The following is a 144,179-nucleotide window of genomic DNA, read 5'->3' as shown; positions in this document are numbered from 1 at the left end:
TATTTCAAAACTAGAGAATGTGCAAGAAGCAAGAAAGTAACATAAATCCTCACATTGAGCATTCCATAAGAATTCAACATAAGATACTCCAGGGATCTGCAGGCCATTATTAATTATGTGAATAGCATTCGATGTATCATACACATTTATACTCTTGTATTGTTCTAAATTCTCAATTCACACATACCTAGAAGACATAAAGAGAACAGTGAACGACCGTAAATTCCAACGCAAAGTTAAGTATCATATGAAAGTCATCTTCAAAACACAGCAAATGATGCACATGCTCTGAGTTTGGGAGGCTCTCAGAGCTCCTGATTCTAGAGCACCTACACTCTCTTTGAAATTGAGTTTCCTTTTCTTAAATCCAATTATAAGATAAAATAAGTGCACAAGGCAGCTTTTGGTCAGGAGGCTTCCTTTTCTAGAAATTAAATAGTCATAAACTAAGGCTTCTTTTCAAAGATTATGAATGCCGTTCAAATTTCCAGCAGAAATCAACTAAAAGACTGCAATTAAAGTCTTCCTCTTTGACCACTGTCTACTATCATAGCCATCCATGGCCTTTAAAAGCCATCAAATTTCTGTAATATTTGTACAGTCAATCTGGTCCATATGTTACAGATTTGAAATTTCATTTTGTGGAAAAATAAACCTAAGGAGGCCTAATTTCAGAATCCAATTGCGTGCTGCAGAGCTAGTAAACATTTCCAGGCATAAACTCCAAAGGTTTCTTGAACCTTACATTTCAAATCCACCATCCCTGCCATCAGGAAATGTAACACACTTGTAAACTTTACATTCTGGGCAGACCAAAACACCTGCCTGCATGGCCACCAAAGAAAACTAGGTTACGAGAAACTTAGATTTTGAAACATGCCCTACACCTGCCCATGTGGAAGGGGCATGAGAGATAAAGGGATTAAAAGCACCTCATGAACCGCCTACATAAGAAGATTATTTTTGGATAATTCAACTAGCCTCAGGTAAAAGAGGTCAGCTTTCTCGAACAAAACACATTAAAAAGTAAGGATGAAATCAGCAACAGACACTTACAGCTCTACATGAGGGGCAGCGCCTATAAATGCGATTGTTCCTAACCTGGACATTAGTCTTCTGTCCATTACAAAAATCACAAATTATCCAGCCCTTAGACTTGCAACTCTGGCATTGTAACTCTGAATCCTCCACAATCTGTTTCAAAAAAAGAAAATTCACAAAAGCGATAATAACGCTGTTGTGAAACCCTACAAAATAGCAGAAAATGACACTAAAAAGCTGTAGGTGTAAAAACTCTCAGTTTACATTTTAAGGGGACGGTTGCTTGGACAGTTCAAAAGATCTTCTCAAACAAATGGAGCAGGGTATTTCATAATCCCCTACAAATCTACAATAATCATGAGAGTCGAGACAAGAAATACAAAAAGAGAGTTACAAAGGGCTATGATGAACAGATATGAAACCCATGAGATTAAATGCCAAACATCACAGTATAAATTAGCATTTGAATCCTCTTAACATGAGAACTCCAAGAGCAGTAAAAATAAATCTTTAAAGCGACACATGAAGTAATTGGTGATAACGGAAATGCCACACATATAACCATAAGTTTCTCCAGTCAAGGATCCTAGAGCAACACTTGCCAAAAGGGATCTTTGTTGCAATGTCTCATCATATAAGAAGCAAGATACCTCATCGTTGCCATGTGCCTAAGTCACTGCAACAGTAAATGCTATCTTAATGTGCATAACAAACAGTAAGGCATCAATGTGAAGGAAACATTAAATAGATCTGATATAAAACTGTGGTAAAATCGAGCTACAAGGTGTTCAAGGGTAGCAAAATCCTAGGTAGAAGAATGCTGCAACAAATCCAGCTCAAAAGCTGAAGCATGATGCTAGAGTGCCGGTAACTCTCATGTGAGAAAGGCACATGAACGAAGCACACTACAACTAGTGCCGTGTAATCTAAAGCTATAGAGGAGAACTGTAAATCAAGAGATGTTAAAATGTCCACCACCAATAAAGGAGGCCACTGTTCCATAAATCTCTGGTTCACCCAAGTGTCATCTTCGATTGGGAGTTTCGTCCATTTGACCAAATATTCCAGCACTTCTTTGCAATTTTACTTCCATACTCCACCACAAGATCAAGTTCAGGGATTAGCTCGCCATGCTTATCCAAAGGAGGCAGACCTACTACAACTCTGTCATGCCATCCCACACACTCCTTTTTTACATGAAAAACACTAGACGCATCGTAGAAGTAGTTGGGAGCTGTAATTCATAAGCCATCTTGCCTCTCTTGCGTAAAATCACGCACTGCCCATAAAATCTATGAGATAAAAAAGACCATCTATGTGTGCAATCTAAACAAGGGTGCATGTACGTACGAAAGCACTTGGCTCCAACTTATGGGTTTTATGGGTCTTTAGACATTGCCATTGTTTAGTAAGAAATAATAAAAAAGAAATGCTTTGAGGACTTGCAAGATCCATTAGGCTTTGCCAAGGTTCTACAGTTATTTGCATGCTCTCACACTATGCAAAGCCATTGCCTTTTTAAAAAGAAAAACTATAATTTAAAACTGAAGGGTAAATCGGCGTTATTTTTTCTTGAAGGGTTTACGACTGATACGTGCAAAGTTTTGATGTCAACTTTATGGGTTTTTCTTTTGCTTTATTTTTATAAATAGATCCAGTAGACGACAATCTCTTCACCGTTAGGCATAAAACCCGCTAGGCAGGCTTTATGCCCGTTAGGCAGGCATAAAGCCCTTTCAATAGGAAAACGAAATTTTTTTAAACAGCTGAACCTGCTTTTCTAGCTAACGGTTTTATGGATAGCAATTTGTTTTTTCAGGCACAACTTCAACAGTTAACAGCAGGTTAATCGGCTTGAGTGCCTTTCTCACAAACAAATATGCGAGACTTGGATGAGCGACTAGAAAGCTTGAAGTGAGTTAAAGACTTGTAGCTGGAGGAAGCCAAGGCAATCGTTTTAGGAAGAGCTCAAGCATGGAGGGAGAGTGGAGCCCCTAAATTGATTTATAGCCATGTTGGAGGGGGGTAAAAGACACACAGAAGCTGAAAGTTGAAAAGCCAACAGCGAGCCATCTAAAAGTGATGGTTGAGAATTTTAGAAATTCCTAATAAAAATTCCTAAGGATAATCACAAAACTCCCACTCAACTCAATCCTAAAGCACTGTCTCTAGGAGAGCCAGTGCTAATAAACATAATCTCCTCCTGTAAATTCCCTCATCTCTTCAAATCTGCATAGTGCTTGTTTTCTTGGGCAACCATCATATGATCTTGATTATCTTTCAAAAATGTTTTGCATTTGCTGCTGTTACTGATCCATAGCAACTAGAAGAGCATATCCCTCAATTCCATGTTCGTGGTCAGCTTGGGTTCATAACCGTACAAGGCAAAGAATGGTGGCACCCCAATGGACACGTGGTGAGAGGAATTGTAGTTGTACTCTGCGAGATGCAACCAACTAATCCAATTAGTTACCCATTGTGAAACATAATTCCTCAAGTAGCGTTCCAAACATTTTATTTACCTTCTCTGTCTGCCCATCTGTTTCTGGATGGAAAGCTGTTTAGCCTAAGAGTTGTGTGCGTTTTGTCCATCAACTCCCTCCAAAAATGGTATGCAAACTACAATAAACAATCTCTATAGGAAGCCCATGTAGCTTGAATATATGTTTTATAAAGAGCTGAGCAATTTGATAAGCCCCATAAGTTGTCTAATACGAAATAAAATAACTGAGCCTATCCACCACCACATATATACCATCATAAGCTCCCTGTGCTGTCCGTAAGCTGGAAGAAAATCCATGCTAATACTTTCCCATTTTTGGGATGCTATAGGAGTAGACCTGCCTGCTTGACTTGTTCCACTTTATTTCTTTGGCAAGGTTTACGATGCTGTACATATGGATAAATGTGCTTCATCACCTTCTATTTATACATGCTCTTTACCCTGTCATATGTCTTGAGCATCCCCAGATGACCAGCACTAGGAGACTCATGCACTTCCAACAGAAAGGAATAAATGCAAATTGTAGAGGAAATTTTATATTTTTTCTGTAATGCAAGTGGTTTCAGCTGTAAGGATCTTAAAGATCTGCCCAATAAAAGCCTAAAGAGAGAATTCTAATAGCAATTGTACTAGCAATAAGACAAGATAATGCACCCCTACCGGACTTAAACAATCTTTTAGGGAACGTTAATACTTCATTTATGAAAATAAACTCTATGACCTCGGGTATAATGAACCTTAAAAGGTGGGAGATGGAACCATGCCCTTCTCAATAACTGGAGACCAAACAATCCTCACAAATACTTGAGTTTCCTGTAACGAAGTAAGCGGCCTCCATTTGCTATCTTCACTAAATGTACTAACAACTAACAACTTGCATTTTCAGCAATTCCACGTCCCGATCCTTTCACTTTCTATGTGTGCATTAAAAAGGTATGACATTGTATTCTTTGGACCTCGTAAATACATCGGGATTTTCGCAGGAGTAGCAAGATTATTTTCTTCCTTCCTTCTTTGTTCCTTTCTTAGCCCTCCCTTCGCCCTTTCTACATTGCACCTTCAGAGATCAGATAAAACTATTGAACCAAAATGCACATTCCATACTCGCAGCCGTCATAAATTTCCCGTCCCTCCTTCTGAGAATTCTTTTAAACAGAATCTAGAAAACCAATTCCCCCTTCCTCCTCAGGTTTCTCGTTGTCCCCGCAGGTGCAGCGAAGCATAAATGTCGGTCATACAGCGAGCAACCCTTAAACAAATGACAAGTTGAAGTCGTGAAAACGCTCCCCACATGTTGTGGGCAAGCGGTCACTGAATGGTTGATCGCAATATACAACCTTGAATTGGAGAGAACAAGAAGCGTGAGACAGCAACGAATTCCAATCTACTAAATGCAGGGAGAGATGGACTGGTGAGAGCTACCTGAGATAAGGAAGCCTGGGCATGGAAGCTAAGGTGGGCGGTAGTGGGTTGCAATTGATGGTGCAAACTGAAAGCAATACGGGGGGAAGAGAGTGGGGGAGAAAGCAAAGGATGTGTGGAAGCTTGCAAAAGGGTGCAATGGAGAGATGGAGCAGAGCAATGGTGCAAGGGAGCAGCAGTGGTGCAAGTTAACGCCATGATGCCCCTCGCACCATGAGTGGACTAGAGAGTGTGATATGCCTTATATATCATACAATCTCATCTCACGAGCTCACATGACCATCAACTGATATGGCGGCACTCTATTAGTTGCCCAAGCACTGCAAGACTTGTAGAACCCCAGACTTGTAGACCCCCAGGTCACTAATTGGGTAGATTAATTTTGTAATCAGATGCGGGAAGACCTCAAGGCACATGGTGAGGTCATCAAAAACCCCATGTTGTACATGCATAAGAATCACCAAGTGTAAGCGTTCTTATGCTGACAATACCGCCTTGAGCACTCGGATCCCCAAGCCAAGGGCAAGGGTGTACAATAGGATCCCATCACAGTCGACAATCTCCTGGGAAATGAGACGGTAACCATAGGCCTCCACCCAAGAGCTCAAGTTGTTCCAACAACCCCCCTTTATGCCCCAGGTCTCGGCTTCAGCCCCACAGCTCACCCATAGAAGACCACGTCCTTTGTCACTGCCTCCTCCTCTTCTCCATGAACAAGCCTCGCAAAAGCCCTACAGTTCTGCAGTGCGCTCCATTATCAGACACCAAGTGGGTACAACCACATGATGGCCAAGCATCTCTCCCGTGCTAATCAAATGGAGCAGTAATTATTCAAGGTGATGGCCCAGCTCCCAAAATTGGCACGAACAATTCTACACAGATGGCAGGAACAAGCCTCTTAACTCTCCTCAACTCTCCTCCAAGAATAGCTCTCCACATGTGATATCCACACATTAATGGTCACCACCCAAGCCACAGAGCAAATGGCCTGTGAAGAGAGTGGGAGAGAAGGAAAGAGTCTCACTTGCAACTTTCTCAAATCCACAATGGGGGAATATACACAAAGGTGGAGGCTAAAAACAGTTTTCCTCTTCTTAGTTGTGAAAGCCAAAAGAACTCTATATGTAGGTCTCAAACCAAACTCAGCTAACTAAGGTGGCATACTAACTGAGCCACTAACTAGAGTACATAAAGATAGCTATCATCCAACTATTATTCATGGGCGGTGTACCAACCGCATCTGCAGCTAACAAGTCGGTGATATAAATGCAAAAAGGTCACCCTGGCATATCATGAGTGGAGCTCGATATCTCAACACTCCCCCTTGAGCTCAATCCCAATTCTTGCACACCAAGCAGGTCTCTGAACTTGCGCAGCTTCTCTGCGCCCAATGCCTTCGTGAATATGTCAGCTACCAGAGGATATGTCAGCTACCTGATCCTCTGTGCTGACATAAACTAGATCAATAAAACCTACTAGAACCTTCTCCCGCACATAGTGATAATGCACCTCAATGTGCTTTGTTCTAGCATGATAGACTAGGTTATTTGCCAAGTGCATACTACTCATGTTGTCACAATAAATGACAACTAGCCCATCTGTAGACTGATGCATATCATAAAGTAAAGTTATGCAACCAAGCTACCTCACATGCAGCCATTGCTGCACCCCTGTACTCAGCCTCTATGCTCGACAAGGCAACTGTAGGCTGTTTCTTGCTGCTCCAAGTGACTGCAGCACTCCCAAAAGAGAACATATATCCACTTGTAGATCGTCTATTAGAAATATAACCAACCCAATCAGCATCAATGTATCAATGCAATTGTATCTGAACCCCACTCTCATAAAATAGTCCATACTGCAATGTGGACTTCACATACCTCAGTATGCGTCTAGCTGCATCCAAATGTAGTTTCCTTAGAGCCTGCATAAACTGACTTACCAACCCAACAAAACTTGCAAACTCATTTGAGAGGTACTCTCCCCCTCCATCTGACCTTAGGCATTTTATTTGCAGTCCTGTTTCTTTTTCAACCATAGCTTTAAAAGCTTTGACATGCCCAAACACTTCACTTTTATTTTTCATAAAATACACCCAAACTTTTCTAGTGTAGCCATCAATAAAAGTGACAAAATAATGGCAACCTCCAATAGATGCAGCTTTAGTAGTCCACACATCAGAGTGGATTAATTCCAATGGCCTCTTACTCTCTTGAACATGTCTAGGAAATGGTTTCCTTACATGTTTTCCAAATTGATAGGCTTCACATACCTTATACATTTCTGCAACCTTGAACTTAGGCAATCCTGCAACAATATTTTGGGCTTGCATTAATTTAAGTCATTGTACATTAACATGACCAATGCATTTATGCTAGATATCAATATCTGCAACTACACCGGTCCCATGTGCAAACATTGCTGCACTCAATTCAGGCATGTCCGCATCCAACGTAAACATCCTGCCCTTCTTCTTCCCTTTTGCTATCAAGCGACCTTTAACAAAGCATCCATGAGGATTAAATCTGACCTGCAAGCCCTGCTCAACCATTTGACCAACAGAAACCAGGTTCTTGGTGATATTCGCAACATGAAATACATCAGACAGGTATTTCTTTTTTCCATCCTGTATAGACAACAAATCTTGGTCTTTCCATTTTCCTTGCATCTTGCATCCATTCGGCATGACCTGTCATGTGGTTTGATGCACCTGAGTCAACATACCACACATCATTGCTTTCTTATGCACTTGTCACAGAATTGGTCATGTGCTGCACCATAAACAGATGCTCATTTCTGTCATCACCCTGTCTACTAGAGGATGCATAATTGCCTTGCTGCAATTTTCCAGTCATGATGTCATTCTGCTTTTTATAGTAGTCTTTAACCATGTGACCCCTTTTACCACAGTAGTAGCATTCAACATTGTTGTTTGCATTTTGGCCTCTCTGCCATCCACCACGATCTCTTTGGCTCCCTGTGCCTCTACGTCCTCCTCCATAGGACTGGTTTTCTTGAATTTGCTGCATATTTTGATTTCTGCCACGGCCTCCAAATCGGCCTGCTCTACCTCTACCTCTACCTCTTCCAGCATTTGAGTAGAAGACAGCTTCTTTTGAAGTTCCTCCTGAAGAAGATGCACCACCATTTCTCTGCTCTTCACAAATTAGAAGAGCAATCAACTCCTCAAAATTAGGAAAATTCTCACGGATGGCAATGGATGTCTGAAATTGTGCATAATCCTTTCCTAGACCATTCAAGGTCACAGAAACTAAATCATCATCTTCCACTGGCGACCCAATAGAAGCAAGTGCATCTGCAATCTTCTTCACTTTCATGTGGTAGTCATTGATGCTCATATTTTCTCTCTGCACATTATGCAACTCCTGCTTGAGCTACATTTTCCTGGCTTGCGTATTTGTGCTATACATTTTTGTCAAAGTATCCCACGCCTCCTTCGGTGTGCTTGCATCCTGAATATGGACAATCATAGAATTTGAAATACTGATAGACAGCCAGTACATAACTTTTCTGGCTCTCTCATGCCAGCCTTTAAATGCCTACAACTCTTGTTGATTGGGAACATTAAGAATAACTAGTTCTTGTTCAACTCTAGTAATGAACTCCCAATAGCCTTTTCCCTTAAGGAAATTCGTCATTCTAAATTTCCATGCTTCGGAAGTTATTCTTGTCAAGCTTTTCAGTGACAATCTATGAAAGAGCATCAGACGCCATTACAGAACACTGCAAAATATTCTGTCACTGCAAAAAAACACAAATTCTGCCTCACAAGGGAAAATCTGCAAAACTGATGAGAGTGGTATTTGACCACACAGTCACTTCCTAGTGACGATTATGCATCAACAGGCAATCAGAATGATTTTGTCACTCCCAATATCTCTATGCACAAGCATACGATGTAATTTCTACGATAACTTTTCACCGACCTGCAGAACAGTGGTCGCACAGCAAAAACATGAAACTTTCTTGAATGCCTGCGGAAAACTTCCGCCACCAAAACGGGCCCCGAAATGGCCACATTGCGAAGGGTGTCCCAATCTGAGATAGTGCACTCTTGCACTTTTTGGTTGTGCTACCTACAGAGATTTGCTCCCAAACTCGAAAAAAAGGAAAGCAACACTGATCCTCTTACTAGGACACCACAAACTTGGTTTGCTTTCTTGAGCTCCTTACCACGAACCGAGCTCTGATACCATGTGAAGAGAGTGGGAGAGAAGGATGGAGTCTCACTAGCAGCTTTCTCACATACACAATGGGGGAATATACACAAAGGTGGAGACTGAAAACAGTTTCCCTCTTCTTAGTTGTGAAAGCCAAAAGAACTCTATATGTGGGTCTCAAACACCAAACTCAGCTAACTAAGGTGGCATACTAACTGAGCCACTAACTAGAGTACATAAAGATAGCTGTCAATTCATGGGCGGTGTACCAACCGCATCTACAGCTAACAAGTCGGTGACATAAATGCACAACAGTCACCATGGCATATCACAAGTGGAGCTCGATATCTCAACACGGCCCTCGATCGAGCAGAGGAGTACCGCAACAAGGTAGAGGAGCTTGATATTTCAGTCACTAAGCTCAAGGATGACCTCGCCCCACAAGCGAATCCTTGGTCTAAACACTCATGGACCAGGTCGACAAAGCAGAGTCCTGCCTCTCTACAGACTTATTTCCATATTATACCTTTCTTGGGGTTCTATAGCCTAGCTATCCTTATCTAGGCCTTAGGATTTTACAGAGTGTTGTGGATAGATCATGGACTATCAAGGCTCGTCGCCATCATATTATTCATTTTTTCCTTATGGATTTTGTTCCAATTTCTCAATTTAGATCCTACCAAAATACCACTAGATACAACCTAGGAAATCATTACTATCTAGCACAAATAGAGAGCTAGATGCATAGGGAATTTAGAGAGCACACATGTTCATTATTTTTAAGCCTTTTGTTGGATCTAGATGTATATTTTACATGGGTATATTGGTCAAGGATATAAGAATTCTCTAGATCAAGAGCTATAAAGAGACAAAATCTTCTCACAAAATGGAGAAAACTTTGTCATGCTTCACATGTGTATTGATATCTTGATTCTTTATACTCATGTATCAATTTTTTCATACTTAATGGATGTATTTTTTTTGGGCAAAAAGAAATTCAATATAGTGTCTTCCAAGTATTGTGATTATGATAATTCACATTTTTTGTTTATATGCCTTGATCTTCATCTCTAGTGTCAATGTGGGTGCATTCTTCAATTTTCATTATAGGCTTGAAGTTTACCTACAACGTTGTACCTACGAAGGAAAGATGTGCATGCTTTAGAAATAATATTGCAATATCATTAATTTGTTTTGGGAATACTATAGGATGTGCATGCCGAATAGCAATAATAACTTTCACTAATTCTTTTATAGAATTGAATTTACCTAAACAAAGGAATGTCTTTGATGATGGTAACTCACATTTTTAATCTAAATGACTTGAGTTATATCTTTAGTGCAACATGGGTTCGTTCTTCGAGGATAACTCTAGGCTTGAATTTTACCTACTACAACGTTGTGCCTATGAAGGAAAGTGTGCCCGATTGGTGCAACTTTCGAAATAGCATGATATATACATCCACACTTGATAAGGGATTTTTTTGAAGGAAAAAGTCCCTACAACTTCGGCAATAGCATGACATACTTGATGAGGGAACCTTAAAATTTTTTCACATCTTTGGATTTAATCATAGCCTTTAGAACCCTGAGGTGATTACTCTTTCAAGAATGCTCCTGTTACTAACATTCAAGACCCTATATAAAACCCTTTTATATAGTTTTGAGGTACTTTAGAAACTTCCTTATGTAATAGTCTCTTCTTAAATAGAATGCCTAATCTACATAACAATTTAGTCTCCTATATTTTAAACACCTTGCTTGTATACATACTTCTAAGTATACTTGTGAAACCGCCCCTTGTTTAATTATACATCAAATCATTCTTATATAATTTCATGCGTGCTAGCTCTTGTGATATCAAACATTTGTAAAGGCAGATCACCTCAAGTCTATAACATTCATAGGACTCCCACCCTATAATGGTTTTGCTATGTGTTTGCCACATAGCACACCCTTTCCAATTTCTCCTGGGTCATGCTATGAAACAATGTGGACCAATCTATTGTTTTGTTCTTTTGGACTTGAGTACATGCAAGATCAAGGTCCCTATGACATTGTAATAAAATTTATCCATCTTGATATACTTTTATAAGAAGAAAAAATATGGGAAATCAATATTTCTTACTAGTTTGTAGATTAGAATGTGTAAAATTGGCCTTCGCAAAGATGATCAATCACACTTGTGTGGGTATGGCAAAGGGTGTTCTCTACATTCCAAGTAGAATGAACACCTATGATATAATCTCAAGCATAATTAGACTTGTTAGAGTATTAAACGTGGAGTATTTATTTGAATGTATGGGAGCTTATAAGCTCTTTGGTATTATCATTGTTAAATTTATGCCAATTCACATAGAGAAACAACTTGAGTCTCATATTTTACATCAAAGGTCCACTTTATGGAATATGCAAGTACTATTTTACTATTCACTTGCTTGATTAACAATTGAGCATAACTTTTAGCACCTATTGCAATAGTATCTCCTACAAGTAAGGGGAGTTGTTTTCAATATAATAATGTGAGTTACTTTCCCATTGAGGTAAAATTTGAGTGAACACCTCCTTAATGAGGCTATACATATAGATCCGATATGACATGGATCGAATATAGTTTTATGCTACACTAATGTGAGATCAGACTTTCAAATGGCTATGTAGCCCAAAAGGCTATGGTTGTTATGGTGTAAGCCACCCTTATTTTACAAAGGGGTGAGAAATGTATTTGTAGAAGAGTGGGTGAGTGTGAGTGATTTGGCAGGTATCAACCTAACATGAACCTATCATGGCCTTGATTAAAGGGCTTGATAACCTTGGATGATGGAGGGAGAGCACATAAGTGGCCCAACTACTCTATGAACATTTCTATGTGTATCTCTCTCATAGTGAATAAAAAAAGATCAAAATTGCAAGTTTTAAGTATATTGTTTGGCTTTCTCTTGTGTTTTAGAATTGTATTCCCTAGCTTGTCCACTTGTATCATCCTGATCCATTGTCCAATCATAATGGTTATGTAATTTTCAAGGCTCATGGGATCCCGAACATTGTGAAAGGGAGATAGTGTTAATAGTCTAGGTGCAAGGGAAATGGTGCAAACCACTTCATTAAAAAGCTTTGTTACGATCGTGGCCATAGTATTTAATTCATTGCGAAGAGGCCTTCATGATCTTTCAAGGCTCATGGGATCCCATACCTTATGAAAGGGAGTGATAGTGTTTATAGTCTAGGTGCAAGGGAAATGGTGCAAACAGCTTCATTATTGAATTACCAAGTCTTTGAGAATGTTGTCTCAAAGCATGCTGTCTAGCCGGTGTTGAAAAAGAGATGACCGTACGATTGGCATTAAGCACATCATTCACATATGGAATTCCTTTAGACCAAAGAAACTAGGAACGGTGAGGTTTCTGCAAAGCTAAAGGGGGCATGAAGACCTTCAATCAATAAAGTCTCTCAGCACCTAAGGAGTTTCCTGCAAGAGTATCCCTGCCATTCCATTTATCCAATCAAAAATCAAAGAAATGGGCATCCCTTTACTTTGCCATCATTATTACCCAATGAGAAACCAAAGACCCTTTACTATGCCATCAATATGGCCCAATACAAAGTCCCATTGTCTAGGGTGCCAGTGACCAAAAGCAGCAAAAGAAAACTGCATAATCAAATGTTGTATCATATAAATCCACCTTTGATCGCCTTGCTTGAATTGTAGCACCATTTTCCCTTTATGTGTAAGAATATGCATGTGAATTTTTAGGATATTTAGTCCCCCATGCATTTTTTGGTGAGCAAAGATGATCTATTGAAAGAACCCTAAGCGCTTTGTGGAATATTGGGACCGCTCGAAAATCTCCATGATAATAGATATAAAAGAAGCAATGTCATGCTTTGGTAAACATCATCAATGGCAACTAGAATTGGATATAGGCAATCAATATGGATTGAACAATGTGATAGTGGACATGTAATGGCCAAGTGTCCAGTTTCCAATATTCCAACTTCTTTTTAAGCATGTCAAGAACCCACGGCACCTACTAATGATGAATGGTTGTCCATCCCAATGAGTAGCCAAGGTGATGTACAAGTTGTGTGAGTCCTCGGCCCATAAGATGTGTTGCCAGGCTTTCTCCTGGAGAGGGAGAAGTTTGGACTTCTAAGAATTCACTTGTAGACCAGCAGCTAGGCCATACAAAGAAAAAGTGTGCATGAGCATGAAAGATCCCTCTCTATTTTGAGGCAAGAAAAAGGAATCACTGGCATATACCTGTGCAATTGAAGCCTTGTTGCTGGCGATGTATCTCCAACCCATGCAAAGCACCTGTAGCTACTAATTGATCCATATATTAAAGCATAGGATGAGTAGCTATGGCATAAAACAAAGCGTGTGTGTGCACACACGCGCACACACAAATTATTATTGTCTTCAAAAGACCAAAGTGTCTAAGACTGAAAAAACCCATATTCAATGAAAGCTAATGGGTAGGGCCACTAAAAAACATACACCCATGGCCAACACTATTATGAGAGAGAGAGAGAGAGAGAGAGATGTATTAATGTTTGCGGGAGGCCTCATGGCAAAGTACACCAAAAGAAAGCTCATACAAGCCTCAATGGGCTGGAGTAAAGGATGCACAGGGCCCTTGCTAAGTACTAAACTATGTTGATCTAATAAGGTCAAGAGCTCAAACAAAAACAAATACAAGTTGAAGAAAACTAAGATCTGGGACTCAAAAGCCAAAGCCCGGCATCGTGGTGGCTCTCTGATGAGCTATGAACATATCTCATATTTGTGTATGTTGGGCCCTCTTTGGTGCTAGTCGCCTTTGCTTAACAAAGGGTGAGGGTTTTGAGATGGCGATGGACTAAGAGGCACTGCAGGACTCGGTAATCAAGACTTGCAACCATGATGGCAATTGGTGTCAGGATAAGGATGGCCAAAGAAATCCAAGCACGTGCAAATCGATGAGGGAATCCAAGTGGAAGGCATAACCAAAATGCTATAAAAGGCCATTCACTCTTCCATTGCAAGGGTGGTTGTTGCTCTTGGATCACACAGAAGATAGACTATATAGCTAGATGGAACCCAATCTAGAGATTGTCAATTCGATGCTGCATGTATGTAGTTAGTTGGGTCGAGGGCATGAACTCTCTATTGCTTAGAGGAACAGGATCAAGGTGTAAAGCTTACGCCATTGTGGTTAATATAATAAACAGAAGCCAATGACCATAACTCTATTTCATTGTTCGACACCCATAGAATAGGAAAACAACACCATACAAATAATAAAAGTCTATCTCACTTTCTTTCTCTCTTCTACCTTAGCAACCGCAATGCATGGTCACGAGTCTAGAATGCAAAATAATAAAGCAAAATAATTTTTCTGGTTAAATGCATGCTTAGGAGGATTTAATAAATACTCATCCAATGTGTCTAATTAACATGAAAAAAGGGGAGTTTTAAATTCAACATCAAAACATGTCTGGAGATAGAGGAGCTGACAAATATTCAAATTTGAATTCATGGGTATACTGAATACATGTTTGCTCACACATATTAGATGCACTCAAATAGTGGAATCCATCCCCCCACCTCCCCTTTTTATCAGCATCAAGTGCAAACACCTCCAAAATACACATGCTACATTGCCCTAAGATAACAAGAATCCTCCAAGAATGTGGCCAGGTGAAAGCTTATTGATGAAATGAAGAGATCTCCATAAACTCTTTATAATATCATGGCATACATAAAGGAAACTATATAATGGGAAAACATGATGATAATGATATTTTGTCATTATGATAATGATGCAATACTTTATCTAAGGCACTATAACTCATAGTGCAAATCCTATTCTTAACTTCATATTAAACTCGCTAGCAAAATTCAATATTACCAATAGGAATCTATATAGAATTATCACCAACTTTAGGATTTATATATTTTTCATGGTGGACATGTCCATGCATTGTTCTTGCAATTGGTATCATAGGTTTTATAAATATTTTATCAAGCTCAAGTTGGGTCTTATTACAAGAAGAAAATTCCCAAAAAATTAGAGCCTTGGTCTGGGAGTTGCAACATACCTTACCATTTGCAAACACTAACCTTTGGGGATGCATATCATGATACTTAAAATGGAGTATAGTTGGCCTTTGGTTAGATGACAATGATTATAAAAGGAATTTTCTTAGAAGTATTGGGATTTATTCCTCTTGTATCATGTAGATTGTTGTTGAAATATTGTATCGTGTATCATGTAGATTTTTGTTGGAATATTAGAAGCTTTGCTACATTTACAATGTGGGATTAGAAGGTATGTAGTCTCAAGAGTGACTCACATGTCATGGGGATCTTGAAGGAATGCTGATGGAACCTCCACTCCAAGCTACTCCTTGTGAGATAAATGCAAAGCATGAGCCATCCACATGTGTCACTCAAGCGACTCCTAGATTGTTGCAATGTGTTTCCATGAGAGAAAGAGGAAAGGGGAGAAGGGAGGAAGAAGGACAAGGAAAGAGGAGAAGGAAGGGGGATGGAGTGGCAAACACAAAGGTACTACAAAGGAAACAAGAGAACACCCCAAGATGCTCTTGGAAGAGGAGGGAGCTTCTATTCCAAACTTGTGCATACAACAATGAAGACCAAAGTCAACCATTTGGCCTTTTATACAAGTCACCTTTTGAAGGGAGGGCCAACCCTTGTCCTTTTTGCACTCTGCCTTTCTTTACATTTATAAGGCTCTTGGGCCCGTAGGGTGCCAAGGCATCTTTCCATCTCCTCTATTGTTCCACTCTTGTGTGTTAGAAATAGCACTTGTGTTAACCATATAAGAGCACCAAATAGCGCTTGTGTTAGCCTCGTGCCTTTGAGTCTAAGACATTTGAGGCTCAAAACCTATATATGAGGCTCAAAACCTGGAGTGGTGAGGCCGATCTTGAGCTATTTGCAGCTCAAACCCGATGAGGCCTGTAATAGCTTGGGTTATTTGTGGCTCAAACCCTATGAATCTTGCACTGTACTCCCTCCATGGCTGCAACCGTTGAAGTAAATCATGAAGCCTAATCACCTCTAATCACTCATTACCCTGTATTCTCCCTTGATGTTAACATGCCCCCTTCCTATTGCTAAGCCACCCTCGGATCACCCGTGCTGGAGAAGGTGGGTGGAGAGGACCGTCTAGAGGACTACGTAGTGGCCCAATTGGTGGGGAGTGAGCCGTATGAGCAAACTTCCAAAAATGTGTGGCGTGCATGTCCTCATATGTGCAGATGTGATGGCCATAGAGATTGCGGACTCGGAGGTAGAGGCGGAGGTCCTGAAACTGAGTGGGGCCGATGTCGAGGTTGAAGACAATCTGATTGTTGAGATTGTGGAGCTTGTCATCAATCAGTCAGCTGTGGGTGGGGAGATCACGGAGGAGTAAGAGAATGACGTGGTTGAAGTGGACTGTTGCGACGATGATGGGATTGGGAATGAAACCATATGTGTCGTTGAAAGGATTGGAGGTGGAAGCAAAATCCCTCTAGCGTCATCTCTTTTGAAAATTGTACAAAATGTTGGGGTCCCCTTGCTGGAGCTCACGAAACTCGGCCCAAGTCCATCGATATTCCTGGGCATGTACAAGGGCTGGATCTATCGGTTGATGTGGGCACTACAATAGTAGCACCAAAATTGCTCCTTTTTTAGGAAGGGGATGCACCTACGAGGTTGGAGACTAGCATCAACATCGGTGAGGGGAATTGGGGGTAACCTCCACATGTATGCTTTGGATGTGTGCACTGCCAATCGTTGAAGGACTAGGTAATGAATTGCATAAGGGGGCACACCTTTAGGATTTCATAGAGGTGGAGGTGAGGGCCTTTGAGCTACTTCTTCCAGTGGTGTAGGAGTGCACGGTCAGGCAGTTCCTTGAACGATTACAAGTCGTCTCCACTGTACATCTTCCAGTGGGGAGGAGGGAGGAGCTGGGGGAACTTCATCATCTTCCATTGGCATTGGTTCCTCATCCGCTATCCCTGTGGGCACCGTGTCGGCGCGCATACGTACATATCAGAGAGTTAGAGAGCTAGGAAAATTTAGGAAAAATTAGGGGAAATTAGGAACATTAGGGAAAATTATATAAATTCGGTAAAATTAGGGAGAGAGGAAAAACTTAGGGGGGATTAAAGTAGACAGAGGGGATACTTAGAGAGGGTGAGAGGGGGGGGGAATTTTAAGGGAGGAAGAGAGAAGAGAGGGTAGATAGATAGAGAGAGAGAGAGGGGAGGAGAGAGGATAAATGGAGAGAGGGAGAAATTTGAAGAGAGGGGAAGGATCTTAATATATATAGACACACACACACACACACACATTCTTATCTCCAACCCTTCACACCCTACTTCTACTCTCACCAATTTTACCCCTTAAGATCCTTCCCCTCTCTTCAAATTTCTCCCTCTCTCCATTTATCCTCTCTCCTCCCCTCTCTCTCTCTCTCTATCTATCTACCCTCTCTTCTCTCTTCCTCCCTTAAAATTCCCCCCCCTCTCACCCTCTCTAAGTATCCCCTCTGTCTACTTTAACCCCCCTAAGTTTTTCCTGTCTCCCTAATTTTACCGAATTTCTATAATTTTCCCTAATGTTCCTAATTTTCCCTAATTTTTCCTAAATTTTCCTAGCTCTCTAACTCTCTGATATGTACATACGCCCACCGACACGGTGCCCATAGGGATAGTGGATGAGGAACCAATGCCAATGGAAGATGATGAAGTTCCCCCAGCTCCTCCCGACTCCCCACCGGAAGATGTACAATGGAGACCCGACTTGTAATCGTTCAAGGAACTGCCTCACCATGCACTCCTACACCACTGGAAGAAGTAGCTCAAAGGCCCTCACCTCCACCTCTATGAAATCCTAAAGGTGTGCCCCCTTATGCAATTCATTACCTAGTCCTTCAACGATTGGCAGTGCACACATCTGAAGCGTACATGTGGAGGTTACCCCCAATTCCCCTCACCGATGTTGATGCTAGTCTCCAACCTTGTAGGTGCATCCCCTTCCTAAAAAAGGAGAAATTTTGGTGCTACTAGTATATATAATGACCCATAAAAGGACCACTACCTGGGGCCTCAACTCAATATGTAATATGTTACTACCCTCGTCCAAAATGTAGGGTATGGGGGGACAAGGTCCATATATAGTATGCATGGATTTCCTTAAAAATTTTCAAATATGCAAGGGAAGAATATGAAAATTTAATGTCCCCCAACCCTCAAAATATAAGGTATCTACCTTGAGAAATATGCAAGATTTTAAGATTTGTACATATTTTTCATAATATGTGAGGCCCAAGGGGGGGGGTCTTTTGGATGATTCATCTCATACTCAAGATTTTGATGGGTTTTCTTATTAAAGGGAGTTGGCACCCCCGGGACCACTATTACCAACAAATGCCATTAGTATCAATGGTAAATTAGCAAAAAATAGGACTGCTAATAGCAACACTATTACTAGTGGTAGCGAGCCCATTAGGCCATTTCAGGTGATTTGGATTTGAGAGGAGTGTTCCTCTCTTATCTTAAGCCCACCCAAGGTCTAGCTTAGGGAATGGTTCTTAGTTCCTATGTTCACAAGGCAAGGGGATAGATGGGACTATTTTTTAGGTGCAGGCATTTGGAATCTCCCAAAGGGTGGGATGCCTTCTTATTTATGTTCAGTGGCAGAGATGTTTGGTTGGATTATGCTTTTCACACTCCGTCACAGTCTCTCCAATTTTCATGGTTGAATAGGAGACCTCAAATGCCCATTCATGCACGCATTGACAGATTTTATGTTGATGATTGGGCTTTGGATAGAGGCAATTCTATTTACATTACTCCTGGTATCTTTACTTTAGATCACTTTCCAGTGGTGATGATGATTTTCGAGCCTCGTAGGAGAGGTTGCTCGGCCAATATTAGGATTCCAGATGCCTTGTATGCAGAGGAGGACCTCACCAATGTAGCCTTATAGATTTGAGTTTCCCATATGCAAGGTAGAGTGTCATCCCCTTCACTTGTGGCAGTAGCCCTGTCTGACATTAGTGACTTCTATCATTTAATCATCGCTAATGCCAGAAAGCAAGAGATACTCAAATAGGAAGTTGGCCTTCGATGTCAGTTATTGGCAGCCCTTCAAAGGGATGAGCAAAAATGGCCTACAAATTCTTTGATTTAGGAGTGCTTTACTACAGCAAGGACTCTGCAACAGTCATTGCTAGATCAAAGAGCAGAGTATGCCTTTCATGCATGAGATTCCTTTTGGACTAAGATGGGTGGTGGTGAGTCAACAAGCACTTTTTTGTAGCTCATGGTCTGAGACATAGCAGAGAGTGTGTCAATCAACTTAGTGACTTAGATGGGGTTTTGTAGACTCTGATCCAGATGATGTCATGTGCATAGCCACTGATTTTTATGCCTCACTTCTTGTAGCAGATCCTGGCACACCGGTCAGAGATGAAACTAGGGTGTAGATATGGCACACATTCCACTATTGGTAAAAGAGGAGATGAGAATCTTGCTAGATGTGCCTTTCACCAATATGGAACTTTAGACTGCTTTACTTGCTCTCCATAAGGGCAAGTGCCTGGGTTGAGATGGACTCTCCCTAGTTTTCTTCATTGTCTGAGACTCTAGTACTATGCCTGAATCACTTACAAAGGGTCTCATTAATCTCCTTCCAAAAGGGGGTTGCAAAAATTTGGTGTCACAGTGGAGACCTATTACTCTTTTGGGCACCTTGTATAAAATTCTTGCAAAGGCAATCATCTTGCCATTGCAGCCCTTTCTTCGAGACCTCATGCATGACATGTAGAAGGGTTTTTTGTATGGTAGGAGCATTTTTTGTAATATATTCTCTTTTTGGGAGGCTTCAAATTGGTTACACAAAGCAAACAGACATTAGCCATTCTACTTAAGGATTTCAAGAAAGCTTATGATGGAATTTCTTAGAGGGCACCCTTCCCTTTTGGATTTATTGATGCTTGGACTAGAAGGATTTCCTCTTTATATAGATCAGCCATACTTATCAAAGGATTAAGGGGAGAGAGATTTCAGATTCCTAGATAAGTTTGTTAAGGATGCCCTCTCGCACCTTTTCTCTTTCTCTTTATGGTTGAAGCTATGAGCATTTTTCTCATATTGCAAGCTAATATTTTTGGGCTAAAGTTTCCCTTGAGGCATAACGAGGAACTCATATATTATGAGTTGGTAGATGACACTACTGTTTTTTTGGATGCCTCTCCTCAAACTCTCATTTCTTTCAAGGCAGCCTTGGATTTGTTTCGTATGGCAGCTGGTACACACATTAATTGGAAAAAATCCAAGTTTTTGGATCAGTGCAATGAGGCCACTGGGGGGCCAACTTTGGTTTTATGTAGATTCAAAGGAGGGTTCCCATCAGATATTTGGGATGCCAGGTTGATATGGGTTTCTCTTCTTCACAGCAATTTGCTCCAGTGTTGGAGAGCATCAGGAGGAAGCTCCTCTTTTGGAGTTCAGCCAAATTAGATCTACTTCCAGGGTGGTGGTTGTTAACCAGGTTTTGTTGGCTGTTAACAGCATGGTATGTTTGCTCTTGTTGGTGTAGCTCAAAGGATTGCATCATTCAGCTCAAGAGGCCTATAAGGAATTTTTTATGGAATGGTCTGGATGGCACTACAAATACGGTGGCTAGGGTAGCTTGGGGACATTGATCTTTCCCACTGCCTGGGCATGAGCCTTGGAACGATTTCTTTATCTAAAGCATACAAGCATGTACTCCCTCTTCAAGTGGAGATTGGATGGGTAAATGGATTTTCACTTCAGCCCCCCTCATATCTCCTTCCTCTCCTTTTATGGCTGCCATTATGAAAGCTTGGAGAAGCTTCAAAAGTACTCTTCAAAGAATTCCCCCAGTCTCATCAATAGGTATTCAATCATGTGGAATGATAAGATTCTCGATGAGCATGGTAGATCACTAGGATAGTCACATTATATGTATTGATTGAGATGGGGAGGAGGCCCTGCCTCCTCTACAGGATCCTGGAAAGCTTTCAAGAAGCTTCCAGAGGATCAAAAATTTCTAGTAGTAAGTCATCTCAAAGAAAGCGCAGGAAGGATTCGGTAGATTGATGCAACCATTCTAATGCATTGGATTGAGATGGATGATATGCTTGTTTCATGTACCTCTTGGATGGAAGCCTTCTCAGGTTTGGGCATCCATCTTCAAGTTATTACTTTGCCATGACCACATGAGGATGTCTTGGTTTTTTATATCTAGATGGGAGGCAGCAGGCTGTTAAATCTTCAAACGATGTTCTTGCAAGGATTGCGTTCCAGTCTATCAAGGTAATTTGCTTTTGGAGCATGGTGTGGATTCTCAGTGGTACCTAGACCTTAACCCACTCTTGGCCTCGGGTTCATGGAGATTGTGGCTCTATGGTGGTATCTATAGTGGGACTGAAGAGAGTGGGAATGGATTGACAAAGGGCATTGAGAGAAGAGCCTCCCCTTCTTTCATTACATGGTAAGCAATGCCAGGATGTTTTAGATCAATTGCAAAGGTTGGAGACCTTCCAAAACTCCTTATTGGGAGAATTTTCCGATTTGTATCGATTTGCAGAAAGTTTTCTAGAGGAGGCTATGGAAATCCCACAAGAATAGAAAGATCACTCTTTTCTTTTGGCTTTCTATTCATGGTGGGATGGTAGTTAATTTGTGGAGATCCAGGATCCGGGCAGACTACACATGTCCAAGTTGCCACTCTATAGTGGAATTGATTCAGCATTGCTTATGGGAGTGTAGATAGGTGAGGATCATTTGGAAGGGGATTGCTAGGATTTTCATCACCTTTTCCATGCACCCCTTCTTCATGATTTCAGATTCAGTTGCTTGGATTTCCCTTTCAGACCTACATGAATTTTATGAGAGGCATGACTCTTCTTTGGATTTCTCGACTCGAGGCACTAAGTAGAGTCATTCCTTTTGCATGATATCTAGATGGGAGGCAGGCTATCTAAATCTTCAAATGATGTTCTTGCAAGGATTGCTTTCCAACCTATAAGGAATTTTAGCTTTTGGAGCATGGCATGGATTCTTAGTGGTACCTAGACCTTGACCCACTTCTCTTGGCCTTGGGTTCATGGAGATTGTGGCTCTATGGTGGGCCCCAGTCAAGTATCTATAGTGGGACCAAAGACAGTGGGAATGGATTGACAAAGGGCATCGAGAGAAGAGCCTCCCCTTCTTTCGCTACATGGTAAGAAATGTCAGGAGGCTTTGGATCAATTGCAAAGGTTGGAGACCTTCCAAAGCTCCTCGTTGGAAGAATTTTCCGATTTTTATCGATTTGCATAAAGTTTTCTGGAGGAGACTCTGGAAATCCCACAGGAATAGAAAGATCACTCTTTTCTTTTGGCTTTCTATTCATGGTGGGATGGTAGTTAATTTGTGGAGATCCAAGATTGGGGTGGACTACATGTGTCCATGTTGCCACTCTATAGTGGAATCAATTCAGCATTGCTTATGGGATTGCAGATAGGTGAGGATCATTTGGAAGGGGATTGCTAGGATTTTCATCACCTTTTCCATGCACCTCTTCTTCATGATCTAGGATTTAGTTGCTTGGAATTCCCTTTCAGGCCTGTAGGAATTTTATGAGAGGCATGACTCTTCTTTGGATTTCTCGACTCGAGGGCACTAAGTAGAGTCATTCCTTCTGGATGATGTACCAGCCCTACCTTTTAGAGCAGCACATGCTTCAATGGATTCCTCTTGGGAGATTATGGCTAGCATTTCAGCATGGCATATCTGGAGAGCTAGGTGCACGGAGGCTATAAACCATTCCTAGGTCCACCCATCTCATACCTTGTCCTGTATTTTAACAAATGCTACACACATTGATGGCCACTTGGATGATCATAAAGGGATCCTCTAGAGCCACCTCCACTAGGAGAGATGTGTTCCTTAGGGAATGGAGAGTCTCCCCATTCTTCTTGGAGTCTATTAATAGGGTTGAGGTGGTATTTTTAGCCTCAGCCTTGAATTTTTCCTACCTCATTTGAGGAGGAGTTTTTTTTACTTTTTATTTCATGCCATGCATATTGTATTTCCACTTTGAGCCTGCTCTCACAGGGTTTAATTCCTACTTAATAGAAGCCTTTTTCATGAAAAAATAAAAGAATCTCGTAGAGGGATACTTTTTGCTAGTTTGTCGTTTGCATGTATAAAATGCATTCAATATCATGTCGCTTGCATGCGCATTCTATATAAAAGGCATCTTGTATAAGTTGCACTATGGATCATCCATGTTTCATATGTCATTCATGCATGCATGTTCTTTGCATTAGGAACTTTGTCACTTTATGCATCACCTTGTATTAGCTTGAGCACTTTCACTGCCAAAAGGGATGTAAGATTACTAGATATGGTGGAAGAGATGTCATCAATATTCATGGATATAGTATGTTTGATTTGGTGTTTATAAACTTATCTTGATTGCAATATCTCTATTTTGGATTGTGATCTTATCTGTGCCCCAATCATGGAGTACTGATGCATCTCTTAGCCATGGTCTTTCCAAGAGTATTTGGTATGGTGTTGATCCTTTGAGAAGATCCAATATGGTAATTGTATGGCGGATTTGACTCCATCAAATTTTTTGGGTACATAATCAACAATTTGCCAAGGCTTCATTTTGGTTGCCTACCCCACCCTCCACGTCTATTAGGTATTTGCCAAAGTCTTTATGCTCTAGCAGGATGGTTACACTTTTTATGTCATCCCTATCATTCAATTTCAAGAAAATATTCTTAATTTTCAATTCCAACAATTCTAAGGGCTACATTGTAGTTCACTTCATCGGGTTTTCGAGACTTGGCTCTAAGTGTAAGCTTCTCACTTGAGCATCAAGTCTTTGGCCAATATCGTGCAGTAGTGGAAGATGGTGCAAGAGTGAACATCTTACTAAAGGATCTCTATGAGAGATTGGGACAGCCATTGATGAGGAATGCCACATGTAACATACATATTGCCGATCATAAAAAAATGAGCCCTTTGGGAATTGTTAATAATGTACCAATAAAATTTCCTAGAGTCAAGTTTGCCATATTGGATCTTCCCGAAGGATTAATAACATACCAAATACTATTGGGAAGACATGGCTAAGAGAAGCATCAGCACTCTATGATAGGGGTTGGCGTTTTTTATAAAAGGATAATATTGGAAAATCAAGCACGAGTTTAGGTTTGGGGCAAAAAGCTAGGTGACCATGGCATTCATTTTTTTATAGAAAAGCTATTAATTGCCCAAAATTGCCAAACTTTGATAACCTAAATCTTTTGATTGACAAAACCAAATTGGGCATGTGACGTATGAAATCAAATAGCAAGAAGTGTTTTTTGGGGGCGGTCAAAAGAATTAGTTTGTATATATATTCACAAAAGATTTATACAATGATGGTCCATACATCCTTTGTTTTTAGTAGAAAAACAAAAGGTGAAGATCTTTTGGCAAAGGATCTGTAACTGTACCAAGACCTGCCTGAGGCAACCAGCTAGAGTATCCTAAAAACTTCAAGGATATTCTTCTTTAACATGAAAGAGAAGGGAGATATCCTAATTTTGCAAACACTTAGAGAGTCCTTTCCAGTTGTTGAAGGCCTTGCAATGTTCTTCTGCCTCTTCTTGCAAATGGGAGAGTGACTCATTGTAGTTGTAGATTTGTTGATCAAGAAGGCGCATGGCTTGCTCACAAGATAAACAGAGATGTTAGTAATCCAAAAAGTACTTTTGAAAGAGGGATAAACCAATATGAGAAAGAATCAAGAGCATTGACATCCTAAAATTGATAGGCATTCCTTGCAATCCATATAAGCCAAAGTGCATGTGCTCTAAAGATAACCATTTACACATACTTCCACACTTTCCTGACCTCTAGGCATGCGATAAAGAGGTGGAAGAAATCTTCTTTGCTTGTGGGGCTTGTTTTGCTGAAATCTGACCCTTCCCCTATCCTTTCACATTTGCAGTTGGTCCAAACTGCTATGTGCAAAATGAGCCAGAGGAGAGTGGCATACTTTTCAAGTATGGCTTTATCCCAGTTCAAATGAAACTTGTTCTACCATTTGTCCTTGTTGTCACATAGATTCCATTTTGCATTGAGGTTTCTAGCAATCTCTTCAATATCATTGAAAGGGGTTGGGACATGATATAAGTGATAACTCCCCACCTAGCTAAATTGTTTAGCTACATCTATAACATGGCCTCCTTGCCAAGTGAATTCTTGCTATCACAAAAGAATTCTGCTCATCACCAAAGCCTGATCTTGATTTGCTAATCTAAATTCCCTTCAAATTTTGGGGCCAGGTTTTCCACCTAAAATCAAGCTTTTTCCTGAGTTGCTTCCAAGTCTGTAACCCTTTCTTAGAGAGGACCCAATATTTGACAAAATATGCATCATTAAGGGGCGGGCTGCCTGAAAAAAACTGAGACCCAAATAGAATCAATGCCCATGAATGCCCCTTTACCAGAAAAGACTATCTAACACTCGACTTGTTCAAAGGCATGCCAAAGTTCTCTCTAAAGCTAACTTCCCTTGGTCTAAAAAGGCGTAGGGTTTCTAAAGTCAGAGATTCTGGGATAGTTCTTCCATTTAGGAAGCCTTATAGGTTTTGACATATTTGGAATTTCTTAGAAGGAGGCTAGCCAAGTCTGCCTCAGAATGTAAAACAACTTTGATTACCCATGAGGGGGATAGTTTAAAAGAAGCCTATTGAATGTCAATGACTCCTTAGTCCCCCTTTGTCTATGGTCTTGTGCAAGAGGACCACTTAGCCTTAGCAATTCTTCTTTTAGTGTCAATGCCTCCCCAAAGGAAAAATCAAGAAATCTTGATAAATTTCTCAAGTCCAATTTTGGATGGGCATGAGAAAGATAAAAGATGGAGATAGGGTACATGCAATGATTAATAAAACCCTTATCCCTTGTAGATTGGCTTAGAAGCCTCTTTACTTGTCAAGTTTTGCCCTAAATCTATTTAGGAACAAGTCCCAGTTGTCCTTTATGGAGGCCTAAAACCCATGGGAATCCCCACAAGTCAGAAGACCTTACCTTTGGGAAGCTTTTTACAACCTAGCTAGGCTAGAGTGATCTGCTCCTTATCTATCAATATTGCATATCTTCTCTTGGAATGATTTATTATAGACCCAAATGCCACACATAAAGTGTAAAGACATTGTAGAGCTATGGTTACATCTTGAGGTGTATTTCTTAGTGCGAGATTGGTGTCATTTGCAAACTATTGGTTAGGTGTGGCCCCCCTTCCTAGGGCGTTCACCAAGAATTGGAGTCCATCAGGAAGTTCAATGCCTCTCAGTGGGGTTACTGCAAAAGCAAATAGAGCAAGACATGATTTAGATATTTATCATGTTTGTTGTACCATTGTAGGGGGGCCATGTTGGTGAAAAATGGTATTAGCCCATGGGGAGGGGGTGAAGGGGATAAAGGGGCGGGGGGAGGGGGGAGGGGGCAAGAGGGATATCAAATTATTGCAAATTTTTACCACGTGTCCCTGCTTCTTGAATTTTCCCAGTCACCGTGCTCCGCATAAAGCGAGCCTTGCCGTTATTGTGCTAGCCTGAGGAGCTCCACATAAAGAGAGCTTGTAGTAGGCAAGCCAAGGCATGAGCAATCTAGATTGCCCATGAAATTTTCATGCAAATAGTTGGAGACAATGACCCTGACAATTTCAGTAAGAAGAGGATGAGTGAGGGGGAGAAGGGGGGGCGAAGGGAGCTTGCCTGAGAGGTTGTTGGAGGGGAGGAGCTTGTGACTTTTCATTTCCTTTTGTGTTACAAGAAGGAAGATATGCAAATGCAGGGCTATGTCTTTTGGATTTCTAATGCTTTCCTTTGATATTTCTATCTTATCTTACAACGATATCTTTACAATTTAAGCAAATTCTACTAGTTGATCGAAATGCTCTCCACTACTATATATTTTAAATTATATGATCTATGCACTAAAATATTCATATAATTATTTGAAATGCATTCCCATTCCTCTTTACATAAAAGAGACTTCATATAACACAATGTCACTCAAACAGCACAGAGACCACTTTACAATTCATATCTCCATATCATTGTGCTTTCATTAGTAGTTAATGCAATAGGAATGCAACAAAGATCAATGAGCTTATTGCAACTTCAAATTACTTGTAGCAAGCAAAGTGTCTTCAACACCAATAAAGAGTTGTGAAGATGACGTCAAGTTGTCATCATTGCCAAGCAAAGGCACTGACAGCAGCTTATCTATGGCAAATGATGATGAAAATTTCCAAGCCTTAGTTCCCACAGATAGCCACATCCTTCATGACCCTAACTCACTTCCAGTATTATACATATGGCAAGTCACCGATTATATTAACCATAGATTTGCCTTTGAGGGAAAACTCTTGGTTAAATATGGGACATACAAAGCCAAAGATGTCGACTATCCCATTGTATTCCTTGGGGTTCCCTTCCCTGGAGGCTGGTGGAATCCAGAGCTATGCTATATTGTTCCATCTCTACGATTCCAATGGTTACGTGCTTGGCATTGAATGAAGGGGATTCAAACCCATAGCTATCAGTGCTTTGGGGTCTTGGCCCGACAGCTATCAGTGTACCCTTGTAAATTTTTATTCTCATTCAAAGGGTTGGAAGGGCGTGGAAAACGAAGCGTGATCAAGCAAGGGACACTTGCCCTCTTGGAAGAAAGAATGAATTTTTTGCAAGCGGTTTTGGGCGGGAGGTTGGAAGGCCTAAGGGCTGATTTTACAGATAGGCACAATTGTGATACTCTCACATTTGTTGTATCTCATTCATATGTTGATCATTCAATGACAAGTTGCAAATAGATTCTTTCTATAGGATAGTAGGGATTGTCTTGAAGAGAAACACCAGCGAAGGAGCCTAGACTACTTGACGGATTCAACACTTTCGTACTATTTCTTTGCTTAAAGTTTGCAAACTCAATATAAAGAGAAATTATTTTGCCATTCCTCCTATTTTCCATAATATAATTTTGGATTGCAATACTGTCAAAGCTTATTTCAATTTAGTTTCTTACAATTTCTTTTTATAATTATCCAATTGAATGAATTAATTGTATGGTTCATTATACAGTCAAAGCTTATTTCAACTTGGTTTTTTACCATTTCTTTTTATAATTATCCAATCAAATGAATTAATTGTAAGGTTCATTTATTGATGGGATTATTAAATCTAAACACACACACTGATTTCCCAACTAGCCTTTGGTCAGACTAGTACCATACAATTAATTCTTAATTCATTGGATAATTATAAGCATGGTTAAATTTTTGTTATTGGAATTACTTTAATTCCCTTTGTTTACTAATGATTACATAAGTTTTTGTGCAGAAACATTGCTTCCAAAAATGGGATTATGCATCTACTTATGGAATCATATTTATATCACTTTTAATAGTGATCCCTTTTTTTGACATTTATTATTTGGTGGGGAGTAAGTTCCAGATGGTTGGGGCTTACCTCTGGGACTGGGGCTTGGACACACACACACACAAACATTTTCTATTATTAATTACATAAACACACACACCTTGATGCCACAACAAGTTTGCTCAAAGGTGAACCATTCGAGGATACTATCACGCTATTGAACGACCACAAGCTTTCAAAGTACGTGCCTTATGTGACCAAAATTTACAAATCCCTAAAGCACATTAATATGGCAATGGGCACTATATCCTTTGTTGTAATCAAAGTTGATCTAGATGGAGGAGTGGCAGATCAACTCATCATTGTAGATGGCCCAAGGAACGAAGATCGTGCGGCAGTAAGCAACTTCTCTTGAAAACTTTTTTAAACACATTTTCTCCTTTGTTAAATATGCATGTTAACATATTCAACTTTGCAGCTCACATTCATGAATGAGCGCAAGGGGCTCTTCGCGCACCTTGTCCAAGAATACAATGAAAGGCATCGTCATGTACAATTTGAAAAATGTTTCTTACATGTCTGTAAGAAACACCTTGTGTGTGCTTGACTTCACAAATTTGGCAAACATTCCTGACGGACCAAGGAAAGAAGAGCTCGCACAAGTGTTTGTCACTCAAGTCGGGAACCTTGGATACGGTCATATGGTAACTTCTAAACTTATGCCTCCTCATAAAAAATGCACTTTAAGAAGCCTTTGACAATGTTCTTATTCATTTTCCTTTGCAGATGACCGGATTGCTTCAGTTCACAAACCTCAACTTGCAACTTGTGGAGTACTCTTGCAAATTTTGCACGGGCACTCGTGTGAGCCAATATCATTTTCGACCTTATTGCTATACTTCTGATTGTATGCAGCCCATTACCCAAACTCCAAGCTTGACAGGGAAGATAGTGTCTCATGGAGGTGACAAGGTTACTATCCAGTTGCACAGCTCCCATGTAGATACCATTCTTTCATTGGAGGCACCTTTCTTGGACCTTCATAGTGAGAGCGTCCTTTGTGTCCGCTCAATGCTCCATTGCATCAAGCATAGCGGCACTTTCACTATGAAGTATTCACCATGTCATAGGATTTGAGGCAAATGTTTGCTGACTCAAAAAATATTTGTAATGCCTTCGTAAAAATATCCACAAAAGCTCTTTGAACCATTTTTGCCTCAATTTGCCAAGTTCACATTTGCTTTACTTCTTATCGCAAACAAAAAAATGGACATATCTTATGAAAAACAACTTCTAGAAAGTCTCGATGCATTTGATCTTCAAGCTAACATGAAATTCCTTCAAAAATACCCTCAAAATATGGACATTATCAAATGTTTGGTTGATATGGGCATTTTGTGCTCTAAATTTTGTTGAGAAAATTAGCCATAACTTCATAAAATGCTTATTTTGATGCATGTAGCTTTATTAAATGGGCCACCTAACCTAATGGGTCTACTAAATTCAAAAATTCATTATCTATACATTCTAGCATTGGATTTATGGGATTTGTTCCACTAGGTGTGTAATTTTGTGTTTCAATTGCTGCTACACTCAACAATTGCATTTGATTTGCAAAACTCCAAGAATTTGCAAGATTTTGGAAAATTTTAATTGGTGATAGTTCATTCATTAGCCTAAATTAATTTGATCAACCCCCTAACCTAATCTATTTAATTTAATTAATGCTCCCTCCACCTCTGCCTCCACCTCATCGCCCTCTACCTCTCCATGCTCTGCCTCGTCGGCACTTCTCTCTGTTCCTGCTCTGCTCTTGCTGGTCAACCCCCCCACATCCTCACTCTACGTAAAAGTTTTTTTCAACGTTCACGAATAAAAGTTTGGAATGACAGGGCCAAGCTAATGTTTAATATGAGGGCCAAACACACGGATAATGGTATCTGACAACAGTGACACAAAACTAAGAAGCACTAAACATTAGACAAAATAGAAGAACAAACAGAATACGCTCAGATAGTCCAGCTCCACTTAGCGTTGGCGATATAAGTTTCAACGCAATAGAGGTCAAACTAAACCAAAATTTATCTAGAACGCCTTCATGAATAAGGATCGTCCACACTTAAAGAAATCGTCCTATCACATACACTATATAGTTGCAGAATGTGTAGAAAATACTTGTACGAAACAGAGAAATTTATCTAGAACGCCTTCATGAATAAGGATCGTCCACACTTAAAGAAATCGTCCTATCACATACACTATATAGTTGCAGAATGTGTAGAAAATACTTGTACGAAACAGAGAAACAAACATGCAATCGGTATGGAAAAACTTACATAAAACAAAAAAAATGAACATGCTATCAATATAGCAATCCCAGACAAAGCAGTTCCATTCGATGGAATTTTCTAGAAGAACCGTGACCTTTAGCGTATGCTGCCTTTGCTGTTGCTTGGAATGCTTTCCGCAAGGACTGTTTTGCAGATTTGTCGATTGAAGGTTGCCTCATGAAGAGCCCATCATTTGGGGGTTTTCCAATCGTAGTAGCCAAAACAGGAGTGCAAGGAGAAGCAACACACGCATTCACGGATTGTTTGGCCTGAGGTAGTCGAATCTACATGCATGCAATCCACCAAAAATTCGATCGCAATTATACTTGGTTTTATTCACACCACATCACCTAGTAAACATTTTGAATAAACAGTGCAAATATCAGTGAATAAGAAAGGGCAGGTATTGTGCCACAAATCCACAACAAGATTTCAACTAGGGATATGGTGGGGAGGATGTTCTCATAGAAAATCTGAGACAGCTTTGCATACAACGAGTGGCTAGCGGAAATGCTTCTGTGCATGCGATACGTTTAGCACAAACGAAGGCACTTTGTACATGCAGGTGTCGTTTTCATCTTACCCTTTGTCCTAAATCTATTTCCCATAGCGCTTGACAAGTTCTGCAAAAATAACAACATGATTTGCTATTCACACTATAGTGTTTCGCAAGCATAGGATGAAGAGAAAAGTTGGAACAAACCTTTACCAAAGGTATTATTCTCAGTCTCCATAGCTTCGGGATAACACTTCTTCTCAGCCATAGTTAGGGAAAAGCGAAAGACAAGCAGATTGAGCAAGAAGACTCGTTGCATGCGCTTATAGGCACCTTGACGTGTGATACAGCTCACGCTTGACGTATAGAATATCTGCTCCATAAAGAGGAAATCTCCTATATGCCAGAAGAGAACAACCACCCATCAATCGAAGAGTAATCTCTTAGACTCAAAATAGTGCCCCATCAATTGAAGAACAATCGCCAGAACACAAAACGGCACAGAGGCAAGACGACGCAATGGAGAGCAGAGCACAAGTCAAGGTTTTAATAAAACCCCCCTCAAACAAGAATGCAATCCTTTCTAAAGGGCTAATCATGAAATGCCATCTCCAAAAATTGAAAAACCAATTAATTTTACATTTTGAAGGTGTGATGCCAAAGGCAAGCTATGGGCACATGCCACGTGGCATACCAAGGAAAGTTCTCGAAAAGGCCTTTGGAGTAAATGCCATCTGGAATGGAGAAGCGTTCATACACGTGTCCAAAAGCGCACATGAGCAATAATTGTACAAACAGTACCGTCATGAGAATTGTCTTTGTTTTGTTGAAACGTTCTGATTTAACTGAATGAAAAAGACAGTTGCAGCAAGTTCGCACACCTGAAACGCGTTCGTGGAGAGTGAGCAGCAGCTGTGCTAGAGCCGGCACATACACTGTACCCATTGATAGATTGAAGCTAAAATGAAGCTATAGACCAGCATCATCCTGCAGCCATGGCTTAGTATCATCATCATTTCATTCCCCCATACCAACCTTATTAAAGTAGCTGATCGGCCTCTTGGAAGCTCTCTAGCCATATTAGCATTCCATTCGGCCGCCCAAAACCCGACTGCATAAACTTGGACAGATGCCGTAGCCCGATGAACCTGCTTCATCTTGGTATCTTCCAGACAACTTGAAATTTGCTGTACACTTAAAAGTCTTAGCTGAAAATACTATGTTCTTGTCAAGAAAAATGTTTTGTAGGCTCCGAGTGACATGACATGAGCAAATGGCTGATAGAAAGGATAGGATTGCCAGCGATTTTGGACTCGTGTGATGGATGGATCTTGTCTTCCAAAAATGAACAACGTAGATCTTGCCACGTTGAACGTATTTTTCCTATATCTTATGTTTTTGGTGGTTGCAAATTTGAAATTATGCTGACTCTCTAACCTTAATGTGCAGGCTATAGCAATGTGAACGAGGTCTCCAGTGCGGGTGCTTATCTACATTGGAGATAAAAGTCTGTTTTGTTGTCACGGTAAATTGTTGGGATCAGGTTCTCATGCAAGGTATACTGTTGTACTGGAGGATAGATGTAAAACATCTTCAAAGAATCCCATCGTTGAGCTTATTGAATTTACCAGAAAGATCTCAAGTTTCATAGTAGTCGGTCTTTTTCACTTTTAGCGGTTGTGGCAGTGCGTACGACGTAAATCCTCTGCAGAAAGGCAAAAGCTGTAGTATTTTCAAATTCAGATAGAAAGTATTGGATTTCTTTATGGGTGCCACTGTGGCAGTACGTAGGTATTGTGCAACCGGGCAAAAGCTGTAATGACAAAAAAACCTCACACGATGAGCATGAGAGTTGTACTCCAAATTTGGATAAAGAGGAGAAGTACTGCACTCTTTGGATATTTAATCCAGTGACCAAGCATGAGATCAGCGTTACAGCCTCTGCCAGATGTGACACAAGGAATTTGTGGATTTAAATCAAGCTTTTGGTCAGATTCTGTGCAGGTGGGTTTGATACCTTCAACAAAAGACCATGTACTACTCGGTGCACGGCAGAAGGCTGTGGTTTGTTTTCAGGATTTGAATTTTTACTTTGGGAAAGTGCCAGAGACTTTGCAACACTTAAGTGTGCGCCTAGCAAAGACAGAACACTATGCTCGGTGGAAAGAGTACCTGAAGCGAGACATTGGTAAGATCCGTGCTCTCTGTGCAACGTTAGAAGATGTCTCTACAGCTGCTGTTAAGGATTTGCATTTTTTAACTAAAAGATGCAGTATGCTACTAGTGGTAACTGCTTTCTTTCATAATCAGAATGCCAGGTTTTCATTTAGAAGTGCAAACACGGCTAAGCAAGACAATTTGATCTAAAGATCAGGAATTGAGATTCTAAACTTTACTCCCAAAAAACTTCAACATAAACCCATCAAAAGTGAATTCTTAGTTTCTCTGGTGCAGTGATATTCCTGTCATCCACAGACCAACATTATTGTATATAGAGAGAGACTACTTTATAATTCATTACTTTGTCTGCCATGAAAGGGTGACAGGGCAGGAAAGTAAATCACAGAAGAAAGAATTATGCAATGGAATGCACAAGGGAGTTCATGGTTTCAACTTTTTACTTTGCAGGTGACCATCATGACACAACTGCACTGTTCATTTTGTCGTTTTAGGATGAGTTAGGGCATGCTTGTGGATTCACAAGCAGTTGTAGCTTGAATGAAGAGAACATGGACTACTTTTTGATTAGCCGTCTCCTCTAGTGCTAGCCTTTGTCACAGCTGAGTGTGCCCTTCACGGGCCGGAGTGCTGACAGGAACGCAGGACGAAAACTTTGTATAAATTATAATGGATGCTCAAGTCTGAATGGGCATGTGGATACGTATGCGTGAGAGCATATGTTTATAGTATGGTCTACACCCATCATTGGGCGTGGGGATGTCATAATAACTAGTCCCTAGTATGCGTGATGGAGCTTATGGTTTTCAACCTGGTGGCTGTCATGAGATTGAAACTGCAATTTTTGTCGTGTTTTTTGAGGATGAGTTTGGACACGTTCATAGTTCATCTAGGTATATATACTTTTAAAACTGTCTTGTTTCCTGTAAAATTTATTTACAGTGAGGTTGAGAGTGTATTGGACTCATTGGATAGAGCTCATATCGCTTGAAAGATATATACAGTTTGTTGTGTGAGTGGATATGTGAGAGGCAAGTTCCACCCAAGGCCATGTCAGCTATAGAATGCCTACTTTAAGGATGCAAGGTGATGCTATTGCAAGCCCTAGGGGATATGGTGGCATGCTATGCATTCGTCGATCTGAGCTAAGCCCATTGGGCATGGGAGTGTGAGTTGGTAGCCCGCTTGTCTCTTCAGAGCGTTCCTCTGTGCGGGAGAAGGTGTGAGATACTTGGACAGGTATCGTTGTTTGCAAGGAAGAACAGGGGTTGGACAAACGCTTGTTAAACAGCCGACAAATCCTGCCATGTCCATATGGAACAGCTTCTCCGATACTTTTCTGACTCTGTAATCACGAGTATGTGAACGATATCTAATACACCAATGATGGTGTGGACAGTTTTAATGAGAATGAACAAAATTGGGGCAGCTGTTGATGCAGATGCCACTTGTAGTCGGTGAAGCTTGATGTAGAAAGAATCTCAATGTAGTGATTGTGGTTTCATAAGAGCCCCATTAGGTGCTACTTAGATAACTTCTGGAGATCAAATGAGAATGGTAGATGTTTTGGCACACTCATGCCTGTCCTGTCAGTGTCAATGGTTATGGGGATTCAAATATGGGATGAGTACTCATTTGGTGGTCGTATATGTGGAGACAGATGGCTCACACAAGTTATCAGCCTCTTACAACCTTGTTTTTGGATAGTGGTGCGTTCCTTTGATGGTCCTAATTTCCTGTTGAAAGACAGATAGAAACCAGATGTTGAAGTTGGTTTTGGAGCCCTTGTTCCTGCTAGGAGTATTTTGGAGGCATTCTAGAGAAAAATATATACATACTTGCCTTGGAAGTTGCACGAATAAACCTTGTGGGAGCCCTGATTGTGGGTTTATGAAAGGAATTCAAGCTTTGTTATTCATTATAGCCATCAGCAGGATTAGGAAGTTACCCTTTCAGTGATTTACTTTGTTCGTCTTGTTTTCTTTATGAGACGGTCTTGATTTCAAGTTTCTGAAAAAAAGGTATAAATCGAGTTTCTATTAGGCATAAATCTTACATTTGAGACAGTCTTCCATCATTGCCACTTTGGTTGCAGTGTTTGTCCCAATTTTTCCTCTTGCACAGTTCTGTTGCAAACTCTTGCTGTGCTCCCTAATGTGGCCTTATTCTGCCTTATCATCATCATTCTGCCATCTCACTTCCTACACACCTTACCTCATTATTCATCGACATCCTATCACCTACAAAGCAAACAAAGGTGGTTATCAAGAGACATGTGGAAACACATCAAGGACCACAAAACTTTACCATGTGGTAGATCAAGCTAGCCACAACACACTGACACATGGCAACCTATTTGCCACATCATCACTACCACATGGCACTGCAACGTCATTATAGTATGTGTGGTACCCTACGACCTGGCCAGCATGTTATTTCACTACATATGCCCATCATTATTTTGACATGTGCTTTATTATTTTTTCTTCGGGTAATTTCTGAAGTAGACCTCTAGAGTTCATTAGGCTAGTTCAAGCTCAATCTAGTTCAGTCTTCACGCTTCGTCACTGTAACCTATTATGGTCACTTTGATTATCCGTCGCTAGACTGAACGCGGACTGATGGTTAGCACACTTGGTCACTGCTACCACATGGTCATCTTGCCTGTACCTGCTGTAATTGGTCCAGTTACTTACTGAAGTTGTGGCTTGCCCCAACTTTGGGCAGTCATATTTTACTTATTTTACATTCAAAGTAGATCTAGTTTGAACCCAGGTTTTAAGTATTGAAAGCACAATCATTTTGAGCGCATTTCAGCCATTTTGGCGCATCATTATACAGGCTTATTTCAGTCTTTAGTCCCAGTAACTATTTTTGGCTGAAATTCTGCACAATCATCTTCCGGCACAATTTCACTGACACAGGATCAAATTAATGAGGTTATGCAAAAGCAAAGTGAATGGGATGAAAAAGCAGGACTTGTCTAGAACTTGATCAATTTTAATGTGATGGATGTCACGATTCCTATCATAAAGGATTAGCTGAAAAAAGTTGATGCATGGAAGAGATTAGAGAATAGATTCAATGACCGGAATTAAAATTAGGTGAACATGGTAAAGAAGCATCAAATACAAACAAGACCAGATTACATGGTTAGGTTTAAAGTTATTAAAAATCAACGAGCTTCCATTAGTCAAGAGATAAAGCCAGAAAGACTAGTTTAAATTACATTGAATGGTCTAGGAAAAGGCTGTGAGCAATTTGTGATGAGCTATGGTGACTAGAGATGCCCCATCTTCTTTTAGATCATGTTAGATATGTTGACAAACGAGAAGGACTACAAACACTGATGCATACAGTTATGAAAAGGCATTTTTAGCAAGAGGCAAAAGCTTCAAAGAGGAAGAGGTAGAAATCAACACAATGCTGACAGACGTAGCATTTAACTCTAGAGACAATTTCTCTCATAGCCTTGGTGGGCATTCTTCTAGTCATCGTGTCAACAGCACCGACTGACATCAAGGTCGCATCAATCAAAAGGGGGCATGGAATCAAAGAGGAAGAGGCAACTCTGGCAGAGGAGGTTACCAGCAGAATGCTGCTAAAAGAACTAGCAATTGTAATTACCACGGTATGGAAATAGAATGTAGGAAAAAGCAAAGAGACATAGCAAATGGTCAATAAAGATAATCAACTCATTATGCCATGATCAAAACTAGAGCCAACTCCCTAGAGCCAATACACCATATTGGTTTTCTAACATGCATACAAATAGAAATACCAAGAATGTGATTATGGGTGATTATATGCCTTACAAAATTGAATGCATAGGAACAATTTCTCTTCATAGTAATGAAGGAATTGCAGCTAGCATTGAAGATATATTATTTGTTCCAACCATGGCTCAGATTCTCGTCAGTAGATCAAATGACTAAAAGAGACATGGAAAAGTTTGATTGCATTGCAAGGGAGGTGCACAATCCAAAGCCATTGCAAAAGGAGCCAAAGTTTTGCGGGGCAGACACATCCTAGAGGCCATATTAACCCTTTGGGAAGGACTTGAGCATGTAGGTGAGACAAACTAGGACATTGATTTTCTAAAAATAGACTTTGACAAAGTCTACGATAGAATGGAGTGGGCATTTGTTTTGTCCACCCTTCAAGACATGGGAGCAAGTCCTGGTTTTATCTCATTCATTGATACTCTGCTGAATTGGGCCAGAGCCAAGGTGGAAGTGAACGGGTCAATCTCCCCCTCATTTTCTCTTAAAAGGTCTATTAGATAGGGTTGCTCTTTAGTGCCACTCCTCTTTGCCATTGCAATGGATCCTCTTGGTTGGCTCATCAAGGAGGAAGAAGACATTGGAAACATCAGAGGTATACAGGTTGGAAAAGGGGTACAGATAGTTTGTCAATAGTTTGCAGATGACATGAACCTTACACCAAGCAATGATGTCAAATCGGTTGAGGGCGTTCTTAGGTGTTTGGACACATTTTGCACAGCTTCAGGTTCTAAAATCAATCACGAGAAAATAGGGGTCTTTGGAACTAAGGCGGCTCCTCTCCAAATCCTCATAGATAAAGGATGTAAGATTCTCAAGGAGGGTAATCTTTTGTCTCCTCGGGATTCAATGGGCTTCAGATGCACAAACAAAGATAGATGGGATTGGGTAATTGACAAGATCAGGGGCAAAATCAATAGATGGCAAGGTCTGCAACCGTCATTAGCCAGGAGAAAGTTTATGTTGAACCACTACATTTACTCGTCCATTTTGTATTTTATAGCTTCTTGGTTCCCAACAAGAAAATAGTTTGACCAACTCAATAGATTTTTCCGAACTTTCTTATGGGGGGGCCCCTTAGAGCAGAACAGAAGTTACAAGGCTAGATGGAACTTTTGTACCCTGCCAAAGACGAAAGGGGGCCTAGGAGTGGTGGAAGTCAAAAAGTCATCAGCAAGATTTATGGCTCAGTTGATTCTAAAAGCCTATCAAAATCCTGATTCAGTTTGTACTACCCTGATGTTAAAAAATGTGAGGAAAGTGAAACCTAACCAATGCAGGCACTGGAAAGAGATTCCTCTAGGCTCTCTCCTCTTTGGGCAAGAAAGGTGTGTCACAAAAGGTTTAGAGCTATGGAAAGGAATGTGGAGACCTTGGGAAAGCATGCGGCCTTTTTTTAAAATGGAAGGGTTTTACAAGGAAAACAGGCACCTTTTGCAGTCAAGACTCAATCTGGTTCTCGATTTGTTGAATGCTCAACCTCTAAGAGAGGACCAGCTTAGCTCTCAGACTAAGCAAGAGAGGGATCAAAGTTTGGGGAGATCCTGGGAACGTGGTCAAGCTAAGTGGCACAACGATAACTTCCTCCTGGTATCATAGAGACTAACCAGATTCGATCTTCTCCTTGTAAAGGAATGACAGGCTCTGGACCAGAGAAAACCTCCCCTAGCTAGGTGGTTGACTTCTTTCTTCTACGAAAGAATTCAGATGGGCTAGTCAACTGAATCTTTCACTAGTCCCGAACTTCTATGATGGATAGGAGGAGATGATAGCTAGACTCAACAAAACCTGGTACAGGAGAGACGACGCTAATAAGTGGTCTCTTAGATTCTCCAAAGTCTAGGATAGAGGTGTTCCTGAGAAGCACTTGTGCCTTTTTTGGCTTATCTTACACCGGGGAATCTGGACTGTAGTATGAGCCAAAAGATCGATCATGGGAATGGATGGTGTAAACATTGCAACAGAGCGCGAGAGGATATTCCACACTTGTTTCTCAATTGCTCCTTCTCCAGGGAATTATGAGACCTGCTACACAGACGCATTGCTCTCTAGTTCCCTCTTAGTTATTTAGTCATACTACTTGGAGACTCTCCTAATAGGGCTCCGCAAAAATTGGAACGTCATTAGAGGTGTAGCTCTTTGGTCAATTTGGCTTCAAAGATGTAATAAGCTATTTAATAATGTTCTAATGGATACTAAAAGTGTTTTTGAATCATTATGCTTGACTATAGGAATGAAGAGCTAATGTCAAAAAACTCGGCCTTCTTCACACTCAAGCCCAAGACTATTTCAATGTTGAACAGAGACTTGCAAATGAAGAATCCACACTACTAGATCAAGCCAAGGCATTGGTAGAACTGGTGGACGTAGAAAAAGAAGAATTTGTGTGGAACAGTTGTGACCCAGCCCTAGCCCCCTTTGTCTTGCCGATTCCTACCCCCTCCTTTCATTAGCTCCCCCTTCGTCAGCACCTCCTTCTTCTGCGGGCCCAAAAGTCACCTCTGTTGTAATAGGGATCCTACTCAGACCACTTCTCCTCCTGTGCATCCCTTCCAGTGCCTCATACAATTTCACATGTGGATCCTTCCAGTGCCTCATACAAGGTTTGTCGAGAAGCACTTACTGCAAATGAATTCAAGGAAAGAATGTGCAATTCCATTGCCTCTCTGCCAACTCTTATTGCTTCTCCGCCAGTTCCTAATGCCTCTCTGTTAGATCCCATTGAAATCAAAGAAGAACTGGCCTAGATGTTTATTTTATACTGAAACCTCTCTGGATCAGTTTTGTTACCTTCCTGATGTCTACATGTGCGGTCACATTTCCCTACTGTGATAGTGTGTATGCTGCCTATCAGATAGAGTTTTTCTGCTGAGAAAGCACAAATGTATATAATCTTTGGATATCATAATAGAACCCTCATTTTTGGAAAAATCTTCTCTTTTCTTTCTCCTTCTCTTCCATTTCCCTTCCTCTTCTTCTTTTTCGTCTCCCTCCCCTCTTTTTTCTTGTCTTCTCCTTCTCCTTCTCTTCCATCTCCCTCTCTTTTCTTCTCTTCTCCTCTTTTCTTTCTCCTTGTCTTCCATCTCCTTATCTTTTCTTCTCTTCTCCTTCTCCTCCTCTTCCATCTCCCTTCCTCTTCTTTCTTCTCTTCCATCTCTCTCCCCTCTCTTTTCTTGTATTTTCCTCTTCTTCTCCTCTTTTCTTCTCCCTCCCTTCACCCTCCCTTCCCCTCTTCTTTTCTTCTCGTCCATCTCCATCTTCTTTTTTTGCTTTTCTTCTCTGTGTCTTTTCTTTCTCCTTCTCTTTTCTTTCCTCTTCTCTTTCTTCTATTCTCCTTCTTCTTCTCTTGCATCTCCCCTCCTCTTATTTTCTTCTCTTCCATCTCCCTCCCTTCTCTTTTCTTCTTCTTCTTCTTCTCTTTTCTTCTCCCTCCCTTCTCCCTCCCTCCCTATCCTCTCCCTCTCGCTTTTCTTCTTTTTTGCATTCCCTCTTTTTCTCTTTTCCACATTCTGCATTCCCTCTTTCAACATTCCACATTCCCTATTTTGCATTACACATTCACTCTTGCCCCATTCCTCCTTTTTGTTTTTTGCATTCCCTCTTTTCCACATTCCTTGTTCCCTCTTTTCCACATTCCCTCTTTTCTGCTTTTCGCATTTCCTATTTTTTATATTTTGCATTAGGGTCATGGTTTGCCAAGTGACTCCCCTAGGGGCATTAAAATCCCATGCCCCATTTGCCATGTGTCTGTGTGTGGAACCTTAGAAACTGGAACCACTCTAATAGCACTAGGAGTTGCACTTGTTGCACATGAAATCATAGGTACCCTTTGGACATTAACTAATGCCCCTAGCGTGGCACCCCTAGGCCAAATTCAGTGACAGTTAGTTTAGACACTTCACCATCACCATCACGGCCCCGTGACATGTAGACTTGTAGGGCTTTACAGATGGAGATGGGACTGGTAATTGTTGAAGAAGTGAAAGGAAAGCATGAAGCTGAACATGAAACAAGAGAATGCTTGCTTATGGAATGAAGAAAGGTGAGACCATATGTAGGCACCTCTACATGAGCCACCAAGCTCCACAATCATCTCCTCAATCAGCTCCTAGAATCTCTCAATCATCCTATGTGGCATCTACCACCACCTAACAGTGCTTATGGGCACCTAACTGTGCCTCTAGCCACATAGAACCTAAGGTATGCCTGGGGCATACACCTTGAGATATCCCATCAAACCCCCCCTCAAGGGAATGCCTCGGGCTATGTCAAGGATACATCTAGTCTCATAGTTTCTCATGCCATCTCATGGTGGTCAAGAATAAATCTATGGCTAGGATCTCATGCTAGCAAGGGTTCCCAAGGGTGTGAAGTAAACAAAGGGATACATAAGACCTTCCAATGGTTATCTCCCATGCATGTACATGCACACAATGTTTGCAGGAGGTACCATGGAGCAAAACACATACACATGGCCTACATCATATGGTGACCAGAGGTGTTTACAAAGAACACAATAGTTTATTCCATTCTTTTTGGAGGACCATCCAGGCAGAGTACCTTGACTCAACATAAAAGAGAGATCTGGAGCATATATGGAGATGGTTCAAAAAGCATAATCTTCATAGGAGGCCTCATCTTGTGAAGGCACATCAACTGAAAGTAAATTGGCAGTTTCTAGTTTTGTAGTTGCTTCCTTTTTGGCCTTACAAAACTTTTCATGGTGATTGTTTTTGCCACAATATTTGCAAGGATTGATCTTGAAGCAATCTTTTGAGAGGTGATTAGTCTTCCCACAATGTTTGCAAGGTTGAAGCTTGCCCATTTGAGTTTTTATGGCATAGGCTGTGCCATTGCCTCTCTGGAGTTCCTTGTGCCTTTCTTCTTCTTGAAGAGCAGTAATAAGACCTTCAAGAGTAGGATTAGGAAGATTTTTCAATGTGGTAACAACATGATCATAATCTTCAGGCATACTTTTGAGCAATACTGCCATTGCATCATCTGTAGTGATTGGAGAGTTGATAGAAGCAAGTTGAGTCATGAGACTCCGCATGTGATTGACATGAGCAGCCAAGGGAGTGCCACTAGCCATCTTCAATTCAAAGAAAGCAATCTTAAGTGACAATTTTGAGATGTGAGAGCTAGTACCAAAAATAATATCAAGCTTCTGCCAAGCTTCAGAAGGAGACTCCAAATCAGAAATGTGATGAATATAGTCATCTCCTAAGCCAAGAGCAATAATGCCATAGGCTTTCTCCTCTCTAGCAGGATCTGGTGCCGAGCGTGTAGGAGTTGAGGATTCTCTAGCATTAGAGGCTGTTGAAGAAGAAGTTGAAGCAGGTTTGACAAGCCCCCAGAGGTTTTCCCTCATCAATGCAAACTTAACTTTCAGCTGCCATGTGTGAAAGCCTTTACCATTGAACTTATCAATATTCAAGAAGGTAGCCATGAGAGGGTCTAACCCAAAATGGGCAGTGTCTACTCTCTTACAAGGCTAGAAAGAGCTGAAAAGCTTCAAAGTACAAGCGTTTTGTGTAGCAAAGACTCGTAACAAAATTCCATACTAAAAATCATAATGGAAATGATACTCAACTTGCATGCTTCATAGAGGTGGCTAAAAAAAAGTATTCCAAGCAAATCCTGGTATAGCAACCTGAAGGAAAGTTGTAGCCACAATTGTACTGATGCTATTCAACACTTTAAAACATCAGAAATGCCAAAGTAGCATCTAATGTAGCACCAAACTCACAACACTGTCAAAACTGTCCAAAACAGAGGCCTAATCTTGGAGGGCTTGTATCTCACTCTTCAAAGCAAAGAAAAGAGGGCTTTCTAGGTAGAAATAAAGCTGGTATACCAGAGAAGAGCCACTGAAGAGGAAAGGCGAAATGCTGCGTCACGTCGCCATAGCCAGGAGCTTGATTGTCGACTGGTTTTTCGTGTGTTTCTCCCTCCCTGGTGGACCATTTCACTTCAAATCTGGACAGGGGCTAGCTCATGATGTTGTGCAAGCGTGGCTTAGAGGAATTTCGAAATGGTTGCTCCAGCAAGTCGTATTGCACGAAATGGCGTCAGGAAGAAGGCGACTATTGCGCGGGTCTGTGGGCACCATTGCCTAATTGCTCTGACGTGGAAGGTTGCCCATACGAAGGGTCTCTCCAGCCAGAAGGACTCTGAGAATGGTTGCTTGTAGGTAGAGAACTCAGCCCTCCAAGTGGTTGGGCAGAAAGGGGCAAAATGGAGAGGAAGGTGAAGAAGAAGAAGAAGAAGATGACATGGCATAAATGGGCTTAAGGAGGATCATAGTGCTCTGATACCATGTTGAAGAAGTGAAAGGAAAGCATGAAGCTGAACATGAAACAAGAGAATGCTTGCTTATGGAATGAAGAAAGGTGAGGTCCATATGTAGGCACCTCTACATGAGCCACCAAGCTCCACAATCATCTCCTCAATCAGCTCCTAGAATCTCTCAATCATCCTATGTGGCATCTACCACCACCTAACAGTGCTTATGGGCACCTAACTGTGCCTCTAGCACACACACATAGAACCTAAGGTGTGCCTGGGGCATACACCTTGAGATATCCCATCAGTAATGTGGATGACAAAAGGGTCAGCAGCTGTGTCATGGTAGAGCAAGAAGCAGCCAATAGTGGGTGTGTTGTCTACAAAAGCAGAATACAAAGGATCTACCAATGTTGCATGTGAAGCTATATGTGTCAGAAGGTTACTCTTAGAACTTAAAATCCTTTTAGAATATCCTAGCACACTTTATCGTGACAATATGAGCAGCATTTAACCCATGCCAGGACAAAGCATATTGGATTGCATTATCACTTCATTAGAGAACTTCTGAGTGGTCTTTTGACACAGTAAGTTGCAGATATCTTCACTACCTCTCTCTTTTGACAAATGACAACAGCTTGATATTTGCCAGAGCTAGCTACAACTTAAGAGGGAGAGTTCTGCACTCTATACATACTTTTTCACTGACTCTTTGCACTCTATGTACTTATTCCAATTTTTCTTCTTTATGACCTTTGTTGCCATAATATCAACCTTTTCATCCAAAAATATATTGTGTAGAAGGCCCTCTACTTATCCAATGCAACTTAAGAGGGGGTGTTAAGGATAGTGTAAATTGCTCTTACTAGATAACCCTACTCCTAACCCTAGGGGATGTTATATATATATATATATATATATATATAGTTTGTCCTGTAGTGTGCAGCTAGTCCTCTTGTGGTGTCCACTCTCTCTCTCACCGCTATCTCTACCTAGCTGGTGCTTGAAGAGCCGGTGATATAGCATCTTGTCCAGTGCCACCACCACCAACTTTTAGCAAAACTTTCCCTAGATAAACTCGTTTAGAGCCATGATATCAATGCAACATGCATTAGGCCTAACACTAGCGGGTCTTTGACATGCATTTGTCTTCAATACTTCTATTGGCAGTGGAAGATCTGCATCCATGCTAGCATAATTGAAAGGGATAGTATTAAACTTGAACGAGGCAATGCATGACTTGGTTGCACACTCATTTCCCCCCACCCATAGAGAGTATCATCTTTATTGCTTAGTTCGTCAGATGCTTTGGAGTTGATAGGGTGAGCACATTGTGCAGACTGCTCACCACCATTATGGGGAACATAAGGGCTCTTTTTGTTGCATGACTGGCTGCTGCTGAAGGGATGTTTTCTGCTTTTCCTGCTGATGAGGCTGCTGATGAACTATGATGGGAGTGAGCCCCTTGGATAGTCCCTGCCCCTGCCCCTGGCACCCTCAGTCAATAGGCTGCCGACTCCTGCAGGGCCAATAGGCTGTCTGTCCCATCTTGTATGTTGGCTGAACCGGCTGGCACAGGCCAGCCTGTTGGAACAACACCATAGACACGGTCAGAGTGAGAGCTGGAGCAACAACCACATCCTCTAGCTGTAGTCCTCACAGTAGTAGTCACATCGCTACCCTAGTTGCACATCATACTTCCCTCTACTTGAATTATTATGATCGAAGTTGAAATCCATTTCACCCTAATTCACCACCTATACTTGAATTATTATAACCAAACGTGACATCCATTTCACCCTATTCACCACCTATACTTCCCTAAACTGAATCAAAAGTGACACCCAAATGGTATAACACCTTTGAAAACCCACATACAGGCTTCAAACACATCTTGCTTTCGAAGATCCTGATATTGTGGAGGTATCTCTATTATGCAGGCAGAGCTTGTATAAACCATTTTACATATGTTATCTTCTGATAAGGATAATCTTTTGAGCTTCTATAGACATATATTATCTTCTGATAAGGATGATCTTTTGGATTTCCCATGACCCTTAAATTTCTTGGCCTCTCTTTCCCATTGCAATCCTTTTCTATCAGCTTGGTGAAATGCTTTCCTCTAGAAGATCGATGTGTCTACACTGCACGGGTAATGCTTCTATTTTTCGCCTTTATAGGCCATGAATTTGACTATCTTCCACATGTCACCATGCTAGTCAAACCTGACTACGAGTCACTTAACCGTCCCTTGCCTCATCTCTACTAAGTGCACATTCCCCTTCAATATTAGATGGCAATCCAATCAAGCGTTAATTGTGAGTGGCATTGTGTAACCTGAAGTATCGCAACTCACAAACACCTCTTCCAACCTCTCTTGTAATAGTTTTGCCCTCGTCCTCATGGTATTGACAGTATCAGTAATAGTAACCTTAACATTTCTTCTTCATCAATTCCTGATGCAATGCATTTGGTTACATCCTTAATGGCTCTTGGTCACCAATATGCTACTTATCGCGAGGAAACTACACTCACAAGCCATCCTTGTACATCCATTGCACCCTCTTAGTTAAAGACTTTTACTGAGACTTAGCATTGGCAATCGTTACCATCCTCATCCTCATCTGGGCATTCCTTTTGTGCTAGAGCCCCCCAAACTTATCCCACCATATGCTATACCCAGTGCGAATTTCAGCATAGACTTTTTGTGATGGAAAGATGTAGACACATTGTGCTTGTTCCATATACTTTTTATTCCAACATTTGAAGAATGGACAGCCTTAGGTAAGATTCAAGTATGTGGAAAAGATCTCTCTTTATCTTTTTGGTCTTTTTCTGATGGTAATTGTATGTAGAACTCATGCTAGTGAATGCAATCAATAACATTTTTAATAGCCAGTGTGCAATGTTTCCTTTTTTGTAACAACTGCGTGAAATATTCCACTTTTAGCCCTTTATGTTGCAGTCACTTTAATATATTTTGCTGATTTTATTTTTGATAGAGTTACAGGGTTTTTATTTATTTCCACAAAATTGATATGCTGACCATATGCCTTTTCATTTTTTTCAACAGTCAGCTTTGAGGGCTTTCATTTCCTTCCTGCTGTCAGAAGAAATGCCTTTTGGAAAGCTACGAACACTCCATTTGGAAAATCAATTCCGAACAAAGATTCTCTGGAGGAGGGAGTGGAGAGGCCCATTGAGTTGGGTCTTCCATTTGTTTCTGGCCAAACAGTTGACTTTAAGTCTCCCAAAGGAGATCTTTCTACTGCAGCTATTAGCTGTATTGAGCAGTTAAGTCGGTGGGTACCTCATTTATTCTCACGGAAGGTTCTGCACTTATGCTGGAATATGCCTAGCTTGTTTTAGAACTCATTGGATGACACTTTATATATATGCATTTCATTAGGAATGTTGTTGATTTCTGTTTATTCGATGGCTCTAGAATCTCTTTGTTTGGCACCTGTCTATGTTTGAGCTTCAACGCATTAATGCCCGTTATGATTATTGCCGCTGAAAGTTTAGCAAAGAACTGTAGATTGTGAATTATAAGAACGGCTATAATCTAGAGTATATCAATAAATTCATGCGCTGCCGTGTTTATGTGACTACTTGTCTTCTTTCCTGAGTGCTGTCAAACACATTGTGCTGGAGTGCTCCCATATACTCGCCACTTGTTGTAGTTCCAACAATTGAATGCCTACTTCTCACAGGTAGCATATATCCCACAGATAGACTTCCATAGGTATCCGTATTGCCTCAAAGCGATTGATCCTTATCCCTTATATTAAGCTTTAGTGCTCTGCATTTTCGATGCAATAAGGCTGCGAACCTGTTGAAATGTCGGAAGGATTATAATGCACTACATGATGAATGACCCTCTTGACCTCGTTCATGCACATGTTCTTGAGAGGCATTAATAGAAAATGGTAGCTAGAAGAATCTCAGCTATAAGGACTTCCAGCCAAGGATAGACGAGTGGAGCTCCTATAGGGGAGCTTTGGATTGGTGCATGAAGGATGTTTTTTTCTGGTCTTGGTCAAGCTGCTTCTCAGGTTCTTGAGTCTTGTTTCATGCTTCGTAGTCTCTCTTCATAGTTGCATTCTTTACTCTCTAGTTGTATTTCAGTTTCCAAGATCAAAGTGAATTCTCCCACATATTGTGGAAGGGGCTCTCAGTGGGTACATGGACACAATCGGTTGTCGACTTGCTTATCTTTTTGCCCTTATCTCTCTCTCCTCTCTTTGTAGTGCATATTGAAGATGACTCGCTAAAGGTTTAAAGAAGGTCTTGCTGCGATTCACGTGGTCATTAACTTTTGCATGCTACATTGGTATCAGAGCTGCGGTCTTTGATCCATCTTGACTACTGCGAGTGCATGGTTGTGTTGAGGTCAAGAAAAATCACACATCCAAGCACCATGGATCAAGAAGGGAGAGAAGAGTTCCAAGAGTCTGACTTCTAAGAAGACAAAGATGGCCCGAAAAGTACGCATCTGCAAAGCAGTCAAGAAATGATGAGATCAGAATTGATGCCTCTTGTCCCAGTTAGAAGAAAACTATGGCAGTTGGAAGAAAGTAAAAGATAGCTAGACCAAACTAAGAAGCAGCTGAAAGAAAAGGAGGCAGAAAAGCCTCAAGAATCTCGAGGAGGCTCAGATTTTGAAAAATTGCTCTTGTCAATGCGAGAGGAATGCAAGAACGGGGAGGCACTTCGACACATAGAATTGGCCTAGACCGAGAAGTAGCATAGACTCGATCAAGAGGTTGCTTCAACATCAGTAGATGTTAGCCACTATGTAGGCTAGCTTGAGTGTGACAGCTTTCACACCACCAGCCTCTACACCAGCTAAAGTCCTTCCACACACACGATGGACTCTGAACTTCACAAAGTACGACGGTAAGTGTGATCACTCAGCTATTTTACAGCTCATCCATCAATTTGTTGCACATTTTTCTCTTGCATGAATCCAGGATGAGCAAGATAAAGTTCACCTCGCAGCTCCTTTTCTCATCAGTGAGGCGGTCACTTGGTGGCAACATTGGGCCAGTATATGCTTAACTTGGAGGACAAGTATTATGGCCTATTCGAGAGTCGTTTGCCTGTGTTGTCCTACAATAACATGGTTATCACGTTGGCACAACAGGCGAGAGTGTCTGAAGACAACAAGTTGAAGCAATACATCAGAGGTCTAGATTCCAACATCAGATTTTCAGTATGGAATTTAGACCCGCTTACCTATGCATAGGTGTTGACGCTCGCTGGAGAATTGTCTAGGTTAGCTAGGTTCAGCCTAGATAGTTACATGTTAGTTAGGGTTAGTTTTAGGTCAAATGGACGGCCTTAGGACTGCCACTTGCGGCTATCTAAGCTATTTGCAAACTAGGCTGGGTCACCAAGGGTTGGCTCAGAGAGCTGAGAAAGTCGGGTCAAATGACCAGACAGACTTTTGGCTGAGGTTCCTTGAGTAACGAGCCCCATCCCCTGTCACGGACACCAAACCTGGCATTCCCATACACACACATATATGATGTACTCAACCAGCCAACACCCAACTTCTCACATGTATCATGCCCCACTTTGTGCACACTTTTCATAGCTGGTGGTGTCAAACATGTAGCCTTGAAGGTTCACAACAGTCGAGCCACAGATCATGAGGGCCTACATAATGAATTCATTGCATACGGAATAAATACCCTGGCCATGATCTTAGCTAAGCTCTTTAACAAAGCGGTTTGCACAAGCTTCCTACACACTTGGACCCTTAATGCCATCACTCCCATTCACAAGGCAAGATATTCCATGAGCACATAAAACTACAGGATCATTATTATTGGACATGTCATGTCTAGGGACTCAGAGCTATGGGACAAGTGGGCGTTCGGACAGATCACGGGACCATGGAATATACTTACACTCAAGGGGGGCATTGAGGAGCCCAAGATGCAGAGATCTATTGTGCTTTGTGGATTTTTGCAAGGCTTTTGACAGTGTGCCGAGAGCCCAACTCATTAGACGTCCACATGCTCCTATAGATATGATTAGGAGATCACCTCGGCAGTCATGGCACTTCATGACAAAGTCTCGGGTTGGTTTGGATAGGTGCATGGTAGACCATTGGGGTCAAACAAGGTTGCTTGTTATCACCAATCTTGTTTGGCCTCTACATAGATGAGCTTGAGACCTTTATTTGGACCCTTGGAGGGGTTGGTTGCTCTTTAGCTGGATCCTTGCTCCAGATTCTCCTACATAGATGACGTGGTCTTACTCTCTTCCTCAGTAGAGGGTCTCCAACGACACTTGGATGTGCTTCATACATTCTATGAGACACTTGACTTGAAGGTCAACCTTGGTAAGACAAAGTTTATGATCTTTAGCATGTCCCGGGCAGCCATGCATAGAGAGCATTTCATCTTAATGGATTGCCAGTAGAGGTGGTTGCATCCTACACATACTTGGGAGTCCTTTTTACCGGTCCGATCTTTACAATGCATCCAGCACTACAGACCCGACTGAGCAGGGGATACGCTGCGCTAGTTAGACTTGAGTGACATTAATGATTGCTTTCATTCTCACTTTCAGGACCACTGGACCAAGACTCCTCTCTTTGACTCTTTGGTCCGACAAGCAAGGATGTATGGCAGCCCTTATTGGGGGCCAGACCTATGAGAGACAGATTGGGCTCGAGTTGAGAGGCTTTATGTTCTCATGCTTTCACAGATGACTTGTAGTAAGCCTTCAGTTCACATTAGATAGTCCTAGCTGAGTTCAGAGCATCTCCACTACAGCTCAAGGTTATGATGTACCTCTAAGGCATTAAACAATATGGCTTCTACACCACAGGGCAATGTAGGCTTCTTGTTTGGTCTTTTCCTCATCCATGGCACTGGCGGCAGAGGGTGCTTAGAGGTGTTGGTATGCACGTACATGTAGATGGTTGGAGAGGCTAGGGTTCCACATAGACAAGCTACCTCCACATTGTTTGAGGCCCACTCCATCCTACTCACATATCACTAGTTAAACTAGGTCATCCTAGACGACTTTTATAGGTACATACATTCAAGACTTGGTTGGCATCTCGGTGAGCTCCCAGTGAGGATCAGCTTTTACAGAGACCATTGCCTATGGGTTTTAGCAGAGGGCTTTATCGATCCACCAGTATACTGTTATGGATAAATTTGACTAAGGTAAAAGGCATAAACATATGTGTGTGCTTGTATGTGTGACAATAGTATAATAAAATATGGCGTGCATAGGGCCCAGGGTTGAGGTGGCAGGGCATGACCATGTGCCACCCTTCCACGTAAGAGGACCCATAAGGTATGTTGTACATAATCCATGGTAGTTATATTATAAAATGGTAAGGTGGCATGGTTTCTCCATGTGCCACCCCTCCACCTAGGCGGTCCCATGCCTGTATTTAGTAAGACATGGATCAAGGACCATGGGAGAAGTAATATAAAATAGGTGGAGATGGATATTATATTGGATTATTCCCTCCATGTAGGATAGGCCCATGTGGAGGGGGTGTAGATAGTTAAAGAATGCAAGTTAAATAATTGGGAAAGTAGGATGAGGTGGCAAGACTTCTTGTGCCAACCCTCCACTTGTCGTCCTAGATGTTTGAACGAATTATAACATTGAGAGGAGAACAAGGGAGTATCTTAGACTTGGGATATGGGGTTTTATTTATGTGGAAAAATGAGGCAAAGGGTTGTCGCACACAATTGAGAGTGCGTACCCACCTAGCCCACATGAGAGACTCTTCCACACACACCATGCATGTGAGAGGATGCATTTATTGGGAGAGACCCCCTCTCTTGGCTATAAAAGGAGGGGGCTATTCTTTGACGGGACACGCTCATTCTTGTAAAGCCACCTAGCTAGTACTTTGATTTCTCCCCGTCCCATCCTTCCTTTCAAATAAAGCATGACTCTCTTCCCTTGATGACGCCATCTCTACATTCCACCTTCCATCATGTACATGCTCCTCTTCCCCCTCTCCCTTCTCCCTTGTGGCATAGTCTCTCTCTTCATTCCCACCCCTCTTAATCCTTTTTCTCCACCTATGTTAATGCCTCTTCCCTCACGTTTCCTTTTCCTCTATGGCCCTCGAGCGTCACCATGCCTCGCATCTAGCATCACGCCTCGAATTCTTTTCTAGTTATAGAATTGGTGTGGTTGTTGGGATCGAAGTCTCCACAGCTAGTGGTATAAAATTCGTTACTCCTACGACTGGGTGTAGTTTTGCAGCATCTTTATTGTGCGGTTCTCTGCTTATGCGCCTCCAATTTGCATCCGCGTCATCTTACGTTCGGCGCCGGCCGCAAAACTTCTCTGCTTCTGTGCCTCCAATCTGCATCCGCGTCATCTTACGTGTGGTGCCGGCCGTAAAACTTATCTGCTTCTGCGTCTCCAATCTACATGTCTTCGACTTGCGGTTCTTCGTCTCTGCGGCTACAAAACCTCTCTGTTTCTGCACCTCGAGTCTGTGTGCGGTTCCTGCGTATCTTCTGGATTCCAGTGCACTGTCTTCTGTGCGGCGCTACGCGTCTTCTGATCGATCGCATTGTAAAATTGCGATCCGCGTTGTCTTTTGTGCGGCGCCATGCGTCTTCTGGTCGACCGCACCTGCAAAACTGCTCCTGCGCATCTTCTGTGCGGTGCCACGTAAAACTGCTCTTGCGCATCTGCAACAGACCTTGCGCCCCCCCTCTTCTCTATCTTCTTCTTCTCCTTCTCTTTCGCTTCTCCTCTCCTCTCCTCTCTTTTTATTAAGGAGTGGGAATTGAACCCAAGACCTCCCCATTCACTAAAAGAAGACTTACCAATGCGCCAGCAAATAGGAAGTGATAAAAGTGTAATGGTTTTGCGTATATGGTGAAATCTCATGAACTGTAACTCTCTAACCGTAGGGAGTTTCCTCTTGTTGTAAAAAGTAAAAGTACTTCATTTCATGTGCTCTATTCATATCTCATACTAGATCACAGATTTTAAATTTTTTCAAGTTCACTCCTTGGACGCACGTCACACGAGGAGGGTGGATATTTATGTCACTTCTCGACGAGTTCAAGGATTTGGTGCTTGGTCCTTTGCTCATTACGGCTACCAATTGACGAGATCTCTTTCTTAATCTTCATCTTGATCTTCAACAACTGATTGTACTCTTGTTGTAAAAAGCAAAAGTACTTCATTTCATGTGCTCTATTCATATCTCATACTAGATCACAGATTTTAAATTTTTTCAAGTTCACTCCTTGGACGCACGTCACACGAGGAGGGTGGATATTTATGTCACTTCTCGACGAGTTTAAGGATTTGGTGCTTGGTCCTTTGCTCATTACGGCTACTAATTGACGAGATCTCTTTCTTAATCTTCATCTTGATCTTCAACAATTGATTGTACTCTTGTTGTAAAAAGCAAAAGTACTTCATTTCATGTGCTCTATTCATATCTCATACTAGATCACAGATTTTAAATTTTTTCAAGTTCACTCCTTGGACGCACGTCACACGAGGAGGGTGGATATTTATGTCACTTCTCGACGAGTTCAAGGATTTGGTGCTTGGTCCTTTGCTCATTACGGCTACCAATTGACGAGATCTCTTTCTTAATCTTCATCTTGATCTTCAACAACTGATTGTACAATCCATTGCTCAAGGAGATGATGGGTGGGATGATACACCGTGGATGATTTAAGGTGAAGAACTAGTGATACACTGGGAGGACTTTGATTTTAATTTTACTCATTGTGCGGTGATCGAGCTACTTGTTGCATCGGAGGTAATTAAAAGGGTGACATTCTTCGAAGGGTGGGATGTTTCCCAAGCTTGGGGGAGATTTGGCGCATCTGCTTATTAATTCCTGTGGATAAGCTCGTCTTGAATGATTTCTTCTCGATCTCACTACAAAGATTTCTAGGGCTCGACTATGATTGGTAATGTTTTGACCAAGGAATCCCATTGTACCTAATCAACCCTTTGTGCCTCATTTTGAGCTTCAAGTTGGAATTCTTTTTTGTCTAAAGATAAACTATCAATAAAGGATTGCAAGTTTATTTGGTGCTGAATATCTTGCTCAAGTATTGAATTCTCTCCACCCTCTTCTTTTACCTATCTTGGACTACCGAAAAACTTGGGATGTCCGGATTTTAATCTTGGTGTGATGACATCTTGGCTCCTCCAATTTGATGGCGCATACAAACCTTCGACCAAGGCTGCTGGTGTGGGTGTGAAGCTTACTTTACCAGTGGGTGAGGTGTATTATAATAGCAAGTCTACATCAGCAAGTACTTGCAACCAAGCTGAGTACTCGACACTCATTTTTGGGCTACAAAAGGTGCAAGAACATCGCATCAAGCAACTTGAGGTGTAAGGAGATTCTCAACTCGTGTGTGAACAAGTTAGTGGAAGGTGCGGAGCGAAGGCTTGGTTCCACGACATCAACAAGCATTAGAACTTTGCTAATAATTTAAAGAGGTAAAAATTCAGCACATCCCTCGAGCTCAAAATTTAGTTGTTGATTTCTTGGCACGAGAAGCTTGTACTTCAATCACGCATGAAGCAAGTAGAAGCACCGCCCTAACAAAGCCGCAAGCCACGAATGAGAGTGATCATTTGTAAGGAATGCAAAGATTGTAATTATCATGAAACTAATTGTTGTGCATATTTGATACGAGTTTACCGACTTTGGAATATCATTAGAAAGGTCCTTAAGGACATTGCTTAAAAGAAGGATGCCAGATCACACACCTCCCTTCCCTCCCCTCGCCGTTAGCTCTACCTCCCCCTAGCTCCCCCCTCGCCGCGACCACCCCCACCCCTCTCCCTCCGCCCTCGACCCCCGTCCCCCCTCCCCCTCTCCCGCCGGCCACCTCGCTGCCCCCTCGCCTCGCCTCGCCTCCAACCCGCCCCCTCGCTCCAACCCGCTCCCTCGCCTCGGCTCCAACCCGCCTCTCGCTCCAACCCGCCCCCTCGCCTCCGCCCAACCCGCCCCCTCGCCCCCGCTCCAACCCGCCCCTCGCCTCCGCTCCAACCAGCCCCCTCGCCCTCGCTCCAACCCGCCCCCTCCGCTCCAACCCGCCCTCGCCCTCGCCTCGCCTCCGCTCCAACCCGCCCCCTCGCTGCTCCCTCGCCATCCGCCCCGCTCCAACCCGCCCCCTCGTTGCTCTTTCGCCCCCCTCGCTTCACCCGTCCCCCCGCCTTCATTCCGCTCTCCCCGCCTCCCGCTTCACCCCTCCACCCCCGCCATTCCAACCCCGCCCTCCCGCGCCCTTCCGTATTCCCCACACCCCGCAGCCTTCACCCCGCCCTCCGTTCCGACCCCCCCGCTCCCTCACTTCGCCTCGCCCGCCTCACCCCCAGGCTCCACCTCTCGCTTCGTCCCCCTTCTTGGGTGGCAGCCTGTTTTTCCTCATCGGAAGCTTGCAGTTAGTCTTGGCGGTATGGCGGCCCCCTGCCCGGATCCGGAGGCCCAGTCGGACCCTTCCTCTCCAGATGCCTACCGCGTTATCCTGACAGAGCAACAATCATCTCGTGTTCAGGAGGTAGCCATTGACTTTGCTCGTACCTCTGTTTACGGTAGAGTCATTGGACACTCCCCCTCCAGGTCTACCATTAGGGACTGGCTCCAGTCCACTCTCCTGCTAGAGGATGGCCATATTGAGGAGGTGGCCCTTATGGGAAGGGGCATCTTCTGGCTCAAACTCTCCAATGAGAAAGCTGCGAGCAACCTGATTGCCGGTTTCCCCACATCGGTGGATGGGAAGATCATCATGATAGTCCCATGGTACCGTGGATTCAGCGCAGCGGATTTCGATGTTCGGTTCCGTATACCTCGCCACCCAGTGACACTAGTTTTTCCAGGGCTTGCTACTGAGCTGCGGCCGATTGTCAGGGACTTGGGCTCCCATTTTGGCTGGGTTATGCACGACACCTTTGCCGACGCGGTGACCACGGCAGGAGCTCCTTGAGTCCGTGTGGCTGTGGCGGATCCTGCGACTCTCCCTGCAGTGATCGAGATTGTGACAGGTGCCGGCAGCATCACCCAGAGCATGATAGTCACCGGACAGCCAGGTCAGTGCCTGTGGTGCCACGGCTTTGGGCACTTGGCGGCTGCTTGTCCACGCTTCGCCAGCTCGTCTCGACCCTCCCCGCCCCCGCCGCCCCCACCCCCCCCGGACAGCCACGTCAGGAGGAGCCGAGGCAGTCGGAGTCTGGTCCAGAGGTAGTGGGCGGTTGGACCGAGGTTCGAAGGAAAAGAGGAAAGAACAAGAAGATTTCGGATAAAGGCAAGGAGGCAGAGGTTACCCTTCCTGCAGCAGCACTCCAGAGACCTGACAGGCAGATGCCCCAGGGACTTGGGAGAGCTTCTTCTTCGACGGCAGCCCGCCCTCCACAGCCTCAGATCCTCCTCTCTCCCGCTCCCCCGCCTTCTCCCCAGTTTCCCCCCCCTTCACCCGACCCGCAGTTTCAGCCCCCGCCTCCTCTTCCTCAGTCTCCTCCTCCTCCCCCTCAGTCCCAGTTCCAGATGCATCCCCATCCCCCCCTGTCCCCCTCGCCTCTCCTACAGAGTTAGCTGCACCGTCGGCTTTCCAGCCGAGTGCAGCCCCCGCTCCACCTCCTCCACCTTCTCCGCCAGTCGCCTCCGTGGAGTCCGAGTCGCCTATCCCGCAGCCTCCTCCCCCTCCACCCCCACTGGCAGGACACCTGGAGTCTATACCACCAGTGGAGCAGGCTTCCCTTCCCGCTAGCCCCTCAGTGGCAGACTCAGCTGGGTCTCAGCTCCAAGAGAGAGAGCTTCCTCGGGACTTTTACAGATCTGGCCTCTGGGACTACCTGGATGTGGCCGACCTTGGGACCTTCCCGGCTTGTCTCGACATTAGTATCTTCCTGCTCCGCAAAGGGGCGGATGGGAAGATTGCTGCCTTGGCTCCCAGGGATGGCCCTAGCTTCGCTTTCACGTTCCTCAGCGATGGCACCGAGACCTGGACAGACGACTCGGTTTGGGAGGCTCTCAGAGAGCAGACACACGCCCAGATTTGCTCCTGGATAGGCCCGTCCGGTGGGCAGCTTCTCGAGACTCAGTGGTCCGAGGGCGATGTGCGCCTGCGGTGGCGTTGCGCCGCCAAACGCTTCCGACTGATTGTGATCCTCAGACCCCCCCTGTCATGGCCTCTCCCCCAGGATGTCAGAGCTTGGTCCCAACAGAAACTCCGAACCTTCTACGGGATGACCACTTCAGAGATCTCGAGCTGGCTCGAGAAAGCATTTGCTCATGGCACCAGAGGCCTCTCGCCATTGCTGAAGGTGTTGAAGAACGGGCAGGACGACCCCGTCTCCCCCTCCAAACCTTCTCATAAGCGGCAGCGCCTCCATTCCGATATGTCTGATTCTTCTTCGACTTCGACCGCGAGCAGACAGTTGTTCGCAGCCCCCCGTCCCTCTCCATGAGCCTACACCTCGTATCCTGGAATGTGAATGGGTTTCACTCTTCGGGCACCCGTGGTCCCAGGAAGCTCATTTTGCGACAGGAACTTCAGCCTGCAGTGATTGGTCGATTGGATGTACTTTTGCTCCAGGAGCACAAGCTTTCTGCGGCTCATTCCCGTAGCTGCGGGAAGGTTCTCCCTGGACGTTCCTACACTTATTGGGAGCCTTCGATCGGCGCACAGGGGAGGAGTGGGGGTGTTTGTACCTCCGTGTGCGAGCAGTTAGCCCAGGAAGTTTTCGGTCACGGCACGTTGATCCCAGGCCGAGCCCTTTGGGTAGGCCTGAATTTGGAGGGATCCAAAATAGGAATCCTCAACATTTATGCTCCCACAGACCTCCGATGCAGAGCCACCTTCTGGAGGACACTTACAGGGATTCTTCCAGACATGGATTCATGGATTGTTGGAGGAGACTTCAACAACCTGGAGACCCTGGAGGACCAGCAGGGCAGAGATCCGGAGTTCACAGGTATGGCTCAGGCAGAGCAGTCAGCTTGGGACTCTTTCATCTTCGCGACAGGAGGGAGGGACAGTTGGAGAGACCCGTCCTTCCGGCGTTGGCACGGGAGCCTGGACTTCTCTTGGGGCTTCCGCAGGGAAGGAGGCAGAGTCCTGGAGAGGCTTGATAGATTTTATGTCAGTGATTGGGCCATCAGCACATCGTTACGGATTCGGGGGAGGTCCTGGGGTTGGCCACTGACTTCTACAGGACCCTCTTCCAGCAGGAGCCGCTTGCCCCTCGTGCTAGTCGTGCCCGTGAGGAGGTGTGGAGGCACATTCCATCCCTGGTCCAGCCTAGCATGCAGGCGACGTTGTTGGCGCCGTTCACCTCGGATGAGATGTTGGAGGCCTTGATGGCTATCGACGGACAGAAATGCCCAGGTGAGGATGGGCTATCCCGAGCATTTTTCACCTCCTTCTGGGACCAGATCCATCAGCCCCTCCTTGCAGCTCTGCAAGGGATTTTCAGCAGCGGTCAGATGCCAGAGAGCCTTTCCTCAGGACTGATTTGCCTCATCCCGAAGGGAGGAGATAGACAGGAGATCCGCCAGTGGCGTCTGATCACTCTCCTTACCACTGCCTACAAAATCCTCGCCAAGATGATCAGTGCCAGAGTTCGGCCTCTACTCCCAGACCTCGTCCATGACACTCAGACAGGCTTTGTCCAGGATCGCAGTATCCTGGATAATGTCTTCACCTTTTCAGAGGCGGCGGAGTGGGCTCAGTACAGCGGATCACACCTTGCCATTTTACTTCTCGACTTCGAGAAGGCCTACGATCGCGTGGACTGGTCCTTTTTGGAGGGGACTCTGGAGCGGCTAGGTTTCCCAGCAGGTTGGATTCAGGGTATCTCAGCTTTGTACAGAAGAGCGTCTAGCAGAGTCATCATTGGAGGCAGGATGGGTGAGCGCTTTAGCTTGGAGAGATCAGTACGTCAGGGCTGCCCCCTGGCTCCTTACCTGTTTCTCTTCTTCGCCGAGGCCATGACTTACTACCTTCGGGCGAGGTCCACAGGGCTCAGGGGTGTTCGCCTTCCACTCCGGGAGGACACGGAGCTTCTGGACTCGGAGTACGCAGATGATACAGCCCTTTATGTCCAGGACGATGAGAGGATGCTAGAGAGGGTGCGGATGGCCCTGGAGGTTTTCTGCTCGGCCGCTGGTGCGAAAATCAACTGGAACAAATCAGTTGGTTTTCTCACAGACCCGGGGGCGTGTTCTCAGTGGGGGCGATTTCTGGGTTTCAGATGGATTCCACGTGGACAGACAGCTAGATACCTTGGCTTCCAGGTTGGCTTAGACATCACGCCAGCTCAGCAGTTTCTCCCGGTGCTAGACTCCATCCGACGGAAGCTGGCTTTCTGGAGCATTGCTAAGCTCTCCCTTGCAGGTCGTGCCTTGGTAGTTAACCAGGTCCTCCTAGCCACGGCTTGGTATGTGGCTTCCTGCTGGTGCTTCTCGAGATCCAGCGTGGCACAGCTCAGGAGGTTGGTTCGGAACTTCCTTTGGTCTGGGGAGGATGGGCATAGAGATACCAGAGCCAGGGTTACTTGGCAGACAGTCATTCTTCCGCAGGCTGAGGGTGGTCTGGGGGTCATTGATCCAGAGCTTCAGAGTCAGGCCTTGTTAGGCAAGCTTATCATTCGCGGTTTGACCCCAGGGGGACAGACGTGGAAGATGTTACTTCAGCAGGGAGTCGGCTCTTGTGTCCCGCGCCGAGGTGGAGAGTGGCTACCGTCCCTCAGGTGGATCTTCACCTCCGCCCCGCTCACTCAGCCCCGCTCCCCACTCGTTCGTAGCCTCCTCATGGTTTGGAGGCGGCTCCGCCTCAGTCTCATTCAGTCCCCTCCCAGCTGTCAGGAGGAGATCGATCGCCAGCCGCTTATCTGGAACGGTCAGGTCAGAGATGCCGAGGGCCTTCAGTTGGGGGAGAGATCACATATCAGGTGGGACGGCTGGATGAGGGGGCCAGCCCGATCCCTTCGTGTTTGGAGGGATACGTACAGACATCTGGAGATGACTGATCTTGCAGACGCAGCTGGAGGTGCACGTGGAGCCCAGGCGAGACGCACGGAGATCGACGGTGCGATCCCAGCTGCTTGGTTGGTTCCACCTGAGCATCAGATCCTCATGCCTGGTGACACCCGCTGGCTGGGACAGTTCACCCCCCGTGGCATTCCACTGGTGATCGCAGGACGTTTGGATGACTCTTCTATCTCCTTCTTCGTGGTTTCTGGGGATGGACGACTCGGGAGAGAGGGTGCGCTCATCGACCCCCTACTCCCGTGGCAGAGGGTTCGGGTCGTAGGCCTCTTGGGGAAGGTCTGGCGTACCGACCCTAGCATCGAGCAGGACCAGGTGCAGCTTTGGCGTCTTTGGCTCTGGGAGGGGCGGGCCTTGTCAGAGCTTGAGTGGGACCCAGGAGAGTGGTGGTGGCCAGAGATTGTGACAGGACAGGGGCCGACCTCCTTCTTCGCCTACAGTACGACTCTGGGCAGGCGAGTTCTCGGGAGGATGTAGAGCCGCCCCCCACCCAGCGACCCAGCTGGTACGCACAGGGTATTTCCAGGTTCTTTTTGCAGGCATTCTGGAAGGCCTTGTGGGAGAGCTGGCGGCCGCGGAAGATCTCATACTTCCTGTGGCTTCTTGCCCACAAAGGTCTTCCAGTGGGGAGCTGGTTGAGGCAGATAGGCCAGGACGGTTGCTGCCAGATTTGCCATGCGGATGAGGAGACACCAAAACACTGCCTGTGGAGCTGCACTCGCGCCCAGGAAGTGTGGAGGTGGACTTTTGGGATTCTTACTCGCGCAGCACCAGAGCTAGGATTGATCACTTGGGGCGCGTTCTGTTGGTGCAGCACCGCACCTGGTCTTCATCACTTATTCGAGGCATGCCAGCAGGACCCCACTTTCCTTATTACACAGGGGACGTGGGGACCGCTCGAGGGCATCCCACAGCACCTAGCAGAGGCTGATACAGGAGTCCGGGAGAGGCAGCCAGTCTGGGAGATTATTAGCAGCATCACAGGGTGGCACATCTGGACCTCGCGCTGCGCGCAGATCCTAGGTGGCACCTCCTTATCGACTGCCCAGATCATGGCGGAGATTTGGAGTGAGATTATTCATACTCTCAGAGGCCAGTGGGACCAGATTCAGGGAGACTCCCGGTTTCCATTTTTCAAGCAGGGCTGACATTCTTGTGTTTTGTGGATGGGTTGAAGAAAATCCAAATGAGTATCTTGTGGCCTTCAAGCGCCGTTGTGTTTCTCTCAACTTTCTTACTGAAGATAGATGGTTGTTGGTTCTTTCCACATTTCTAGAGGGTTTGGCTCAAGTGTGGTACGAGAAGCAGGCCGAAGAAGTTCGCCAAAGTTGATCGAGGTTGACAGCAGCTATGATCGAGTATTTCGGCAAAGAAGAGGAGCCGGAGAATATGTATCTACAGGTGGCAAACCTGAAGCAGTCAGAAGATGAGACGGTGCGTCGATATGTGGATCGAGCGGCCGTGCTCCTGGATCGTTTAATTGCCACGTAGGAGGACAACGCCGGATTTTGAGCTGGAATGACTCAGCATGTATTAGGCTACCTCGTAGCAGGAGCAAGTAATGAATTCCGCCTCAAGCTTAAATGGGAGAATCCAGAAACCATGGCGCTAGCACATGAGATTGCTCACAAGTTTGATAAAGTTTAGTCTGATCTCGCTTCAAAGAAGACGGTTTTTTATCCGTAACTCCCTCAATTCTTGCAACAACTGTTAGAATTATAGATATAATTCAGCAGTGACCAATGTAATTTAATAAGCTATTTAGGGGCACTTTTTCCTCTATAAGAGATTTTTTTTCCTAACCGCAGTTAGTCCACTAACTATGGTTAGTGACTACTAAGGTTTTGTCACAAGGATAAAACCTTATCTCTCACTCTTTCAGTTGTACTCTCACACTCTTCTATTGCAACTAAGATTTCAAGCTTTAAGCTCTCAGCTCTACTCTCTTACTCTCTCTCTCTCCCTAAAACTCACATTTGGTATCAGAGTCTCGTTGAGCTCCTGCTCCCAGTCCAAGCTGCTCCTGTCTGGATAGTTCTTGTCTGGATAGTTCGTGCTCCTCCTCCTGTTGCATTCCGTCTATACGCTGCATTCCTGTTGGAGCACGCCATCCGTACAATCGTCGTCCGTACAGTTCGTATGATTGTATGGAATTGTGGTGAACTCGTCCTTGCAACGCCTTCCGTACCACCATCGCAAGTCTGCTGTACAAATTTTGCGGGTGTGACAGTTATCGTACAGCCTGCTGCAAGGGCACCATACATCGCCATACCAACGTACTCTGCTAGTGCCATACTCTGTCTGCACATAGTGCCGTACTGTGTCTGTACAACGCGCGTTCTCTATCTGCATATCGCCCCGTACATTTCTGTGCAACTGTGCGTACATCGACTGTACTCTATCCGTACTAGTTGACTGTCCATACCATCGTACATCTGCAGGACATTCGGTACAATTGGTCCATACATCGTTGAGTATCCGTACACCATCGGCCGTACAGTTGTACGATTATACCTGGCCATATAGGTTGTACTTGCGCACAAGCTCTTCCTTGCAGGTGATCTTTGGCAGGCACATTTTGCAGACAGCCATTGTTTGGCTTAGTTTTTGGGAGCACATTTGGGGCATCTTGTTTGTTGCAAACATTGCAATCAAGTTGCAGAATCTGCTTTAGAAATTTGGGGCCTTTTGGGTTCTGCTTGCAATCTTGCAGGCAAAATTTGAGACTTTGCAGATAATTGCAAAATTTGGGGCTTTTAGTAAATTTGCCGCTTTCTGGTTGCAATTTCAAGCTCGAAATTTGGGGCTTTCAATTTTGCAGTACAATTTCTTGAAGAAATTTGGGGATTTTGTGATTACACTACAATTTCGCAGTGAAATTTGGGGCTTTTGCAGACAGAGCGCAATTCTTGCAACATTTTGATCAATTTGCCCCTTTCTGGTTGCACTTTCGGGCCTATTTTGGGGCTTTTATGTTGGGAGAGAAATTTTGGAGATTTCAGTTCATACTGCCTTTCTTGAAGTGTTTTACAGCACTTTTGGCAGATTCTGGAGAGTTTTTTGATGCTTGGACAGATTTCTGACAGTGCAAGTGCAGAAATCTGAGTTGCATTTACAGCCAGTGCTTGGCTGTGTTTTTTGGGAGTTGTGCATTTCATTCCCAGTAAGGGAATTCAGTCTTGTATCTGCTAAAATCTCTTTCTCAGATATGGCCCAGCAAAATCAGAATGATTTCCAGTTCGGTGGTCTTTCACAGGAAGACAGGTTGGATGGTACCAACTACTCTCTCTGGAGCTTTATGGTACGCAATATTCTGATTTCTCGCAATTTATGGGATTATGTGAATGGGGGTGAGATCCGACCAGCAGGTATGGCACCTAATACCCCTCCCCAGCAAGGAGGTGGAAGAGGTCGTGCACAGGGTGCAACTGCAGAACAAGTTGGTGGTGCAGCTATAGCCACTACTCCAGAGCAGAAGAGATGGGATTCACGGGATGCCTTAGCTTTGTCATGCATCTCTCTTTCAGTGAAAAGATTTATCATTCCGCATATCCGGTCGTGTAAGACCTTGAAGGCAGCGTGGGATATCTTAGAAAGCATGTATGCAGCCCGGAATGATGCAAGGGTATCTTTCTTGAAAAGAGAGTTAATACACATATGGAAGAGGGTGACTCCATGTCAGTGCACCTCACAAAGCTACAGGATCTCAGAGAGCAATTATTGAACATAGATGAGATTATTCCTGATTCAGAGATGATTACCACCACTTTGAATTCTCTTCCTGAGTCTTATCTCAGCTTTCATACCTCGCTGAACTTATCATTGAGGGGGGGTGCAAATCCTCTCACTTTTCATGAGTTGATAGGACTTCTGCTTCAGGAAGAGCAGACCAGGAAAAACTTGGCTTCACGTGCAGGTGAACAAGCTATGCTCTCAAAATTCAAGTCAAAAACAAAGGGACAGGCAAAGACATCAGTAAATCAGCCTTCCAGTGGGTCAGGACAGCCTTCACAAAAGGCTTAAAATGATGCAAGTAAGCCCAAGAAGAAGGGTTTTTGCCATTACTGCAAAAAGCCAGGTCATCACATTGCAGAATGTAGGAAAAGGCTTGCAAAAGAGATGAAAAACAGCTCCGGTATGGCTGTTTCAGATTCAGCTCCTCATGCATCTGACAGTGGGGATGCTGCAGCCAACTTTGTTGGACAGGATTATGCCTTTTTATCTTGCATTTCAGTTTCTAGGCTGGCTGCTCCAGATGCTCGGGATAGTACAGCCACTTGTAATGATGATACATATGCCTTTTTGACTTGCAGTTATGACCCCTCTACGGATGCATCAGCTTTCAGTGTCAATGAAACACTGAATACTTGGTATTTTGACAGTGGTGCCTCCAAGCATATCACTTCTAGGAAATGTCTCTTTACTTCCTTGCATCCACCTCCCGTTGGTAAGAAAGTCACTTGTGCCAACAACTCGTCATATTCAGTACGTGGCACAGGAGAAGTTGAGCTTACCGCCATTGATGGCTCAGTTTTCAGACTTTCAGATGTCTTGTATGTGCTTGGTATCACCAAAAATCTCCTTTCAGTGTCCACTCTTAACAGGGCTGGATTTCAGGTCATCTTTGAGGATGACAAATGTGTTGTCCGAGACAGGGAAAATGATTATGCCTTGAGATTATCTGGTACTCTGCTGCGTGGGCTTTTTCAGCTTGATCTTTTTGAGAAAAGAGCAGCCCATGCTCTTGCAGTTTCTACTCCTGCTGCTGCCATGCAGAATGCAGAATTATGGCATGCCCAATATGGCCACATGCATTACAACAGCTTGATGACACTTCAGAAGCACTCTATGGTTGATGCATTGCCACCTCTTGAGATACCTCCTCCACATGCCTGTGAAGGGTGCATTTTAGGCAAGATGCATAGATTCCCCTTCAAAAAGGATGGTTCAGTTAAAGCTGTCCGCAAATTACAGCTTATACACAGTGATGTCTGTGGTCCCATGAGGACTCCATCATTGGGTGGTCATCTCTACTTTGTTACTTTTATTGATGATTACTCCAATTTCACTTGGGTCTTTGGGCTGAAGCGCAAATAAGAAGTGTTCATGGTGTTTAAACACTTTTCAGCCATGGTTGAAAATGAAACTGGACTCAAGATACAGACATTGCGCACAGATAGAGGTGGGGAATACTTGTCTGCAAATTTTAATGCTTTTCTGAAAGGCAAGGGTATTGTGCATCAGCTCATAGTGAGGCTGACCCCTCAGCAAAATGGCAAAGCTGAGAGGAAAAATAGAGCTCTTATGGAGATGGACAGATGTATGCTAAAAAGCAAACACATGCCTCACAAATTTTGGTTTGAAGGTCTGATGTGTACCAACTACATCTTAAATCGGGCTCCCACTAAGGCTTTGAAAACAAAAACTCCCTATGAGGTCTAGAATGGGAGAAAGCCTTCAGTGGATCATTTCCGAGTCTTTGGATGCCTTGCATATGCTCATGTGCTAGTTGAATTTCGGCATAAGTTGTCAGATAAGGCAATTAAGTGCATATTTGTTGGGTACAATGTAGAAAGCAAAGGGTACCGTCTCTACAATCTTGCTACACGCAAGATCATTGTCAGTAGAGATGTGATATTTGCAGAAAATTCAGCTCACATTCAGGCTGAATTTCATTTGCCTTCTTCTTCAGAGGATGTTTTTGAGGGGTTGCTACGTTGGTGGGTCTGCCATCTCAGCATCTGAGGGCTCTGAGAAGGATACCTTCTTCCTGAGGCAGCCCGGTCCACGATTTGGAGAGGGATCCGAGGTGGTACGACTTCTCTTCCTGAGGTCAAGGACCTCTACGTCAAAATCCTCGATGCCTAATTTACTTAGAAGATTCACCCTTGGAATATTGGAACATTCGGCGTGATAATGACCCTTCTGGTGGCACTCATAGCACACAACATTGGCACGTTCTCTTGAAGGGCAACTGGCTTGATTTTTTATGTCCACCATCTCAAGCTGAAGATCATTCAGGGCCTTGGCTAGGTCATTGACTCCGGGTTCTTTAGCAGGGGAGGTCGGGGGAGTAGGAAGGAGGGGGGGCTCGTGGGCGAGGCTGGGAAAATCTTCCAGGTGGAGAGTGAGGATATACACCTTGTTGAGGGTAAGCACCTAAGGGAGGACCATACATTTGAAGTGGAGGCGGTGGATACATCCTTGATAGGGAGTGGGGGTATGTCCCTGAGTTGGACCCCCCAGGTTGTTGTGAGTTTTGGGGAGAGAAAGAGAGCAAGAGAGTGAGCTGAGAGCTTAAAGCTTGAAAGCTTAGTTGCAATAGAAGAGTATGAGAGTACAACTGAAAGAGAGAGAGATAAGGTTAGTAAATGGTCAGGTGATGTATACTTTCTGTGATGGTTACTCTGGGTTTTATCAAATCAGAATTGCCAAGGAGGATGTGCTTAAAACCACATTTGCCACACCTTGGGGGACGTTTGCATTCAAAGTAATGCCATTTGGCCTCACGAATGCTCCTGCTACCTTTCAAAGATTTATGCAAATGGTGTTTGCTCCTTATTTGGGGGTTTTCTTGGAGGTGTTTTTAGATGATTTTTGTATATTCTCGGCATAGAAGGAGCACATCATGAAGGTTAGGTTGGCCTTCCAAAGGGTCACTGATGCAAATGGCAGCCTCAATCCTGAAAAATGCACCATTGGAGCCACTTAAGGGAGGTTACTGGGACATATTGTCTCATCCGAGGGCGTCAAGCCTGACCCCGAGAAGGTAGAAGCTATCCTCAAGCTCTCCCCGCTAACAACCTAACGTCAGGTACACTCATTTGCCAATCTAGCAGGAAACTATCGCCACTTCATTGATCAATATGCTGCTTTGACGCGACCCATGACTATGCTATTAAAAGATGGGGTTGATTTCTCTTGGGATGAGGATTGGATCATGGGTTTGTGCAAATCAAGAGTGCTCTGGCTTCAGAACCCATTTTGTGCAATCCTGATTAGTCAAAGACTTTCTATATCAATCCTGGGTTTGGTGAGCACACTCTGGCGGGTATTCTTCTCCAGCAAGGGGAGGATCGGTTCATGTATCCTATTCGATTTGCTTCTCGACAATTGCTCGAAACTGAACGACGCTACTTTGAGGCTGACAAGCATGCTTTGTCTTTGGTGTTCTGCATTGAGAAATTTAAGCATTATGTGGTTGGAAAGTCCTTCTTTATAATCTGTAGCAAAGGTCTTGCAAAGCAGGTTCTTCAATCACGAAATCCCATGGGCCGGTTGGCCAAATGGTTGGCAGTTTTACAAGAATATGAATTTTCTTTCAAAATTGTAAAAGGGGGTTGTTCCAACTTGAAGAATGCTTTGATTGATTTAGAGGAGTGCCTCGGTGTAACCCTTGTAGTGGCCATAGAAGTTGGGAATCCATGGTATGGTGGTATCTATAGGTTTCTGACCGCTTTCTCCTTTCCTCTAGAAAGTACTAGCTATGAGAGAAAGAAAATTCGCAGAGATAGTAGTCGATACACTCTCTTTGATGGAGTGTTGTACTGTCAAGGCATGGATGGGGTACTAAGACGGGCCATTGATGCAGATGAAGTACCTAAGGTATTGAAGCATTATCATGATGGATTTTATGGAGGCCACTATGCTGGTGACTATATAGCTAAGAAGATTTTACATGCTAGGTACTAAATGAGGCAAAGGGTTGTCGCACACAATTGAGAGTGCGTACCCACCTAGCCCACATGGGAGACTCTTCCACACACACCATGCATGCATGTGGGAGGATGCATTTATTGGGAGAGACCCCCTCTCTTGGCTATAAAAGGAGGGGGCTATTCCTTGATGGGACACTCATTCTTGTAAAGCCACCTAGCTGGTATTTTGATTTCTCCCCCCCCTATCCTTCCTTTCAAATAAAGCAGGACTCTCTTCCCTTGATGACGCCATCTCTACATTCCACCTCCCATCATGTACATGCTCCTCTTTCCTTTCTCCCTTCCCCCTTGTGGCATAGTCCCTCTCTTCATTCCCACCTCTCTTAATCCTTTTTCCCCACCTATGTTAATGCCTCTTCCCTCACGTTTCCTTTTTCTCTATGGCCCTCGAGCGTCACCATGCCTCGCGTCTAGCATCATGCCTCATATTCTTTTCTAGTTAATAGTACACATGGATCCACCTTTCCCACTTCTTGAGGATATTGATCGGGTTGTTCCACGTCTCATTACACCGACTCCATAGTGAGAGTGGTCGAGGTGCAGAGCATACCTAGAGAGGGTTGCATTTGCACCCTATGCGATCACCCGAGGATCGAGTTAGAGGAGCACTTCGCTTTCAGATGCCTTGTGAACTTTGAGATCAGGGGTCGCTATCATTGCATCTGCAGGGATGGTTTTGGACCCCGATCAGTTTCCTGTCCTACCTAGATCAGAGATGCTTGGCGGCCTTCATCCAATCCCATAATCATGGTCATAACGAGATGAATACATAGGGAGAAAACTCTCCGAGCTCATGAGCCAGCCGGGTTGTTAACCCTAAGAGGGGGTAGGCGATGCTTGAGGCTGCTGTGGTGGCATAAAGCCCATGACGGGGCGCTGGCGGCTGTCGACATGTGTGGTCTGTTGTGGTCTTGTGGCTATGGCCCTATGGTGAACAAGTGCCACTGCCACACGTGTAGGTCATGTCTCCTGTCTGGTGAGCATGAAGGCAAGGTCCCCTAATGTGATCTATGCCTCAAACTGCTACCGAGTCTGACGTATCTTTGGCTCGCGTCATAACAGCCGCCGTCTCCGTGAGCCCTAATGTTCCGTGTTGTCTGGCTGGAGAAACTCAGTGACCATGCTTTGAGTGGAGTTTGGATGTACATCCTTATCTCGCCTACGTGCGCTAAGCAACCACTCCCTTCAGGAGTCGTCATCGGTGTTGATGCCCACTTAGTGGCTCCACCCCTCAGGTCATTGCATCATTTTCTTTTAGGATCATAGAACCTTTGGTCTTCCGATTTTTTTTAAAATAAACTTTCTTTCTTTCTTTCTTTCTTTCTGTGGTGCATATTGATGATGACACGCGAAAGATTTAAAGGTCTTGCTGAGATTCACACGATCATTAACCGTCGCATGGTACAATGGGCTATTTGCAATGGATCTCACAATTTGAACCTTCGTTAGAGGATCAGGATATAAAGCAGTTGCACTTGTTGCTATATATGTGATGCTAAGTTGGGCAATCATCCTGGGATTTTCATATGCATGAACAGCATGAATCTTGGATCACTAAATAAATAATTGGAAAAAATGTGTCATATCGATTAATTCAGATGTTTGGTACGCGTTAGATTTCCAACTTCAAACGTTTTACATTGTGATGAAATTGGAAACTGTAAGTGCATAAATGCAAAAGAATGGTTTCAAAGGAGTCAAACTGACAATTTTCTGACTCTTTGCCAGATTGAATGGACTCACAGGGAAAAGGATGAAAACAAAGTTTTTGTCAGATGTGCCAGTTGCTCTCCAAAACGACGCAAGAAACCTAGTGGAGTATTGTTACTTCTGTTATTTATCGAAATTCCAGACAGAGTTTCATCCATCCATAAAGGTGAATCTTTCTGTAATCATGACGTTTTCTTAGTTAATGAAGAAGACGTGGTGTATGGATGCTTATTGGAGTCTGACATCAGGCAGAACAGATGGTCAATTATTGATACAAAAGCTCAGATTGAGTTAAGGAAATATGGAACTCAATTTCATAATTTTGAGGGCTTCACATGGAATCTTTCTTGCCACATTACTGTTGTTGCCATTATGATCGAGCAACCTCTTAATCCATGCAAGGACTGCCTCTTAATCTTCACAATAACTTTTTTCTAATCCACAGAACTTTCTCTGGATTTTCCCAAGAGCTCTCTCTGGCCTTGATGTAGGTCTGCTTCTCACCTATGTCTTCAGTTCTTTCTAGAGGTTATCTGTGTCTCACCTCCTATTTAGGAGCTTGCTCTATGAACACTGTTCTGTCCTTGCCATCCACATCAATTGATACCCTTATTTCTTCCTAGTTGTCTGCCCTTATGTTTGAAGGTGCTTAAGTGAGTTCGTTCTATGGATGGACCATAAATCTTTAGTGAGATTGGTATTGGCTTCCCTCATTCTAGGTTTGTCCTTTCGTTGATACGTTAAAGGGAAGTCTCTCTATGGACATCAGTAGAGACAATGATACAAGTGTAGTTTCTCAAATCTTTGCATTGGCAATAGTGTGTGAGTGAGAAGAAGAAAGTCCAGGAAGTGTAGATGCTAACACTTGACAAATATATGATGTGCAGTGAGGTATTCTGCAAGCACTTCTTTATTCTTCGCGAAACAATGATACAAGGTGGATGTACGATGCTCCTAGGAGCTTCCAGGAGAGAAGATCCCAATGTCATTTTTGTTTGCCATGAATCACCAAAACCTGTGGCACTCCACATTTGACCCCTATGATCTAGTTAGACGCATGGGATTCTTAATTGAAAGAGGGTTCACATAAAGGTCGATTATAACTTCTTCAATTACTCACTCATTAAGAAATGTAAGGTACTAGAGAGTCCTAATGCACATAAATATGTAGTTTTGTTGGCCAAGCACCAGGACAAAAAAGTCTGGGACATGATGGTTAACAGTGTAAACTTGAAAATAGTATTAAGATTGACAAGACTGATGTATACCTGGGTAGGAAATGGCTCTGTGGGTTGGACCATACTCTACAAAGTAGTTTAGTGAACATGGTATTCCTGACGCTACCCTCATTAGATGTTTTCAGTTGGAGCACTTGGTCAAACATGATGATGCCTTTGTGATGGCTTCTTTGCTGCTCCAAGTTATTTGCATTCAGTTGACAAGGAAAATGAAAAGGTTCATTTTCTGTTATATGAATTGATTAATATTTTACTTGAAGGTTTTTCAGATAGTTTACCTCTCGAGCAGGCAGTAGATGATAGGATAGAGTTAGTTCTAGGAGTTGCTCCTGTTTCAAAGTGCCTTTCCGGTAAGTAAAACGGAAGAGCAAGAAGTATAGCAGCAATTGTTGTCAAAATACCTTAGGAAAGAGCAGATCCAGCCCAGGAGTTCTCTCAGTAAAAAGAAAGATGGATCTTTGTGTTTGTGCATAGATTATCACGCCCTGAATAAGGTAAAAGCTGAAAATAAGTACACTGATGAGCTATTTGATCAGTTACAAGGCTAAATACTTTAGTAAAATTGATATACGTTTTCGCTACCATCAAGTAAGGATTCATCCTGATGATGTATCCAAAACAGCTTTTAGAACCGGTAAATGTCATTTTCAATTTAGAGTAATGTCTTTTGAGAGAACTAAAAGCTGTAGTTGTCTTTTAAGGTGATATTCTTAGCTTAGTAAAACCAAGCACGAGCACTTGGAGCACTTGAAGTTGGTTTTCGAGTTGTTCAGGTAGCATGCTAAATTCCGGAGTTAGGCCCTCAGACGGAGAGCAGCTCTTCAGAAGCGGGAGAGAGCCTTTCGTTGAGACCTTGCTTCTATTGAGAGACTCAGGAGCAGGATCCGGGATCCCAGTAGCTTAGGGATCGCTTGAAGTGTGCACGCTTCGAGCTACAGGATTTGGAGGTTCACGGAGTAGCCCCACCTCCCAGATATCATTCATGAGACGTAGACCGGTTTTGTCCAGGAGCGTAGCATCTTAGATAACATATTCATGTTTTGGGAGGCAGTGGATTGGGCCAGGGAGGAGGTGCAGCCACTCGCCGTTCTTCTTCTTGATTTCGAGAAGGCATATGACAGGGTGGAGTAGTCCTTTTTGGGGGGAACCATGGAGAGGCTGGGTCTCTCAGAGAGATGGATCAGAGGGGTATCAACTCTCTATGTGGGCAGTTCTAGCCTGATGATTATCGAGGGCCACACATGCGAGGCCTTTCCTCTCTCCCGCTCAATGAGGCAGGGCTGCCTGCTAGCCCCTTATCTTTTTCTTTTTGTGGTAGAGGCCTTAGGTTACTCTGTGCGCTCCCAGACTCTTGGTATTATAGGGATGCAGCTTCGAGACAAGAGGAGGAGCTCCTTGACTCTGAATTTGCAGATGACACAGTGCTATATGTGGATGGCTTTGTGGCCAGCGTGGAGAGGGTCAGAGGGGCCTTAGCCATTTATTGCGAGGCTTCCAGAGCTCGCATAAATTGGACCAAATCCATTGGTTTCTTCATAGGCTCGGAGGACACCCAGGAGGTTCGAGATTGGGGAGTTGATTTTGGCTTTTGTTGGATCTCGAGAGGAGAGACGGCGCGTTACTTGGGCTGCTAGGTAGGCATTAACATTTCGGCAGAGCAACAGTTCAGCCCGGTCCTAGAGAGTGTTAGGCGGAAGCTCTTATATTGGGGCTCTACCAAACTCTCGCTTGCGGGTCGTGCACTATAGTGGTGAACCAGGTACTCTTAGCCACAGGCTGGTACATCGCCTCGTGTTGGTGTTTTCATCGGGGCTGCATGGGGCAGCTACGGCCTAGTACGAAACTTCCTCTAGTTGGGATCGGATGGCATGCGCAACACTAGAGCTAGGGTGGCCTGGCAGACATTGATCTTGCCACAGACGCAAGGGGGACTTGGCATTATTGACCCAGAGATGCAGAGCAGAGCCCTCTTGGGCAAGCTGGTTGTGAGAGGCCTTACTTCGGGTGCGGAACCCTGGAAGCTCCTACTCCAGTGGGGGCTTCTTGAGAACACACCTCGCATAGGGGGCAGTGGTAGCAATCCTACAGGTGGATCTTCTCTGAGGCTTCATTGACAGGGAGGGGCTCTTCCTTGATGCAGAGCCTCTATAGAGTGTGGCAGAGATTGGCAGGAGGACTCATACGGGCTAGGCCATCTTGCAGAGAGGAGTTTTAGAGGCAGCCTCTCATCTAGCACCTAGATGTTAGATACCTGGAGGGACGCATGCTGGGGCAACGAACTCATATCGGATGGGCACACTGGGACAGGGGCCCGACCAGATCCTTTGGGACATGGAGACAACTTCCTAAAGAGACAGAGGCCCGCAGATAGGCCCTCTCCTACCTTCGAGGAGCAGGATGCTAGAGATTGAGGAGGCGATCCCGGACTCCTGGTGGGAGGGACTACGGAGTCCCTGGGCCCCCCATTGCTGGTTAGGACAGTTCTCACGGATAGGGGTACCACTCCGGATCTGCTTTTTTTGGGAGTGTCTTGGATCCCCCCAGTCTCGTTTCTATTGGGTGGAACTAGGAGGCTCATTGTAGGACGAGTCGGAGTTGGAGGAGGAGACAGAGGTGGACCTAGAGGACTTGGAGTGGCACAGGGTCAGGATTGTGGGTCGCTTGGGCCGGACTTGGTACATCGATCCGTTCATCATCTTATCGACCCCAGAGGGAGCGGTTTGGCACCTTTGGATTTGGAAGGGCAGACCCTTGTGCAACCTTCAGTGCGACTCAGGGGAGTGGTTTTGGCTTGCCCGCATAAGGCACTCGAACCGGATATAGGAGGTCTCCTTCTTCTCGTATAGCACTTGCATCGGGCGTCTACAATAGCTAGGGGCAGCAACATGATCCCCTTTGAGGGAACACCATTGGCTCGAGCAAGATGTCCTGCGAGAGGTCATAGGCCGATTTTGGCCTTGCCTCTAGACGAGTTTGCGCCCGCGGAAGATATCTTACTTCTTCTGGCTGTTGGCGCATGGGGGTTTGCCCATCGGCCCCTAGCTAGAGCAGATGCGGATTGATGGCAGATGCACTAGTTGTGGGGATGGAGTTTTGGAGCCGCACTGTCTTTGGGGCTGCCTTGCTGCATAGTGGATTTGGTTGACGGCTCTCAGGATTGTTGCTAGCATGTAGAGGATGAGCATGGAATTCACGTGGGGGATGGTGGCTTGGCTCACGGAGGGAGGCCGCGCCTTTGCGATCGACCCTATCACACCGGCTTATAGTATACATGGACAACAGGTTTCTCGGATTGAGATCCATGATGCAGTTCAGCCCGCCCACTCACACCCACCAGGTCTCTCGAAGGATAGTGTTTGGGAGACCATCTCTACCATCACCTCGTGGAACGTATGGGTCCAGATGTAGCAGAGTGATGGGAGGCTAGTCGGTCCCTCCGACGGCTACTCTAGTAGCCATCTTGTAGGATATCATCTTTACATTGCGCGCCATTTGGGAGCGCAGTACTCTAGGCTCAAGAGCGACCGTTGAGAGGCGGGAGTGTTTTTGCCAGACATGGCTGGTAGGAGTTTTCTACACCCTTTCTGTGAGGGGTATTCGTTGGGCATATAGACCACCGGCATGGTTGCTAGCTCCTATTTTGGACTCTCTATAGGCGATGAGCCGTGAGATCCAGAAACGGATGGTTGTTATTGTAGCTGGCAACCAACTCTTTTCTTTATTTTCATCAACAGATGCTATTGGACGCTGGTTGTATGGTTTTTTCAAGCATTAATAGAATTTACTTCTTCTTGCAAAAAAAAAAGGAAAGAAAAAGATGGACTGAATTAATGTAAGGATTTGATATTCAGTCAAAGATCTTGTAAAGGCAAATATAGTGTGGTTAGCTGGGGATAGGCGTACAATATGGAGGTGGTGGGCATCATATGGGTTGGAGAGAAACTGTCATCGTCTAGTACGACATCGATATCTAGGTGGGTGTGACCTAGGGGAAGAGAGGAGACATTGTGTGAGTGGGAGAGGAGATAGGATTAGACGTTGGGGTGGGTCAAGAGGGGCTATCTGAGTGGACTTGTGGCCTGGAGGGTTGCCAATAGATGAGGGGAGCCATCCTGATATGTGACAATGCTATTCGGTCGGTAATTTGGTCCTTGATGTCGTCTAGAGCCGCACCTTTCCCCTTTTCCTTTTCTTTCTTGTCTTTTTCTTTGGGCTTTTCCACTTTTCCTTTGTCCTTATCCGTATCTGGAGCCATGAGAGTGAGTAGTACAAGAGTCATAATTGAGGATAAAGTGGGGGGGGGTGAAGTCCACTTATTCGGACTGTAAGAATCTCAACTGACCATTGAGAACTGTGGCTTTTCTGGGCAGGGTTGTGAGGCCATGGGGGCAATGGGAGAGGTATGAAGAAGCTGTAGTTGGGTAGCAGGGCCAAGAAATAGAGCCAAGTGGCTGGCTGGCGAAGAGGCAAGGAGCTAGAGAGGTTTGGAAGCTTCTGAGCACGGAAGCAGCAGATCTGGGCGCGATGTGGAGGAGCTCGCGTGGTATGGGATTGGATCAGAGTGCTGGAGGATGTAGAGGTCAAGGCTGAATTGGCGCGGGACTGGAGAGAATGTGCGGGATGCTGAAGGGAGGGGGAGCAGGTAGGTGGGGTGCTGGAGCCGGTAGATGGAGTGCTGGATGCAGGTGACGGGCAGATAGGCGCTGTGCTGGAGGAGGTAGATGGGAGACTGGAGCAGAGGAAAGGAGCAGATAGGCAGGGGATCAGCAGTGGTAAGCGGGAGGGAGAGCCGCAGGTACGTGGGGGGTGAGCGGCAGCAATGGCTAAGATTACAAGGGTACGATTGAATTCAGACTACGCTGAAAGAATAGTGCCTGAATGGCAGTGGAGCTGATGATATTTTGAGCTTATATTTCAAGGATGATGAAGGTAAGACTACAGGATTGAATTTGGAGAGTTGAATCGTTGATTCCTACCCTTGGTTAGATTCAGTGAAAATTTATTGTTTATCACATTCGCATCATTGTCTTATCCTTGATAAGTATCGTATCAAAGGTATGTGCTCTGAGGGACCAGATTAGTGAGGGATTATAACAAACAGTCGTAGAGGCTCTCACTATTTCTACATGGAATCATGGAGAGATGAGATGAGGGACATTTAAGGGCTGCAGGGCAATATGTCCCAGGAGCCTCAATTCCATGTTCAATAAAAACATCAAGGCCACATGAACTGTGGGAGCTACTTGAAGAGGATAATCAACTTTTTGCTAGGTGGCACGACAAAATTGTTGTTGAAGCAGTTTGTTTCGCATGGCATGACTGGTGGGAATCAAGATCAGTGGCGCATGCCCAAATAGTAGTAGAGGTTAAAATATTGCAACTCAGGCCATTTCTTTGCATGTAGGCAATCTATGTAGGATCTATGAGACATTGAAATCTAAACCTTTCCCAAAGAGTTGAAGAGAAGCTTATACCCATCACGAGGAGCATGAGTAATTGCAGTCAGAAATGTATTTTATATCTCCAGATGTATCAGTGAGTGCCAGTAATGTACCAGACTTTCAGACTTGGAGGCAAGACTGTTCATGCCTTGGTGTGACAACAAGAGCATACATAATTATATTGGTGTGGAGACCATATAGTCAATTAGATTGATAGGATGAGGTCTATGTTCTTTGATATGATTACCCGTTGGGGACAGTTTCTTTATGCTATACACTTCTCATGTAATTCTACTCTGGTTTAGGCATGAATGATGAAAGAATGTAGGCTATGATAATGCTTTTTAGGCTTTTCATAGGAAAATCTCTCACGAACAAAGGCTTGTCGATGAGGTTTTCGTCTTCAAAGGAAGAGTAAAGTATTCCTTGCATGCAATGGAGAGGAGATGAAATGTTTGTCTTATTTTGTTTATCTTTTTTGGCAGTCTGCTTGAGTTGAAGACCATATTCAAGTCCTAGGTTGCTGTCTCACCACATTGACTCAACTACTAATTCCTCTCATTTATGTGTATTAGTCATGCTTGTGCGTGGGACAATAATGGGAAAACGCTGTTGACCAGACTATTTCAGAGAGCATCGGCTGGTGTTAAGCCAAGTTGTTCTGATCCAGTGGTTCAGCTCCTGGGAGCAATGTTGCTGATCCCCATCAGGAATGGTTCAATAAGTTCAGTAGTTAGCTGGCTTGGCCACACTCATCAATATATCTTTCTGTCTCTGGTGTTGTCCTTACCACCAACTCAATAATATGTGAAGTTTCAGAACCAATAAATTTAAGAGCAGGCCCTAAGTGCTTGGTATGATCTCAAGGCAAGTCCCAAAGTTCCCATGAGACAAAACTGAAGTTCTTGAGGGTCATGAGAAAAGCGTACAAAAAATGTTCTTCCTTACTACCAGGTGTGACTGGGATTCGATCCTAATGCTACCACACAGCATTTAAAATAGAGGCCTTAGTGTCTTTTTGGAGACATGTGGTTGGTGTGGTTTTTTGGCTGTGGGGGAAATATGATCTTCTAACCTCACTCCATGCAGCTGCCTTCCACCTCTATAAGCTTATCAGTGAAATGGTTGGTTGTGTAGACCAGGTGGACTTAGCAATCAATCTGTTTCATATCATTTGCTATGATTTCTCTATGTAAATCCTATTTGTTTCCTTTAATAAATCCCTTGCAACTGTGTGTGGACTAAGGCATATTGGTGGTGAAGCCTGCACTTTGGCATAGCCTGTTCAACTTTCTCACTGCTGTGTACAGGATGCAGCGTTCCGACGACTGATCTTTATCACAATGCTTGCTTGGCAACAACCTTATGCAGATAATGCTCAAATTGACAACATAGGTTCACATCGACAGGAAAAGCTACATGAAAGCAACAGGATGTGGGTAAGCTGTTTTGGTGGCATTGCTCCTGTTTTGAAAGGGTTGATCTGTGTACGTCTCTTGCTTTGCAAGGAAATTGCAGAGCGTAAATAGAATTTGTGAACATGATTTTGTGTTCTAGAACTGATGATTAAATATTACTTGCAGTCATTGTTCATTCCTTTTCTTAGCAACAGATTCTACCATAGCACCAGATGCTGTGAAGAGTCTTGCCAACACAAGAAACCATCCTAATGTTTTCTCTTATTGTGTGATTTCTAGATATGAATTTAAACTATACATTTTCTTTGCAAATTTACAATGCTTTGATTGTGTCTGCATGAATAAAAAAGCAGACTGTGGGAGAAGATGCTTTTGTTCGCATTGCACCAGCCATTGCTGGAATAGCTGACAGGCCAACGGCACACAACATCTTCAAATCTCTCATTATTAACAATGATGGATTATCCCTGAGCATCTGGGATTTGTATCTGTCTGAGCTTGTGAGGTAGGATGTTCTAATCTCTTTATTGCATGGCTACTTCAAGGGCTGTTGATGTAGGTTTTAATTTTGTAGTGCACATGTACATCAGATGTGAAAAAGTATATTTCCAGGCTGGTTGTCAGATGCTTGGTAGTCACATTCTTTTATTATTTTCTATAGCTCAGGCTATTGCTTTATGTGACAGGGTCTATGAAGAGAGGGTTCAACACAAACTGGAGGAAGGTACAACTTTAGGTCTCTCAAGTGATGAGTCCGTATTGTGTGTGGGTGCAAAGAAGAGACAGCCTGTGCAGATGTGGAACAAGAATAACATTGCTTGGCCTGGAAGACTTACTTTGACAGACAAGGCTCTTTATTTTGAGGTGTCTCTCTCTCTCTCTCTCTCTCTCTCTCTCTCTCTCTCTCTCTCCCCCCCCCCCTCTCCATGAGGATTTCAATCGGGCAGTTCCTCTGTGTGTGTGTGTGTGTGTGTGTGTGGATTTCAATCGGGCTGTTCCGGGTCTCGTCACACTGCCTCTGGAGTGAGAGTGCTCGGGTGGAGGGAATACGCAGAGAGGGTCGCATCTGTACATTGTTCGACTGCTGGGAGATCGAGTCAAAGGAGAATCTCCCTTTCAGATGCCCTTTGTACCGTTACGAGATTAGAGGTCGGTACCACTGCCTTTTCAAAGGCGGTTTCTGATCCCTACCCACGGATGCCTACCCAGCTTCCTGTCCTACCAGACTAGAGATGCTTGGCAGCCTTCATCCATGAGGCTGTACGACACAAGGAGCGGCTACTCAGGGCACATAGGGGAGATCATGACACGCGGCCAGACTCTACTTAAAGCATGATTACTAGAGATGCTTGGCATCCTTCATCCATGAGGCTGTGCGGCATAGGGAGTGGCTTCTCAGGGCACGTGGGGAGATCATGACACACAGCCAGACTCTACTCAAAAGCATGATCACTGAGTTCTTCCAGCCAGACAGCACTGACCAACATGACTCACGAAGACGGTGTCTGCGTGGACCCGAGCCAGAGATAATAGACACGCCAAACTCATTAGTGCACCGAGACATAGCTCACATCAGGGGACCTCCCTTCCATGCTCACTAGATCGGATATAGGATTGACTATGGCACTTGTTCACCGTAAGGCTACAGCCAGCAGGAGACCACAACAGGGTGCACATGTCGACAGCCGCAGGTGCTCTATCACCAAGTTTTTGCCACCACTGCAGCCTCACACATCAACGTCCCGCTCCTAGTGTCGACGCTTTCATTGGCTTCCACTTCATGAGCTCGGGAGAGTGTTCTCTCTTCATGTACCGACACCGTCATGATTAGGACTATGGATTTTGTATTTATTTTGGGTGTTGATGCCTGCTTAGTGGCTCCACCCCTCAGCTCATTGTATGAGTTTCTTTTAGTCTCATAGACCCTTTTTGGTCTTCTGAACACTTTTAATTAATTCTCTCTCTCTCTCTCTCTCTCTCTCTCTTTTCTTCGTCGACGCCAACCCTCATCAGATCCAGAGACGAGCTCCTCTTGGCTCTCCTCAGTCATTCGGTGGAGTTGGTCCCACAGATAGCATACATAAGTCAAGCCACTCGGATGGACAACTGACCGATTGGTATGCAGGCAGGGGATTTCCCTTGCTGTTCAGTGAGACAGCATGATGCGTTACTTTTTTCTCATCACAAACATTATCCTCAGGTATGGGTGCCCGTTTAGTGGCCGCACACTTTGCTTTCATTGTATGTGGTTCCCTTTGGTCTTTCGTAGACGTTAATAAACTCTCTTTCTTTCTCCAGGAGCTCAAACATTTTATGTTTCTATGTTCATTTGTCTTGGGTGTGAATGCTTGCTTAGAAGCTTCACCCACTCAGCTCATTGTATCTGGGTAACATGAATCGTAAAGGCATGGATGTGATGCACCAGAAAATTGGCAGTACGTAATGGGATTGGTGACAAAGCAACTTTTCTTTAAATCTCAAGACCCTTCGATCTTTCAAAGACTTCTAATAAACTTTATTTCTTTCTCTCTCTGTGTCGCTCTTACTATGTGACTAGGGTATGCCAGAAATAGAAGAACACATGGTAATGATATGCCCTTACTATGCACACATTAGGAAAAAGTTCAGCTCTCTTCTTGAGGGACATAACAGACTGGCTGATTTGCTACATAAGGCGTCACCCTCAGCTTTAGGAACATTTGTATCTAAGCTTTTCAAGCACAGAAACTCACCTAGACATAAAGGTAGTTTCTCTTATGACCCTCCCCTTTGAGGGAGGAGTCTTTATGTATGTAAGGTTTTGTATTGTTTCAGGTCCCATAGGCCGATTTTTGGTCTTCAGAGGACGATAATATATTCTTCTTCTTCTTCTTCTTCTTCTTCTTCTTCTTTTTCTTTTTTTTATAGTCTCATTGACACTTTCTATATGTGTGGGCACGTGCATGTGCGTGCTTCTTTTGTGTGTGTATTTTAACCCTGGACCCAGTGATCATTGTTTTTCTCCACCAAGGGGCAGCCCATGGAGTCGGTCCATGGAATTTCTTTTTGAGTAAAACAAAACATTGGACCTGATTGTGGTTTCACTTAGATAGCCAGGATGCATTCTTTGTACCGCACACGGAGGTTTTATGGTAGTTGTTCGTGGTCCTTCTAGCTTTCAGCCCTTCTGGAGATTTCACATGGACCTGTCGGTACCCAGTATGGGTATTACTATGACAGTGATGGCATTTTCTCTACAGCTTTGTAGATGGGGTCCTCTAATTTGGGCCCTTTTACCACACCAGCTAGCATGCTTGGAGAGGAAATGGATCCACATCACAGTCCATAGCATTAGGAGAAGAACCAATCCTCCTCTCAGTCTTTTAGATCACAATTTTTGCATTAGGATGCTTTTTGGTAGGCCCCTCCCAGCAATGAATTCACAGCATAGTCAGCAGCATTGGGAGAAGGGTCAATTCTCCTCAGCCTTTTGGGTCAGAATTTTTGCATTACGATGCTTTTGGTAGGTCTACAGAATAGGGAGTTCATCTGCCTACCTTGCCGCATGTAAGTACTTACAGCCAAACGCAATATGTCCATCAAATGGGACGTTTAGCATGTGAATAGGGTATATAGCATCGGACAGTAGTAGCCGTTAGAAATATTCATATTTCCCTAAGGGTAGTAGTATTGGATATTAGTTTTTTATAAATATTCATATTTCGTGAGGGAGTGGCCAATGTTGTGTAATAACGGGCTAGGGGCACTTTTTTGGGTTGTTAAGGTTTTTTTCCCTAATCTCGGATAGAGGCTGACTTTGTGGGTGAGTTAGTCACCAGACATGTTTTGACCCTAGTTAGGGTCCATCCTAGGGTTTTGTCTCTATGACTATTCTAGCCTTGTACTTTATTCTTGTGCTGCAATTTCAGTTCAGCTTCCTTCAGCTTCATTCTCTCGCGTTCTTTCGCTTCCATTTCCAACATTTGGTATCAGAGGGGGTTCTTCTTGCTCCCCACAGCATCTCCCTTGCACCCATGGATCATTATTGTTGCGAAAGTCTTGCATTTCATCATGAAGTCAGTGTCTAGTTTCAGTAACCACCAGCATTTTTTACCTCTTCAGGAGCTGCTGCCAGGGTAGGCGACTACCCTTACTGGAGTTTTGCCTTTTCTAGGTGCAATTTTTTTTTGGTCGAGCTGCTTTTGGGCAGGTTTCATCACCTGCAAGGCTTCTCTAGCATTGGCGACAAATTAGCTGCCAAGGGCCTATAGGACTATGTTAGGTGATGAAGCCCATCCTGGTCCTAAATCATGCGGAGCTGCTGCTGGCTGTACGGAAGTGTTGCACGCCACCTAAGGCTGATTGGCAGGCTGTGAGGACTGATGCACGTATCCCGAGGCAGTTTTGTCAAGCTGTGCGGCTGTTTTGCATGTTTCCCAAGACCCCTTGGCTGATTGTACGGCTAATTTGTGCAATTCAGGGCAGTGCGCTGATTGTACGACTCCTTTGCATGCACCTTGAGGCGGGCTGATGGCTGTACAGAATTCCTTCTACTGCCCGGGATCTTCTCCACGCTGAATCCTCTTGCTCTCCCTGATTCCAGCCAGTTCTCTCTCTCCTAGCTGCCCATTTCTCCTGCTAGCCTGTGCTCAGTGGATCTGCTGCCCTATGGAGGTGCACTCTTCCTGGCCACTCCTTTCCCAAACGTCCCACCACAATGATCATCTGCCAATGAATCCCATCCAAACTCCCATCCATCTCTAGGTCTCTCTCAATGAGTGCCTGGAGTAGGCCTCCAGGTCCTTCATGGAAAAACCGGGCTACGTGCTGCCTCGCTGTATCATCCTCAAGGGGACACCAGTCCGAGAGAACTGACCTAACCATTTGCTATCTATCCACACGTTAAGTCCCTCCCACTAGGACTCAGGGATGGCTAAGTCAATCTCTCTTGTGCGCTACCGTGCCCCTCGCAAATGCGCTAAGGCGCCAAGCCTCACCTCTGCCTCCATGGGTAATCTGCTCCATCTGCGACAAGAGCCGGCCGGTCCACTGTTCCAATGTGTCCAACCAATGTGAGTTTGCTGCCTGAGCATCGGCCATCTTGATCCGTGATCTCCAGGTGCCAAACAAGGGGCTAACACTTGAACTCCTCTCTGCACCGGGGTTGAGCACGAATGAGGCCCCTTGCTAATCTCTGCCACACCCTATGGAGACTCCTCCTGAAGGGGGAACCCTTCCCCGTAAGGGTCCTAGACTTTGAGAAAGCTTATGATAGAGAAGATTGCGGCTTTTTGGAGGGCACCCTTCTTCGTTTTGGCTTTACAGATGCATGGATCAGAGGGGTTTCCTCTTTATATAGATCAGCCCACAGCCAGGTGCTTATTGGTGGTGTAAGGGGAGAGAGTTCTCCAGGTCAGTCCGCTAGGGGTTCCCCCTTGCTCCCTTTCTCTTTTTTATTTGTGGCTGAAGCTATGAGTATCTATATTAGATCTCGAGCTGATATTTTTGGGCTGAGACTTCCTTTGAGACAGGAAGTTGAGCTTCTGGATAGCGAGCTGGCAGATGATACCGTTATTTTTTGGGATGCCATGCCATAGATGCTCTCACGTCTTTCAAGACAGCATTGGATTTATTTTACACTGCTACGGGAGTGCATATTAATTGGCATAAATCCAATGGCTTTTGGATTAGTGACAAGGACACTCAGGTTTGGGGAAGCGACATAGGATTCAATTGAATTGAGTGGGGTGTTTCTGCCAGAGTAGTCGTGGTCAACCAGGTCCTTTTGGCCACGGCATGGTTTTGTATGTTCTTGTTGGTGCTATTCAAGGGATTGCATCACTTAGCTTATAAGAAATTTTATATGGAGTGGACTTGATGGCACAAAGGATGTACAGCCAGAGTTGCTTGGGAGATTCTCATTCTCCCCACTTTGGAAGGGGGTTGCAATATAATTGATCTAGGTTTATAGTGTAGGGCCTTGCCCTGCAAGATGGTTGTGAGGGGACTTGTGCCTAGACAGGAGCCCTGGAAGGACTTTTTTATTCGCAGCATACAATCATGCACACCGTCTTCGGCAGGAGACTGGATGGATAGTACCAAATGGATCTTTACTTCAGCCCGTCTTAGATCTCCTTCCTCCCTGCAGCTATCGTGAAAGCATGGGCCAGCTTCATGAGTACTCTTCGGAGGATTGCCCCTTCCTCTCCTTGGGAGCTACCCTCTCTAAGCTGATGTACTAGTTGGTTTTCATGTTGTCCCATTAAACTTCTTGGTCTCCCGTGGAGGTTGATAGACTTTCTTTCTTTCTTTCTTTCTTTCTCGCAAAGAGATTGATAGGCAGCCACTCATGTGGAATGACAACATTTTGGATGAGCATGGTAGACCACTGGATGTCTCTCATTACATCCAGTGGTCCAATTGGGAGAGGGGACCTGCCTCCACTGTGGGTGTCTGGAAAGCTTTCAAAAAGCTTCCAGAGGATAGGAACGTTTAGATTGTTAGTCATCTTAGAGGGAGTGCTGGCAGAATTCAGCAGATCGATGCAGTCTTGCCAGCGGATTGGATGGATTTCAGCTCAGCTGTAGAGATTGGGGACGCTCTAGAGCTCTTCATTGGGAAGTCTTTCATATTTCTACTGATCTGTAGAAAATCTTTTGGAGGAGACTCTAGACATCAGGAATAGAAAAATCACTCTCTTTTTTTCATTGTTTATGGGATTGTAGACAGACAGGGGTTATATGGAAGTGGGTGCTAGGATTTTCAGTTTTTTTGCACATTCCCCCTTGGGGCTCAGTTGCTTGGCTTTCCCTTTCGGAGCCTCAGGTCTTCTTTGATAGGCATGACTCATCATGGGCTATAGCTATCAGACGAGACTTGATTGAGCCATGTTCTTTGGACGATGTTCCTGCCTCACCCTTCAGGGCTGTGCATTCCTCAGTGGACTCTTCTTGTGAGATACTAGCGAGCATATCAGCGTGGCATATATGGAGAGCCAGGTGCACAGAGGCATTGGATGGATCCTAGGTTCATCTCTCTTAGACTATTTCCTATATATGAACAAACACTATACATACACTGATGGCCATCTGGATAGGCATGCAGGGGTCCTCTCGAGCAGCTTTTGCTAGGAGGGCTTCTTCTTTAGGGAATGGACGGAGTCCCTCTTCTTCTGTGAGTCTTCCATAGGGTTGAGTTTGGCATTTCCAGCCTTTGCCAGGAAGCAATATGGAAGGGAGCACTCAGAAGCTGGATCACATGTCTTGCTGGAGTGCTGCTATGCCTTTGGGTTTAATAGGTCCAGTTTGATAAGGACAAGTTTGTAGTGAGGCACAAAGCAAAAATGAGGTGCCACACAGGCATATAGATTTACTGAGAGGAAGAAGTGTAAAGATTTGTGAAGAATAGGAGAAGATTGAAGAGAATCAAATGTTGACCATCGTAGAGCAACCTGCAAAATATGCCAAAGATTAGAAAGAAAGGAAGCCACGTCACTTTAAGCTTGTGAACTTTAGGAAAAGCCATATCATCATTTTCCTCTTTTTTTTTGCAAAAATAGACTTCCATTAGGTATAAATAAAACCCGCTAGAGCAAGCTCAAGGCAGTAATACATCATGCCGTTTATGAGAAAAAAACCTCCTCAAGAATAGGTACAAAATGACCCTGGATTCAGCTGCGAGACAATCGTTCCCAAATATCTCTAGCCGCCTTCAAAATTAGGATGCCATCTCATGGAGCGGTTCGCAAATTCTTCTTTAAGATGTCATCCAAGCTATAGAAACGCTACGCGAATCTTTGGAGAGAGACACGTTTGACACGGGCTTTATTTCTTTTGGTATTGCTTAGGTTTTGCTACACCCCGTCAATTACCTTCTGAGGCAGACTCTTCCTTACTTCCATGCATCTTCTTGTAGGCTTCAGGAGGAAAGTCCAATACACCAGAAAACTGAACTGCTGAGTGCCCCCAGAAAGGCCTCCATGGGTCATGGTGCCTCTTGATGTAGTTGACCAGGTCCTACAGACCAGCCAACCAATCTGGGCCGACTGGCCCCTACAGTCTGCCGACCAGTCTGTTGACCCTGCCGACGAGTCAGGATAACACGCATGCAGTCTGTTCCTTGTCCTGACCTGTTGCTGCAGAGTAGTGGTACCTGTTGACCAATGGCTGCAAGGTCTTTTGTAGGCTTAATCAGCAGCCAGGTCTGCTGTCCTGCTGCTCTCGTATCAGCCTGTACATAGGCCATTTTACAGGCACCTATTGCTGGGGGTTCTCCCAACTCTTCTGCCCACACACTGGGGGTTCTCCCAGCCCTTCTTCCCACAAACTGGGCTCATAACCAGCCCTAAACCATGGCGTAATGCCAGCCATATGTGTTGACTAGGGTGGCCCATGCTGCTGCCCTAAAACTAATTAAAGAAGGATGGCTGTCTGCTGCCCACATGGCAGCCCTAATCCATCCCCCTTCATCCTAGTCTATGCTGTATGTCGTTCTTCCCCATGTCCTCATATGGGGGCTCACAGGTGGGGAGTTCTACTCCAACATGATGAACTCAGCCATCATGGGCTGAGGTATTGAAATGGCACATTGCCATGCATACATGGTTTTCTGCGGAATGGTGAGTTCTAGATGGATGCAAGGCTTGCACACATTTGGTGCTGGTTATACATTAACAGATCAGCAACATATCTTCTAGATAGGTGAACTGATGATGTGACAACAGGACATGCTGTCTGCATGGCTGTTCTCAGGTTGATTATTGATGGGGCAGCTAGATTGATGATGTGGCAAATGTTGCTGATGTCTGGGTTCATGTGGCAGCTGACAAAGATACAACTGGCTCCCATGGTAGATCTATATGGGATGACACATGGCGTAATAAGGTGACACCTGGCAGAAGTCGGCCTGCCGCGTGGCAGGTCAGCCAGTCAGCTGGTTGGTTGGCAGCTTGGGTTAGTTGGTTATCATATGGCCCTCCTTGGCCTGTATAAGTGGTAGTTTCATTCCACTCTCCACATGTTCAGTCTCAAGCATTGTGAAACCAATGAGTGACATAACACTTGTAGGTGACTAAAATCTCGGAATATTAATAGATAACTCCTGGTCCAACCACAGGTAACAAGAACAAAGATCTGTTAGTGTCTGTGCCATGGTGTAACCTTGAGGAGGGTATGGATCAATTTACTTGGAGTCAATACATGCTAAGAATGAGCTCTAAAAAATTGTTCCATATGCATAATAGTAGAAGCAATCTCACTGAAGAATAGTTCACACACATGAACATCATGAAGATAAATAAGGAAGATCCCACTAGATGCTGAAGCCTGAAAGAAGCTCAACAATACAAGTAGCCATGCTCATGCATGTTGAACGTCAATAGCCTCCAATCTTCCTTCCTAGACAACAAGGGGAATGCACAAAATATTCAATGTGCAAGGTCTTCCTTTATGAGTATTGACAGTGAAATTGATCTCGAGCTGATGCTTTACAGCTTAAGAATTGAATTTGCTGTTTGTTGAAGTTCATATGCAAGTATCGAGGTCCTTTTAATGATTCTAAATACATTAAATAATAGTCTCTAGGTATTGGTGCATGTTTTTCTGTGTCTATTTTATCCTTGGTTGCCCTTTCAATTGATTTTTTTTGAACAAATCTTCAAAATAGACAGAAGATTTGGTACTTTTCTGTACTCTTAGCTGTTTTAAGATGTAATATTTAAAATTTTGCAACTGCATACTTGTATTTTCAGCTGTTGCATGCTGTAGTATTTAAGATATTTTGTCCAAAAGAATGAAGGCTTTTAAAATGTGTTATCTTGTGGAATTGCTCACAACAGCCAAATGGTATTCTGCAACATCAAAAACCTTTGAAGTTCAACCTGACAGGAGGTTGTGCAAGTGTTGAAAGAATGAAAGTGGGACCCTTTGGTGCATCAGTTTTTGATTCAGCTATCCAGGTTACATCTGATGCTGAGTAAGTTTCCCTAATCTTCGAGCGGAAGCAACAAATACACATTTTCTTTGAAGAGCAATGGAAGGCCGGTGGGTGCAACCTATATTTGCATGTGTTAACTGCCAGTCAGGCCAAGATAATAGTTCATATTTCTGTATGTATCGTAATTTATGATGTGCACATTCTGTGTTGACATGTTATCCCTTGCTACCTTCTGAAGACATTCTGTGTTGACATGTTATCCCTTGCTACCTTCTGAAGATGTTAAATCAAAACTCACAACTGCTTGACGTGCATGTAATCAGGATCACAGGAGCAATGAAGGAGCCAATCAAGAACAAATACAATACATAAATAAGTCACGTACTTGGCAAACATGAGGATAGAGATGGCTGCAGAAAATTGCCTATAAAACTGTGCCAGTGAATTTGGAGCTGGATCCTCGACAAAAACATCTGAAGGAAGCCCAAAGAATTTCTCTCTCTTTGGAGAGGCCTAACGTGCGAGAGGGGCCTTACCCATCCGCTCAGCATGAGGGGAAGTCTCCTTCAAGGGTCCCATCCGTTGCCTACTGATTGTATTGGGCCTATCACGTGGCATTCTTTGCCACCCTCTTTTCTCTTTTTTGGTCCTTCACTCTCATCCAAATCCCTTCTGATGGGGAAAGCCAAGGGATAAGAGATTGACATGGCTAGGGACGGGGTGGAAAGGTCGTCCTCCCCTGTCTTGCTGGCGATCCAAATGGGCCTGAGGTTGAGAGGTGGGGCAGCTCAGAAAGCATGGACAGGCCTTGGCCAAGTGGTACATCTGCTTGCAATGTAGGCATTGTCTTGGTATGCATGAGATCTCAACTCTTTGGCAGAAAACCCATCCACTCAAGGTCTCTAGCAACACGTCCTTGGGAGGGTGTTGGGATCATCCCCAATCAGCCAAAGCCTTGGGACTCCCATCATCAGAGAGTACTAAGGCTGCTGAAGTTGGGGTCTCTAGAAAATTGTTGAAATAGGCCCCAATGGAGGACAAGATAGGTCGGTACGCCTTAGGGAGGCCTAGGAAGCTGAGTGTAATTAGATATCTCCATATTTGATTCATCGACTCCATGTCATCCACTGTGAAACCTATGGTACCAAGGGATAAAGAAAACCAAACGTGGACCAAGATGGAGTTTGCTCCACCATTGCTTTAGTGGTGTCTAGGGAATTAAGCTGGAGGAGAAAAGCATCCCTTTGCCTGTGGCATCCTCATAGTTCAGGGCTACTGCTATAGATTCATCTAGTGTAGTCACATATTTAGCCCGAACTTCCATTTTGATCTTGTCGTTCAGTCCATAGATATAGTCTTTTAACTGAACCGACATAGGGAGAGGGTCTGTTATTTTCATGACACATTCTCTGAATTTGTCAGTGTACTGTGCCACTGACAAGCTCCTCTGACGAAGACTTCTATAAGCATCCCAAGCTCGGGATTCTTCATCAGGTGGGAGAAAGTGTTTCTTGAATTTAGCTTTAAACCCTTCCCAGGTGGTTGGAGCAACTTGATCCTTCTGTTGCTTTATCCACCATCTGTCCGCTGCCTCAATAAACAGGTGTGTGGCCTCGCGGATTTTCTTTAGATCGGATCTAATCTCACAAATGGCGAAGGCTTCTTCCCACTTGTGCAACCAAACCTCGATCACATCAGAGCTGCGCTCGGTCATTCGACCAGCGTACTTCTCCGGTCTATAATTAGCGATATTAGGCACTTTGACCCTTGCGCGCTCTAAGGAATGTACACTGGGCTCTGGCTCAACTAGAGCTTTGCCCTTATCAATCCTAGACGGTCTAGCCGACAAAGCTTGCACCATCTCCCTAATCTCATTTTGACCAGCATTCACTTGAAGTTGCTGGTTCATAATCTGCTGTAAAGCATCCTCTAATATTGAAATCCTACCAATCAATGTAGGTGCTGCCTGATGTGACATCTATTGGGTAGATTGTACTCTAGACTCACTAGGATTCACTCTTGAATTCTGCCCTTCTGCTTCCATAGGTTCACAGTGGAAGATGGGGTTTTTTTTTTTTTTTTTTTCCTCTTTTTTCTCTTCCTTTATTGGGTTTTTTTTTTTTTAAAAAATAAATATGATGGATTTCCCCCTTTTTCTTATACACAAAAAAGATAAACAACAGTCCCTGCTGTAAGAATGAATTAACAGCAACTCAGAATTTTTCCGAAAGACAAGATGCTTGCTGGATTCAAGTCCGCCATCACGTGTGCGTTGATCGTCAAGAGGGATTGAAGGCTCGCCACCAGTTGTTCGTTATCGTCTGTTTGCGTTGATTGAAAGTGGCAGCTAGTTGCCTGCGTAATGTTCTTCCTACTTGTCGTCGTTTCTCTTATCTAGTAAATCTCTCCACTTCGCAGGTAATTATCACGATTCAGCCCCGTTACCAGCCGCTACGTCAAGTCAAACCTCAAATAGCGGGGTGTCCTTCCAGACTTTCTGCATGATCGACAAAGCCAAGGAATGTTGGGGAAAAAAAATTTCGGGTTTTATTTCATCGTCGCCTCCTGTTCCGCTATCCCGCTCTCTTTTAGAAGTCTTACGATGAGCAAATTGTCGCAACCTCAGACCGTCAGCAGGACGTGATTGTCTTCTCATCACGACAGCCAGCAATCCTAATTTGTCGTAGATCGTGCACGTCGCTCATCCCGTATCCCCTGATCCTTCACCTGCTGTCCGTCACAAAACGACGGATTCTACCTTACCTTCGCTCTGATACCAAATGTAAAGCTGCATCTACTTATCGTCGCTGCTCATGCGCGCTGCTCATGCGATATACTCTAGACTTACGCTACTTCTACTTCTCTCTTGGTTTGTTATTTGTCACGGGCGATGGCTTTCTTTTATTTTCCTCCCAGCCAACTCTCAGGGACCTGATGCGTGATCATTCATGATACCCATCGTTAATTCCTTCATCCTTATTCCTGAGACCCACAATTCCCTAGATAGTTCCTGGCCACATGTCTTCATTTTAGGCCCTTAGATGCATCCTTTTTCACCCCTCTCTTGGAGTTCCTTTAAAAACAATTGCCCCTTGGCAATCTGCACATTTAGATGCACCTAGGCCCTAGCCCTATTAGAACTACCTAGTCAATGCCATTACGCCCTCACCTAGGACCTTGGCAGTTACTTCTCTTGACCATTTAATTACGCACATTAACTATTACAAAAGTTGGTCATCTAAGAGAAAATGCCCACCGATCTATCCGAGGTCATGCTATCTCGGCTAGAGCATAACATTAGGGCACTGCAAAATGCCTCAAACTTCTCATGTGGAAGTGCTTTGGTGAAGATGTCTGCAACATTGTCATGTGTTGACACATAGATCATATTGATCTCCCTTGCATGCAACTTCTCTCTGACGTAATGATAATGAACCTCAATGTGCTTCGTGCGAGCATGAAACACAGGATTCTTTGCCACTGCAATAGCACTTTGACTATCAGTGAGAATTGGAGAAGGACCCTCCAATAAGAGACAAAGATCAACGAACAAATGTTGCAGCCAAACACATTCAATTGTCGCTGTGAAAGCTGCCCTGTACTCAGCATCACATGAGGAAGTAGCCACTGTAGATTGCTTCTGGCTCAGCCAAGAACTGCAAGCTTTGCCCAAAAAGTGGTATCATAGTCTCCAGCCCAATCTGAATTACTATAAGCATGCATTTGCAAGTCAACCACCTTGGGAAACATCAAGACATAAGACTTTGTCCCTTGCAAATAACGGAAGATGCGTTTTACAGCCCGCCAATGTGTTAGTCTTTAGGCTGTCTATATACCTGCTCACCTGAGATACTGCATACTGAATATCGGGCCGTGTATTGCACAAATAGATGAGGCATCCAACAGCCTGGTTGTAAAGTGTGACATCCACTGATTCACCTGCATCATGCATAGTAAGCTTCAGCCGTGGCTCCATGGGAGTGGCTATAGGCTTACAATCATGCATGTTGAACCTATCCAGGAGCTTCTGCACATACTTGGATTGAGACATAACGATGCCATGCTTGTCTTAAATAAACTGGATCCCCAAATAAAAATTTAACATGCCCAAATCTGTCATGTCAAATTCAGCTTTGAAATCTGCAATTATATCCTCATTTGACTTTGTGAGCAGCATGTCATCTACATAAAGAATGATGACCAAAATATCCCCCGCATCCTTCTTGATGTAGAGGGTGTTCTCCGTGGGACTATTATGTAACCCCTTACTTGCCAGGATTGCATCAATCTTGGCATACCATGCATGTGGGGCTTGTTTCAGTCCATATAAAGCTTTGTTTAGTTTGCAAACCTGAAGTGCATTGCTAGAAAGTTCAAATCTAGGAGGTTGTTTGACATAAACCTCTTCTTGCAATTGGCAACCAGCCTTGCCTTGTACCTCTCAATGGACCCATCTGGCTTCCTTTTCACTTTGAAAACCCACTTGGTACCAATGGCATGCTTACTTGGTGGTGAATCCACAACATCCCAAGTCTGATTTTTATGAATGGACTGCAATTCATTGTGCATGGTATGCATTCAATGCACATTATCCTTTGCTTCTTCAAAAGAGTCAGGTTCTTCTTCATCAAGAAGAGTACCTGCATAAGCTGTCTCAACTGAAAGAGCCCCCCCTGTGTGCCTTACTGCACTATGAGTCTTGCCAGGCAATGGTGCCTCAAACCTGAGAGTCTGTAGTAACCAATTTGGAACTGTTTTGACTGCATGTATCTCTTGAATCTCTTGCCTGACAACTTCATCCACACCTTGCAGAGGTACAAAATCAGCTTGTGGCTGAATCGGGGCATGTGGATGAGGAGGAGGTTGCTGTAAATTCTGATTTTTAGCATGAGCCTCAGGTGGGGAACCAAATGCTATAGGAAGCATCCCCTCAAAAACATCATGTGAAGAAGCGGGAGTTGTAAATTCAGCATGTGTATGTGCTGAATTTTCTGAAAATATAACATCTCTACTCACAAAATATTGCGAGAAGCAGGATTGTAGAGACGATAGCCTTTGCTTTGTGCACTGTACCCAACAAAAATGCATTAAGTGCCTTATGTGACAACTTATTTCGAAACTCCATAGGCACGTGGGCATATGCAACACAACCAAAAACTCTGAAGTGATCCATTGAAGGCTTTCTCCCATGCCATGCCTCATAGGGAGTGATTGTCTCAAAGCCTTTGTGGGGGCCCGATTTAACAAATAGTTTGCACACATGAGGCCTTCGAGCCGAAACCTATGAGGCAACTTTTTACTGGTAAGCATGCATCTATCCATCTCCGTAAGAGTGCGATTCTTGCATTCAGCTTTACCATTTTGCTGAGGTGTAAGCCGCACTGTAAGCTGATGCGTGATGCCTTTCTCCTTTAGAAATGCCTCAAAACTCATGAGACATATACTCCCCCCCTCTATTTGTGCGAAGTGTTTGCACCTTGAGTCATGTCTCATTCTCAACCTTAGCCACAAAGTGTTTGAAATGCATAAACACTTCTGATTTTGCCTTAAGACCATATACCTAAGTATAATTGGTGAAGTCATCCATGAATGTAACATAATAGAGATAACCACCAAAAGCAGGTGTCCTCACGGGACCGCAGACGTCACTGTGTATGACCTGTAATTTACATGTAGGTCTCATTGCACCATCCTTCTTAAAAGGAAATCTATGCATCTTGCAAACCTCACATGCATGAGGAGGAGGTGACTCCAAAGGAGGCAGTGCATCAACCATAGCATGCTTTTGAAGTGTCATTAAGCTGCCATAGCTCATGTGCCCTTACTTGGCATTCCATAACTCTGCATTCTGTGTCGCAGCAGTGGGAGTGCTCATTGAAAGTGCAAGATTGGATCTTTTCTCATATACATCAAGCTGAAAAAGACCCCGATACATAGTGCCAGACAACATCAAAGCATAGTCATTCTCTTTGTCTCTGACTGTACACTTAGCATCATCGAATGTAACCTGAAATCCTCCTCTATTGAGAGAGGACACTGAAAGCCAATTCTTCTTTATACCTGGCACATAGAGAACATCTGAAATTCTGAAATTTGTGCCATCACTGGATGTAAGGATGATGTCCCTCACTCCACACACTGAATAAGAATAATTATTTACACACGTCACTTTCTTTTTAGTAGGTGGAGGATGCAGAGATGCAAAAAGGCTCTTCTTAGAAGTAATGTGCTTAGACGCACCACTATCAAAATACCAAGTATTTATTGTCTCATTGACACTGAGTGAGCATGCATCCTTTGAAGGATCTTAACTGCAAGTCAAGAAAGCATATGGATCATCATCAATAGTGACTGTAGTATCTGAACTACCGACTGAAAAATCTGAAATGCAAGGCAAAAAGGCATAGTGCTCTTCCACAGAGTTGGCTGTAACATCTCCCCCATCACGTGCATGAGGAGCTGATGCATCTGACACTGCTATACCTGAATCTCTTTTCTTATCTTTAGCTATGCGCTTCTTGCATTCACCTGTATAATGACCTGGCGTCTTGCAGTAGTGACAAATGCCCTTCTTTTTAGGCTTATCTGCATCACCCTTAGCCTTATAAGAGGGCTGTCCTAAATCAGCTTTATGCTGATGTGCGGGCTGATTGGCATGTTGCTTTTGTTGCCCTTTTCCCTTGGGCTTAAACTTAGAAAGCATGGCATGCTCGCCAGCCCGTGTTGTCATATTTCTTCGTGTCTGCTCTTCCTGCAATAGAAGTCCTACTAATTTGTGAAAAGAGAGAGGATTGCTGCCTCCCGTCAATGACAAATTCAGCGAGGTGTGGAAACTAAGATAGGACTCAGGAAGAGAATTCAGAGTGGTGGTAATCATCTCTGAATCCGGAGTAACTTCATCAATATTCAACAACTACTCCCTCAAATCCTGCAGCTTTGTGAGGTGAGTATTCATGGAATCTCCCTCATCCATATGCATATGAGATAGCTCTCTCTTCAGAAAGGAAACTCTGGCATCATTTATTGCTGCAAACATACTCTCTAATATTTTCCAAGCTGCCTTTGAGGTCTTGCATGACTGAGGAATAATGAACCTCTTGACAGAAAGAGAAATCAGTGATAGAGCTTGTGCATCCCTAGAATCCCATCTTTTTTGCTTTGCTGTGGGAGCCACTAGAGCAGTAGCTGCTCCAATTACTTGTGCTGCATTTTGACCTCTATCCCTACCTCCAGTTGTAGGAGTGACAGTTGTAGCCACAGAATCTGGCCGTGCTTCATCTCCATTGACATAATCCCAAAGATGTATGCCAACCAAGATGTTGCGAACCATAAAACTCCACAAGGAGTAGTTGGTGGCATCCAACTTATCCTTCTGCGTGAGGACTCCAAACACCTCATTGGGGTTGTTCTAAGCCATTTTTGCCAGATAAACTCAAAAAACACAGCAAACTAGATGGGTAAATTCCCTTCCTGGGATGTAAAATGCACAACCAGAGTCTGCCAAAGAAAATCTGCCCACAGTGACAAATACTATCACAACCTATCAAAGGCTTGAAATGCACCACAATGCTCTGCAAATGCCCAAAAATCTGCAAAAAATGGCAAAAGTCTGCAAATTGACTCACATTGAGTCCAAAACTGCTTGCAAATCTCCCAAATGGTTTTTCAACTGCCAAATTGCATCTGAATGCCAAAAGCCCCAATTTCTTCAGGGAAATTGCATCCAAAAGAGGGCAAATTAATTGAAAGCCCCAAAAATGCATGAAATTTGCAATTCACAACCAAAAGTTTCAAATTTTGGGATGAAATTGCAACCGAAAGAGGGAAAATTGACTGAAAGCGCCAAATTTGCAATTTGTCCACCAAAGTTTCAAATGTGCTCAACACTTGCAAATGTGCGCAAATCTACCCCCAAATTTGCTTGAATCGGAGCCAAACAATGGCTTGATGCAACAGATCCAAAGACCAACTATTTGCTGGCTATATGGACAACCAATATGGAGCAGATAGGTCGCACGTGTGATTAGCAAGTTGTACGGAGTGAAGCTGCAGAGAGCATGTACGGCTTAGGTACGGCACAACCCATACGGATTGATAGAAGGTACGGTGCCTACACGTACTTTGTAGTAGTACGGAATTCGTAGTAGTGTACGGACACATGTACGGATGGAATGTGGTGCAGATGCAGCTGAAAAATAGTTCGCACGTGTGGCGGTACGGCGAGCTGATGCCTGTGTATGAAATGCGGGTCGAAACCCGTATGGTAGTACGGCGGTGCAACAGTATGGAATGGCAACGGAATTGTCAGTTGTACGGATCTGACGTGCAGGTACGGAATCCGTACCGACTTACGGATGGGGGTAGATCTTGTATGGATGGCAGGATCTCGGACAGGGAGCAAATGCGGTGAACAGGAGCTGGGAGCTTGGGCAAGAGGAGCTGGTCCAAGAGCTTGTCCTGCTCTGATACCAAATGTGAGCACAATGGAGAGCAAGAGTGATGAGCAAGAGAGAGAGTGAGCAGAATGTAAGTGTACTCTGAATAGTGGACTGAAATGAAATATATTTCAAAAGAGAAGTGAGGGGTTTTGTCTAAGTGAAAAAACCCTATCTTATCCACTAACCGTAGTTAGGGATTAGATTGTGGTTAGGGGGAAAAACCCTATAGAGGGAAAAGTGCCCCTAACCTACTTATTACAATACATTGGCCACTGCCTATAATATGATAATAATTCTAACATTATGCTCTATCCTCTCCACAAATGAGGCCTTCAAAATCTTCAAGAGTATTCAGTCACCTTGTTTATTTTTGCTTAAGTCACCTGCTTCGTTTCTTCTTTATTTCTTGTTTTCATTCTCTTTTGTTTATTTGACGTATTTTAGTAAGCACTGGGTTTGCCCAAGAGACTCCGCGGGTCTTTAGAAACCCAGTATAGCTGCTTATGCTTGGGCACTGATGACGACATAAGTGTTGCTTTGCTTGCTAAGTATGTCTTCCTTTTGCTTTTCATAAAAGTTTTTGTTTACCTCTTTTTTCTTCTCTTTCATTTTCTCTTTTATTTTCTTTGTAGATTTTTGATCTTTAGAACAACAAAAATTCTAAATTTGTATGATTGGACTTATTCTAGTCTTACAAAGGTATATCTTCAAGAGTATTCAGTAAGGGAGAGACGAGCTGTAAAGCCAAAGTGGAGGAGCTGTTGTAATTATTGACCAAGCAATCCGAGTCCTTCCGATTTGATGCCCATTATCCCGATTTGGCACTTGGGAGAGCAATAAGTACAACTACGGCACTAGAGACCTCGACAGTAAAGACCGTTCAGCCCAACTAACCCCTAGCATGCGAGTACAAACAAGTATATGGGTTTGTTGAGTATGGCAATACCAGTTGTAACTGCTTTGCGCACATGATGAAGCAATAAATGGAACACCTCTTTTGTCCAATCACTTCTGAAGCCTCTAAGCAATTGATGCACTTCCTATTGTTATGAATTCACATTCGTTTACTGTGCTGCCCAATGTACGAATGAGCATCCTATGCAAAGATGATGATGCACATCGAACCCATCCTTCAAATGGCAAGAGCTTCCACCGAACCCATCCTTAAAACAACAAAAGCTTCTGTTAGGCAATCTGAATGTGCCTAGGCAATGCATCTTAGGAATGAATCTACATGTTAACACCACCTTCGGAGCTGACACAATTCTCATTAGTGGTTGGAAGAAGTGATCCCCAAGCTTTTGTAAAGATGACTCAGTCAAGATTGAGATAGTGCCTTTATGTGTTAGATGAATCATCTGTTTCCCACTGCTGTACATTGCATTGCTACTGACCTATTTGTCCCCTCAGGGTGATTCATTTTTGTCACACGGACTATAAAGAACACAAAAAAAGAATTGCATAGGCTGTTGCGGGATACCACCTATTTCTATATCTGATACAAACTGCTAATTCATTATCTCTAAACCAAAGAGTCAGTGAGAGAGGACTAAACCATCTCTTTCTTTCTCTTTCTTCAGCCCAACGGTAAAGATAGCTCAGTCAATACATTTTCTTTGAAGTCCTTATGTGTCTCTCTTGAACTCTACCAAAACATGTAGTTTCTATTATTGTACAGTATTTCTCATGAAAAGCTGGTCTCCTCTTGCCATTGCTATTATACTAAATGCTGTGTTCAGAAATCTGCTTGTGATGCAGTCCATATTCCCCTATCTTCAGCCACGAGCATCCCCTTCCAGGTTGACCATTCCAGATACCAACCATTTTGATCTTGGGCATTTCCATTTTTTGAGCATGTAGTACCCTCCTGCACGTCTTCCCTTTGGTGTCACATGCTTTCTTAGTATAATATGCCTCTTACAAAGATCCTTAAACAAGAATTGCCAGCATTGTCTTTTCTTCTCTCTGTTGCAGGGTTTTCTCACAAATGAATCCTTTTTTTCAAGTTTTAGGAATTGTTCTTGAAGTGTGCTTGCGTTTGTTCTTTGTTTTTCCTGATAAAGGCTCTGTTTGTTCTATCAGTGAACTATTCTCTTAACTATTGATCCTGTTCTTATAGTTATCTTACAATCTACATCAAATCATCATTTGTATACACGCTCAACAATTGTTTAGTTACTGAAGTAGCTTGGTGCTGAGAGAGAGAGCTGAGGGTTGCGGGGGAAGGAGGGGCGATGAAGGTAGGGGGTGAGAGCTTGTGCTTGCAATTTTCTTTAAAAGAGGTAAGCTGGTAGTTTTGCTCTTGCAGTTGGTATTTCACTTCCTATTTATAAAGAATTTGTGGTGTGATTTTCTGTTGTAAATTTGTGCTTGAAGTAACCTGGGTGCTCCAGATTGCATGATGAGAAATCTGATAGGGGGTTTTTGTGTTCCACCATGATGTGCTCTAGCTTTTCTGATTGAAAGTTTTATTATGGTGTATGTATCAGATCTGAACCTTGGGTGTTGGAGTTCGTTGACTTTCATGGAGAAGGACGACGTGAAGTTTGGTTTGCCTTCATAAATGAAATTCTTTCAGCATATTCATTTATTCATGAATATGGACCGGGGATGGATGATCCTTTTCTTCCACACATGCCTGGGTCTGAGCATGGTAGCAAGAAGGTTCTTGCATCTGCAGTCAATGGGATTGCCAGGGTTCAGGCGGTACAGTCGACATTGGGTAGGGCACTGGAGCATCCAGGAAAGTTGTTGCAGTTTTCATATTCGGCAACTGCTCCATGTGGTGAGCTTGTGCTTCAAGCCTTGGCAGTGGGCTTTTGGGGTGGCCGTCTAGATGTAAACCACAAAGATTTGAGTAAAATGACACGGGTTGGTAATGGGCTGACCACTGCCACCACTGCTGATGATGCAATCGGGACTGGCCTTCATGTGGTGGACATAGATGGAAGTGTTTTTCTTCGAAGGTGGATGAAATCACCAACATGGGAAAGCTCAAGATCTTCAAGTTTCTGGAAGCAAAAGGCAGGGGGGAAGGGTTTGATTTTAGGAAAGGAATTGGCAGTTGGAGATCTTACTTACATTGACAAGGCAGTGAAGTTTTGCAAGGATCAAAGTCAGATGTTGGAGCAAACAAAAGCAACCATTGATGGAGCTTTACTGAAGGGCATTCCCAGTAATATCGATCTTTTTAAGGTTAGTTTGATTTTTGCAAATCCAACTAGATGAGAAATGTATTAATTTTTTGTTCACAAAAGAATAGTTGGAAAGAAGTGCACAGTATATATATGTGCGTGTGTTTGTATATAATATATATATATATATATTAAAGAGCTGTCCAATGTATATGGACTGACTCATATACCCCCCTCCCCCCCCCCCTCTCCCCCTCTCCTGGCGCAAACATGAGCAAACTGAATTCCAAGATAGTACTGAAGCTGGTCCACATCTGTCATTTCAAATGACTGCTGCAAATCAGCCTTAAAATCTGCAATATGCTGAGTAGAAGGTCCATTCAAAAGCATATCATCAACATATAGTCTTAAAACCAGCAAGTCTGCATCGTGCTTGCAGACATAAAGAATGCTCCCTGTAGGACTGTTCTAAAAATTGAGTATTAGAAGATGAGCATGTATATTGGCATACCCAGCGCCAGGTGCTTGCTTCAAACCATAAAGGGCTTTGTGCAAGCGGCATACCTTATTTTCAGATTCTTTGATCTCAAAGCCAGGAGGCTGAGTGACAGAGATGCCCTCATGCAATTCTCCATGAAGGAAAGTGGTTTTGCTATCCTGTTGATGCACTTGTCAATGCTGATAGGCTTAAATAGCAATGACACATGTGATAGTAGTAATGCGTGAAGTGGGTGCAAATGTCTCCTCAAAATCAGTGCCATGCTGTTGAGTATGCATAACCTTTTGCAACAAGATGGGCTTTGTAGCGGTCAACACTACCATTAGCTTTCAATTTGAATATATACCCACTTGGTGCCTATAGCATGCTTGCCTTTTGTAAATCACACACTTCCTGTAAGGGTCCTGCAAATTGTCCACGGGCACATGCAAAAGATGATTCTGCTTGCGATTTCTCTGCATGAAATGTGATTCTTTAGGCACACGATTCAGCAAGGTTCTGATAATTTTCTCATAGATGAAGAGAAATACCTGCGAAGTGTATTGGGCACATGACAAAGAATGGATCTTATGGCCGATTCTTGGGAAGAAGCCTCTTGTGCAGTTGGTGATCTTGTTTCCTGATTCCTGGGAAGAAGCCTATTTTGCCTTGCCATTTTGGAGCAAGCTGGGATCGTGAAATGAGGAGACAGTCTGTATTCTAAAGTTGTAGGCAGCCGATGAAGAAGAGAATGACTAGTCGGTGAAGAAAACAAGAAGCAATTTATGATTGTGAGAAAGGGGAAGGGAAACTAGCCTCCATGGAAGCTGGCTGTGAATAACGACGACCTATTAACTTGTCCAAGATCGACTTGTCCAAGATGAGAGATCGACAAAGAAAGCATAACGGGAAGATTTTTAGCAACAATAAGGATCAGGCCATGTTTGAATGAGGAGCATTCATGTTGACTATTTGCATCATAATATGGGCAACGAAGAAGGGCCAACGATGCAGCAGTGTGGCAAGTGAATCAAAGATTCCTAAAGAGCAATGGTGGCAGTTGAGACGTCGAGCTGAGATTTTTCAGATTCCCACGGTTCATGACAGCTATGTTATGAATCCAACATGCAACACCCCAATCCACGGGTGGTGTAGATGCTTCTTTCAGGATACTTTTGATCTTTCTAGAGGTTGCAATTTCGGATCCAGTCCATCAATCCAGCAAGTCAAAGTAATCCGGAAATTTTTTTTAACTCCATAATGATTTCTTATCAATACACCCAATTTGCAATCAAAGTAACAACTAAGCGCATCAGGCTGTCAAAAGATGGCTGTATTGATCTCTATTTGTACATCTCTGTGCGATGAGCTGAGTCCAAAGTGCCAAGAAGAGAAACATAATGATTTGTTTATAGGGCTATAATTCCGCACATGATTTTGCAGTCTAGAGTTGAATGATGCTAGAGTTATTTGGTACATCAATCAATTGTCTCAGAATGGTCATAATCCTTTGTCAAAGCTAACCTATATTCTCTTTGTAATCCTTTTTATACAAGTCAATACTTTCTTCTGAAAAGAAAATATAATATACAATTGAAACTTTAACTCAAGAAGATAGAAACACATGCTTATTGGGCAGCACAATGTATAGATGTGGTACAATTTAGGAACTTGACATTGGTTAAGTGATGTCAGAAAGAATATAAATGGGCCCAAAAGAAAAATCAAAGGAAATGGCACAGTAAAAGGATGTGAAGCCAAAATGGTGGCAAAAAGTTATGCACAACAAGGCTTAATTTAGGATAAATTGTTGAACTGTTAACATGTGCTCTGTACATACATCGATTGGATGTCAAATGGGCATTCCTCAATGTTTTTTTGATGTAATTTGCATGCAATAGCTACAAGGGATCATCTGGAGTACCTTGCATGCAAACCTAAGCATATAAGCTTAAGAAGGCTACATTTCTAAAACAAACACCTACTTGGTATGCCAATGATATAGTAATACTGTGCACCAAAAAGTTTTTGGTGAAGTGATTCAGATCATGGAACCTATGTGCTACAAGAAGACGGGCTTTCCTTACATGTGCACTTGATGTGGATGACTCAATCTTTTCTAGGAACAAGACGAGACTGGTTGAGAAGGTCAACTCAAAGACTCTAATCATATTTCAAGCAACTGTTTGAAGTGAGACATCTAGGTGTGTTGCATTGCATGCAAGTCATCAAGATTAACTGGGATGATGGTGGAATACTTTGTAGCTACAAGCACATTTGCATCTCTGTCAAAGCAGTTTATATGATGGACTGCAAATGAATAAGGTCACGCCAAGTCATGTTGAAGACAGAATAACACATTCAAAGTTGGTACTTTGTATTGACAGGCAGTCAAAAAACTTTTGTCCCTCATGATGGGCATTTGACATGCAATCAGCATAACTGATCTAGGTGCACGGCATGGGGAAATAGTAGAGAGGATCTTCAGATGGCTCAAAGACACATAAATCACTCACTCACATATATGAAGCAGAGATTGCTACTCAGGGATGTGTTGCATGTCGGTTTGGATAGACTGGTGAATTGTATGGGCTGATCTGCATGAGAGGATGATTTTCTGTGGGATTTAACATTATTTTTGTATCTCAATGGGTGTATGACAATGAGCCATATGGTGTGTACTATATTAACTCCATATAGTTGAGATTTTTACGGGTAGTATAGCTGTGACTATGGAGGATGCTGCTGATTTCCTATTTATTAAGGAGACACTGACTTTCAGAAGTGGTCTTTGGCAGGCTTTCTTTGCTGTTGTATTTTTCTTCATGACAAGGGAATATTTGGAAACGCATACCTTCCAATTATGTGCACTTTTTGTTTCACTTTCCTGAGGATCCTTTTTCTGGTCAAAATATTGTGTTTTTAATGCACGATGGGTGGTCTCTTTACAATTAATGGATGTGTATGTGCTGTAAACTAAAGATATAGTATATCTGTAGTTTGCTCAATTGATGTAGCCTTTGAGCTTGCAAGTTTTGGTGTCGGGTAAGGCTTGGAAGATGTAGTTTGTTCACTACATCTATGTTGCATCCCTTGACTGGTCTTTTTCAGCCAATAAATTGGAAGGTATTTTTACTGTATGAGGCTGTGAACATTTCCTTTTTCTTGCATTGATGGGCTGAACTATTGTCTGCGTTCATCAATGAACACTGATTTTGTGCTTCTGACTCCTGAGCAGGAACTAATGCTTCCTTTCACGCTCTTGTCGATCAAACTAAATAAATTGCGGAAATGGGAGGATCCTCCACTGACAGTGCTCTTCATGGCTACGACTTCTGTGATATTGTACAAGTAAGATTGACTTTGACCTAGATATTATACCCATTTAGCTCAGTTGCTGTTTTAACTGTTTCCAAGAGAACGTTAATTGTTTGTTGAAAATATAGTTACTTTGCACATACCTTACATGCTTGGTATCAGCATGTTATGTATTAGAAATTCCATCATTTTGTCACTAGTGTATAAGAACTTCAAGGTGCATTGCAAAGAGCTTTCAATCTATACGTATATTTATAAAGACAAAGCTACCTGAAAATTTTAGTGTCTGGTCATGTCTATATATTCTAGTCAAGTGATATACCTGTCTTTAAAAAAAAGAAACAGAAAGGAACTTCTATTAATGCTTGAAAAAACCAACTATGCAAATCAGCGAAAACCAAAAGGTGCTGACAATGTAAAAAATAAAGCAAGACAAACATGGTTTTCAAAAAGAAGAAACTGGCCTATTCCGGAGAACGCAGCTTGCTGCCTAGGCAATCTCCAGAACAGGGGCTGACCACCAAGGTGGCGGACTATACATCTAGTGAATACCTCTTGGGTTGAGGACATGAAAGGTGCATGCAGGCCATGCCTTGCAGAAACGTGCTCGCCCACTCTAGAACTTGGAGTTTTGCGCTCCTAGATGGAGCGCAAGGTGTAAATAATATCCTGCCAAATGGCAACAAGAGTGGTTTCCGGGGAAACTTGATGCCCTCCCATCACCAATCAGCAGCGGGCAACCCAGATGTTCCAAGAAGCGATAGTAGACACCATCTCCCATACTCAGGTGGGAGGACCATCCCCCAAGTGAAGTCTTGCTGCATCCTCTATGTGTTGGCCACAATCGTGAGACCGCGCTGACCAGATCCTTTGCACTACTTAGCAATCCCAAAGACAGTGAAGAATTTTCTCTAACACTCCATCTGTGCAGTAGCGGTAGTGACCATCTACCTGCATCTGCTCGAACCAGGGGCCGATGGGCAAGCCTCTATGCGCAACCATCCATAAGAAATAAGAGATCTTACATGGTCTATGGTTGGTCTAGAGACACAACCAAAGCGATAAATTACCTCCCTGGGAACATCCTACTCTACCCAATGCCACGCCCTCAAGGGAGTCCATGCTGCTGCCTCCAGCTAAAGACATCGGGCAATGCAGGTGGTGTATGAAGAGAAAGGTAATGTGGTCTACAAGTCACTATTCCATGAAGATGGCCATTTGATGAAGGATGACTGCCTAGGAAAAATATTTTGGAGGAATGCCATGTACCTTCATATCCTTGGCACAGAGGAATTGCAGCTACTACTCAAGCTTTGGAGAGAGATCTTTATAGAATGCCTCAACCATCAGAAAGTCACAAACGGAAGGCACCTGGCCTAGTAATGCCTCTTCCTATGCCTCAGGCACCATGGGAAAGCATAACAATGGACTTCATTTTTTATTTGCCATGATCAAAGACTGGACATGATGGGATATGGACTGTTATAGACAGATTCAGCAAGTAGGCCCATTTCATTCCAGGACGGAAGCCAATCAAGGATGAAATTTTGGAGCTGGTATCGAGCTGCTGCTCCTCCCCGTTCCCCTGCTGCTCCCCCTCCCCTCTCCCTGCCTCCGTCCCCTCCCCCCTGCTGCTCCGCTCCCTCTCCCTGCCTCCGCCCCTCCCCCCTGCTGCTCCCCTCTGCCCCCTGCTGTCCCGCCCCCTCTCCCTGCTGCTCCGTCCCCTCCCCCCTTGCTCCGCCCCCTCTCCCTGCTGCTCCCCCTCTCCCCCTGCCTCCGCCCCTTCCCCCCTGCTGCTCCGCTCCCTCTCCCTGCTGTCCCGCCCCCTCTCCTGCTGTCCCGCCCCCTCCCCTGCTGCTCCGCTCCCTCTCCCTGCTGTCCCGCCCCCTCTCCTGCTGTCCCGCCCCCTCCCCTGCTGCTCCGCTCCCTCTCCCTGCTGTCCCGCCCCCTCTCCTGCTGTCCCGCCCCCTCCCCTGCTGCTCCGCTCCCTCTCCCTGCTGTCCCGCCCCCTCCCCTGCTGTCCCGCCCCCTCCCTGCTTGCTCTCCCGCCCCCTCTCCTCCTCTCACTCCTCCCTTTCTTCTCCTCTCCCTTCCCCTCCCTCCTTGCCCCTCTCCCCTCTCAGCCTTAGCCCCTCTCCTCCTTCCCTCCCCTTCCCCCCTGCTTCCTCCTAGCCTCCTTTCCCCTCCCTTGCCCCTTGCAGTTTTTTGGAACGGAAGGAGCCTTTTTTCCTGTTCGAGTCGGCCTCCTCACCTTGATTGGCGATGGATTCCCCGTCAGCCAATCCTACTCCATCTCCACCGGCCGCGAAAACTATCACATTCTCTAAAGACGAGTTGCAGCAGCTCAGGAAGGATGTAGAGATTGAGTGCTCTACCACTTTGTTAGCACGCATCTTCGGGTCTCACCCTTCCAGATCCCAAGCCAGAGACTGGATGCTTGCGGCTCTCCCCCCAGACCTCGCTCCTCGATTGGTAGATGTTCGCCTTCTGGGACGAGGTTTCTTCCAGGTTGTTTTTGACACTCCAGAGGCTGCGAGCACTGTGCTCAAGGCCGAGCTTTTACACCTGGGACACAGGAAGATCTTCTTTGAAGCCTTTCACCTTGGTTTCGACCCAGTTGAGGCAGATAAGAAATTCTTTTCGCTCTTCATCAGGTTCCCCGGGCTTCCCCAGGTCTACTATCGACTTCTTTCTGTTATTGGGGAGCATTTTGGCGTAGTTGCTGAGATCCCACCCCTCCCTGGGTTGCCATTGACTGCAGCAGAGGCAACCAAGGCTGATGGGGTTCCTAGAGTTAGGGTCCTTTGCAAGGATCCTAACCTCGAGATGGACCACGTCATGATACAGCGCCCGGATGGTTCCTTTTTTCGCCAGAGAGTGGAGATTTCAGGCAGGCAGGACCAGTGCAGGATTTGCAGGACCTCGGGACACTTTGCCAGGGATTGTCCCAGAAAGAAGAAAAGGCCTAAGAAGACCTCTGGTACAGCTACCGCCTCAGGACATCGACAGGGGGGACAGGGGGGGAGATTAGACCCGGCACTTGCCCCTCGACCTCGACAGAGGGGTGGTACAGGTCCAACTCCTGCTCCTCATTCTTCACGTGGCGGTCCTGCTCAGTCAGGTGGTGGTACAGGTTCAGTACCTATTCCTCGGCCTCACCAGGGGGGTGGTACAGGTCCTGCTCCTCGACCCCCACCTCCCTCAGGCACACGTGACGCTTTACAGTGGGTTCCAGTACGTGTGCAGGTCCCTCCTTCAGTTCACGAGGGTACCTTAGTAGATTCTGCTTCACCTCGAGCTGTCCTTCCTGTCTCACCTTGCACAGTCCGAGACACTGAAGCTTCGACCTCCTCCCCAGTTGCAGCTTCTTCCTTAGATCCAGCACTGCCAGATGTTCCTCTTGAGGACGGAGAGATTTCCGCGGCTGGGCAGACACCGGGTAGAGAGCCTTCCTCACTCCCTCCCTTGGACAGGGGGAAGGGGATAGCTTACACTGTTGATCCTCTTCCCTCACAAGGGATCCTTCGTACTCCGGTGTCTGGATTGCTCCACAGGAACTCATTTTCAGCCTTGGCAGAGAGTTCAGATTTCCCAGAGGAGGAGTTTGTTCCCGCTACTTTTGGGGAGCCAGTGGTTGGATTTCCTATTGACAGGGCTTCTTCTTCAGGTGCCAGGATTCTTTCCCCTATTGACTTTCCTCCACTGGGTTCCTTCCCTCCATCCAGGAGGTCTTCCCCTGTTGAGGGGTTTGTTTCCGCCACTAGGTCGGGTAAGGTGTTCCACTCTACATCCTCCCGTCGATGAGGATTATCAGTTGGAACATACAGGGCCTAGGTGGCGTCCCACATCGCCGCCGCAGACAGCTGATCCGGGATCAGCTTCATCCAGGTGTTACTGGTGGTCCCATTGATATATTATTTATTCAAGAGCACAAGCTGGATTATAGAGATTGTGCCAAGTCAGGCAAGTTGCTCTCAGGACATACTTTTTGGTCGCCTGCATTGGGCACTAGGGGAGGCACTTCTATTTCAGTTTCGCAGTCGGTTCTCCCCTTAGTTGTTGGGCACGGAGTCATTATCCCCTCTAGAGCTCAGTGGATTATTCTCTTGATTGGAGGGCGTAAGGTTGGCTTCCTCAACCTATATGCCTCCAACATTAGAGGGGAACGTGTCCTTATGTGGAAGACTTTGCTCTCCTGGGCCCCCATTGTGGATTCTTGGGTGATTGGAGGTGACTTTAACATGGTCGAGTTACCTTCAGACAAAAAAGGGGGTAGAGAAGGCGGACTTCACTCTTTGGAGAGAGCAGCTTGGGATGCCTTCCTTTTCCATTTCTGTGGCAGAGATACTTGGTGTGATGATGCCTTTCTTATTCAGCCACAGTCCCTCCTGTTCTCTTGGTCGAACAGGAGGCAACAGATGCCTATTCATGCACGCATTGACAGATTTTATGTAGATGACTGGGCACTTGACAGAGGGGGATCGGTATGCATTGCTGCAGGGGTTTCCACCTCAGACCATTTCCCTGTTGTTTTGGCTATCTCAGAGCCTCACTTGAGAGGCCGATCAGCCAGCATCAGGATCCCAGATGCCTTTTACACAGAGGAGGACCTTACAGAGGCAGCCCTACGGGTATGGTTTGCTCATGTCCAGGGAGGGCAGCCACATCCTTCACATTTAGCCGCTGCCCTCTCTGGTATTAGTGACTTTTACTGCTCAGTTGCTTCTACCAGGAGACGAGATATTCTCAGACGTGAGATTGGTGTTCGCCAGCAGTTAGCAGCTTTGCAGAGGGAAGAGCAGAAACGGCCTTCAGATGCTTGGATTCAGGAGCGCCTTGCTGCAGCGAGGGCTCACTTGCAGTTACTGCTTGATCAGAGAGCAGAGTATGCCTTTCATGCACGGGAGTCCTTCTGGATTCAGATGGGTGGTAGAGTCAATAAACACTTCTTCTCTACTCTTGGCCCTAGACATAGTAGAGAGAGTGTATCTCAGCTTATTGACTCACATGGGGTTTTACAGACAGAGCCAGATGACGTCTTACGCATAGCTTCAGATTTCTATGCCACCCTCCTTACTGCTGATCCTGAGACACACGATATAGAGGATGCTAGACAGGCTATTTGGCAGAGTATCCCAGTGTTGGTGAATCCGGATTTGCATGTTCTACTTGACGCACCTTTCACCAACACAGAGTTCAGGACTGCACTTTCAGCCCTTCACAAGGGCAAGTGCCCAGGTTTAGATGGCCTCACTCCGTCTTTTTTCATTGCATTTTGGGATATGATTGGAGACTATATTACTTCAGCCATGCAGGCCATTTGGGACTCTGGCGAGATGCCTGAATCGCTTACAGAGGGCCTCATCCACCTTATCCCAAAAGGAGGTAGCAGAAATTTATTGTCCCAGTGGAGGCCTATCACACTTCTGGGGACTTGTTACAAGATTCTGGCCAAGGCGATCAGCCTCCGATTGCAGCCACTTCTCCCTGATCTTATCCACGACACTCAGACGGGATTTGTGCATGGCAGAAGTATTTTTGATAACATTTTTTCTTTCTGGGAAGCTTCAGAGTGGGCCGTGCAGAGTGGCCAGAATCTTGCCATTCTACTGTTGGATTTTGAAAAAGCTTATGACAGAGTAGATTGGAGTTTTTTGGAGGGCACCCTACTACGCTTTGGATTCACTGATGTTTGGATCAGAGGTGTTTCCTCTTTGTACAGGTCAGCCCATAGCCAGGTACTTATTGGTGGGGTAAGGGGTGAGAGATTTCAGATTTCGAGATCAGTCCGTCAGGGATGCCCCCTTGCTCCTTTCCTTTTTTTATTCGTGGCCGAAGCTATGAGCATCTATGTTAGATCTCAAGCTGACATCTTTGGGCTGAGACTTCCTATCAGAAGAGAAGAGGAGCTGCTTGACAGTGAGTTGGCTGATGACACAGCGATTTATTTGGATGCCTCTCCACAGACATTGACTAATTTCAGGACAGCATTGGATTTATTTTGCTTGGCGGCAGGGGCGCAGATAAATTGGCATAAATCCAATGGCTTTTGGATCAGTGATGAGGACACTCCAGTTTGGGGACTTGACATAGGGTTCACTTGGGTTCAGAGGGGTGTGCCTATCAGGTATTTGGGCTGCCAGGTCGGCTTGGGTATTTCTACCACGCAGCAGTTTGCTCCCGTGTTGGAGAGCATCAGAAGGAAGCTTCTCTTTTGGAGCTCAGCCAAGCTGGATCTTGCCTCTAGAGTTGTGGTGGTCAACCAGGTCCTTTTGGCCACGGCCTGGTTTATTTGTTCATGTTGGTGCCGTTCTAGGGACTGCATCATTCAGCTCAGAAGACCGATCAGGAACTTTCTCTGGAGTGGGCTTGATGGCACAGCAGATGCCTTAGCCAGGGTGGCTTGGGAGACCCTCATCCTCCCTACACAGGATGGGGGTCTCAATATTATTGATCCAGATTTACAGTGCAGAGCCTTACTTTGCAAGATAGTGGTGCGAGGACTTATGCCAGGACAGGAACCGTGGAAGGACTTTCTTATCAGCAGCATACAGAGGTGCACACCTTCCTCAGGAGGAGACTGGATGAGCAGTGTTAGATGGATTTTCACCTCAGCACACCTCAGATCACCTTCATCCCCTCTCATGGTTGCCATTCTGAAAGCTTGGGCTAGTTTCAGAAGCTCTCTTCGGAGGATTCCTCCTTCCTCCCGGGAAGAGATTGATAGGCAGCCCATCATGTGGAACGACAGTATTTTAGATGATCGTGGCAGACCACTGGGTGCCTCACTCTACATGCAGTGGGCCAGGTGGGAGAGGGGACCTGCTTCTTCTTTGGGATCTTGGAAAGCCTTCCGTAGGCTTCCAGAGGAAACCAAGTCAGGGTTGATAGGACATCTCAGAGGGAGTGCAGGGAGGATCTTGCAGATTGAGTCAGCCCTTCCAGAGGCTTGGATAGACACAGATGATATGCCTCTCACTACCTCCACTTGGGCAGGTACTTTCTCGAGAGGCGGGGTTCCACTTCAGGTCTTAGCCTTCCGAGGTGCACAGGAGGATGCTTTGGTTTTCAGTGTCCAGGATGGTGGCAGATTGCTCAGATCTACAGATGATATATTGCTTGAGTCTGCTTTTCAGCCTATCAGGGTCGTAGGCCTTTTGATGCAGGGATCAGATTCAGAGTGGTTCTTAGACCCTGACCCCCAGTTACTCTCCACCGGGTCTTGGAGACTTTGGCTCTATGGAGGAGTTCCCATCAGGTATTTACAGTGGGACCCTGGAGAGTGGGAGTGGATTGACGTGGGGCATCGAGAGAAGACCATCCCCTTCTTTCGTTACACGGTCAGTAATGCCAGGAGATTTCAGCTCAGTAGTAGAGGTTGGAGACCCTCCAGAGTTCCTCATTGGGAGACTTTTGGTATTACTGCGGATCAGCAGAGGTACTTCTGGAGGAGGCTCTGGAAATCCCACAGGAATAGAAAGATCACTATCTTCTTTTGGCTTTCTATTCATGGAGGGATTGCAGTGAACCTTTGGAGGTCCAGATTCGGAGCCGACCCTACTTGCCCTCGTTGCCTTTCTGCTTCGGAGTCTATTCAGCATTGCTTATGGGATTGCAGACAGGCGAGATTGATTTGGATGGGGATAGCCAAGATCTTCAGTCACTTTGCCCATTCCCCACTCTTTATGACTTGGGGCTCGGTGGCTTGGCTTTCTCTTACAGGACCTCAGGTTTTCTATGAGGGACTTGACTCCTCCCGGGCCATTTCAGTTCGACATCATCGGGTTGAGCTCTGCTCGTTGGATGTGGTTACACACCGTCCTTTTACAGCTGTACATGCCTCTGTGGATACTTCTTGGGAGATTATAGCGAGCATAGCAGCCTGGCATATCTGGAGATCCAGATGCACAGAGGCTTTGGAGGGTACTCAGGTTCATCCCTCGCACACATTGGCTAGTATCTGGACAGACATCGTACACACTCTGATGGCCGTATGGACGGGTATGCAGGGGGACTCCCGTGCAGCCTCAGCTAGGAGGGCTTCTTTCTTCAGGGAATGGAAGGATTCTCCTTTCTTCTCTGAATCTACTACAGGGTTGAGATGGCACTTTCAGCCTCAGCCTTGGTTTCTTTCCACCTCACTCTGAGGGGGTTTTTTATTATCCTCATGATTTCATGATGTATTCCGCTTTGAGCTTGCTCTCGCGGGTTTTTGTTCTTACTTAATAGAAGTCTTTTTCATGGAAAAAAAAAAAAAAATCAAGGAAGATATCAGATGGCTAAAATTTTCTTGGCTCAGATTTTCAAGCACCATAGTATGCCTAAGTCCATTGTTAGTCATAAAGACCTCAGAACTACCTATCTATTTTGGAAAGCCTTATTTGATAATATGGGGACAAATGTGAATTTTTCTTCTTCTTTCCATCCCCAGACAAATGGTCAAAGTAAATTAGCAAATTCAACTATACTAGACCCTTTGAAATGCTACATGGCTGATCAAAAATCAGATTAGGAAAAGTACCTTCCACTTGTGGAGTTTGCATACAATAATATCATTCATACCTTCATGATTCTGGCACCAATCTTGAGGAGTAAAGACGAGATATTTGCAGCTGATTAGCCAAGTGTGGACAGCAATTGAGAGGTCTCAGGAGAAACAAAAGAAAGCTGTAGATGAGCATAGAAGGCAACTAGACCTCAAGAAAGGCAATTGGGTACTTATAAAATTTAAGAAAGCCAGGCTCCACAAGCGGAAGGGCAAAGAGAAAGTGTATGCCAAGCTGTCTACCAGGTACTATGGCCTTTCCAGGTCACAGATGAGTTGCCAGACCACTGGAAGATTCACAATGCTTTCATGTGAGTCTTTTGAATAAATATGAAGGACCGGAGCCTATAGAACCTCTAATGGAACATCCTCTAGAAGTGGATGAGCTGAAGGAGATCCTTTAGCCTGAAAAAATTGTGTATCATACGGTACACAAGGTATCTCAAGGCAAGGTATTTTATAGATACATTGTAAAGCTCAAAAATTAATGGGCATTGAATGCCAAGTGGATGGGCGAAGACATGTTGTTTGATTATAGTTTTGGGTATTTACAAAGAGGCTTTTCAGTTGAGGTCAATCATTAGAAGCCGAGGGGATATTACCAAGCTGTAAATATTCCAAGTACAAGTACAAACCTAACCATTTATTTGATCAATATTCGAAGTAAATATTACCAAGTTGTAAACATTCCAAGTAAAGTACAAAGCTGACCATTTATTTGATCATAAATAAAGAGTTCTTCATTTAGTTTTAATTATGGTCAAAGAGTTCTTTTGATTGGTCAAAGCATTGACTTCGGTCAAGAAGACCTCGCTTTGGTCAAGGAGACTTGGTTGAGGCCAAGATGGTTGACTTTGATCTTTGATCAACCAAGATATTCCAACATCGATTGGGAGGTTTTTTCATAATTAATGTCCTTGACTTTAGTCAAAGCCCCTTAATTAGTTGTTGTCTTCTCAGATTTGAGGCAAGCGAGAGCTGCTGCTCCTCCCCTCTAGCTGCCCTCTCCCTTCAGCCCCTCCCCCTCAGCCCTCCCCTCCCTCTCTCAGCCCTCCCCCTCAGCCCCTTCATCGCCTCCCTTCCCTCCCTTCCCCGCCTCCCCCTCTCGGCCTCTTCCCCCCGCCTTCCCCTTCCCCGCTCCCCCTCCCGGCCTCCCCCTCTCCCTCCCCGCCTCCTCTCCCCCTCTACCTGCTCCCTCCCTCCCTCCTCCCCCTTCCCCGCCTCCCCCTCCCGCTGGCCTCTCCCTCCCCGCCTCCTCTCCCCCTCTATCCACCTCCTCGCTCCCCGCCTCCCTGCCTCCTCTCCCCCTCTACTCGCGCCTCCCTCCTCCCCTCCCGTCTCCCTCCTCTCACCCCCTCTCCCCTCTCCTCCTGCCGTCTCCCTCCTCTCACCTCCTCTCCCCCTCCCCCCTCTCCGCCTCCTCCCTCCTCTCCATCTCCTCCTCCCGGCTGCCTTCTCCTCCCCGGCAGCCCCTCAGCCACCTTCTCCCTCCCTCCTCTCCATCTCCTCCTCCCAGCTACCTCCTCCTTCCCGGAAGCCCTCCCTCTCATCCTCATCCTTCTTCCTTCCCAGGCAGCTCAGTGCAAAAGGAACTTTTTCAAGTGTTCGAGTCGGCCTAACCCACCTCGATTGGTGATGGCTCTGCCTTCAATCAATCTCCGTCCACTCCCACCAACCGCAAAAACAATGATTTTTTCAAAAGATGAGTTGCAACAGCTTTAAAAAGACGCAGAGCAAGAGAGTTCTACATCACTCTTTGCTCGCATCCATGGGTCCCATCCTTCCAGATTACAGACCAGGGACTGGATGCTCTCCGCTCTACCTAGAGACCTCTCAGGGCATCTCACAGATGTTCGTCTGCTTGGGCGAGGATTCTTCTAGGTTGTTATTAAGTCCTCGGAGGTAGCAGGTACAGTGCTTCAGGCTAGTCCATCCTTGGGGTTTGATCTTGTCGAGGAGGATAGCCGGAGGACGCCACTCTTCATCAGATTTCTCGGCTTTCCTCAGGTGTACCATTGACTTTTGCATTCCATTGGAGCCGCCTTTGGGATGGTTACCGAGATCCCCCCTCTCCCTGGGATGCCTTTCTCAGCAGCAGAGGTAGTCAGGCCGGATGGGGTACCGTGTTAGGGTCATTGTCTTTGATCCTAACATCTCGAATGACCGCATTATTTTTCAGTGTCCAGATGGCTTCTCTTCAGAGGGAGAGTCGAGATTGCAGGGAGACAGGATCAGTGTAGGATTTGCAGGACCCTTGGGCACTCTGCCAAAGATTGCCCAAGGAAAAGAAAGAAGAAAAGACCTAAAAGATCCACGGGTGCGCCTCATAGCTCCACCCGACCTGGACTTTCCTCACGACTAGCTACTACTTTTTCCCACACTGCTAGACCTTCGACTTCACAGCCAGGACCGTCAGCCTCTCGTCTTGGTACTTTAGCGCAGCCAAGACCATCAGCCTCTCGTCCTGGTACTTCTTCAGCGCGGACAGAACAGTCAGCACGTCATGTTTCGATTGTCCCCCATTGGGTGCCTATCAGCGTTGGAGAGCCAGTTCCACCTCAGGCTACCACTGATGGTGCCACGGACCCGTCTCTTCAAGCAGGAGACATTCCTGTCCTGGTTCCATGTGTAGGTGAGATTGCTCTTTACCCCTTCAGGTGTTCATGTGTAGGAACGCTCACCTAGGGAGATCCTTACGGTAGAGACCCGTGCCTAGTCTCAAGCATGGGGACGGGAGAGGTTGAATTACATAAGGGAGGGGCATTAAAGAGGGAAGGACTTGTGAGATTGGGGAGGGGGGGACCATTTATGAAGGGCATAGGGGAGGGAGGCTTTATAGTACTATCATAAGGAAAACGATATATAATATTACTTTGTAGCTTGATGGTAGGGCTCATGCCTTAGAAAAGGAAGGTTTTGGGTTCGAATCCTTTTCTTGAACCTTTGGGGAAGCCCCCCTTGCACATAGTCTATGCATAAAATAAATGAAGACATGCATAAATAAACTAAGCCATAGAGAAACGTAGCTTAATTAAAGCTTAAATAAATTAAGCCATAGATAAACATAGGTTAATTAAGCCTTCATGCACCAAAACTAATTGAAATTGGTAGGAGAGGTGAATTTGTGGATTTTAAGCGTGACAGCCACAGCTGAAAGCTTTGTACTCTCAATTTTCATTGTGAAATAAAATCCTAGGGGAGGTTCTAGCCAAATCTGGTTCTGGGCCCTAATGTGTGCAGAGAGAGGGAGTGAGTGTATGGGACAGAGAAAGAGAGAATGGATGAAGGAAATCATCGACTGATGCTCCATTCAAATTGTCTGCATCGTTGTAGGCTACTTGGGAGTCTAGAGAACTTAGCCTCGTGCCACGGATCCCTACCACAAACCATGAAGATCAACTTCTTACACGTGCTCCTCTCAGCTGCTGGCATCTCTAAGAAAGAGGCTTTGCCCTGCTTGTTCTCCCCGAACTCGAGATTTTTGAAGTCCCCTAAAACAATCTAAGAGTTTACGTCCGAGAGGCTCTTAGTCAACCACCTCCAAAAAGCGGGGCACTTCTTTCTATAAGTAGGGGCGTAAACATTCAGAATACCTACTACCCTCTTTGTGATCAACTCACTTGATATATGTCTACAACCACTGCCTTTGACACTGAAATGTAGACCCCTCCACACCTACCGTTGGGGACCAGACCTCTGGGCCTTGCCTTGGGAGTAGATGGCGTTTGTGGCGGCTAATGTCTACTGCTGAAAAACGTCTATTCTTGAAGCCAAAGGAAATGCATCAGCCATCCTGGCAAAGTATCGAATGTTGCGGTTGCTCTGTACTCGGTCATGAAGCCTATGCACATTCCAACTCACTATGGTCCAACTGATGGAGAGGAGATAGAAAACATAGCTCACCTATGAGTGGGAGCTTGCACCACAACCTCGGATTTCTATGATTTCAAAGGAGGTCCGGAGGGAGGATAGTCCATGTGAGAGCGGCAGCGTACCAAGGGCAAGACTCCTACCTTCAAGGCCCTTTGCTTCAAAAGGAGACGTATGGTCCGAGCCTATTTGCACATTGCTAAAGCATCCTTTAAGTAGCATGCATGAGCTGCTCCTTGGTCCCAGTCTAATCACTCCCACATCCACACCTATGCCCGGCATATTCATGGAGAAGCCAAGCCGGAAGCTAGCCAAATTACCGTGAGTAAGCCAAAAATCGACCCCCTAGGGCCCCATCCATGGCTCCATCATGCGGTACATTCTCTCTTCCATTATGCAATCAAACAAAGAAGGGGTCCACTTCTCCTCTCCCAGTGGAGGCAAAGTGGAAGCCCCAGAAAGGCCGAGTGCGGGAATCAACCATACTGATGGAGCTCCCTTCCGGGACTGCAAGATCAACACCGTCATCTCTAGAGCACCTAGAATCTCTTGGTAGTTCCATGGTCCAAGTCTTTAGAACTCACTCGATAGAGGTTGCCCAAGACGAGGCCCCGAACCTGGAAGCTCAGAGAACAAACACCTTGACTTGGGCTTCTTCGAGGAGGCGGAGTCTGCATAGGAGGAGGAGAGGGCGACTAAAGAGAAGAGGCCGCAGCATAGGGGGAGGGGAGGAAAAGACTCAACCACGCCCTTGCCCAAGGGTTTGGGGTCCCGGTCGAGCCTAGAAGAGAGGTGGGAGGAGGAGGAAGTAGTCAGAAGTATTGCAAAGGGATGGGGAGGGAGGGGAGTGGAGAGGAGGCGGGGGGAGGACGGGCAGTAAGAGTGAATCGTGATTATAGCAGGGATAGAAGGTGGGAAGGGGGGGAGGGGGGGGGAGGAGGGGAGGCCTTAGTGGGAGGGGGGGAGATTCAGAGGAGGAGGGCGGGTAGGTGGGATAGTGGTCTTTGGAACGGAGGGACCTCCGGAGTCCTGTTGATGTGCAGGTGTCTGGGTGCTTGGAACCCTTGTCAGCAAGGGGTCTGACTGAACATCGAAAAAAGTCTAATCTTTCGGAGTACAAGGTTAGGTGAGGTTAGCTTGCTGGGACATATTCTAACTGCTTCCCCTAGGACTGTGAAGTTGCCTTACACTCTACCCTTCCTTGCTCGTGGAGCTTAGCATGCCGCTTGGAGCCTACCTGCTTGGCTTCTTATGCTCCACCTTGGTCCAAGGGCTCAAGCCGGGGATTTGGACTCCATCTGTTATTTGGACTCGTTGTGCTCTCGACTTGATCTTTGCTCTCCACAAGGTTGGGGGGTTGCTAATCCCCTCCGACAATCATGAGTTGAATGTCACATTTGTCTATACCACAGGCACTGTCCCCCTGGTAGCCTTGAGATCTTGATGCGCTGCGTGAACTCTGCACTGTCAAGCATCTGTAGGAGGATCTCCTCTGGTAGGGTATCTGGGCACTCAACTATCAGCTTGAGGTGGGGCACGCCGTCCTCTGCTACCACTAATGCTGCACTTTGACTCAAGAATCGTACCAAAAGCACTCCAGATGGACGGAAGCATAGGCTGATACTCCTTCTAGAGACCGGAAGCGAAAAATCACCAGGAACCAGGGGACATGATGGGTCCAATCCATGGCATTGATTGTGAACCCATGGTACCATGAAATGAAATGTACAAGGTGCAGGCGTAGGAGGAGGGAGCTCCGCTCCACAAGGGCCAAGGTTTTGTCGAAGGAGCACAGCTAGATGAGTGTTGTACTCTAAGTCTCTGGGACTCCCACCAAGAGTCACACCTGGGTCACATCATGGTCACCTCAGCAACATGCCAAGTTGTTAGACCTTGGTCATACCTAGTCGCATCGTGTTCACATGCGTTCACATCTTGGTCACTCTGGAACAAATAGTACATGACTTGACATGGACATGACTTGACAGTACATGACTTATAGAGGACTTGGACATGACTTGGATATGACGGAAGCAATACATGACTGAAGAGTAGCAAACCTCAACCTCGACCCACCATGGTCAAAGTTGATCAGAGGGAAGTATTGTCGCAATGGTACACGGGGTACACCTGTTGGTGCACATTGGAAGCAGTCCAGTAGAGTGCACAGGCGCACAGGCGGTACTCGTTGATGCACATGGGAAGCAGTCCAACAGTTAAGAGGTATAGGTGGTGCACCAACCCTTGCAACCAACTAGTGTCAGGAGTGCATGGAATAGACAGGAGAACACATGGAGCGCGGGATTCACTGACTTAGAACATGCTGGAGTGTTGCAGAAGCCATCTAGGGTGAAGCGGCCCACAAACAGTGGAATGGCTAAGGATGCAAGAAGACATCCAATAGGAAGAAGGAAAGGAGATTTCCAGTGGGGGAAGCAGATGAGGAGAAGGTGAAGAGGGGGAAACGGAGAAAAGGGGTGGACATTCTAGGAGGGGGAGGAGGCGTGAGTGAAGGAGTGAGAGGCTAGAGTCAAGAGCTTGCCTCGTGTGTATCTTCTCCTGGTGTATCAGTCATCTTGCTTTCTAATGAACTTTGCTACTTTCCATCTCTGCTCGCTTCTCTAAGATCTCTTCCCGTTGTGTTCTCCTCCCCTTCTCTCCCTTCACCTGGTAGAATGGACCTTGTGTCATGTGGTTGAAGTTCTTCTCCGTTCATGTTGAGGGTTTGCTTTTATGATGTTGTTCCGCTTTGGTCTTCTTCTTGCTCACATCACTTCAGCACTTGTACCGCTTGCACATAGTTGACTCCATCGACTAGCACTCACCTACGTACCATCAGTGACACCTATGGCATGTCTTACTTGCTTCTCGCACCAGTGGCCCTAGGCCTCCGGTAATACTTTCGGAAGTGTTAGGACCCCCCCCCCCCCCCCCCAGACAGTTTATGGCGATCACGGTGGGACACTGGTGGTGATGAGTAGCACAAGTGAAGTGGTGATCTTGGGTCCTAGAGAGAGGTCTTATGCCGAGTAGTTCTGAAACATTTGAAGGAGCTAGCGAGAGAACTAGGAGGTACTTGAGGAGAGTGGAGAAAAGACTTCCGGCAGACCAAACGCAGTACAAGAAGCATTATGTGCGACATAAGTTTGCGAAGTCCTCAACTCGAGCACAAAGTGAGCCCATTGGAGCAGTAGCTAGAGCAAGTAACTTCTTCGACACTCTCATTGACTTGGATCAACAAGAACCCTGGTGGTTCAGATCCAGACACCGGAGAAGAAGTGCAAAGTGAAGAACAGGTGAAAGAAGAGGTTACGAAGGACGAGGGCTCCTCAGGGACTCATCAAGGTCAAGGCAGCCCCTCTCCTCCTCTTGCAACGATGTCTTCATTAACCACCTCTTCTACCAAAGTGGTGACTCCATCTGCTCCATCTACTCCTGCCTCGTCTGGACAAGCTGCTACCTCATCTGTTATGCATAGCTCCGGACTCCTAACTAATCTTTCTTCCACATCTATCCCATTTGGGGGTACTTTTACTCTGGCCATGCCTTTACCTGCCATGATGGTTTCATCTCCCTTTCCATCCACACCGGCGCTGCCTTTTCCACCACCCCCTTCCTTCCCTACTACCTACTCATCCATGACTTCAACTCCGTCCCTCTCTTTCCCAAATGCTCTCCCATCCTCTTCAACCCCCACATCTTCTATGTTCGCACCCTTTCCCTCTGCAACACCTAGACCCTCTGCGTATGCAGGACCATCTGTGTACACTTCCTCTATGGCTACATCAGTAGTGACTTCCCCATTGTGGTCCTCCACAGGAGGTGTTGTCGGTGTGGTCCCCTCCTCTGGAGCACCCACACTCATTACCACTCCATTGGGACTCCCTCCAACTCTTGCATCTGCTTCAGCCTCTTGAGTGGGGATGGTCGTTCTTAGTCGTGCAGACAGAGCTAGACTTCTCGAGCTACTCAACAAGGTCCATGTGAAGACTCAAAAGTTCAAAGCCACCTCGATGAGGACATGGAATCTCATGTGAGGAACTTCCTCACAGCATGTAGAGCTAAAGGTGTGGAGAAAGAGCATGCGTTCCTTCACATCTTCCCCTCGTCATTGGAGGATGCCGCCGATGTATGGTACAGTCAATTTCCCCCTGGCCACTTCCAGACGTGGATAGACCTAAGGGAGGAATTCTTGCACACTTTCAAGTTGGAAAAATTCGAACACATGATTGTCCAAGAGTTATCCACGGATACCATGAAGCCTGGCGAAAGTATCTCAGAGATGTACACAAGGATGAGGGTCCTGGCCACGAAGATGTCTGTGCCACCCAATGACGCTGTCATGAAGGGGTGGTTTTTGAAGGCTTTAGCCTCCACCATTGCTATAAGGCTGGTTGACAAACTCCCTGAGCAAGCCTCACTATAAGACTTCCTGAGGGAAGCGGTGAAGATGGAACGATCCCAGTTAAGTTTCGCCTCAACACTCGCCCAGACCACCCAACTTCCGAGAGAAGAGGGCTCACAGGCATGGCAGCAACTCAAGAAGGAATTAGAAGAAATCAAAGAAGGTCTGAAAGATAGAACAAAGGTGGACGGACCATCACCCTTTGAAGCTCAGATAAAAAGTGGTCTCTGGTGCACCGACTGCAAGGGTTCTGGCCATGGCTACTGGGAATGTCCATCGAAGCATAAGGTACCCACCCCGACCTCCTTTTGCACATTTTGTGAAATTCATGGACATGATGCCTCCGAGTGTAGGTATCTTAAGGGGTTGAGGAAGCTTCTACCAGAGTATCCAATTGGAGAACCACTGGTGGCTACAGTCAACAAAGCTGCACCGACCACTTCGAGGTCAGTATCCCTAGCTTCAGCCCTTGTGAAGGCACGTGAACCACCCACCCATCCTATCATTCCACCTCCACTACTTCCTAATCCTCCTTTGCTCCAAGCTTCAAGTATCATACTATTGCATTCTTGAATCGCATGCCAGGAGGTCGCCAAAGGGGATCTGTTCAGGGCGGGCCCACACCAGAGACGGTAACAGTTCAAGACGGAGTAACACTAGACAATTGCTCAGCCTATGCTGCCCTCACATGTGAACAGAGTCCCAAGCTCGCAGTGGAAATCAACGGGGTGGAGCTGAAAGATGTTTTCTTGGATGGTGGGGCAGCAGTGAACATCATGCTGAGAGGTACTCTTCAACAACTAGGTTTGAAATTGACAATTGACGTACATTTTCAAGTGCGCATGGCGGATCAACACAAGGTGAAGCCTATGGGGGCTGTCAAAGGTGTTCACATGAAGATTGGGGGAGTTACATTCCTGTCCAATTTTATCGTACTTAATATGACAGAGGATGAGCAGACTTATCCTCTACTTCTCGGTAGACCATGGTTACGCTCAGCAAGGGCCATTCAAGATTGGTCAAGTGATGAAATTCGACTGCCTTTGGGATCCACATCCCTAGAAATAGACATGGTTACTGGAAGGGCTCGTCACCGACCTGTGGAACTTGGGGAAGAGGATTTTGAAGAAGAAGAAGGGGTGGAAGAGGAGCAATGGGCACTTGGGGATTGGCCCCTACAGAAAGAAGAGCTGGCCTATGTGGAGGACTCACCCTTCCAAGATGAAACCTATGCAACAGCAGCACGAGATGATGGTGAGAGCTTGACGTACTTGTTGGAACGTGCTGGACCAGATGAGGAAGAAGCTGTCATCTTGGATTGGATGGGGGCCCTAGGATCCTTAGCCATCAACATGGTGGAGTTGTCTCTAGAAGAGGATCATGAAGCCCATTTTGGTACTTCACGGAATGTGCAAGAGGTGAGCCAGGAAGCCTCTCCACCACCTGGTTTGGCTGACCTCATGTATGAACAAATGCCTTTTGGTCTTTTTAATAATCCCCACATGTATCAGCGAATGATGACCACAAGTACCATACCAAGTGGTGGAGAGGCCACTAGGGTGCCTCAAAGACAAGACCATGAAGCAACAATGGAGGCAATGGAAGCACACAACATGGATGCCTCACACCAAGAAAAAGACCATGGGGTCACAACAGAGGAGGAAGAGGATGCTATACAAGAAGATGATGAGCTGGCTGAGCATAGTGATGGTACTGAAGAGGACACTCATGAATTTGTGGAAGAAGAGGATGACCACATAGATGATGGACTGGCTGAGCACAATGATGGTACTGGAGAAGACACTCATGGATCTGCAGAAGAAGAGGATGACCACCTACTTACTGATGTCACTCAGAGGCAGGTGGTGCCGGAAATGACTATTGGAAGGGTTATTGAATCCATTGTGCATCCTGACCAACCTAGGAGAGGTCAAGAGACTGGACAACTTGAAGGAACCGTCCACATTCACACTGGAGTTTGGAACTTCAGACCTGCAAGGCAAGCCCACATCATACAGGGAGAAGAAGATGTCGCGGACCTTGTTCTACTCGACTTATACATGTCAGAAGCGGACCCCTCAACGACATAGGAGGATCCTGAAACTACATGCGAGGTGGTTGGACTACCATACAGAGGAACGCTCAAGCAAGCACAAAAAGGAAAAAAGAGAATGGGCCCAAGTGCTGCCTCTACATCTCAACCATTTCTAGAAGACACCCAACCGTCCTTTCCGAGCTCTTGGATGGAAGAAGGGGGATTTTTCTCTAGACGATACTCCTGCGCACCCAGCAGTGGGAGCAGCAGTGGGAGCATAAGAACCGAACAACTCCACATCAGGAAGCATACCTCAGGTTGACCATGCCAGGGATTGGAGGTATCTTAACATTGGGACAGAGGACCAACCACGACATCTTAAGGTAGCTAGTTGGGTTTGGGAAATGCTGCATTGTCTGATTTTCCAAGAGTATGTCGATGTCTTTGCCTGGTCATATAAGGATTTAAAGGGAGTACCCGTTGAGTTCATGGAACATCGCATCGATCTATATTCGGAAGCAGACCCGGTGATGAGGGGACCATACCGCATGAATCCTAACTATGGCAAGGCTGTCCATGCTGATATTCAAAAGATGGAGCAAGCAGGGTTGATCTACCCTATTGACTACTCCGAATGGCTTAGTGGCATTGTAGTGGTGCCCAAAAGAGAGACTGGCAAACTTTGAGTTTGTGTCGACTATAGGAGTTTGAATACCGCCACACGTCGGGATAGGTTTCCTCTCCCCTTCACTGACAGGGTGCTAGAAACCGTAGCTGGTCATGCTCTCTACTCCTTCATGGATGGATACAGTGGGTATAACCAGGTTTGGGTGCGAGAGCAAGATCAGTTAAAGACTACCTTCGTCACCCAATGGGGAACTTATGCTTACCGGATGATGCCTTTTGGTCTGTGCAATGCACCGGCCACGTTTCAACGTCTTGTCACCAAACTCTTCCAGGAGAACATCGGAAAGTTTCTTGAGTTATTCTTGGATGACTTCTTTGTATTCAATGGCAAGAATGCTTCTCACCTCGAACCTGCTATTCAAACTGATCACATGAGTAAGTTGAGGTGGGTTTTTGATAAGTGCAGAGAAGCTAGGTTGTGCTTGAATCCGGACAAATGTTTCTTCCTCGCCTTGCGAGGGGTTCTCCTTGGCCACATCGTCTCGGTTGAGGGAATGACCACGGACCCAACAAAGGTGGAAGTGATATTGACCTTGCCTATTCCTCGCACACCCAGAGAAGTCGAGTCTTTTTGGGACATGTGGGTTATTATAGAAGATTCATTAGGTTCTATGCCGACATAGTGGTGGCTTTGACGGAACTCCTTCGCCAGGAGTAGTCCTTCAACTGGTCGGCACCTCAACAATTGGCATTTGACAACCTCAAGGATCGTCTAGTAAAGCCACCCATCTTGCGGCAACCTCAATGGGATGTCATTTTTCATGTGCATGTAGATGCAAGTGGGATGGCGATCGGGGCAATATTGGCCCAACCAGATGAAGAGCACAAACTCGACCTACCGGTGTACTTCGTAAGCAGACAACTCAACGGAGTAGAAAGAAACTATAGCACCACTGAACGCGAGGGCTTGGGCATGGTCTATGCCATGACAAAGTATCGGCACTATCTCTTGGGCAGTAAGTTTGTCATCATTACTGATCATCAAGCTCTCAAATACTTACTAAACAAACCAACAAACCAATGCTTGGGGGGAGACTGAGCAGGTGGATCCTTCTATTTCAAGAGTTTGACTTTGACATCCTAGTGAGAGCAGGCCGATTGCATCAACTAGCAGACCACTTGTCAAGGATCTCTTCAAGTGAAGCAGCCATAGGAGTTGATGACCTTCCAGATGCGGGCCTCTTCTGTGTCGGTGTCACAGTGACTGCATGTTTGCTGTGGACTGCTTTCCCCCATGGTATGCAAACATTGTACACTTGTTGTCTACAGGTGAGTTCCCCAAAGGGTTAACTCCAGCACAAAAGCGGAGGCAGATTGTTCAAGCTGCTCCTTTCAAACTGATGCGGGTCAGCTGTACAAGTTGGGGAAGGACCACATTTTAAGGAGGTGCGTGCTCCCTCATGAAACACAAGCCATCCTTCAGGAGGCTCACTCAGGAATGGGGGGGAGGTCATATGGCACGAGATGCCACTGCTAGAAAGATAATGCGCTCTGGTGGCCAAAGTTATTCCAATACTGCTATGCTTATGTGCGCCATTGCGACTCATGTCAAAGAGGGGGGCCGAAGCCTACCTGATGGGAGTACCTTCCCCTACAGCCATCCAGCCCTGTACCACCCTTCTATAGATGGGGATTGGATTTTGTTGGGCCCATCTCTCCTGCAACTCGAAGATGGGAACAAGTATGCTCTGATTGCTACTGATTATGGCACTAAATGGGTGGACACGAAGGCCGCGAAGACCTGCACTGCTCAAGTTGTGGCCTCATTCTTGTATGATCAAATCATTTCTAGGTTTGGATGTCCTGTGGAATTGATGAGTGACAAAGGTACCCACTTTCTCAATGATGTCATTACTGACCTCATCACCCAACTGCAAATTGTTCACAAGACCTCTAGTTCATACTACCCTCGAGCCAATGGTTTGGCCGAGAGCTCCAATCGGACCATGTCTCATATTGTGGCTCGGTTATGCCTTCATTCCTTGGCAGATTGGGATATTCTACTACCAGCCGCTCTTTTTGCTTACAGAACAGCATACAAGGCTAGCACTAGATATTCACCATTCCAGCTAGTTTACGGCTTGGAGGCGGTTATGCCCTATGAGTTCCACATGAAGACCACTAGGGTCATGGCAGAGATGGATGATAACTTGGAGGCATGCACACTTGAGAGATATGGGATCTTGAAGCCTTGGATGAACGTTGTCGTGAAGCAATCCTTGCTCAAGAAGTCTGGCAAAGAAGGCAGAAAGCATGGCATGACAGAAATCTCAAGAAGAGGGAATTCCAAGTTGGCAACTCGGTCTTGTTATATTCCAGTAAGTTCCTGAAGCATAAACCCAAATTTGTCAGTGGCTGGACATGGCCCTTCTTTATCACAAGGATTATTCCCAGTGGAGGGGTTTATTTGGCCACCTTGGAGGGCAAGAAGCTACCAGCACTCGTAAATGGCTCACGGGTAAAGAAGTATCATCCTCATTGACTCTCTCTCTTTGGATAAGGATTTCCATTCCTATTTTTATTCATTAAAAAAAAAAAAACAATGTATTCCTTTTCCTAACCCTATCAAGGTTCTACTCTTTGCCAAGTTGTGCTCTTTTGGTGGGAGATCAATAAAAACTGAGTTTTTTTTTCTCCTTCTCTGGCAAGATGGAAACAGCCCTTGCCTTCTCTAGCACACACTTCTCCTTAATCCCTCTTCACCCCTCTGTCACCCAAGTTCACCCTCTGGTCACCCATGTTCACCTCCAGTTCACCCATGTTTACCTCTCTGTCACCTATATTTACCTCTAGGTGACCTCTAGGTCACCCCTGTTCACTCCTATGTCACCTCCCCATGTTCACCTCTCTGTCACCCATGTTCACTCCCAGGTCACCCCTGTTCACTCCTATGTCACTTCCCCATGTTCACCTCTCTGTCACCTATGTTCACCTCTAGTTCACCTCTAGGTCACCCCTGTTCACTCCTATGTCACCTCCCCATGTTCACCTTTTCTGTCACCCTTGTTCACTCCTATGTCACCTCCCCATGTTCACCTCTCTGTCACCCATGTTCACCTCTAGGTCACCCCTGTTCACTCCTAGGTCACCCTTGCTCACTCCTATGTCACCTCCCCATGTTCACCTCTCTGTCACCCATGTTCACTCCTATGTCACCTCCCCATGTTCACCTCTCTGTCACCCCTGTTCACCTCTAGGTCACCCCTGTTCACACCTAGGTCACCTCTGTTCACTTCTATGTCACCTCCCCATGTTCACCTCTTTGTCACCCATGTTCATCTCTAGGTCACCCTTGTTCACTCCTAGGTCACCCCTGCTCACTCCTATGTCACCTCCCCATGTTCACCTCTTTGTCACCGATGTTCACCTCTAGGTCACCCCTGTTCACACCTAGGTTACCCCTGTTCACTCCTATGTCACCTCCCCATGTTCACCTCCCTATCACCCATGTTCACCTCTCTGTCACCCATGTTCACCTCTAGGTCACCCCTGTTCACTCCTAGGTCACCCCTGTTCACTCCTATGTCACCTCCCCATGTTCACCTCTCTATCACCTATGTTCACCTCTAGTTCACCTCTAGGTCACCCATGTTCACTCCTAGGTCACCCCTGTTCACTCCTATGTCACCTCCCCATGTTCACCTCTCTATCACCTATGTTCACCTCTAGTTCACCTCTAGGTCACCCCTGTTCACTTCTAGGTCACCCCTGTTCACTCCCCATGTTCACCTCTCTGTCACCCATGTTCACCTCTAGGTCACCCCTGTTCACTCCTAGGTCACCCCTGTTCACTCCTAGGTCACCTCCCCATGTTCACCTCTAGGTCACTCCTGTTCACTCCTAGGTCACCTATGTTCACTCCTATGTCACCTTCCCATGTTCACCTCTTTGTCACCCATGTTCACCTCTAGGTCACCCCTGTTCACACCTAGGTCACCTCTGTTCACTCCTATGTCACCTCCCCATATTCGTCTCTTTGTCACCCATGTTCATCTCTCTGTCACCCATGTTCACCTCTATGTCACCCCTATTCACTCTTAGGTCACCCCTGTTCACTCCTATGTCACCTCCCCATGTTCACCTCTCTGTCACCTATGTTCACCTCTAGTTCACCTCTAGGTCACCCCTGTTCACTCCTAGGTCACCCTTGTTCACTCCTATGTCACCTCCCCATGTTCGCCTCTCTGTCACCCATGTTCACCTCTAGGTCACCCCTGTTCACTCCTAGGTCACCTCCCCATGTTCACCTCTCTGTCACCCATGTTCACCTCTAGGTCACCCCTGTTCACTCCTAGGTCACCCGTGTTCACTCCTAGGTCACCTCCCCATGTTCACCTCTCTGTCACCCATGTTCACCTCTAGGTCACCCCTGTTCACTCCTAGGTCACCTATGTTCACTCATGTGTTACCTTCCCATGTTCACCTCTCTGTCACCCATGTTCACTCTAGGTCACCCTGTTCACCCCTAGTCCACCTATGTTCATTGCTACATCTACCCTCCATGTTCACCTCTTGTGTCACCCCATGTTCACCTCTCTGTCACACCTGTGTCACCCCTTGTCCACCCCTTTGCTCACCCTATGCTCATCCCTAGTTCACCCCATGTTCACTCCCATGTCACCCCTTGTTCATCCATGTTTACCTCTATGTCACCCCTTTTGTTCACCCATGTTCACCTTCTTGTCACCTTGGTTCCCTCTCTTATCACCCTAGTTCACACCTATTTCACCCCATATTCACCCTTTGTTCACCCTGTCATCACATGTCACCCCATGCCACCCTTCCATCTTTTCTCTCTCTTTTGGAGTGGGCCATGTAAATTTAATTTTTGAACTTGGCGGGATTTTGAAAATTCATGCCTAGTGCTTCCTGCCACCTAGCTATTTTTTGTGAGGGCCTTGCTATTTTTGGCAGCTTACTCCAGGCATCCATCTAGCATCCATCTGACACCTCCACGTTCCAAAGCTATGTAGGACTTACAACTCTTCTTCCAAAAGGCTATTTGTGGCTTAACTGCTATTGTTAGCCATCCCTCTAAATAAAGTCTGCGTTTCTTGCTGCGTTAAACACTCTACATCAGCTTGCTGTGTTGAACTCTCCACAACTCGTCATCTTCTCCTAGCGCAAACACTCCCTCTGCATCTGCCATCATCTCCCAACGATTGCTCCTGAGTGGCGCCATCTGGGATTGTGTCATCTCCCTCTAGCCCCTCACTGCGCCACACTCTGCGCCATCTTCTTCCTCTTCCTCCCCACCCTGCGCCATCTTCTTTCTCTACCCCCACACTTGCGTCCAGTTCTTCCTATGCTATCTTCTCTCCCTATGCTAGGTCCAATTCTTCCTGTGCTATTGTCTCTCCCTGCGCCACTCACTTGCCTTGGGCCATCTCTACTCCTAGGCAATCCCTGTGGGGGCAATTCCTTGCAATCCGTACGCCATCTCCAGTTCCTTCTCCACGAAAATCCTGCGCCATCTCTAGTCCTGTTCCAGGTAGCCATCTTGGCTATCTCCAGTTCCGGTTCTTGCTCCTTCTAATATCTGCGCCATCTTTGCTCACCTCCTCCTTGTGCATCTCCACTGCCTGCGCCACCCCTACACCACTCCATCTCCCTTCTCCTACATTCAAGGTCTCCTTGTACCTACATCATCTTCCCCTCTCGCTATCACCTCGTCAAGGTCCCTTCCTGCTTCGTCAACATTCTTGCTCCATCATCAAGTCCCCTTCCTGCTTCAACTCACCTTCCTGCCTTCCTTTCTTGCCTCGTCATCAACTCACCTTCCTGCTTCAGTTCACCTTCCTATCATCATCTCACTTCCTGCTTCATCATCAGCTCCCGTTCCTTTCCTGCTTCCCTTCTTGCCTCGTCATCAGCTCACCTTCCTGCTTTGTCATCAGCTCCCCTTCCTTACCTGCCTTACGTTTCTGCTACGTCATCAGCTCACTTATGCTTTCCTTTCTTGCTTCCCTTCTTGCCTCGTCATCAGCTCACCTTCCTGCTTCGTCATCACTCACCTTCCTGCTTCATCATTAGCTCTCCTTCCTTTCCTGATTTTCTTTCTTGCTTCGTCATCAGCTCACCTTCCTGCTTCGTCATCAGCTTCTACTTCACATCTTGTTCCTTCTTCATGCTTGAGAAGAAGTTGCCTAGAGATAAGCTCTTCACCCCTTTCTATACCGCCATGATGTCCCAGGCAGCCTCTGCAATGCACATGACCTCATCTATGCCTACAGCCTCTACAGCAGGGCCGACTTCATTAGCAGTGCCGACTACATCAGCCGGGCCAACTTCATCATCAGTGCCTACTTCATCAGTGATGCATTCAACCCTGCATCCCCATCTTGGCCTGGACATCACTATCATCTCGGATGGAGAGCCACTGCAATCAAGACAGCAGCGGGAGGTTCTTTCCCACTCTCAGAGCTCCAGTGCCTCTTCTTCCGACCATGGGGGCTCAGATTACACCCCCTCTACCCGGAGACCACATTCAGAAGGGTCGGGTGGGCCAACAGAGATACAGAGCCCTCCGATAACCACCCCTCCTCTCTCCCACATTCGGGTTATGTTTAAACCTCTTCTGGATCCAAACCTCAAGCTATCCTCGGTGTTGACATCTTTAGAGATCTTGACCCTCTGTCTAACTGAGTTCGACAAGGTCATCTTCCCTCCTGTGGATGTGGAACTGTGTACAAAATTCATCAGATCTTATGACTCCGTCACTGACACTTTTGAGTTCATGGTCTCCAGGCAACTTCTCACACCCAATTTGGTCTCACAGTACATGGGGCTCCCTGCTCTCCCTATTCAGCCTCCTTCTGATGATTCACCACATCTCCTTTCATTCCTTTCACAGTGCAAACCCAACAGGAGGGGATATGATTGCAAAAAGGTTTTGGAAGGTGGAAGCAGAGAAGCAATGATCACTCGCTACTTCTTCACTCGCTTCTATTCAACACCCGGGCATTACTACATCACGAAAGGTATCCGTCCTGCTCTGAATGCTCTCTTCACCATCGCTCAGTATGATTTTGCATCCCTCTTCTATTCAACATTCCAGGCCACTATTCGAAATTGCACACGCAGAGGCACACACACATGTACTTGTGGAGCTCACCTCACCTACCTCTTGCACCAATGGTGGGCTGCAACACATGCACTTTTTCCTCCACCTTCACATTCTTCATCTTCTCCTCAGTGTCCACCTTCCGCCCCTATGGTTCCCCACTTGAGATCAGCTCCATTGGCTCTTAGTGCAGCCCTAGCATCCTCGGCCTCTGTTGCATCAGTCTATGTCCCCTCTTCCTCTCCCGTCTCCACACCCACTCTTGCTCCACCCACATTTGTAGCACATGTTTTCGAGCCATCCCCTCTTGGGCCAGCCTTTGGAGCTTTGTTATCCGTTGCTCATGCAGGAGTTGCCTCTCCATCCATCCCCTTCGAGGCAGATTTTGATTTCCCTGATGATGTTCTCCCGGTCACTCCTCTGCCCTCCTCAGGTCTCACCCACCCTGGCATGACATTACCACTTACCTCCCCCGCAGTCATGACGATCCCTCCTCCGATCATCTCATCAGGGTCAGTAGGGTGCGGACATTGGCCCCACAACTCAAGGGGGTCCATCGACAGTAGTTATGGCAGCAGGGACCTCTGCCTTGGGATCTCATGGTGGAGAGGCATCAGAGCAACATAGGTTATTAAACTTGAATCTTATTTTGGGAGCCACTGGTGATGCGAAGACACCACCCCGGGTGTCTCGACGACTGACCCTTGAACCGAGTATGGAGGCTGTTGAACAGGACCCACTGGAAACTTGACCTGGCGAGGTTATTTTTGCTGGGGGTAAGATACCTTTTCAAGCTGATTGTCCTCCACTGCCTCAGAATGATATGTTGGATATCTACTTTGCATCCGCCTCAGGAGATCTATTCACCCATGAGGCCCAGATAGAGAAATAGAGCCAAGAACACAAACGGCTTTTGTATGCATTAAAGCGGAAGCGATCTCCTGTTTCCATGGAGGAGGAGGACCTGGACCAAATTTTCACACTTCCCTTGCAAGAGACGATCGCTTCGAACAAGAAAGCATCCCGAGCTCCAAGTTGCTACCTAGACATCGACACACTGGCTCCGGTGGCAGCTCTCGAGGACCCAGAACATGAAGGGATGAAAGCAGCCTTCGAGGAATATGGCGAACTCATCGACATGGCTGACCGAATGACCTATCGGGACAGGTATGCATGGGCTAAAAGACCCCTTCATATGGCTCAGTGCATTATAGATGACAGCTTCATTCAGATGGGTGCCTCCCTCTTTAATACTACGGGTTAGGTTTGCAAGCTTCCGTCACAGAAGCAACACCTCCGCTTGGAACATGAGAAGCAGGTAGCCAGGATGCATAAAGAAAGGGATACAACATTACAGGTGAAAGAAGCAGAGTGGGGAGCAACTCTACAGGCAAGGGAGGCTGCGTGGAAAGCTCAGCAGGACGAGGTTCAGCAGTGTCTTGCAGCGAAGGAGGCAGAGTGGACAGCCAGCAAGAAAGTTTTGGAGGACAGTCATTCAGCCCAACAGGCTGAGATCTAGAGGGATCTTGCAGCCCTATAGGACATATACACCTCACTGGCAGAGAACAAGCATATTGTGGATCAACAAGTGGAGGTGGTGCAGAGTGAGATGAAGCAGATTCTCGAGGAGACGGACGGTCTCCAAGTTTCACATTCCAAGTCGTAGGACGACTTCCATGGGCTGCAAACTGAAAATTCTGCACTCAAGTCTAGATGTGATCATTACAGGTCTGGCTACCACAGATATAAATCCAAATACGAGAAGATCCGCAACCTCATGGACACAGTTGAGGAGGAGGCAAAGACCACCCCCGGAACATCAGCACACCCACCACACCCTCCCCCTCCCTGACCTTCATCCAGCAAGTAGTAGCTCCTGGATCTTTCTATTCGACATTTCTTTTTGCGAGCTCTGTGCATTTAAATTCTGCAGTTCTCATGTAAATAAAGAAATTTTGGAGTTGTATGGCCATGAGCCAGTTTTATTTCAGTTTTGGAGTTGTATGGCCATGAGCCAGTTTTATTTCAGTTTTACAGTTGTATGGCCATGAGCCAGTTGTATTCCAGTTTTGGAGTTGTAAGGCCATGAGCCCTTTCTTTTTCAGTTTTGGGATGTCAACCACAAGGTCACTTTCTTATTTGCAATTTATACTTAAATTTCTCTCACACAGACCCTCAGTCATTCACCGGGACGGCGAATGATAGTGGCGGGGGATCTGTTGTACTCTAAGTCTCCGGGACTCCCACCAAGAGTCACACCTGGGTGACATCATGGTCACCTCTGCAACATGCCAAGTTATTAGACCTTGGTCATACCTAGTCGCATCGTGTTTACATGTGTTTACATCTTGGTCACTCTGGAACAAATAGTACATGACTTGACTTGGACATGACTTGACATGGACATGACTTATAGAGGACCTGGACATGACTTGGATATGACGGAAGCAATACATGACTAAACAGTACCAAACCTCAACCTCGACCCACCATGGTCAAAGAGGGAAGCACTGGCGCAATGGTGCACGGGATACACCTATTGGTGCACATGGGAAGCAGTCCAATAGAGTGCACAGGTGCACAGGCGGTACTCGTTGGTGCACATGGGAAGCAATCCAATAGTTAAGAGGTATAGGTGGTGCACCAACCCTCACAACCAACTAGTGTCAAGAGCGCATGGAACAGACAGGAGAACACACGGAGCACAGGATTCACTGACTCAAAACAGGTTGGAGTGTTGCAGAAGCCATAAGGGCGAAGCGGCCCACAAACGGTGGAATGGCTAAGGATGCAGAAAGACATTCAATAGGAAGAAGGAAAGGAGATTTCCAACGGGGGGAGCAGATGGGGAGAAGGTGAAGAGGGGGAAACGGAGAAAAGTAGGAGGGGGAGGAGGCGTGAGTGAAGGAGTGAGAGACTAGAGTCAAGAGCTCACCTCGTGTGTATCTTCTCATGGTGTATCAGTCATCTTGCTTTCTAATGAACTATGCTACTTCCCATCTCTGCTCGCTTCTCTAAGATCTCTTCCCGTTGTGTTCTACTCCCCTCCTCTTCCTTCACCTGGTACAATGGACCTTGTGTCATGTGATTGAAGTTCTTCTCCGTTCATGTTCAGGTTTGGCTTTTATGATGTTGTTCCGCTTTGGTCTTCTTCTTGCTCACATCACTTCAGCACTTGTACCGCTTACACAGTTGACACCATCGACTAGCACTCGCCTACCTACCATTAGTGACACCTATGGCATGTCTTACTCGCTTCTCACACTAGTGGCCCTAGGCCTCCTGTAATACTTCTGGAAGTGTTAGCGCCCCCCCCCTCCCCCCTCCCTCAGACAATGAGGAACACGCCTCTTCTATGGATGGTAAGATCCTGGATAATGTCACCCTCTAATGGTAAGCTCGTTTGAATCCCGTCACGCACGTGGCTCCTCGTGGGAGTGAGGCCCACTATCGTGCACCCCACTGCTCTGTCGTGGAGAGAGTGAACTGCTTTCTTCACCTATTGCTTGTCTTTTGGAGAAAGGAGGACTTTAACAACTTGGAAAGTCGAAAAGGTGATGCCATTTGAGCCCTTCTTGCCGGACCAAGGTCGACACTAAGAATCCTTCTTCTAGAAAAACCACAAAGCATTGTGCCAAGAAGGAGAGGAAGGGGTGTGGAATAAAAAGGGAAAGGAAAAGAAAAAAGGCTCTCAATTAAGAAAAAAAGAGGCAAAAGCCTTCCCCTTAATAATCTTGAGCTGGGAAAAAGAGAGCCACTCTAGGCCTAGAGGAGCACTATGTGGCTAAGGCTGTTCCCATAGAAAGGACAGAAAAAAGGCAATAGAGAGGGCCCAAAACCAGAGCTAGAGCTTGCAGATCCACCAAACAAAGGCTTGCTCTTCTTGGGAAGGACTCAAAATGAAAAACCACCCTCGAATTGTCATGGGGGCGTGAAATTGTAAGTACTTTAATGTACTATAAGACTGTGACAACTTTGGTTTTAAAAGTCCAAGCGTGGGCTTAATAATGTGTAATTAAACGCGGCATGGTGCGTAGCACATAAGTGTAATTAATCCCTAGGCCCAAAGGCATTCCAAGGAATTAAAAGAGTTGTTTTTTGAAAATGATGACGTGGCATTTTTAATTGGCCCCTAGAGGGCCATGTACCTTTAGTCGCCCCCCTAGAGTTTTAGGTGGCTCTAGTGCCTTCTACATGCTTCTTTGCCATTCCTAGACCTTCCTGGGCCTTCTAAACTTCACATGTGTGGTTTTCTCTCTCATCTTCTCCCTTTGTTGAGATTTTGGACTGGTTTTTCAGCCTCCTTCAGCTGCATTCCGTTTTTCTTCATAACTCCTCACCCGTTTGGATTCCTGGAGTTCCGTTTGGCCCGATGGCTTTCCCTCTGCCTCCCCTTTGCAGCGATATGCTTTTCCCTCTGTGCGTTTGGTAGAACGGGCAGAGCAGAGCACTTCTTTTGCCGGTCGAATTTGCAAAAGTGGCTTTTTTTGGACCTTTTTGCTTCTACAGCCTCATGGGCCTCTCCTCTTGCAAAGCTATAGCTTTTTGTTGAATTTCGAGTAGTCCCACGTGCTAGTGGACTGGTTTTTCTCAGTTTTGGAGGATTTTCCGATGATGAAACTTCTCCAAAACCTTCCCAATGCATTCCTCTTTGAAGCACACTTCTTTTGAGCCCAAGAACTCCCACTTCTTCGAGACAGAAGTGCTTCTTTTTGCATTTTCAGTGGAATTCTTGCTGGTCGGCTCTTGTTAATGCTCTTTCTTCATGCCTTTGCACTCCTCTTTGGTTGAGAATGCAATTGGGCATTGGCTACTATGTCCTCTTGGCGATTGAGGACTTGGTTCGAGTTTTCAGGGCTTGGTGAGTTGTGATTTTGCTGCTGCAATTTCTTTTTGCCATAAGCTATCGGTTGGCCTCGTGTGCCACCTCTTTCTTGGTTCACAGGTGCCTAGGCAGTGCTACATGAGTCATTCTTTGGTTGGGTACTTTGCTGATTTAATTTTGGAGCTTTGAAAAGCTTTGTGAATGCCATCTGGAAACCACTCAAAGAGAGTGCAGCTGGGGTGTAGTGTGATTGCATCTAGACAGCCAATGGAATTGCACTCGAAAAAGAGAATTGGATTGAGCTGCTGCAATTTCTTTTTGCCATAAGCTATCGGTTGGCCTCGTGTGCCACCTCTTTCTTGGTTCACAGGTGCCTAGGCAGTGCTACATGAGTCATTCTTTGGTTGGGTACTTTGCTGATTTAATTTTGGAGCTTTGAAAAGCTTTGTGAATGCCATCTGGAAACCACTCAAAGAGAGTGCAGCTGGGGTGTAGTGTGATTGCATCTAGACAGCCAATGGAATTGCACTCGAAAAAGAGAATTGGATTGAGCCTATGGATTAAGTGCACTTATCTGATGGTGTTCTATGCTTGAAAGCCTTGCGAAGGCTTAGTGAATTGGGGCTGCGTACTCAGTTGCAGGGAAGGTCTCCCAGATGCAACTTGTAATCATTTCAATGTGAAATATAAAGAAACATTGAAAGGGGCGCCACGGTGTTTGCGGCCAATCGTGTGCACTTGTCTATGTTTGTTGAGCAGGGGCATTCTAGCCTCCATCCCTTTTTCAGTGGTTTTGTTTGTGAACAAATGGGTAAATGCCAAATGGTTGTGATATATGCTTTGTGAGCTGTAAATAAGTGCTGAAGTGATTAAAGGTTTAGTTCTACTGCCCTCTGAGTGATTAGAGGCCGGTTTTACCAACTGAAAAGAAAACTTCGAAATTTTGGGAGAAGACTGAGCCGTAAAGTGCCAATGCCGAGTGCACGCCCCTGTGGGGAGCCGTTGCCTCCAAAAGCTAGGCTGGCCAGTTGCAAAAAAGGGCCAGCCAGGCTCCACACCAAACCTGGCAGCGAGCAACTAGATCACGCTGAAGGAGCGCACCGCTGATACGCACAAGCTGTAGAGGGTGTTTTTTGGAGGCGAGGGGTGAAGGCAGCACCACAAGCCAATGCCCGGGGCCGCGGTCAATCGTGGCTGCTTCTAGAGGCTGCTCAAGCAGTGTACCAGCAGAGGTGACCACAAAGGGGGGGTGGGGGAGCTGGGAACCGAGGGAGGAAGGTCTAGGAAGCTGTAGAGGGTGTTTTTTTGGGGGGAGGGGTGAAGGCAGCACCACAAGCCAGTGCTTGGGGCCGCGGTCAATCATGGCTGCTTCCAAAGGCTGCTCAAGCAGTGTACCAGCAGAGGCGACCACAAAGTGGGGGCAGGGGAGCTGGGAACGGGGAGGGAGGAACAGAGGGAAGGAGGGACGCGTGCAACAGGAAGGGCGAAGCTTTCAGCTTTCCAAAAAAATGTGGGATATACCTACCAGGATATAACCATCCAAGGCGATGAAGAACGTATGCAATCATGTGACTGGCTGAGAAGCAACAGGGTGCAGGTCTAGGAAGCAACTTATGCTTCTCAGAGGTTTTTCTGAGCTTTCTGGCGCTCGTTGGAGGAAGGATACCTATCCAGTGTCCTGAAGTTGATGAATATAACGACAGTGGAAATGGATGCACGTGCTGTACAGTTTTACTACAATAAAAGACTGATTGGGATGGCCTAAATAAGGTGGTCTAAAAGTCGATTGAGTCCCCTTAGCTCTCTGTAGCCAGCTTAGATTTTGTCTAATTCAATTCTAAAGAACGATATCATGCACAATTCTGCTGAAAAGGGTGCCAGAAGGGACCAGCAAAGGCTTTCTATAGTATATGTGAAAGTTCGACGTTTGAATTAGAGTGCAGCTACTCAAGATTTCAGAACTGAGCCTCTTTCTATCAGAAGTCCGTTACTGCTCTGCAGCTTCAACATACAAGATGCTTCAAGAAAGTCCCTGATGAGATTTGATTTTGTATAGATTTTCCCTCTGCATAACAAAGGAGAAGTATAAATAAACTATTGTAATGTTGTGTTTCTTTTTTAGACTCCCAATATCATTGTAGGTCCACATAGGACTAGGCAACAGTAGAAGCAAAACAGGGAAAGTGGATGAGAAAGAAGATAAAATTTTTAATAGCACTATTGTATGACCTGTGCATATTCCTTTTTTCAGCAATTGTTCTGGTTACTGCACCCTCCTTTCTCTTTTAATCTCTCTCATTATTTTAATATTTGTTTTGCACATGGTACAGGAACTGGCTCAAATATGCATGCCCTGCACTCTTGTTGGCGGGTGCAGTTCTTGTGCTCATATTACGCAATTTAAAATCTCAAGGGCGATTAGGTTATGGATTTGGACGAGTGACAATTAGAGAGCAGCCTCCATCAAATACATTACAGAAGCTGTTAGCTTTGAAGGAAGCCCTAACAGAGATGGAGATTCAAATCCAGAAAGTGAATATAACACTTCTAAAGCTTCGCACTCTAGCTTTATCAAGGCATCCTCAGGTCTCTCTCTCTTTTAGCTCTCCTCTTTTACTCCTAAGTTATGGTCAGGTAGAAACAAAATGTAGAAGGCACGTTAAAAAAAAAAAATCTGTAGTCTATTCTGATGAAAATATTAGTTGTGTACCGTGGATTGGAATGGTATCATTTGTCAAGTGCTTATCCTCTTAAGAAAACAAAAACAACTGTTCCTAAGACACACCAAGAGTGAGGGATAGCTGGAGTCCTTGTTTGAAACCAGTGTTACGAGTCAGGCATACCATGCGTTGTGTGCACTCTGCTGTCTTATGGAACCAGGACCACCTTAATAATGCCATCTTCATGCTTAAAGCTCATGCACTGAATCAAATGAGACTATAAAGCAGCAATATACTCTTTCACACTGGTGTCTGGCATCCTTAATAACACCTCAAAGAGTGAAAATGTGATCCAAGGTGGATGATCCCTTGAAACTGGCCTGACCTATCAAGATTGTCGGGTAGTTACCTCCATCTATGGGCTCCCCTACTTTGTGGATGGTGTTGCTAGTCCAAGATATGGGACAGCCTTTACAAAAGGCCTCATTTAAAGTCATGCTAGGTTCAAAGCAATTGTTTCTTAATCAGGGGTTTCAAGTTCTTCTTGAAGGCCTTCATGATCCTTTGCTCTACCTTTTTGTAACTTTTGTCGGCATCTTTTAGACGAGATGTGGTGAAGAGTGTGGAGTTGGTTTTTGGGTGTTTTGGGGGGGGGGGGGGGGATGCCATCTACATTAGCTTTGGTTGGGTTGGGTGGTATAATCATAGTATCCCTGAATTTTTGGCTCATTGTGACTTTTTCAAGAGCTCTATCCAAAATTCTTTTAATTACTATGTAAAGTGTCCTGAGCATTTCTTTCTTATGTCTTGCAGGGAATTGTTATTTCTTGTGCAGCACCAAGGAACAATACACTATGCAGTCTGTTTGCTTTTTGGGTGCCCCTATATAGCCTTACAGTGCTAGCGCCACCTAAGAGATTTGCACTCTTCATTATACCACCCATTTTGGGCAACAAATTCGTACTGTGTGTTTGACTGTGTAAGGGAAGGAGTGTTGTGTATCTATGCAAATACAATGCTTAAAGAGATAGATGTTGACATCTAGAGTCCGTCTCTAGGACTGTGTGCAAGTGGTTGCCATGTATGGCATCCAATTAGTGGTCATACTCATAGTAGTAGTATATGGAGGGGGCAACTGTGGAAATGGTATGGATGGGTTTAGATAGTCCCTCGTATGGCCTTGTAGGCTAGTTTTGTTGCGCCAGTGTGCACACTATCAGTTCATTTGGGTAAGTCAACCCTAAACTTAATTTTTGCCCATGGGTTGACCAAGCTAGGGTTTTAGGGTTAGCCCTCAAAATGATGTTCTATCACCTTCACTTGTACTTCTTCTTGCACTCTTATGCTGCTGTGAAAAATTTTAGCTTGTTTTTCAGCTCTCTAGCTTCGTTTTGCTGCTCCATTACTTCCACGCAACCCTTCAGTGGTATCAGAGAAGTGTTCTAGGCCTGCCCTGTCATTTCCAGCCATTTTGGAGCTGTTCCATCACGAGAAAAGGAGCTCTACAGCTTCAGTTGACCTCTCCAAGTTCAGCCGCCAGCTGAAACAACCTGTTTGCTGAGCGGCGACTTCATCTAGAACTGTCTGTTGCAAGTGCATTTGGAGCCATCTAGAGCTGTTTGCTGCCGTTTTCTTCTTGTGAAACTGCTCCTCTAGGAGTTTTAAAGAGTTTCTCAGCATTCCACCTCTGTCAAGAGCTGCCAGGAGCTTTCTAGACTGATATTTGACTCATTTTGGAGCTGTCTGGGGCTAAACTGTTAAGAGTTTTGGAGCCCAAACAGCCTGCAAAACGTCTTTTTTGAAGGCATGCTTGAGGCAACTTTTGTCAGTGAGCATTTCCAAGCTGCCTCTATGAATTTTGCGGCTGTTCAGATCCGTTACAAGGCAATTTTGTGCATTCTTCTGGAGCAGCTGTCTGCAGAAACGTGTTTTGGTACTGTTTTTTATATTGTGAGCTTTTGCCTAGATTTTGAGGTTCATTTTAGCTCTATTTTATTGATTCAGACTGGTTAGAGAAGTTCAGAAGTGTTTTATGCAGTTTTGAAGCTCTCAAGAAGGACCTGCGCAGGCACATTTGCTTGCAGTGGACTGTTGCTTCAGTCAGGGCTTTTGCAACTGTTGCACTTATTTGTGCATTTCATTTTGTAGAGAGTTGTCCCTTCTCTAGCGCATTTGCCTTCGTGCCTTGGGTTTTGTTTGCAGGTCATCTCATTTGCAGCATTGTGCAGGCAGCACATCTTTTGGCTCTCATACTTTGTGCATGCCATTGACCTTATGTGGTCAGAATCAAACATTGCACTTGCCTACAGTTGTAATTTGATTTAGTCAGTTTTCTTTGGGTTCTTTGCATTTCTGCCTTAATTGCAATGGCAGACAATGACATACTTGGTGTGCTTGCTCCTGAAGACAAGCTTGATGGCACCAACTATCCCATGTGGTCATACATGATGCGACATGTGCTGGTGGCCAAAAACTTGTGAAACGTTATTCCAAGTTTTAAAGTGAGAATTCCATCAAAGGCACCTGCTACCATTGCACCCACTGCTACGGGTGGTGGTAATGTTGTTGACTTTTCATCTTGTGCCGGTGCTGCCCCAGTGCCTCTGACATTGGATCAGGTCAGATGGGATGGCAGAGATGCTCCAGCTCATGCCTCCATTGCATTTTCAGTTAAGAAGATGATAATCCCTCACATTAGATCTTGCAGGACTGCAGAGGATGTCTGGGATAAGTTAGGCTCTTGGATTAGATTTGCAATGAGTACAGGTTGCATATGTGCGGAAACAATTGGATGGTTTGAAATGGATGAAGGGGAAAGTATGGATGCCTATTTGACAAATGTCAAGGACTTCAAAAAGCAATGGCAGACATTGATGAGGTTGTGCCAGATAGTCAGATTGTTTCAACAATGCTGAGAGGACTTCCTAACTCATATTAGGGCTTTTCTAACACACTGAGGTTGGTTTGCTATGGGTAATCCCAACCATTATAGCTTTAACCAGTTGGTCACTCTATTGTTGCAGGAGGAGCAAAGCCATGCTAATTGGAATGCTTCTATCCATCGCCAATTTATAAATAGTCCAAGTAAATAATAAAGTTGACCTTTTATTTGACTACGGTCAAAGAGTTCTTTTATTCGGTCAAAGTATTGACTTTGGTCAAAGAGACTCGGTTTCAACCAAGTAGGGTTGACTTCAGTCAACTGAAGTGACTACAGGTTCTTATGGGGTTCCAGATGATTCAGAGCAAGCTGTTAGTCTCTCATTAGATAGTACAAGTAAAATTTTCCATGATGCCACTCCAAGTTGATGCTATTTTTTAGATAGTGACATGTCTTCGTCGGATTTGGGCCTTGCCCATCTGGAGACTACCAAGCTTGGCATTAAAGTCATCCAGGTGACTAGCAGATAAAGGGGTTTGCACGGCTCACTATGCATTATATCCAAATGGTTTGCTTGTCAGTGTATTCAGATGGATCGTCTCCTGCCTTTTCAATACAGTTTGGATGCTCATATTTCAACCGTATCATCATAAGGTTAGACCTACTCCAACTACATATGTCACCCACTGGGAGGGGCAACTAGGAGTTCCCCACCAAGTTCCAATTCTATCACGATCATTTCCTCACACTATCCAAGGATGGAGTGATTACCAAACCCCAATACTTGGAGGATGGATGAGCCTCGCATGCATTGAGGATTGCCATTGGACAACTGTGGGTCTCATCCTACCAGCTAAAGATTGAGACAAGAGAGCCACAAGCACACCTAGAGAGCAGCGGATCTGTAGGTTATGCACATTGGAGAGGGAAGAGAAACATGAGCACTTTATATGTACATGCCTAGTCTACTATGAGATTCATGGACGGTATTAGTGCCTTTTTCAAGACGGACACGGTTTCATACCAATTTCTTGACTGATCCATTTTCATGATCAGGTTTGCATTGGTCTCTTCTTGATTGAGATGCGACGACATAGAGAGACTTAATTGAAACAGATCAGACAATAGGAGGTGACAGTGACATGTGAGACAATGCTAGACCGGACATAGCGGCATGTCACAGCCTTCACATTCCAGTTGACACCAGGTCACAAAAGCGTGGAGGAGGAGGAGCTAGCCAATATGAGCGTGGAGCTAAGATGAGACGAGGAGTGGTGGAGCTAGAGCCAAGACCATGCACAGTGTAGAGGCAGACCGGAGCATGAACGATTGAGGCCCAATCCATCCCAACTCTATTCTAGATGTGGCCCACCAGATATAGAGAGAGTGGAGGCCACACCTCCCACCGCAGCAGTGAGAGACAACCCAACAAAGGCAGATAGGATATATTTTAATATCCCATCGGAGGACTGCCGAGGCACCAGGATCATAGGTGACTACATCTCTTGTTTTCTCTTAGGATTTTCCAGCTCTGGATTTTGTGTTCTTTTAGTATAGCACTCACCAAAGGCCTTTAGCAAGCCCTTGTAGCTTATATGAGATCCTATTTTTTTAGTGTACTTTGTCTCATAGGCCCTTAAGGCCTCTAAAAGATGTTAGATCTCTGTGTGTGTGTGTGTGCGCGTACATTGGAGTGACATGGCATACTGAAATTGGGAAGAAAGGGGAAACAATGGCCGAGCGGGAAGCCGAGAAGGCTACATGATGAAAACAACTGGAGGAAGATGGAAGGGGATGGGGATGGGGATGGGATGTGAAACTGCAACAGGGAGAAACAAGCAGCAGCAGGCTGGGAAGGAGGTACAAAGGTCTGGAGGATGGAGCTCAGGTCAAAAGCAAGATCAGATGCCCACCATCTTTTGGCTATATGGATCCAAAGATTAGAGTTCAGATCCACCAATGCTTGCTTGATCTACTTGTATGAAATTACTTCTACATGTTGGGTACTAAGGTTTACAGAGTTCCTTGCTAAAAATTGTACGGTTTATCTAGCTGTCATCACCTTTTTTAATGTTCTCATTCATGCATCCATGAAGTTGAGAAAATCATTTCTGTGATTGATTCTTTGTGAATGTAGTGTGTACCTTATTTCTTTATGTTTATAATTGAATGTCAATTATGCACTCTTTAAATGTCAATTATATTTATAATTGAATGTCATTCATGCAGGCTACAGATAAAATTCTCTTTGCACTCTTGGGATCAGCTTTGATTCTTTTGTTTGTTCCATTCCGATACATATGTGCATTTGTCCTATTTGATCAGTTCACCTGTGAATTAGCATTTCGAAGAGGGATGGTGCTTAAATTAGAAAGACAATTAAAAGAATGGTGGCAAACAATACCTGCTACACCAGTTGTAGTCCTTCCTCAGGAAAGTCATGACAAAAGAGATGCAGGAAACATTGTTTCTGAAGGGGATGAGAGTTCCCCACTGATAAAAGGTGATGTAATTGCAGACATTGTAAGGGAATGGTTTGCAGAGAGTTCGTAACGTTATCTGATGACAATTTATCATTTACCAAACGCCTGGACAAAATGATAATTAGTAAACCTTTCCTTCAATATGAGCATGCGTGCATGTCCAAATGGGCAGTTACAGAAAGTGAGAGTCACCTGTAATCTTACATAGTAAACAGTTTAATTAGATCTTTCAGGACAATTTACAAAATCTCTCTCTCTCTCTCTCTCTCTCTCTCTCTCTCTCTCACACACACACACACACACACACACACATTCATTTACTTTCTTTTAGCAAAGTGGACGTCTGAGAATCACTTTTAGAGGACATCTGAGAAGGATTAATATATCTCATTTGGAAGATCTTGTTTTAAAAGATAAATTTATTGCTTAAAAAATATACAACATCGTTGGATGACACGAATGCAACCCTCAGGACTTCATACATCCAGCAATATCCAAATTGGAAGCCCTCAAAATTAGAAAATGGAGCCCATATAGTCCAAGGTGAATCGTTGCAATGCTACATTGTAGAGGAGCAAGGCATCAAGGCATCTGTAAGTCACATAAAGAGGCGCTATGATACCATGAGGACATTATCTAAAGATGACAATGTCCCTTTGGATGAGTCAAGGAATTTAAGGTCATCAAAGAGTGGAGCAGCGGAGTAACAGCTCTGAAGATGACATGGAACAGCCACCAATGGGAGTTGGGTGAGGATTTCCGCAGCCAATGAGAGAAGTCATGTGTCAATGTGAGTGGATGTGACCAGGATGGGGATGAAGACAGAGTGGGAGATGAGTGCACAATGACATTCGTATGGGAGAGAAAACAGGGAGACAGTGGGAGAGGATGAGGATGAGGCTAGAGCTACAAGCTCACCTGATGAGTAAACAATGGATTTGGGAAAGTAACATTTGGAATGGGTTTTTAACACAAGGGACATTCTACGTTGTTGTCCATATTCTGCTTCCATTCGGCAGTCAAATGTGTGGGCACCGTCTTGTGTACATATTGATGCAACTGTGTGTTTTGTCCTGTTTTCACTGCTTACATCTGTTGATCTTTTATAATCAGGAAGATTTGGATTATCTGTGGTAAGCTCCACTAAAAGTCGCGATTTGAGGACATTGAATAGCAGCATTCTTCGCCACCCTTCTCTCTCTCTCTCTCTCTCTCTCTTACACACACACACTTTTTTTTAAAGTGAAAACTTTTGATTGATCATATTACAAGAGTAGCAACCTCAAAACGAGGCAGCCAAAAGTACATCAATTGAAAATCTTAGTGTATGCTAAATATACATCATGATCTATGCAATGCGTCTACAAGCAATCAAAGAAGGATTGCTGCAGAGAACGCCTGAAAAAACCCTACAAAGAAAATATGGGATCACCAAAGACTTTATAGTTCCTGTCTGTCCATAAAGTCCAGAGTGCCCAATAGCGAACCTAAACAAAGAAAAGATGAAACTCTGGTCTGGGTGGATGAAAACCAAAGAGCTAGAAAGACTTCCCAAAAGACTAGTCGGGAATCTCGCTTGCAGGTGTTGGCGAAGAAGATCGATGAACTCACGAGAACATGGATAAAACTAGAATAAATAAGGCACAGTCTCCTGAGGACTCAAGCATATGTGGCAACGAGCAAGAGCAATGTGTCTATGGGTTAACATCTGTCCAGATGAAAAAATGCCCAGAAGTACTCCTCAGAAGAAAACCTGTTGTTGGAGAGGAGTTTTGTAAGCCCAAAGCTACTTTAATCTCTTTCTCCATCATTTAGCTGTGTGATGTATTTCCCAAATAGAATTGCCTTTCTCTGAAACCCAAGGTTGAGGCAAAAGGATTTTATATAATGCAGGCACTTAATCTGAGATAGCCTCAAAGGGCGGGAAGAGGACCCTAGTGAAATCAAAGTCCAATCCTTCAGTCTATCCTGAAGTTCTAGAGGAGAAATCGGAACAAACGATGAAAGTATATAAGCAATTTGTTGCCACAAAGCACGATTATGAGAGCCCAAGCCATACTGTGTAGCTGCTAGAGAGAAAGGTAGCACAGAGCCATCATCATGAATAACATCAACAATAGAAGTGATGTCCTTAAAAGAAACAAAGTACCCATCAAAGACTGTTGACCAATCCATTCCAGATGAGACAGGACGTGCTTTCAATCAAGAAGTAA

General features: G+C 45.0%; 2 protein-coding genes across 8 annotated transcripts; one reads left to right on the top strand and one right to left on the bottom strand.

Annotated features, from left to right (window-relative positions):
* Positions 1–420: 420 nt before the first annotated feature.
* On the bottom strand, positions 421–5,228 carry LOC147890335 (uncharacterized). 2 transcript variants are annotated; one of them, XM_087391108.1, is made up of 3 exons: positions 4,967–5,228; positions 1,057–1,194; positions 421–825 (listed from the first exon to the last, which is right to left on the bottom strand). In XM_087391108.1, exons 1-3 carry the CDS (start codon positions 5,162–5,164, stop codon positions 742–744), a joined length of 420 nt encoding a protein of 139 aa, XP_087247234.1. In that variant the 5' UTR covers positions 5,165–5,228; the 3' UTR covers positions 421–741. The 2 variants fall into 2 exon arrangements, with proteins under 2 accessions (XP_087247234.1, XP_087247235.1); XM_087391109.1 differs by having other exon boundaries at positions 1,102–1,194.
* Positions 5,229–32,279: 27,051 nt separating this feature from the next.
* LOC147890334 (chromosome-partitioning protein, putative (DUF639)) lies at positions 32,280–142,198 on the top strand. 6 transcript variants are annotated; one of them, XM_087390610.1, is made up of 13 exons: positions 32,280–32,590; positions 32,879–32,985; positions 33,423–33,617; positions 46,748–46,976; positions 69,154–69,301; positions 77,125–77,253; positions 77,586–77,737; positions 77,919–78,096; positions 87,047–87,183; positions 98,072–98,777; positions 102,433–102,545; positions 136,273–136,528; positions 141,713–142,198. In XM_087390610.1, exons 2-13 carry the CDS (start codon positions 32,979–32,981, stop codon positions 142,034–142,036), a joined length of 2,574 nt encoding a protein of 857 aa, XP_087246736.1. In that variant the 5' UTR covers positions 32,280–32,590; positions 32,879–32,978; the 3' UTR covers positions 142,037–142,198. The 6 variants fall into 6 exon arrangements, with proteins under 6 accessions (XP_087246736.1, XP_087246735.1, XP_087246733.1 ...); XM_087390609.1 differs by having other exon boundaries at positions 33,141–33,617; XM_087390607.1 differs by having other exon boundaries at positions 33,116–33,617.
* Positions 142,199–144,179: the final 1,981 nt, after the last annotated feature.

The sequence above is a fragment of the Dipteris shenzhenensis genome, chromosome 19, assembly GCF_047967505.1.
Source record: "Dipteris shenzhenensis isolate YYH24624 ecotype China chromosome 19, Dip_SZ_1.0, whole genome shotgun sequence".
NCBI classification, from domain to species: Eukaryota; Viridiplantae; Streptophyta; class Polypodiopsida; order Gleicheniales; family Dipteridaceae; genus Dipteris; species Dipteris shenzhenensis.
Note: the sequence above shows the minus strand (reverse complement) of the source record. Positions and strands in the feature narration are given on the sequence as shown.

Bases quoted from the DNA above. Each gene is read 5' to 3' on its own strand.
- LOC147890335 (XM_087391108.1), bottom strand. From the start codon at position 5,164: ATGGCGTTAACTTGCACCACTGCTGCTCCCTTGCACCATTGCTCTGCT. The intron at 1,195-4,966 runs GTAGCTCTCACC...TTTTTGAAACAG, and splicing joins CCCAGGCTTCCTTATCTCAG to ATTGTGGAGGATTCAGAGTT. The intron at 826-1,056 runs GTAAGTGTCTGT...GTGGCCATGCAG, and splicing joins GCTGCCCCTCATGTAGAGCT to GCAGGTGTTTTGGTCTGCCC.
- LOC147890334 (XM_087390609.1), top strand. From the start codon at position 33,350: ATGAGATCAGCGTTACAGCCTCTGCCAGATGTGACACAAGGAATTTGT. The intron at 77,254-77,585 runs GTAAGCTGTTTT...ATAAAAAAGCAG, and splicing joins ATGAAAGCAACAGGATGTGG to ACTGTGGGAGAAGATGCTTT. The intron at 98,778-102,432 runs GTTAGTTTGATT...ACTCCTGAGCAG, and splicing joins GTAATATCGATCTTTTTAAG to GAACTAATGCTTCCTTTCAC.